This window comes from Malurus melanocephalus, unplaced genomic scaffold, assembly GCF_030028575.1.
Source record: "Malurus melanocephalus ecotype Western Australia unplaced genomic scaffold, MMel_1.1 scaffold_61, whole genome shotgun sequence".
In the NCBI taxonomy this organism is placed as follows: domain Eukaryota; kingdom Metazoa; phylum Chordata; class Aves; order Passeriformes; family Maluridae; genus Malurus; species Malurus melanocephalus.
In genome coordinates this window covers 2,425,158-2,540,500 of record NW_026623293.1, presented here as the reverse complement: position 1 = coordinate 2,540,500, position 115,343 = coordinate 2,425,158, and the positions used below count along the sequence as shown (strand labels likewise).

At 36.6% G+C, this 115,343-nt stretch overlaps 2 protein-coding genes across 3 annotated transcripts in view; one reads left to right on the top strand and one right to left on the bottom strand.

The window, feature by feature from the left end:
- Positions 1 to 1,303: 1,303 nt before the first annotated feature.
- UGGT2 (UDP-glucose glycoprotein glucosyltransferase 2) lies at positions 1,304 to 78,230 on the bottom strand. Of its 2 annotated transcripts, XM_057366214.1 has the most exons (39): positions 78,023 to 78,229; positions 75,537 to 75,619; positions 67,794 to 67,924; positions 66,565 to 66,677; positions 62,251 to 62,425; positions 60,198 to 60,294; positions 59,066 to 59,153; positions 56,890 to 56,990; positions 53,914 to 54,013; positions 50,102 to 50,162; positions 46,090 to 46,181; positions 44,990 to 45,140; positions 43,935 to 44,054; positions 41,675 to 41,760; positions 39,993 to 40,128; positions 38,340 to 38,471; positions 36,795 to 36,959; positions 36,223 to 36,346; positions 36,036 to 36,134; positions 34,135 to 34,229; positions 33,178 to 33,384; positions 31,734 to 31,865; positions 29,643 to 29,770; positions 28,375 to 28,470; positions 27,190 to 27,292; positions 22,350 to 22,429; positions 20,839 to 21,028; positions 20,092 to 20,250; positions 18,924 to 19,009; positions 14,751 to 14,835; positions 13,266 to 13,351; positions 10,009 to 10,107; positions 8,749 to 8,833; positions 8,156 to 8,338; positions 6,789 to 6,949; positions 6,367 to 6,481; positions 3,455 to 3,571; positions 2,344 to 2,485; positions 1,304 to 1,566 (listed from the first exon to the last, which is right to left on the bottom strand). In XM_057366214.1, the coding sequence occupies exons 1-39, from the start codon at positions 78,178 to 78,180 to the stop codon at positions 1,544 to 1,546; spliced, it is 4,584 nt and encodes a 1,527-aa protein (XP_057222197.1). In that variant the 5' UTR covers positions 78,181 to 78,229; the 3' UTR covers positions 1,304 to 1,543. The 2 variants fall into 2 exon arrangements, with proteins under 2 accessions (XP_057222197.1, XP_057222198.1); XM_057366215.1 differs by lacking the exons at positions 1,304 to 1,566; positions 2,344 to 2,485; positions 3,455 to 3,571; positions 6,367 to 6,481; positions 6,789 to 6,949 and having other exon boundaries at positions 8,276 to 8,338; positions 8,749 to 8,849; positions 78,023 to 78,230.
- Positions 78,231 to 94,044: 15,814 nt separating this feature from the next.
- HS6ST3 (heparan sulfate 6-O-sulfotransferase 3) overlaps positions 94,045 to 115,343 on the top strand; it is a 281,833-nt gene continuing 260,534 nt past the window's right edge. Inside the window, exon 1 of the mRNA XM_057366210.1 lies at positions 94,045 to 94,577. Coding sequence (XP_057222193.1) covers positions 94,045 to 94,577 — 533 coding nt within the window. The remainder of the gene's footprint in view (positions 94,578 to 115,343) is intronic.

The following is a 115,343-nucleotide window of genomic DNA, read 5'->3' as shown; positions in this document are numbered from 1 at the left end:
TTGCATATGCATCTGCTAAGTCTGTTATGTTCAAATATGTTTGAATTGCTGCATGATATCCTGAAGTAATTAAGAGAACAAGCATAACAAAACAGKTCCTGCACTGAAATGGGACAGACATAAAGAGAACTGACATTAGGGTTTATTGACTTTTGCYATTGGGTTACACAGGAAATACTCCATTGGATACTTCACACAAAGGAAGTTCCCCAACAGACATTTTAAAATCTGTATGTGACATGTTAAAACTGTTCAAAACACATAAAGCTAAATCAACAAAAAATATAAAAAGTTGTAAAAATATCTCCATGTCTCATATTGCATAGTAATAGGACTTGAAAAATATGAGCAATGTGTGATTTTAAATACTTGCTCTTACCAACACCTGAGGACAACGACAGTGGATACAGAATAGGCTTAATTTCTCTTACTGTTTATTCAGTAATTTGCTGCTATGGAAATAATGTGCAACACATTTTTTATTCACCCACTTACTGCAAATTACCTGTTTTTTTATAATTTCAAGCATTTAAACTGGAAGGACTGGATTAAGTTGTTCTTGTAAGAATGTGTGGTCTTATCCAATCCCATTTTGAAACCAGCACAGCCTGAACAGTAGGGTATGTATCTAAGGCACTAGATTTCAGTTTGAGACATAAATTCCCCCTTTCAAATATGTGTATTTCAAGAACTTTTCAATCTTTGTGGGATCAAAATGTCCATATCCCATTAAGGCAACGGTTTTCTGAGTACTGGTTTAGAAAATTACAGGAGACACCACCACCACTGATAGTCAAAAAATACTTATTTTATTCTTTTATTTTTAGTTATAAACAGGATGATGATTATCAAAACTGAGTCGAAGCAGCTTTCAGGTATTGACCTTCTGATGCAATGTAYGGTGTTTGGAAAATCACCTCAACCAAAACCATAATGGAATTTTATCACACATTATTTGAGTGGCCAAAAGGAGTAGTTTTTAGAATTTGTAAGAGTGCAGCAATTCTGCATAAWAAAGGAGAAGTGTCATTCCTTGCTTTGGCTTCCACGTGGACTTTTCTTTGTGTGGTCTAAATTGCACACGTTATTTTTTAATAAATTCTTTCTTGTGACCACGGCACTTCTCTAGGGACAAAACTGTGAACATATAAACAAAATTCTTGATATTTAAATACATTAGCCTAATACATGTAATATGCACAAAACAATTTTCATGTACATATTTAATGTGTGTGTTCAGCCCCAGACTGACAGCGTATCTTTCTCCATATTCTAAAATCCTCTGGGCAAACTTTTTTTGAAGAAGGAAAAGAAAAGCAAAGCAATCAGGAAAGCTGCTCCACACTGGTCAAAAAACCCCAAATACCTGTGGATTTCTCATTTTTRTATTGCATTTAAAATGTTTTAAATAACACTTTTAAGTTATAAAMTGTTTGATGTCACATTAAAGAATGTTGCAAATAGTGCCAAGTAACAGTTGTAAATTCTGTTCATCCTTCCCAGAAGATCCTTGAGTTGTCACCTTTGCTGGTCATGGGCTGTGCTAAAGTTCATCGTGCTTAAGACCTATAACCAAGGAGGAACAAAATACACAGAAGAGTTACAAAAGGACAATGCCTGGGTTTGTAAAATGTGGAGAAAGACCTTTACTTTCCACTAGCTGCTGATCATCTGCTAAGCTTTTGCCTCAGCCTTGAGAGGTGAGATCATATTTTCATTTTGTTTCACATTACTCCAAGAAGTCAAGTCCTACTGGGTGTCCTGTAAGCATGTTTGGCTTTTTCTTTTTGGGTTTTGTTTGTCTGGGTTTTTCATGCTATTTAATTAAGTAATTTTAAAACAATTTTAGTTAAAACAAAAACTCCATCCAAACGAACAAAAAACCCCTGAAACTAGAAAAAGTAACTAAAACAGAATTCAGGCTGGTGAAAAAAAGCCTGGGTAGGTAAGCCTGGAGTGAGAGATGCACAGGCAAATTAACACTCAGTTAGCTACTGCTTAATAGACATGAGCTTTAGATTATCTAAGTGAAGTCTAAGCTAATGTGCTCTAATTAAATATTTGTGGCAAAAATGATGTGTGACTTGGTTGTGTTTCAGGACCAAGAATGGGACACCACTGAACTTTGCTCCTGGATTCTGACATGGAACAAGAGCTTTTGTCCTCTCAGTGTAACTCCTGTGTAAAGAAGCATCACACAACTGTCAAACCCCACACCATTTCTCTGAGAACACGGGAAATTACACAAATACAAGATTTGTGCCTGCTGACCCCAATCTTAATTTTCAACTATACTAATATTTAATTTTTAAAAGCTAGCAGCTGAATATGCATGTAAATTACCTTTTTGAAATAATGATATGTTTTTCTTCTCTCTTTCAATTTGCTGTATTAACTTTCGGATCTCAGAGTCATAATCAACCCATTCAGGAACTATCCGGGCAGCAGCCTTTAGTTTTGGTTCTTTGGTTTGGGGGTTGTTGCACTGAAAGGTTAAAACATATTAGATATAAACAAAGCAAAYTGGAAAATAATACCTTTTCAGAGAATTTAGCTCAAATGAATTGTAAATATTTTTTCCTGACTATATGCATAGCACAGCTATGACCAGCACAAGACTACTAAGATTTAGACAATCACCCAGGGCAATTACATTAGCACCTTGAAATTGAACCTGATGTGAGTTTTGAGCAGAGAGCACCCATCTCTAGTGTACAAATAAAGCTCATTTTAACAATTGTAAAGACACAAACAAAACAAAACCACTTACATACTGAAAAATGACACCAAGTTCCAAATATCTGATTATTTTCCAAATTATATCTAAAGCATGACAAACAACATACGTGTGTTGTCGAAAAATCAAAATGGGAGAAAAATGGGATGGGGTTAGTAATGACAAGAAGATTTTTCTCTGTTTCTATTTCTAAAGAAATAACTTTCTTCTTCCTCAACATGGATAGTCTCCTGAGCATTACACTTTCTAAGCTTTGTTTTATCTCCTGTTTATGGTAATCAAACAGACCTAGAAAACCATGATAATGTTAAGTCAGTGGGTTCTGGAGGAACCTTCTGTGTGGGTAGAAATAGAGCTCAAAATGCAGCTGTGACTGGTAACAGCACTTCCTCACAGCTCTAGTAACTCGGCTGACTATGGAAAAATTATAAGGAAAATATGTGTATGGGCTTGAAAAGCCTCAATCCTGTCCAGTTAAGAGAGAACAACACTTAATTTTTTTGTACARTTTTCAGCTTTAATGTAAATTTGGTAGATTAGAGCAAGTGAGAGAGGTCTCAGAGGACAAAGTATTTCAGGGGAATGGATGGAGTGTTCCAATGTCTCCCAGTGCAGCAAGGCTGCCTTCATGACATGACATGCASTTACCTCAGAAGCCACAGAAATCACAGCAAAGTTATCAATTTATACAACTCATTTAAATCAGGATCAACTCACCAGATCTATTGTTTTAGCCTTTTTCTTGGATTCATCGTCACACCAGGTTTCACACCAAAGCCACTCCTGAGGGAGAGACTTAATGGCTACTTGATGAATCATATTATTGGGAAGATCCTGTACAAATTTTGAAAATCATAAATTAGGATTGAAAGCAATGTAACTGATGATCAAGCTGCTATTTAAAAAGCAGAGTATTTTTCCTATTACCATTTCTGAAAATTGTTCTTYTCCATTCCAAGTGCTCAACTAGTTCTTTTCCAAGTAGATTCAAAATTTAGTCATGCTCATTTTGATGGCCAATTCCACCTCTCATTTGTCAAGCAATTTTTTCTTGTCCTCACATCTGTCCTCCTTTAGCTTGGCATAAGCAATCCTTCTGTCTGATACTTGTGGTTCAGATAGTGTCTGTCATACTACAAATACTACTAAAAAGCAAAACTCAAACCAGCTTTCCATTCCTTAAATTTGAAAAAAAAACCAACTCAAAAAACATAATACAGGATTACGCCACTAATCTAAATTTAGATGACTTCTAGGAAAATGGATTCCAGGAACATGAGCTTGAGAAGGAGAAGCCTTTAAGCTGCTGTTCTGGCTATGTTCCTTACTTCACTGCTGTTTCTGTTTGACCTTTATCACATATTCAGGTACTCTCATCATGAAAATTCTGAACTGAGGTCTGGCTGAATGCAGGGAACAGCATTTATAAATGAGAAAAACCTCAGGCAGTCGCTCACTGCACAYATTCTGGCCACAGTTATAAATAACAGGGGTAGTAACTGGTACATCCATTTGTAAGCWCCCTCACATGTACAACCCTCGCATTACATTTTAAAATAAATGTCAGTACTCARATATAAGTCACATCTTATTTTGCCAATTCACATTGCTAAATGTGACAGAATAAAATAGCACATATTGCTGCGTTATGAAAGATGTATAGCTTAATTCAAATAYAGACATCAGTACAGAAAAATGATATCAAATATAAGTGTACTGAGAACCAAGATGTTCAAAATTAATTGAAATGCTTTATTTTTTGAAGAACTTATAATTTTTGGAAGATTAAAAAATGCTTTATCACCCGTCCCAATTCCAAAGAAGAGTGATTGGTTTTMTGTTGTGCCTCTCTGACTTTCTAAATGGAATCACAGTTCCTGAGTTACTACAGTAATTTTAGAAATTACAAATCGTTACATGCAGTAGAAATAAGAAWGTAAGCTATTAGTTCCAAGATTTAAAGTAAACAAAAGAAAAAAGAATTAATACAAAAAACCCTCTGAACAAAATGACTGTACTAGAAGTCTAGATTTTATGATGTGTAATTTTTCTCCCTAGGAGTTCTATACTTACTCTCCTTGGCATTTAAAATCACCATTTTCCTTTCTATCTGCTTCTCTTTTGTGGTTTAAGAACCTTAACTACCACCCATGAAGATGGCACTGCTGGCAGATTAACAGAGAGCTGAGATTGCTGCTTCTTTGAGAAGGGCAACAAGCACTCCAGACTGGTATTTAAAATAAAAATAGTAATTAAAGAGTCATAATGCATCCTTATCAGTAGATGAAAGCTCTCCAGGTCTCAAATACATTGCACTGTGGTTTGTATTTTCAGGAATATTCCTGTATTTTGTGTAAGAAGTAACACTGAAGACAGAAAGTAGTTCCTATAAATACAGTCACAAACCAGGTTACTATGAAAATATTACTTTGAAATATTTCACTTTCTAAAGTAATTCCAATTCCATTCTGCCAGGATTTAGCTACCTTAACATCTGGTCCTTAAGTGGCTTTTGATTTGATCCAACAGACTTACAAGASATATATGCTATCATCTATTAATGCTGTAATTGAAAATACAAGAAGCTTAAAATGAAAAGTTGTAATCTTTTGAGAAGATTAGATAAAACCAATCACTMTTTCTGAAAAACAGCATTTTGGTGGAAGCCCTGTAACCTCTGAATCTTAGAAGGTCTTTCTGAAAGACACCTTGTACTTGTAGGTAAGACTATGTTTGGAGGACATCAGGACTCCACATGGGTGATACAGGGGCAGTAATTCATCCTGTTGTCCAAAAAGAGATGAACTCTGCTGCTGTCATATTAGCCTTTTGCTCTTAACATACAGSTAAAGGCTGCTTCAGGTGTCCAGTCTAGTTTGAGTTTTTAGTGTGGCTGTATTTCCACTTTTCTTTGCCCAGTATCACAAGAATTTATATTTTAAACCTTCATTTTTATTTCTGGAATAAAAAAATGCAAGTGGGAATAATGTCCTTGTGTCAGAGAGAAACTTGCCTGCAGAGCAGGGGTATGGAAAAGCACTGAGAGATTGTGGGCTTTGCCACCCTGGGATCCTGTTGCTGCTGKAGGCAGGTAAAAATCATCTGTGCTTTAGTAATTCCATAAGGAAAACACCAAAAGGAGGGACAATTTCACTTGTGACTGACGTTGACTCAAAGTGAGAAACTACAGCCACCCCAGGCTGACCATGTACAGCAACCACCAGAGTGCATTTGCATGCACAAATGAAAATCTTTCTTACAAAAGAAAATCAATGTTAATGTGAAAAAAAGAAAAAAAAGGAAAAAAAAGCCTCTTGCTAAACAAGAATATACCTTTATCAGAATACAGGGTTATCATTAGAAAAACACAAATGCACACACAGCAACTACAATGAAAGGTAGAATGGTACTATATGTTATGGCTTTTTCCTCATTTTTAAATTTAAAATAATCATCAGTGCTCAGTTTTCTGAACCGTGTTCATATGCTCACCTGAAAATGGGCTAAAACAGCAGTAAATAATAAATAGTTTTGGAATTATATAACATTTATGTTGAGATACAAAATATTCAAYGCATATTGAAAAAGATAAAGAAAATAAACCTGAAAATGCTTAAAGCCATATATACCTGATCTAGATTTGACAGACTGTTTGGATCCTGACTAAGAGCCTGGTACTGGCCCCGAAGCCTGTCTCCAGCTGCAATCTTCCTGAACTTCTTCAGATCCACGACATATAAGGCACTAAAAGGATGAAAAAAAAAAAAAGAACTAAGATTTGTGGGGTTTCACCTTCTTTTTGATAACAGTAATAAAAGAAACAAGAAAGTAAAACATGTTCCCATCCTGAAAGGATATTTTTCTTTATTAAGTGGCTGAAGCTACCATAAAACAGTGAAATCAATATGTCTTCAGAATTCGTGCCTTATTCATCTCTTTCTGAGAACAACTACAGAGCAATTGCTTTTGAGTGCCTCAGTGATCAATACCAACACTGAGATTTTAATCAAATTCACAAACTGCACAGAAGGTGAGTAAGGGGATGTCCTACCTAATGTGGTATTTCCTTTTCCCAAGATGTGATGCCCAGTATCCCGATTTCCAGAAWCGGTATCCATCCATTTCTTTGCGGCTGTCACAGAAAGGAGTGTACCCATAGGGAGCTCCATTTAGRTCTAGATCTCTGAGTTCTTTCAGGTCACTTCTCACAATCTAAATAAAAAATATTTGTTTTTTTAATTTAGTATTGTTTCTAAGGTATGCATATGAGGGTAGGTATGCAGCAGGTTTCACAACGTTTAATTTTAATTAAAAAAAAAMCCCTAAGACACTACAACACTGGAGTATAGATACAGTATTCCACTGGGATGTATTTACCAAATTATTGTTGAAGAAAAARGTAATGTATTTATTATATTGTTAACAGTGGCCACCTGTGTAATACGTTTATCGAGTAAATTAAATAAATCTGGCAACATTCTTTTAATTCACAGGCCAGTGTTTCTGGTTGCCCAATATCAAATTACTTAATAAAGAAACATAACTTTTGAAATCTACCAATCACGTAAAGAATCCTTTCTATTTGTTACCTAACGTGGGCGCTCCAGAATTATTGCATCATTTAAAAAAATCCTTGTATCTAATGGTAAAGTACTTTTAAAGAGGTTATAATGACATTTTACAAATGCCCTTTATTTGCCAATCAATCCCTCTTCCATCAAACCCCACTTACCTAATTTATCAGTGGTAAAAAGAAGTTTTAGCTATTGGGGAGCACAGAGAAACCCTTACACTAGTTAAGACAGACAACCAGCATTCCCAGATGGTGTATCCAGATGAAATTTCAGAAAATTGCAGTCTGGATGGCTATTACTAAATTTAATTTATTCTCAAGCTTTGGAAAAGAATCAGAATACATTAGTATTTGTTCCTGAGGTTTTTAATAACCTTGTCATAAACTCTTCAGTATATTATACCATGTTCACTCCTGAATGAAGGACTGCATACAAATTTAAAGACAGGATTAATCTTGAAAAATTTCAGCCATCTAGAACTTGTCCAAATCACCTCAGACTCTGCCATAGTGGAGAATTCCTCTCACAATCAGCCAGAGACAGAATCACTCCAATATGCGTTCAGTGAAATGCACTTTTAAGATCACACACATCTCTTCAGGTGCTCTTCTCTTTCCACAGACAATTTAGGACAACTCAGTGCAGCGAAACTCTTAATGTCCACATGACTGAAGACAAGTGAAATGATTGCATTTACATTCTGCAGCATCACTGCTTCTGTTTGTACAACTCCAACAGTCTTACAAGACCAACATGTGAACAAAATGGCCACAGAGAATTMAAGTGGATCAATTTAAGCCCAAATTTAATCCTCATACACTCATATGCCATTGTTTTTTCTTACCTGGTCAGCATCAACAAATATTATTTTATCCACAGCCAAAGGAAAAAGAACATCCAAGAAAAGAATTTTGTAGCCCCAGATGATTCTTTGTTTTTCTGTCTGTTGATAGAGCCAGCGGGGCCACTTGTACTGTACTAACTCATACTTGAAACCATACTTTTTAGCCATGTGAGGAATTACATCCTAGAAGAAGAAGAAAAAAACATCAGGTGCAAACAAGGACTCAAAAGGAAAAGGAGTGAATGCTACAATGCAGCTGCAGCTGTGTTGGCCTTACTGACTACACAATTTGTTGTTTTAAAATGTTCCTTTAGTTTCAGCAGTATCCACAGCTACACCAATAGAAAAAAACATTTCATGCAAGCTATTGGAGACTATCAGAAGAGAATAAATTATTATAATTTATYACTGGGCTTTGTGTTCCAGAAGAAAAGAACGTTATACCTAACACTTCAAAAACTATTGATATTTAATCTGTTCAGGGATAATTTTCCACTGTGAAAATTAAATTTGAATTATATAATTAGTCAATTGTAATAAAAAAAAACTACTTAGTATTTTAAAGACAAAAAAGAGGAAGACTCTTCTCCTACCTTAAATGTTGGAGAGAGATAGTTTTTCAGAAACCAAAATTTAACTGGTGTTTTTGTATGACGTAGGACAGAAAGCATCATAATTCTGTGGAAATATAAGTCTACAATAAACAAACAAATACACACAGGTCATTAAACTTCAACTGCACTTAGAAAGTACTAAAACTCTCCAAATATATATTTTTTAACCAAATTTAAGTAGACATTTTAATCTATTTTTACTTAAAAGCTTTAAAGAGCACATGTTCAAGGGCACTTTGAGATGGACTTATTTGATCCAGATTGACTAAGCAATAGAAGAAACAACTTCAAAAGTGGATCTATGAACATGTTTCATTCTAAGAGAGGTGCCTGGCAAAATCAGAATAATGATTAGMACCGTACATTAACTTGGCTACTGAAATAATTGAAATATTTTAGAATATAATGTTTGAATTTAATAGGTTGCTGAAGAGAAAAAAAGCAGAGCTAGAGTCAGTTCCTCTTCATAAAACCCTTAATAACTGTAAGAATCACTATTTTGGGTTCAATTATTTGTCACTATCATGGCCTTTGGTGTAAAAAGACAGACAAGCAATGCCTTAAACCCTCACAAATGGTCAAGTCTGCCTTAAAAATCAAGACATAATAAACTCAAAAATAAGGCAAAGTAGCAGGTAGGATGTTTTAAGATTACTTTTTCTCCTTTAGAGTAAATGTGTCTTTCCCTTTRTGAAGGTGGTTGCAGGTTGAAGGAAAGAAACACAATGGTCAAACTTCAGATGACTCAGCAATCAAATCACTAAATCTGACCCTAGTACAGTGCTCAAATCAGAAAAGTAACAGAAATGGTTTTGAACTGTCAACAATGTAAGAACTCCTTAAAAGCAATCACTGCTTATTGAAAGAATCCTGAGATAAGTAAGGCCATACGTACATGGAGTAAATTCAGAGTTTGGACTGAACACAGATACCACTCTAACAAAGTCCCTTCTGTTACATCTTTATACACAGAGGTTGAACTTCATCTTTTATGTTTGTATTTCACACATGAAAGACATTTTCTGTCTTCAAAGAATAATGGTATTGTTGAACATCTATATATTGAATCATTTAGATCCTGAAGATTGATTTAGTCCTCACTGTATACAACTTCCCTAYGTTTTGAAAAATTATTACTTAGAGGTTATTTAAAAAGTCAGTTTCTTTAGGTTGTTTAGTTTTACTAAGAAAATTTAGAGTATTCTTGAAATTCTTGTTTGCCCTTTTACCTTTACTTACCTTAAAAAACGTTCATATAAATGGCCTGAAGCAACAGAAAAAATATTAAGAATATCACTTTTCTTTTCCTTCTCATCTGCTGGAATTTCTTCTGAAAATCTAAGAATTATTATAAATAATTGTATAAAGTAAAYATTCAGCAGAAAAAAATCCTATTAAATTATCATTAAGCTCCTAGAGAATCAAAAGTAAGAAAATACAAATCCTACAGAAAACAAATACATTCTACTTCCACTACACATGCCTATGGTAACAAAATCTTTTGGGAGCAACAGGTCATACCCAGTCACTTAGAACAGCACTACTGCAGTCTCCAATATTTTTATTCAAACATAACCCAAACCTGACAAGAATTCCATGCTTATCAATATTTAAAAAAAACGAACAAAACAAATCAATAATACACACAGCCAAAATATCTTGAGAATTGGCAATTTTTAAAAATAGAAACAGTTATTTTCCAAGCTTCATCCACATCCATTCTACATCTACATTGCATTCCCCAGCAGAACAACCAATGCCTGCTCTGGAGGTGAGGGAAGTCCGCATAGCCCCATAGTGGTTAAACTGAATATATCCTCTAAAATACAGACTGAGCATAACAAAATGATGGTCACACGAGGCCAAATCACACMTCTAGCCCAGCACTGTCCCAACAGCAAATGACAAGTCTAAGGAGTTGTAGCCTGTCCCAGATCACTCTCATAACATTCAGCAGTGTGTGGTGTTTTTTGTAACATTTGCTATATTCTTCCTCTGATTAATTCAATTCCTCCCCTTATAAGCTAACCTGTGTATCTGAGGTAYGTTGTTTTTGTGTTTCTGCTGCACAGCATTCTGTGCTTGTTTTGAATAGCAAAGTCTACCAGGACTGGTTGTTAATCATGTGCCTTCCAGCACACACAGCCAGGGGATGGTGCTGCAGACCCTCTCAGGCATTGCTTCAAAGATCTCAGAACTGCAGAGCCAGACTGGTTACAACATGGCTGGATACTGTTGGAAAGTCGCTTCAATAGTCTTTCTCTCAAAGTAAGTCATTCCTCACACACTTAGATTACACSAGTCACTCCTATTACCTTCCGATTACATCTCTTTTAAAAGTTTCCTTTAGAAAGTGTGAAAATAAGTATCCTCAGAATCTTTAAAAGCAAATGAGACACGTCTCAGATCTCCAATGTATTCAAAAGAATTCAGATCACTCCACTTATACAAAGCTGAAACCTCAAAAATAGCTGAGAGGATGCGATGTGTTTAAGTGGTGTGAATAATCTTTTGAGAAATCCACATTCTTTTCACTCAGGCATGGTAAAAGAGAGAGACATCAGTGGAGTGGCATTGTCTGCACAGTGTGGCATCTTCAAAGAAGACAGACAACCTCTCAATCAGTAGTGACCTCTCASAGGCTAAACACACTGCAGTTCACAAGGTCTGCAGTCTGTCTCCTTTCTTGCTGACCCTTAGTCCCATGTCTTATACTTAGTGATAGCAGGACTGAAAGAATGTCAAGGTCTTTATAATGCAGCCATCACATGTGAAAAAAGAAAATCAGGGTTTGATGCAAGGATCTTGAAAATATTGATTCTGCAAAGCTTTACGGAAAGCAAAACCCTTCCAAGTTGAACAAGCTGCTGGGTTGACCTGTAAGGTCACATGGGAAAAGCAGTCAATTGGAGAAGGACAGCTCACTTATGAAAGAGCCTGGGCAATGTGGTGTGCACATCTCCTGTGTCAGAGCACACCTGGGTTCCTGTAGTGAACAGCATGCTGGTGGATATCCTTTTCATTCTGGGATAACAAAAAGAAAGGGTATTTGACAAGTTCCTAGATGGRAAGAGGCTGACAGACAGTCAGCCTCAAATCATGCCCTTGAGCTACAACCTTGAATCACTGGAAGAGCAAATGAACTTCACTGGGTGAGTGGCTTCCTTGGCCCAGCCAAGCTCAGAGCCTGACAAATGGCACTGTGATAAAAGACAAGATTTGGAATTTGGAGAGAGAGCTTGCTGTCCTCATAACCTTCTTAGAGGGAGTTAAGATCTTGGTCACCGCACATACACCCTTTGATGCAGACAACTGGAAGTGGGAAGCTTGCAGCCAATGAAAAATTCCTTCAGCTAACATCATTCTGCAAAGGAGGCACTTACGTGCAGCAAAGTGGGTCCACAGAAAAAGATTTTCGAGAGCTGCAGCATACTAGTTTCTGAATCCAGTCAATATGGGCACAAATCAAAAGGGGAAATTTAAGTTAGATATCAGGAAGAAATTCTTTACTGTGAGGGTAGTTAGACACTGGAACAGGCTGCCCTGGGAGACTGTGGCTGCCCCATCCCTGGCAGTGTTCAAGGCCAGGCTGGATGAGGCTCTGAGCAAACTGCTCTAGTGGGAGGTGTTCCTGCTCATGGTAGGGGGTTTGAGACTGGATGATCTTTAAGGACTCTCCCCATTCTTAACATTCTATGATTCTATCATATTGTAACAGTAACATCACCTGTGGATAAATGGTGATAAACACAAAATCAGCAACAGAGACTCAGTATATTCTTAGGTCCATAGGTACTTGTAGTACAAGAGGCCTTATCATGAGAGATTTTAAAGCTGGAACAGAACCCAGACCTGGATCTACCAAAAGATGTGTGTGTACAGCACTAACTGGAACCAACTGATTACTAGATAAAGTAGAACTACTATGCCTTTCCTTTATTTGAACAGTCTGTGACTGACAACCATTGCCCAAGCTACTGAAAACGGAAGAAAACCTTTTTGGAATCTTGTTCAAAACAGCAAATTAGAAATACTACAAAGCCCCAAATGTAATGTTTGAGATGCTTATTACAATTACTTACAAAACCCAARCTTTAAAATAAAAGGTAAAAATACTTCTTGAGATTTCATAAATTATGTCTAGTAACGGACAAGCAACATTTGCCTGCTTTTTGATGTTCATTTTGATTTATCTGAGTACCACATAATGGGCTGAACTTTTCACATTAAGACTGAATCCCTGCCACAGCAAAATAAAAGAAAGCCAAAGGAGAAAAAGCAGAGGACCTGGAAATGCAACAGAGGGATTAAGAAGGGAATTAAAAAGGAGATGTACAAGACTTTATAYCTTGTCTTTCACCCTTTTTATTTATGTGAAAAATCCCTTGGAGAGCCTTTTTACAGATTTGTATCATTATGAAGTAAGAAAATTTACTTTCTATGAGTAATAATAAACATGTCCTGGAACAGTTAAGTACAAGMAAATTACGCATTACCTTGTTACTGACTCCACATTTCCCTTTTTTCCTGTTGCTCCATCTGTAAGAAGCTCTTCATKCATTTTATCAGGCTTTTTCTGTACCTAGTCAGTGRAACAAATATATTTGTGCAGCTTGGGAAGGTAGTTCATAGTAATTACTACTTCCATTATGGTRTCTAACCACGGTGTACAAATTGGCTAGAGCCACTAAATATGGTGATTAATAAATCAGCCAGCATGTTCAAGCCCTCTGTATGTCTTTATGCAAACAGTAACTACAAATATGAGGAATTTTATCTGATTTTCTTCCCTCRTGAGTTTGTGATCCAACCATTAGCTGGCAGAAGTGTAGCACCACTCAGTGGAACTTACCTGAGAGGAAACTCATTCTCATAAGCTCTTCACAAGGAGAAAGTAACAAATTTGTCACTGAAACAAGCTCTTCCACCCCAATTCAGCAATTTCTCCTATCGCATCCAGATGCTTATAAAGTCTCAAGATTAATTTCATATATGACCCTAATTTCCTTGATTMAGAGAAACTTAATTGCTTTTGAAAACCAAATAGCTTGTTACACCCTGAATGTCTGAACATACTCAATTCTAATCATATTAATTYCACATGTTTATATTGTCAAGCTAACACAGATTTCTGTTGACACTAAATCATGAGTCTTTTTAGCCAATGCTCCTGGAGCCCCATCCTACAGATTACGGGAGCAACTCTAGAGTTCAGCTGAAAGGCAGAATTTACATATTCTCTTTATAAGCTCAATATATGCCACCTTTCACACAGAATAATATTCATATTTTGACTTAAAATAGGAAAATTAGGCACCCTTTCATCCATTCTTGTAGTTTAAAGACAGACTCATCATGCTCCAGGATGGGTTCTAGAAACTTCCAGTTACAGGACTGGGGAAGACACTCGGTGTTCTAAAATATTTCCAAATAATGGAAAATATATAATATTATGAGGATCTCAATATAAGTGGTGCTTCATGAGCTCTTTTTTATAGATCTGATGAAAATAATGTAATTTCATTTGAACAAATTTGGTAGCTTAGGATAAAAGTCAACACACTTAATTTTGACTCTGGGATCTGGTCTTTGTGTAAAAACTCTCCACAGTCACTGGAGAGAAATGGGTGTCTCAAGAGGAGGTAATTTTCTTGGTTTAAAGGCATATATAAACTGGGATGAGCAGTCCTTTGGACTCTCTTCTGGTAAACAGAGAGAGAATTTAAGTCACCAAGACTACGCTTTTGGGCACCTCAAACTAGATTAGATAAATGTTATCTACGTTTAACAGCTATTTAACTAATCTACCACACAATTAGTATAACCTGATTGGATCAAATTAACTACATTAGTTGGCAGATTGTTCTCTATAATTATACAAACTCTAAATTATATATTTCAGTATACATATTTCAATTAAATATAGCCTGAGACATGTAACCGTAAGTCGTATTTCATATAAAGAAACACTGCATACATACTTGAACTTTGATAATTTTGCTTCTGAAGTTGTTTAATACCACAGTAATATCTGCCAGGTCAGCTACAGACTCTGTTCCTTCATGGCTGTAAGGAGAAAAAAAACCCTTGCAAATGTACTGTCTCATTAAAACATGCATTGTTACTTGGGTTTAATCAGAGAATAAGGTTTAGAATTGTTGATATTTATAGAAAAAAATTACTTTACTTGCACCTGAATATATTTTAACTTCAAAAACTTTCTGAGTTTTATTAATCGCTGGACATTGTCCACAGTGGTAGCCCTCACCGTTTAATTTGGATTCTCACAGGAAATTTACCAAACAATGGAAAAGAGCACCAACTTACAGCTAAACACATTATTATGTATTATAGAGGTACATCTTACATTAAAATATTAAACAACAATTTATTTTTCAAATATGGAAAACATCTTAGAAATTGTGTGATGGCATTAAATACTCTTTTAAAACAGATCTGCTTTAAAAACTGTAGGGAAAGCTTCATCACAGTGCTGAGATAATAAAGAATGGCTTTCAGCAGGCTGCCTTTGGAATCTGTGCCCCTGAAGACATGGCTGTGCAAGCACCACATGAACCTCTGCCCTACTGAACACCAGTTTAAAGCCATGCAGGTGTCTCCAAACTGTACTGCACTTCACAGAGCAGCTAATATGAAAAATGTTACTGTCCCTGTTACTMTGATACTGTGTAATAACATAATTTTCAAATTTTCTAGCTTCTATACCCCAATAATACATATATTTCCCCTTCAATCCCTTCTGTCTTTTATCAGCATCATGTGGGCTCCTCTTGCTAAAGCTAAGAATACAAAAAATGGGTTATGAAAGTAATCTGCTATCCCTTAGGCTTCATATTTTCCCTTAGAAAACAGAAATATTTAAATCTTGTTTCAATGTATCATAACACCTAAAATTTACAGGATTTTACACACTCAACTGAATTTTCTATTTAATACATTTTTGTAAGATGTGCCTATAATTACTTAGACTCATAGAGATGGCCTGTCCTTACACAAAGCAATGTTCAGAATTATGTGAACTTTTGTACTCCCTATTTTAGTTTTACTTTCACACTTTGAAAATATCATATATATGCACACCCAGCCAACAACAGTCTTTTTATTTCATGGATGTATATGCTCAACAGATACAGACTGATTTCTATTTTAAATAAAATGTGGCTTTAAAATGTTCTAAAATAGTTAAATTTGATCCAAACACAAACTGCTGATAGCAGCAGCCGGCCCAGTGTTACCATTTTTGCCCTCAGTTTTTACACAACCAAAATTTTCTCTGTTATTCACTCAGTTACTTCAAAATCACCATGCTATGAATTTTTTAGGTAGATAAAGAGRATTCTGCTGATAAAGAGGATTTTCCAAAGTCTTTACAATACTCTCAATGTGTTTGATTTGGATGTAAATTCAACAAYATTGCTTTGTCTCCCTAAATCTCTTTCATGATCTCTCCCTGTGGGTTCCATCTTTACTGAGTGCCAACTGTTTAACTCAGTTTGATGAATTTCTGTCCTACTATGAAAAACCTTCTAAAACCCAAGCAAAGCATCTTGCATACTGACRACACTATTACATATGTATTAATAGCTACCTTATTATGTAAAAAGTGGTAAAAAGCTAAACATGTCTAGCAAAGTATTTATGTCACAACTTTAACATGTTTCGGGATACTTAGATGCTTTTAWTACAAATTATAATTTTCCATATGGAGAATAAAAGCATTTGGGTTCAACAAATGGAGATCCTTTAAAATCTCAAGCCCAAGAAACAAACATAAAACTCTTTGCCCAAATTATAAAAGATATAACTTTCAGCTAAGAGCCTGCATGACATCAAAATATAATAAATTATATCTACTGACTTTTTAAAAACCAAAATATTCAGCAGGATTTTATATCTATCTTTAGCTACAAACTATTTTGTGGAGTCTTGAAATGTCTTCATTTCCTACCAACATCACAAAGTTCCAATAATAAGCACTGCTCAGACTATTGCTAAGTATAACAATTTTCATTTTCCTAATATTCATAGTAATTTATTAATAACATTGATTTACAAGTGTGACAGCATCAAAACAATGGTCCTTGTTAGAAGCAGTGTTCAAGAGGAAAGAACTTATTTCAAATGTTGTGTAATTACATAAAAATAAATTTCTTGGAGCTATGAGAGGAGCCAATAAGGTCAGTAYTGAGATGTAGAACATGCTGTAACTTCAACATCCTGTATTTCTCCTAAAACTCTTTTTGTAAGTAGAGGTCTGTGCCTCAAAGAAAACAGGTTCATCTCACAGTTCAACASGTGAGGGTATGACTAATATATGAGGGTTGAGAATGTATGTAACACCTCTTGGCAAAATTCCATCCAATCAGTTGCCTGAGTTCTAACAGCAACTTTGTACTATTAATACTGAAAAAGAAATACCAAAGATCTGTTGCAGCCACCCAAACATACTTTTCCTGTTGTACTTTGAGTCTACAGCTTCTAAAAATGAAATTAAATAAATGGTATTGTTTAGATTTCTCATGAAATATTATTTTCTCTAACTCAGCTGAGTTCAATTAAGCCCATTTGTGTTACCTAGGGAAAATGGGCAAAACCCCAGCAGATCATTTAAATTTCCTTTTATCCAGCCTAGAATGTAGCGTGGTTTTGTTTCATTTTGTTTCATTATTTAACTCAACTAAACCACATTACTTATTTTTTTTAAAAGCCATGCTATCTTACACAAATCACTTTCTTTTTCTTAAGAATTGAATGCTAAATTAAACAAATGGTATAGCTACAGTTGGTAAAGATTAAGTGAACCTCTGAGGATATAGTTCACTTAATGTTTTTTTATGCTTTTTCAACAGATTATAAGTGATTTCTGGAAAAAAAAGTAAATTGAAAATTGCAAACAAATAGAATGAATCTAACATCCTTTAAAATGTTTTTCCCTGTAACACTGGTATTAATGTATTAACTAAATATTCAAAACCCCAAAGAGGTTCATCAGGTTTTTAATTTTTTCAACAGTAGCTGATGAACAACAACATATGGAACTATGTATTCCTGGGCTTCAAGCAATATAAATACTTTATAAGAAAGAACCTGTTTCAGGCCACACAATTACTTTGAAGGAGAAGAGAGATAACAGGAAAAGAGAACAAAAAATGAACTGAAGCAGAAATAAAAAATCATACTGCTCCTCTAGAAGGGATTAGATCTAAAGCTTCCAGAGAAAGCTCTCATATGCTACAGATCTATCCTGTTACATAAAACATGAAGAAAAGGTGATTCCTATAAAGAATAGTTGGAATGAAGGCAAGCATATGCTCCTTTATATGAAAATCAACCATTGAAATTACAGATGTAAAAGACATAGAGATGTCAATTAAATGCCAGTTACAGGAGAACAACTTTCTTTCCATTTACAGAAGATTCTCCCAAGAGAGARAAATGTGGGGCAGTCAACATGCAGCCAGGGTCTCAAATTGAAGGGTGCTTTTATATCCAAAGGTGAAAGTGTAACCACAGCAATTCTTAGATGACTTACTTAGACAACTAAGAAACAGTCAGAATTAATTGAAGAAAATAGTCTAAGAACTGTAAATATACTGCATTCAGGGGCACCCTCATGGCTGAAAAGAATGATGAGAGAAAAATTCATGGTACTTCCTCCAGCTGATCAAGAAGCTTCTGGAGAACAATGTTCCACTGGACATACTCTTAAAATTACATGTTAGGTATGTTGGGAATGCCAAAATATKAATCAACCAAACCATGAGTGACATTTCTACAGAATCTGGTGTGAGCTCTTGTATGGTAAATGCTAACCATTCATGGAACTGACAGGGTAAATGTCTGGTAGCTGTGTAACTGTATAGAAAGAGATTTAGCTAGCATCTAGTCTAGCTGAGCAACTTAGGTTTATTATGCATYAACATACTGAAATGCCCTCAAAAACACATGAAGCCATCAAACAACAATTAACAATATAGGTAAATAAGGTACCTCTTACATTAAATCATCATTTGAATCTTATACTTCTTTTAATGCTATTTTTGCTCATTTTTGTTCAGCACTGTCAGAATTTTTTCAGAATATGTKGCATTTTCAGATTCATTTTTGTTTCCAAATGATGGATTCATACTTACGAAAAAACCTGATAAATCTCTTCAGATCTTCCTTTCCGCAATCTCAGTGTCCAAGCACCTGGATTTGCTTTCAGCTGAAAATACCCCTAAGCAAAAAAGACAGGCACTTGTTCTGGTTGCATTTCAGACTCAACCATCTACATATACAAAAATCAACTATGCAACATTTATACCAGCCCCAAAAGATGCATGTCAATGATGCAATCAACTATCACCTTTCCTGTATGTCCATTTTGATGTCTTTCAGTGCTCCATTTGTTCCTAGCTGAATTTGAGTTGTACACAGAACCTCTGCCAGGGACAGCAAGTAAATTATTCAACTGGCCCTAAACTGAAAAGCTTCTTTGAAACTCAAAATTTTTGTCTGGAATGACTTTCCAAGTTAATGCAGTTCCTTCCCATTTTAGGAACACTGCAAACATTTATCACTACATTAAAGTCAGACAGAGCAAGCTTTGAAATGTGAAGAATTGTTACAAGTTTTATCATGCCAAACTTTATCTGTTGAACCGGATTCAGTACTGGTGCAAAAATCACAGACTCACAATTTATTAAGCATTTCATTCCTTATGATAGAGTATTTACAGAGAAGAGAAAACAGTACATAGGTAAGGGATCTTATTCATCAAAATCCTTCCCTTTCAAAGTCCCCTAGCCAATAGAAAATAAATCTTTCATTTCAAAAATCACATGGTTTTCTGCTCTACAGATTGCCAAAACAAAAAGTAATTACTTTGCATGATGATAGGAATTCTCAGGTGTGGGTGTGTCCCACAGAGGCTCTAAGCATTTACCTTAAGTCTCTAAAATAGGAACCTTCTTTAGCCTGCATCATTGTGTAACAAAAAGGGTCATTTTCATCAGAATGTGAGTCATACCTTACATWTGTCAGGGAATCTCAACCTGAATGTAACTATCTCCTACCATCTGTTAGAGGCAATTAGGCTATGAGCCTAAAATTAGGCTCAAACCTATACTGGATAACAGAAGAGGAGCAGGGAGTAAAATTCAGCAAAATGGAGATGAGCTCAGCTCCAGGATGTGCCTGTTCCTTTTAGCATTACGAAGCTTGCAACACAGAGAAATTGATTTKAAGAACAAGATGCTCATGAAGAATTCTCACAAGAAGTGTGCAATTGTAATGACTATTCCTGTACGAAATACTTACAAGGTTGGCCATCACAATAGTATCAACCATGACAGGGTTCTTCTTTGTGCCCAGAGTGAACTGTAACCCCCGAGGAGGTTGTGCAGTTGTCACATCAAAGCAATGGCCTTCAAGCAAAATATATTCCAGTTCGTATTCTGCTACAACTGCCCCATTTATCTATGGAAGGAACACATCATCAATAAATTATGCCACTTAACTAAATGGGAAAAGCAAATTACAGTCACAAACGTGTTGTGTGTGATTTACCTCAAAGTAACTCCCAAAGTAAAAAATAAAAAACCAAAGAAAGGTCCATTCAGAAGGAACTCGACTCAATTATAAAATATATCCAAGACAAAGAGGATTAATGAACAGTCATATATTCAGGTTTATATGAAGATTTACCTAGGTTACAAGAACTAGGAAATACAAAAAAAATCCTTTAATTGATTTATTTTTATCTTAAATGTAGTAATTTTCTAAACATAAAGCTCAACATAGCAGGTAAATTGCTTTAACTTGTACTTTGCATTCTGGTTTTTTTTCTATTTCACTGCTTTCCTTCAATACGTTTTTCTTTAATGAGAGAAAWTGAAAAAGAAATGATACTAGAAATGCTAAATTATTGACCAAATAATCAATTACCAAAGAAAATATTTCCAGAGAACAGACATAAGACAAACCTCACAATATTTCCATTTCCCTCTTGAAGCAGAAGGTCCAATGCAAGTTTTACAGTGTCTACAAACTATTACTTAGACTTACTTCCTGCAAATGAATGTTATCGAGATCACAGGAACTGTTTACTGCTTCAACCAACCARCTTTCAGGAGTGATCATGTTTAGGGTCAAAAGAGGTGATTCTGGCAATTCTAGGAATTTTGCTACAGGTTCAGAAGGAAGGTGCTTGTTGATCCCATAAGTTAATTCTGGTTCCAGAACAAAACGATAGAAGCTGTTGAAAAAGAAGTGTGACAAAATCCCAACTTTTACTGAAGTACAAAGTCCCAAACATGAAGCTTTTCTAAAATATTTTAAAATATGGTGAATATTTACCACGCATGATGATTTTAGGAGGCAAAGTAGCTTCCTATTCTCTTGGAATAGTGTCAGATAATACCTACAGCATCTTAAATGGGCTGGTAGATGAACACAGATCTATTCACTTTTGGTAATTTTGCTGAAAGCGACTATTTTCCGTTAACACTCTAAAGGCTGTGCAAGTGAATATTCAAAAGGTGCACCAAGACATCCTGACTGTGAGCAGCCTTGAATTTTCAGAATCTGTATCACGGAACTAAGCAGGACTAATCTCTATTGGGTAAAAAGTCTTTTCAGCTCCTGTCACTAGCAGTAGCAGAGCAGAGGAAAACAGGGTCTCTCTCTTCCTCTCCAGCTCTTAYCCCATTTATTCCACATGTAAAAGTTCTCCCAAGCACTGGGAAAGAACCAGGCACCAACACCTATAAAATGCCCAGCTTTAGAAGTGATCAAACAATGTTCAYACAAGACACTCAGAAGATTGATGATTGTGACATAAAAGATGTGGGTAATTCCTCTCAAAATGAATAAAAACTAAGGACATCTGTTTCGTGGGCAAGTGGTTAATTCTCCAACACACTGGTTAAAGGACAGGCTCTACCACCAGCTTCTATCATAGGTAATTAGTAATACAGGTGTTAGAATTACAGGTAAAATAGGTGCCAAGGAGATGGCTGTGCTTAAATATTTCTCTTAGAGGGAAGAGTCCTCTCTGGGGAATTCACTTCAGTGTAAATKTCTGTCACTGAATCAGTGAACTCTGTTTTTTTACAGACAGATAAAAGAAACTTCAATTCATGGCAAGTACATTCAGGTTATCATACTMTTAACGAAATGCAGACTGAACATTTACTCAGATTAATTTAATTTTTAAGAGCACTGAATCTGTAAAACTCATTATACAGACAGTGGACTGTAAAGAAGGGAACAGTTTAGGAAGACAATCTCCCTCTGCAAGTTTTCACAGGCATAGAAGAGTCTCCATTGATTTCTTTAAGGCCTGTTAATGAGAGGTGCATTTGATGGACYAGATCGCTTCCSTGTGATACCACATTTGATATCTTARAACAAGAACTTCTCTAAACAAGCRCAAACTGCTTATGTAGCATTCAATGAAAAATGAGTCAACAAAAAGAATCCAGAAACACAAAGCAATGTTTAATTTTTAAGAGAATATACAATGTTAAGGCTGTTTTTCCAAGCTGAGCATGAAAATTGAAGTATAAACTACTTACCTCTTCAGTGGTGCTTCAGACAGCTTAGATTTGCAGTTCAAAAATAACCTGAGTTTCATATTGATAATGTCCTTGAGTACCTACAGAAAAAAAATTTCTGTAAAAAATGGTTCTTGCTAATCACCAAACTTTGAAAATAAGCCAAAGCTAACCTTGTGACATCCTGCCATKTCTCAAGTTTCAGCAGAAATCTCAAACTTTAAAAAAATGTAAATGTATCTATATTAAAGCATATTGTCAGATCTTCTAAATAAAGATATAACCTTTCCTAAAACTTCATGATTTAGCACATGATATTCTGGGTAGTAAAAACATTAATGTATTCTCCTACTGATGCAGTTTTTTWAAGAGCAGTTATCCCCATTTTTCAATGCTTGAGTAATGATATTATCACCCTTGTTACATTGCGATTTTAAAACACTTGAAGGTCTCTAAGTACAACATGTGCCTATTATTCAACAAACAACCACTCTTAAAACAATTACTTTCACTCATTAAAAATAGTTGTATATGGAAAATTGTTGAATATAGTGAAGTTCAAAGAATTATTTTAATACTCAATTACTTACTTATTTTAAATGTTAACAATAGATTAACAATGTATGAAACCATTCAATTAACTTCAAAACATTTTGTAAGTTAATGTATTTCTAGTTTTTTTTCTGTCAGTTTCTTCATTGTTTAATTTCTAAAATACTGATGTTCTGGATGCTGTTATATGCGAGCCACAACRTTAGGACATTATTTTCTTCTCATTTTTGTGAGTAATCTGTTTTGCTTGAAGCTAACAAAGATATTAATTGCTTTAAAGCACTCATAAAAACCTTCATCAAATTACCTTCACTTCTGTGGTTTCTGATACAAAGTGCTTATCTGAAAGCATAAAGCAGCTGTGCCTGAATTTATGGATATTAGAAAGCCCAGTAAGATATAAAAGCTAAGTTACAATACCAATACTAGTAAGGCTAATATCTAAAATTACTATAATGGCAAATAAATTGGGAACAAAGCAAGACAACAGTCATCATTAATTTTTTTTTTTTATTGTAATTTTTCTTCCCTCAGTTCAACTCATGGCTTACACACGTTCTTTACTACAGTGCTGTAACTTTACTCAGCCCTAGAGACCTGTTCTATTTCTAATTTCTTATTCTCATCCTTTGTGTCACCTGAATACCATCACTGAAAAACTACTGAATAAAAAAATAAAGACTAGGGAATAGCATATTTGTGTGAACAAGTGAAGAAGCAGAAAATGAGAACCCAACAGCACTGGAAGCATAAGAAAGGAAAGTATTAAATGACATAAGTTTAAGACCACTAAAATCAAAACAGTTAAAGTGACTCAAATATCTGTCTACCATTCAGAATCAAAAGGATGRTAAAAACCTGTACTGGACTTTACCTTCAAACAAAACAAAACCCTCATCCCACTAGCAAGGACAATTCTTCAGCAATCTGCACAGATAAGAGTTTTGTGTGTAAAATGAAATCATCTTGCAGAATGCTGACGCATCATGCCACTTCATCAGCTGACCATGAAATTTAGTATAGTTGCCAGAAAACAATTCTTAATTAACATTTCAAAGGGATTTAAATAGSAAATGACAAGTGAGACAATGATCCATTATTTCTGTATTTTTCAAGAATACAACTTCTGAAATAATGAACTTGGTTCTATTATTCAGGGCTTCTGAGGACACCAAAAACCAGGGCATTCAAGTCAACACATGAAAATGGTGACAAAATTAGGAAGACACTTTTATAGGATACTTGAAGAGTTTAGTGTGTTTACTTTAAGAAAATTCAAAGAGCATGGAAATTAAGCTTAGGGAACATTGTWAAACAATGGTGTAATTATTTCAGGAGGCCTGAAAATTATTCAAGAACTGGTTTTATTGTGCATGTGGAGTCATTTGCAAAACACTTACTTGAGTTACCACAACTAATCTGAAGAACATTAACTCAGTAAACCATGATTATTCAACCGGTCACTTGGAATTGTTTGTGAACTTCAGCATAATACAAARCATCTACACTGAAAACAAACTTGGAATCATCAACAGGACTGGCAAAATGATGAGAACATCAAAGCTTASAGCATGAATCAAAATAAAAATCCATAATTCCAAGTCTGAGTTTAACAGTCAGGTTAATTAGCCACTGCAAAAGCTCAGTAGGAGCTCTAATCTGTACTCAATTGCTTGGTAATATTTAAATTAGGGATTGATTAAAAAATTATTTCTACTTCAAATACTAATTGTTAAAAAGAAATCCTGTGACCTGTGTTATACAGGAAATCAGACTAGATTATCAAAAGGGGCTCCTTCAGGGATTCCTTTTACTTTTGGGGTGGAATAAGAATTTCTCTATGAAGACAGAATGAACAAAGGAAAAAAGGCAAAAGACAACTGAWAGAAAAAAATCAAAGTTTTGATTCTTCTTTCCACATTTTTGAATTACTAGACACTTACTGGAACAAGAAAAAAAAGGTAGCTGACCGTTAAAGTATGTAGAATAATTTTTCTTCATGTTTTTGGTGAACAAGGTGAAACTGCAATTTTTTCCTTCATTTTAGCAGAAGGAATTTCTACTTTTTTCACATCACCTTAGAGATCACCATTATAACTTCAGGACTAGTTAGCCATTTCTTATAATCTGCTGATAACTTATGTGGTCCAAATATGATCAAGTAATGGCTGGTATTTCACTATTTACAGCAGACAGYGACTCTGCTTTGTCTGGTAATACTGATGCTGAAGTTTGTAATGAAACTTTTTGATAAAAGGGAAAACACAGGTTAGAAGGAAAGTGCTACCTGCCTCACTCTGGAGAGGATGAGAGCAGTTCTTATGATACAATCCAGTACATATTTTAAAAAAGACAGCAGCTTTGACTGAGCGCTCATTCATGCTCTGATTCCTACCTTCCCTCTATCCTTAAACTGACAGTCTCTTAGACCAAGCAGTAAAGTTTAGATTACAGCCTACCTACAGCTATTTATAMCTCTCTCAATTTCAACTCCACTTAATATAAGTAACTTTTTGTTTGTATTTTAAACAAAAAATAACTAAAGATTTCTTTGAAGTGACTATTAAATGACACAAAGTAACAGAGTAGTTTCACCAGGGTGAAAAAACCCAATACTAATATGGACATACTCAATGCAGAATGGGGCAAGAATCCYGTGTTCTGCCATGGTGGTTATTCCCCTAATTTTGCACCATGAATAGTTACCCATATATTCAGCTGTATTCCAATTATGTAACTGAAAAAAAGAGGCTTTAAATATAAATATATTCCAGTGATTAAAGTTCATAGTATTTAAGTCACCTAGAGATACAGTAAGCTAATCAGAAAGGCATAAATTTAATAACTTTGAGACTGGGGCTTGCTGTATATGTATGTCTGTTTGGTTTCTACAGCAGATGGTGGCTTTACCGGTAGTAATAATAATAATAATAATAACAACAATAATAATAACAACAACAACAACAACAACAACAACAACAACAACAACAACAACAACAACAACAACAATAATAATAATAATAATAATAATAATAATACATATATATAATATACACAAATATATATAATCACATTATATATATATATACACACATTATATATAATGTGATTATATATATATGTGTATTTTTTTTTCAGGTTATTTTTCAACTAGAGTTCTTATGAATCAAGCAGGATCTGCAATAGCTGAGTACCTTGGGACACAATGGGAGTCATTTACCCAGGCATGCATGAAGGAGCCTGTTGAGCTCAGAGGAATGAAGGTTTCTGCTCTGAGCTAGAAGGTCCTTGATGTGATTTACACTCATAATATGAACTTCTGGCTAAATTGAGTTTCTAGTCCATTTCACTATGAAAATATTTTCATCTGGTAATATGCTTTCATTTTAGCCAAAAATAGTGAAATGAAAGATCTGGCTCCAGAGAAAAGCTATTGCTTTGGCATCTTAAAAGAGCAAAATTTTTCATTAATTTTAAGAAATGTTCTACATCGCTTCACTATATGAAGAGTGAGTGGATGATTCAACATTTGATACAAAAGTGCATGAAAATGGGARGGGAAAAAGTAATTTAAGAATTTTTGAAACTTGCATAATTACTGCAGAAAAAAAAAGATAAAATATGATGCAACAAATTCAAGTTAGAGGCTTCAGAACTGTAACAGACCATAAAAGTGAAGACAWAATTTACATTTTTATGGGAAACTATACAGGAACCTGAGACAAAGTAATATTCTGCAGTAGGTGAAAGAAGAAAATAATTTAAGCAGCTGTGTTTTTAGGACAGTTTCTCTTTAGAGGATCAAYAGCTACACACAATGGAAGCCTATCTAGACATACTTGGTAGCATTAATCAACTGAGAAATACCCCTCCAAGAGCTGAAAGGTTTATAGTCCAATCTTCTTATGAAGATATTACAGGTCAGATTTAGACCACCTCATTGAGGTACCTTAGAAAACTCATGTGATCTGGTTTTAATGGAAAGAAGCATACGCCTCTTRAGATTTTGAGATGCAAAAAATTATGTAGACAATCTCCTCTTTTGCTTTTTTTGCCTGTAGAGAGCACTTACAGACTCACTTTTAAGAGGACTGGTGCCTGAATTTTACTTGCAAATAAAGTACTCACAATGATGAATTAGGTCATCTTCAACTTTTTTTACTAATTAAATAACTAAACATATTTTAAAGGAAGAAAAAACCAACCAAATTTTGTTTACCCTTTACTACACTGTACATGGAAGTTAGAATGAGTTTAGTAACARCTGAAGGATGAATACACAAACTGAAARGAATGACCACCATCTTACAATCAATAAATGAGTCATCTTCTGTGCTTCTCTTGTCAATGGATCCACAATGGCAAYGACATCATAGAATGGGTCATTCTCTTGGGGCTCGACTTTTACTACGCTGTTAAAAAAGTATTAAAAACAAGTGACATGAAAACTCTAAACTGAATTTGTTGAAATGACARACATTTTTAGACATGAATTTGTAATATCAGAGGCACTTAAGATTTTACTGCTCAAGAAAATTTCAAGCAATAATTGTGATTGCTCCCTGTGATATTATTAGAAAGCTAAATGTGAACAGGAATAAAAAATATGGCATTAATCTACATACTTCTAYACTGGTTATGGACTAGATACATTCTCCACAACAAAATTAATAAAATAAAACACAGTGAGAATTGAAAAGTGGCATTTTTGTCACTTGTCAACAATTTTCTAGAAAGAATAGAAAAGAAGAAAGATCTTCATTGGATCAGACAAGTAATGGTGGTGCCACAATTAAAAAAAAATAAAAAGGAAAAATGGCATATGACAAGTGTGAAACTTGATAGGCTGGACCAGCTTTATGAATTCCAGAATATAATTCTGTTTGATAAACTTCATTATGCTAAGTCAAGCATACCGTAGTTAAAATACTCTGGATCTACAGGAAGAAAATGTCAGTAAAGTTCATTTAAGAAAATAAAAAGTCATAGTCCTTTTTCTGTATTTACAGAATATGTGAACTTGTTTTCCACAAAACATATGGTAGCAGCMCAGTATTGACAGCCACTAGTGGAACTAGTCTCTTAACTGATTTCACTCCTGTTTTCAACATCAAGGAAAGCCCATCAGTACAGCATATTGGAATACCTTTACCAACAAAAAAAAAAGTAGAGTTTCAGAAACAGCACAACAACAATTTTTATAAAAATTAGTAATTTGATATTACAATCAAGTTCTTGTAGTAATATCATATGTCCTTTTAAAACATGCATCCTTCTGCACCTTTTTCAGCAAAGGGTAAAATTGGAAAATCAATAGTTATTATTAATAAGAAAAAGGCAAAGACGCATTATGCTATAGCAGATGACCAGGCTGTTCATACAAAAGTTTTATAGTTAAAATGCTTACTCAAGTTTTCAAAGACCCTATGAAATCATCAGTACATTCAAATGTTAATAAAAAATACTGTAAGTGCATTATCATTTCAAAACTGACCTGTGCTGTTCTTTGAGTAATTCAACATCTTGTCTCCTGTCTGTTTTAGGCARAGAAGACAGCAGGGCATCTATTTTCATAATCAAATCACTGCCACTGTAGTAAATAAGRCACATAGTTTGGTTTTCATTAGAAAAGGAGTAAAATATTAACATTTTCATATCTGTCTCTTTGCATAACGGGTATTTAGGAAGCCCACATCCCAGACCTGGACTCTAAGGTGATGAACTCCTAGGGACTTCTAGCTTTTGGTTAAACCTTTAGCATGACAATGCCCAAGAACCACTACAGCCTTACAGAAGCCTTGTGAAATGTACAATTTTTAATTTTAAGAGATGTAGAATTCACAGAGTTATCATTCAGCCTCAGAGTAATTATTTTTCTCAATCATTGAGTCTTCAAATTAGTGTTATATGATGAAAATGTAGGGCTTGGGTCACAAGACAAATTAAACCTGAATTAATGACAAGCTGTTATTAGTCACAGACTTGCCAAACCAATCTGATTTGGAATCAAGAGAATCAAGTATATGGTGTTACAATCTGCTCACATTTACAGCTCTTTATTACTTTTTATTTTTTTTAAATTTTCCCATTTATGGCAACATCTGGAAACAGACATAAATGACCATGTTTCAAGTTGGCCACATATTTTTTTTTTCTATTGGTATTACCTACTGAAATTTCCTTAAAACGTAAGTTCTATTTCAATGTTGTTAAGTCATAATATTTGTCTATATATGGTTTGTCTCTCACTACTTATCTCCTTRAATTCTACCTCTTGCTGGTTTTGTTTCTCTGGTAATGATTCTTTCAGTTTTGCCAGTCCTTCTAGATAACAGAAATGATACTCAAAAAATCTATAGATGCTGAAAGAACAATATAATTTTGCACTCTTCTTTGTATACAAGCTGTATCTTTAGACTAGAAGATGGCTAGAACTCATCTCATCTTTACACTTTTTCGGTTAATCGATGTGTGAATGCTTTCTAGCACCGTGTCAGGGCACAACATCTGCCCATGCCTCCCACAGGGTCCCTTACTAACAATTCCCAAAGACAATGACTTCTTATCACTCAGATTGGGCTTAAGATGCACTGCATTTTATCAAGCTTTTTATTATTCTTTACTCTTACTCTTATGTAAACAAAACCTAGTAGGAATTGTTTACTCTTAGCTCTGCTCTTGGTTGTAAGTACAGTGAAAGTAGGGAAAGAATTTGGAGTAATTTAACAGCCACACAMATTTTACAAGGCAAGAGAATTTTACCTTTTACTACTGTTTCCCATCTCCTTGACGATAGCTTTAATCTTCTCTGCTGAGGTACTGTATGTTATCTTTTCCAACAAATTAAAGTCTTCTGCATAGAATCCACTTTCATCTAAAGGACCTAGTATCTTAGAGAAAAAAATACTAAGTGTAGAATGTCCTGATAATCCTCTGCAAGCAAAAATAAACTAATATTTTAAATGAGTGCACAATATTCAATACAAAATCCCAGACCCCCATATACATTAGYATTATTAACTATAAAACTAATTAAACTTTATAGTAAGTACTCAGCATTAGATTTTTACACTTATGTGATTACAGTTAATTATCAATCACAAAAAATAACTGCAATGGAAATATCCATGCTATTTTTCATTCCTTCTGAAGTTACATCCTTCTGTCAAGGAATACACTATTTAAAAATAACAACTCTTAGTTTAAGTAAAAGCTCTCTTAGGTAAATTATTTGTCTACCACACTCTTGAGTTATTTAACTCTGTGGACAAATTCTTAACGTCTCAAGAGTTGCCAAATGAAGCAGAATGGACAGAAAGGAAGAACAGGAAAGGATACAAAATGCAGAGTAAGAGAAGATAGAGAATTACTACATTTTTTGGTGTCTGAAGGAAGAGAAAGTGCCTTGGAGTCCCAGAAAATAGCTTTGAGGATATTGTTTTGATGTGCTACTCAGTCTATCAGGCTAAACTGAGCCAAATCAACTTCAATAGCCTACAGAGCTCCAAGAATGCAGAATGTGATGATGTAAGTTTGGTACAGAATGCCTCTCTCCCAAAATTMAACTGCTTCCCATAAATGAGAGCTTATATAACAAAATTCCACTTTTGATTTTTTATTAATGATGCATGAGAGAGATGAAACCATAGTGTGATTATGAAATACTATGGTAATTTAGTAGAAGTCATAATTAGAAAAAAATTAATTTGTTCATAAAAGCRAAACTTCTGGGTGAAATAGCAAGGACAGAATGAAGGATATCCCATGTCTGTTTAATAGGAAATCTTTAAAGTGCAAAAACACTTTCAGAGATATGAATRCACATTATTAAATTTATCCAAGAATTTTAAGAAAATGTATTTCCCCAAAACCTAAAATAYGACATGATTTGACCTTTATTAGTCATGGAGAACACTAATAATAATTTATAAAATAAATTCACATATTTAGTTATGAGGGAGCTGACACAAAAAACGCCAACAATTCTTTAAGGCTTTATCAGCAAAAATGCTTTGTGTATTTCTTAGTGGTATTACAGTTGGATCTCAGAAACATTTAGTGTAAGAGTAACTAAACTCCCAATTTAAAGAGTTTCCAGTAACAAGATGCCAGCATAGTTTTCTTTTTATTTCTTTCTAGTGGTGGAGGAGTAAACTGAAAATAGAAGAGTTAAAGAGTAGCTAGTGTTTGTAATGTCAGGCATTGACTGTCAATTAACAAGAACTATATATTGAATGTAACTTTATATTTTTTGAACACAGTTCATCTGTAATTAAGCTCATCTGTAATATGACAAACTGTAATCCAGGCTATTGGTTTCTGCATATACATACAAGAAATTGAAACAACAAAATTACTATACTTCTATTTGCATATTGAGAATCAAGGCTATAAGGCAACTCAATATTTATAAAAATGGTGGTTTATATATTTATAAATAAATATTATTTATAAAAATGGTGGTTTAAAGGTTGAAATATTAACCTACTCAATGTAATTTATATACATTTATTTACATGGTAGGTATAATGACCATAATGTAGGTAACTTCAGGAACAAAATTTATTCTCAAACATTATAAATAGTAAATCAGATATTAAGCTATTTAGTGAATTTTGTCAAATTAAAATAGCTGTGGGAATGACATACATACACAGTAGCTTCAATGGAACAGACCTAATGAATCAGGAGTAAAACAAAATAAAAAAAACAAGGCAAACATACATACCGCTCCCTAACAACTGGATGAATAASTGGGAAATCAACATAATGCATTTTCTTTAGTCTGAAACTAAAGTTCCAGAAGTAAAAAAAATACTATAAAAAGATTGAGAGACTTAATTTCTGTCTTACCCTGCCATTGCTAATAACAGCTATTTGCCCAGGAAGCAGCTTCAGAACCTCCTGGCAGAACATCTGGTGAGTTTTAATTAAATCCAGTCCTAAAGTGTTGTACTTCTTCTCAAATGAATCAGCATCCATTCCCTAAAACAAAGGTAAAGCACAAGATGCTGGAATGATTCAGCAAAAATAAATTTTATAACAGATGAGGTAATTTTCTTCAAATTATGTGGTAACCAGAAATCAAAGTAAAACAGCCACCTCAGCTTCAGTGTAAGCTCATGACTGGTGGTGTGGAGCCATGGTCTCACAACTATCTAGAATGCAATTTGTGCCCTGGGGCAGCAGTGAATAACCATGAGAGCAGAGCTGAGCTTGAGGTTAAGCAATTTTTCCATCATCCAGCATAACACCAGCATGAAAGGTAACACTTTTCAACTGCATTCTCACTTCCAGGAAAAAGATATTAAAAAATCCATAATACTCTAAAAACTTAGCAGTCATTCYAATATGGTCATTGGATACAACTTGAACATGTTTCAGGGAAGGAAACATCATCCAGTAAGACACATAAAAAATCCATGTTCAAAGTGGGTGAAAACATGCCAGAACTTACTGGCACTGTGGTTCACCTGTCAAAATTATTCTGATATGYATTTCTTCATTAGTAATACACAGACCAAGCAAACAGATTCATTCAGATGCAATTAATATAACAAAATTAATTAGAAACACACTTAGCATATACAGCTTTGTCAGACCCTTATGTCTTCCAAAATGTATTAAACATTGAAATAAGCGCATGACTCAAAAATATTTATTTTCTAATATGGTTCCAGAGAGTTCTCTTAGTCTTCCAACTCTTCCKATTTAAAAAGGCTAAAATTTACAACTCCTGAGAGAAAAACAGTAGTTAGCAATTGTTATTTCATAACTGAGCTCCACTCTACATGAAAAATTCAAAATCAAACAAATTTGCATTTTAAACAAAAGAATTTTTAAAGATACACATAAGAAAATGTTGGCCAGAATAATATAATGTTTACTGACCGCTTCAGTTTGTGCTATTAATGYTCATAAAAATAGAAAGTTACTTCTTTCTGTGTAGTAAAAAGTTACTTTTGAAGTCTTAATTCTTGAAAAACATTAATACCACAATTATAATTAAATGAGAGAGTTATTAAAAAAAACAATTAAAAATTCAACTATTTTGTCTCAATTATCTGGTACCCATATTCTGTATTTTTCAATACTCTCATATTTTCTCCCTTTAAAGAAATTCTCTGTTCTTCCATCACATAAAAGTTATCAAAAATTGAAATCTGCTTGAGCAGAAACTGTATAATGGGTAATAAACTTCAGGGCATTTGGCTAAACACTGTTATTCTCAACATCTCCTTACAATAAAATATATGTAAAATGAAAAAGAAAGTAATCTAATTTAGTTTGCACTCACTGGGATTAGGAGTTTAATAATTTTAGTTCCAGCAGCAAGGGATTTTGCTGTCTCTTCCTTACTGAGTTTACTTAGRAAACTTTTTAAGTTGCTGTTATTTTGGGTTAGAAAAGCAGCCAAAATTCCTCTWGCAATGGCTGTGTTATCTTCCTTTATTTTTGATGAAGGATTGTTCAAAATCCCAACTCGTGTATGACTGCTTGTTTTCTGCAAAGAAAAACACAGAACAATAAGTAATTTTACAGTTCCATCTGCTGTTACCTAATGTATTCATACCAATTACAACTCTGTGAAATGCCCTTAAGTATTTAATTTTTTCCAGCTATTTGTCTTTAGAAAAGATACATCAATGACTAATTCAGAACTCCAACTGTGAGTAAAAATGTAATTAGTAAGGATTTACCTATTCTGTAATAAATATTTTAAATAGAAGTGTTAMGTTTTCTTAATAGAACAATTACTTTGAGCATTTTGCAGAAGYATGTTTTAAACAAAGGACATACACAAGTGTTCATTTACAGACTTCAGAACTAGTTTTATAGATGTCTGTCTGCTTTTCAGAAATTATTGAATGAAGCATAAAATAAATGCAAGACAATTTATCCATTTATCACTTTAATCTTCATCAGCAGAAAAATCTTTCCTATGTATCCTAACATCCCTTCCAGGTAATACTCTGGGCTATCTGATGGRAGAAAGTCTAACTAGGAAGAAATTCACCCTTTTAACACACAGCGTCACAGTTTGTCTTCTGCCTCACGAGTCTGTGAATAAAATTATCATTTCCATGCAAGAATTGATATAAAACAAAAGCACAGTTTCTTAAGTATGCAGCTGACACACACACAAAAAAAAAGTTGTTACACTTTTATTTAAGAGTATGATTTTTGAATGCGCAGAGAGTTATTAACAACATATTCATAATAACTATTTTAATAAAACCTTTTAGAAACTCACCAGGCTTTTCAAGGCATGAGAAAGCAGTCGTCTACCAGCAGGCTTATCAAAATCAGCAATTAACCAGATAGTAACAGCAAATAATGCATCCTCATCTGAAAATTAAAGATAATCCTGTTTTACATTCTGGAGAACCTTTTCATGACTACTGAAAAATGAATTAATTCTGTTTGTCATTTCAAAATTTGTGTATGTTTAACGGCCGACTTCAACTGTAAAAGTCTTTGCCACATCAGAATCTTTTGCCCTCTGAATTGAAATAGGATTCTTAGAAGGGAATTTATAATGCCAATAGGAAAGAGTCACTAAAAGAGCCAATTCATTGTTGCAGCACTTAACCAAGAGAGCCCTAAATAATTAGTTCCAATTAACAAAACTTGCATTATCAGAGGTTACATTTGAACATTTGATGGAGGGTGATCATATAGCCAGAAATGAAAAGAATTAAGTAGTTACAAGAATGCATAAACTAGGCCAGTCACTTTCTCTGGCAGCAAAGGGAGAGTCCTTCAAATAAAGGCAGGAAAAAACATTTCCGGACACAAATTGGAATATACTAAACACAGTCCAAAGGAAGTGAACTACCATGTAAGTGTACACACAGAAATTTTCTCTTTTTCTTGCTCTGTGGTGTCCTGTTCTTCACTTGTCATAGAAGAGCCATGGTAGGTGAAAAATTTTGCAAAATTATCTGTAGAAGAATGTCAGTCTACTCAGGCCTATCATATATCCCCTAAAACAAAATGCATATAGACAGAAACTTTCCAAGGTTCTGATGAGATGCTAGGAAAAGGTYATTATTAACTGTTATTGTGGTCTACAGAAACACACCGGGGAGAGGGATTTGAAATATAGATTCCAGCTTAAAGGTTATAGCTTTTACATGAGATCTCAGTCTTAGAAATAAGCCTACAGATTGAAAGTCACTCATTTGACAGCTCATTGGGATGTCCCTGTGGTTGCAGACACAGAATCAAATGAAAGTCAAATAACTTTATTTTAAAGATATTTAAGTGTTTGGCGTTTCTTTCTGATAATGAATTAAGATAGAGTCTGTAAATAGCACATAAAATTAATGAAATAACAGCACTTTGTTAACAAGGCTATTTTGTCCCTTGATTGATTCATGTAAATAAGCCTGTTAACTGTTTACTTCTAGAATTTAATAAGGAACAGACTACTGTAAAATTCCATGTGGAATTATGCACCCRCTGTTGTAATTTCTTCTAACTCAAGGGAAAGTACTTGCATATGCAATAAGAATATTTTCTATCAAAAGTATTTGAAATATACAAACAAACTGAGTTTTAATAAAGACAAAGTGTATAAATGAGTTATAATCCATCAGAATATAAAGTCTCTTTCTTTTCTACAGAAAAACAAAGGACCATATAGCAAAATTAAATCATCTAACTAGAGGAAAAATAAGGAGATACTTAATGTTAATAAATCAGAAATACAATAAATTATTCCTTAAATTTAGAAATACCTAATTTTGGTATAAACATACAAAGGCTATACATTCTGCACTTGATAAYGCTGTAAGTAAGAGTCACTTGAAAACCAAACATACTCCAATATCCTCAAGTAAAAACRTATTAGTATGGAAGTTGAGTCTGTCTTCTAAGCTGCAAAAGTCATGTAAAGCTTTTTAACTTCATGTCTATAAAACAGAAACAACTAGCCACCACATSTATCCCATTTTAAAGCCACCAAAACTAAAATAACAACCCTGTTAATTATAATTTAGGTTTATAATATTCAGATATGCACTGCTTCCTGAAAGAAGATACTGGGATCCTTGGCATATTGACTTACTTGGGATATTTTACTGGCAAACTTCAACAATTTGTATTAGATGTATACAGGCAGATAGATAACCTATACAGAAAATTAATTACCTTTTTTTGTAAAATACTTCATGTTGTCTGAAATTACAGCACTTTTATCTTGTGAATCCAAAAAGGAGAATGTAGAGAAGTCTTCCACAGCAAATGGAACTGCATAATGTAAGACACAAAGTATTAGACTTAACAAAACAAAAAAAAAATCCCAAAAATCATAACAATATTGAAGAAAAAGAGTTACCAGAGGTAGATCTGAAATGTATGTATCTTCTTTCTGCTCCAAGAATAATGGGATTTATACGGGAAACTACRTTGTTCTGATCCATAAGAAAATCCACTGCATTTACATGATCATCTAACAAACCCTGGAGTRTGAGAAAAATGTAAAATCTGTACTTTTATGTCAGTTTTTCAAGACAAACAAAAACAAAGTATTTGTACAATCTTTCAACTGAGCTTAAAGTTTCTGCATACACCAAGTTATGGACAGTGTCAAGTCAAAAATATAAATGTCACACAAATAGTATTTCAAAATACCAGATATACATTTTMAGTGAACAACTCAGTAAATTCTCAGTTCCTGGTTGAAAAATTCCATGTAATGACTATATACTTAGCTGATCCTTCAGCCTTGAATAATTTAAATATACTGTTTCAAAACCATGACSACAAACGAATTTAACAATGTAATTGCAGATGTGATATTGCTAATTTCAAACTACCTCATTACAAAAAACTTAATATATAAACATGACTGAAACAATTTGCTGTCTAATATTCCATCTTCCACTCATTCAGAAATGTTAAACATACCATGAACACTGCCCGCTGGAAGAAACCGGTGGCATCAAAAATCCTCTGAAGAATAAGTGTCTCCAACTCTGCCGCATCCATCTCCTCTCTGTTAAAGGGCACGCCATTAAACAGCGCTTGAGGCAACGGGCCCAGGCCACTCTTTTTATAAAAGGTTGCTCCTGCCTGATCAAATCAGAAATATCACAGGATTAAACAGACTGYAGCTGACTGTAGTAAAAAATGAAAYTAATATCAAGAGAGGATGAACTCTAATCTCCAAGCACTCTTCACTGTCACACCTTGTCATGAGTAGCAGGGACAAAACAGGAAGCATTTGGAAAACAAACAGGACAGATGGGACTCATCTGTCAAACAGAATGACAAAAGAAATCATAGATCCATATACYGTGTTATAAACTTTTGCTTTATCATCCTGCTGATTTTGCTTAAGATTCTTAGGAAGAAAAGAAAAAATTGAGCAAATAACACTGGACAAAACACTGAGACAGTCAAAGTTGCTTCTCCCAAAGAAAGCATCCTAAAAAAAAAATCTCAAAAAGGCTTTATGTTCGCAAGTCAAGTTTTATTTGATAAAAAGTAGAACAAGCAAATTTTTGCTCAAAATGAAAAGCTCAAGACAAACAGAATGATATAYAGTAGGTAATTCCCCTTTCTTATTCTGCATCCCTTTATGTTTCYTTTCAGTGTCACTTTCTGAATGGCTACAAACTCTATGGCAGTATCTATGCTTCCATCTTTCTGTCATCCTGCTGTCTTCCTCCCTGGTCTTTATCACAGTCCTACTGTCCCTGTTTGTACAGGGGATTTCCTCTTGGTGGCAGATCAATTTTCTTCCTTTAACATTCTCAATGGGAGACTTTCTTCTCCTGTGTGCAGCTGATTCAAACTGCCCTTCCATATGAATCCTCCAGGCTTCATTCCAGTGAGGAACAAAGAGCATAAGGCATACAGCACCTTTTTTAGTGGCTGCCTCAAGGCATCTTTTTAAAAAACATAATACACAWTATCTAACACATTTTAAAAGAAAATAAATAAAATGGGCTCAAACATCTATGTATAGACAGCAYAGCTGAAGACACATGTAGGAAAAAGGTATTTTATGTATGTTTTAGCAGAAAACCATCTACTCAATCAGAAATAAAAATGTCATCTCTACAGCCTTTAAATTAAAACGCATAGCTGTCTTTCCCAAAAGAAATTATACCCAGAAAGCACAGTTAAAGAAAATAATGATCCATTTAGAAGATAGGCTTCAGCTCCTTATCCAGAGACACAGATAAACAATTTCTACAGCATGAGAGAGACCCCTTGACAAGCCTACTAGAAAAATACTTGTGCTCCTGAATGCAGCAAAGAGTAAATTTTCAAAGTGAGAGTAATAATGCAGAAACCCTTACAACATTTCCATTAATGGCAGCTGAAGAAAAATTTGTCTCARAGATGCTGTATTTACTTGCTTCAACATTTAGCAATCCTTCAGCTTTGTAAATGCACTGAGATATGCACTGCAGTATTTYTTACTCAACACAGCTCTCAACATACCTTCCTCCCTTCATCGTATTCAGAATGAACATCCAGGATACTCTGAACATCAGCATGGGGGTACTCACTTCTAAGAACAGCTTTCACATCATCTACTGTCAGAACATTTCCACCTTTCACTTCATGGTACATCTGTAAAAATTATAACAGAAATAAAATGTAGTACATTGTCAAACATAACTTGATAAAATCAATAGAAGTAAATAAACAAACAAGTACAATCTTTTTATAGTGCYCTGGTGAATTTTATATCAGCATAATTTTATACTGCTTTTATTGCTATATAGCAGTTTTTATGCTGCTTTAGTGATTATCACCATTGCGCATATGCACAGCTTTTTATCAGAGTACTGCTCTGATTGATCTATTATTATACTTTYAGTCTAAATCTGAAGTGGCAAAGGAAATACACCTATGTGAGCTGAATGTGAACTGCTATTTTTCTCCACTAATTAGAGAAGCAATCTAAATCCTCTCTATAAACTACCTAAAAAGAGTAGTTACCTGAATCCATATGAATCCAAGCCTGAAATAAGGAGTTGATACTTTTTTCTACAGTGATAATTTTTCCTTACCATCATTATTTTATTTCATGGAAYAATATTTTCATGATACATACAATAAAAATTTGAAGTGAAAATTATTCAATCATTTCTCTTCAAACAAGAAACAATATTTTCCTCTATAGCTCTGAATATCTCAAACCTTTATTTTATTGCTTCTATTTTTGTTATCTTTCAATTATATTTCTCATCCCCTCCTTTATATATTATGAAATGAAGAGAGGAACACAATRTTTTAAAATGCACGCTGTAAATTATAGTTTTTGATCTATTCATGGATAATAGTCAGCCATGCATGTCAACTCCCTAACATTTGTGGATTTCTCTTCCAAGGTATTCCTAGTTACTTCAATTCCTTTCATCTTAAGCTCTCCGTGACACCATTTTCTAGGCACTAAACACAAAAACAAATGAAAGAAAAATTGTTATGTATAAATACCACATTCTCTGATGTAACTTTTACCCACAGAGTCTTTACATAGATGGCTCACTTTATTTCTCCTCCATTCATCTCTCATCTTTTAAATTCCTGTCTTGTGAGAACCTGCATTCTCAAGGCAACTTTTCTCATTAGCTGCAAGCCTGGAATATTTCTATGTCTTCTACACCCACAGACAGGTCAAGCATGACCAAAAAAAAAAGAAGTTAGCTTACTGTTTCRCTTCCTACACTGGACAAAAAGAAAGGGTTTTTCAAAGCTTAAAGGACTGCCAAASTGACCTTAAAATCCCTCTACTCCAAGAGATACAGAACATAAAGACAGGCCCATTATATTAACACAAAYAATACAGAGTAATTTTTCACAAGAAAATACTAAAAGCTGCAAGGCATGCATCTMCTTTTTTATATTATTGAAGAAAGCCTGTCAAAAGGCAAAATTACAAGAGTAAATTGGTTTCTGGAAGAGGAAAGTATTTCTGCAAATAATTCTACAGTATATTAATGCTATACATGTTTTTAATGCTTCATTTCTGCATAAAGTAAATGCATATGTCTCATGTTATTACAAGGTAGCCAGATCCCAACTATATAAAGAATTAATAAATTATAAAACAGAAGTAAATAGCTGATTGCTTGTGAAAGAACTAACATTAATTATTGACATAAAGGCCTGAGAGGTGTCAGATTCTTCTGCAATGTAATTAAAAGTTCTCCAAAGAGCTACTCCAGCATCTTCATTTCCATCAATTTCTTCTTTTGTACTTAAAATGAAAACAATTCCAATCCTATAAASAAACAAAAAGAGATCATACATTTTAACACAATATCTGCTTCACACACGTTCTAAAACAAACATAGAATAGTAAAATGTTTGCATTCACGTGATCTGCCCAGCATGTAAAGATGAAAACCCTGTAGCTGGGTGGTGTTTCAACARTTGTGTGTGGTGATACTGAGAATACTATCCATGCATCCTTCTTCAGCTCCTCTATAGAATGCTCAGGTTACCAACYATGTACTAACTTTGAAAATGCCTTTTAAAGCTCACAATAAATAAGATTTCTGTGAGTTGATAGGGTTTACTCACAGTACTTTCCTTACCTGCATGAAGGTTTTGATTCTCTAAATTCCTACCATCATCTCCTAATGGCTCGAGTCTTTGCTTTAGTGTGTGCATTGTCTGTCTTATTTTTCCTGAAAAGGATATCTTGAGTAGATGCATGAAGACATGCTTGGGTCCTGATGTCCCATCATCAGTGCCATTTCTCTTAGCCCTTCTCCTTCCTTTTTAATCTACTGTGGCTTCCTCATCCTCACATTGCCATTCATTTTCCATTTACACCAGTTTTAAAGACATCTACGGCTAATCCCTAAATTTCCACTACTGAAAGAAAACCCAAAGAAATGTGAGGCTTGRGAGGTAAAAAGGCCTATTGGAGGTGGTGTTTCGGTACTGATATAATGAAAAAAGCCTGGACTAAAAAGGCCATACTATCTTTCTGATCCCTTCCAACCCAAACCTTTCTGTGAAAACACACAGATAACTGCAATCTGTCCTACGTTATGTTTTTGTAATGAAATTATTAAAAAAATTGAGAAAAAGAAACAAAAAAAAATCAGAACTAGTAAAATTATAAAGGAAAATGAAGCACCTGCAATTTATTTAGGACACAAGAAGTCATTTCATAGGAAGATTTAAAATACTTAACATGGAATTCATCTTGAACTTTGGATATCYTTATTTTATAAACTGTGGAAATAAGCAGGCATTTCTGAGACTAAYTAATTTTTTCTTAAAAGCTGTTATSTTAGATCAACCAGATTGGTCCTCAGAATTGTCCCTCTCTCCAATGATGACTAGTTCAGACTCAAGCAACTCACTCATAGAAATTCATAACTCGATGAGGATTACCTCACTTTGATCTTTAAGTATCTATATCARAACAAAATTAGATAAAGCAACCACAATTGAAAGAAGTGAATTMAAAAAAAATCCCTCAAAGCATGTTTTACTTACAGAATATTTTGACTAGAATGCAACTTCACAAGGGCACCCAGTGGGACTATTTGGCAAGATAAATTCTTATCAGACTTTTGCAGTTCATTGTACACACACTCAGATATGTTATCCTTTGCAATCTATTTGCTTAAGAACACTTAATACCTGAGTAAGCTTGACACAAGTGGGTAACCAGTGTGCCTTATAAGAGTGTTTTTGCATTGGACTTAATATGAATTCACATCTTCATCTTGTAGAATAGAARACTCAGAAGAAAAAAGGAAAGAAACCTTATTTAAAGATTTTTCATCAAGACTTTCAGTTTTCCTTACCTAAGTGGTACATCATGATGATAGAATAATTCTGCCAGCTTCATATAATCACCAGTATCTTCTTGGACGGGATCAAGAAAAAGTACCTAGAGAAGAGAAAATATCAGGCATCCAATATTTATTCTTGATGTCTGTTTTTATTTTTTCTTCAGACATAAAATCTAAGACAAGAACATTAATTTCARAAGGAGCTGTATGCCCCAGCTGTTTTCAATTTTTTAGAGCATTCATCGTAAGAAAACATTAGGAGTRCAAATGAAAAATAACATCAGAATTAATGAATTTGGACCAAATGGCAAAAGCAGGATTTAACCATTTACTGAACTTCAAACCAAGTGATCCTGCTTTTCACCTCTGAAAGACTTTGTTTTTGTGAATAAACTCTGTATTGATTAAAAAAATACATAATGCTGATTTTTCTGTTACTTCTTTTAACAATATCTCTTCTGTTGTGAAAACAAAAAAAAAAAAATAAACAGAATATTTTGGCTAAACTTAAAGTAAAAAAAATGGAGCTCTGGGAAAGAATTCTTCCTTCCTSTCTCACATATCTTTGTAGTCACACTTAGACTTAGTGTAGATTGGAGTATCACATCAGATCTTTCAGGTGCATAGAATCTAAAACTGGGATGTGTCTGTACACTCTAATGTCCTTATGTATATTTGATTGTGACATCTGTACCTCATTTACGCAACTTTGCAAGGCAAAATGCTTACAATTTATATTTGCTAGAGTAGCTGGAATGAAGCAGAATAACTTAAAAAAATTTAAACACCCCCCTTCAGGTTAGAGTTAAATGGTGTGTTGTAGATTCCTATAATACAGCTCTCATATTTAACTTTGAATACATTATGCAATCTACTCCATATTACACACATCTTATGCTTCATTATAAATATACAGTTTTTAATCACCGATTACTTTTATTTTCATTGTCTTTTTATAAACAAACTTTGCATCACTTCAAGCAACTACATCAAAGACAAAGGCATCAAGTGCACCCCCAGCAGCTTTGCAGAGGACACCAAGCTGAGTGGTGCAGTTGACASAGCTGAAGGACAGGAAGCCATCCAGAGGGACSTGGGGACAGGCTCCCCCTGGGTCCATGGGAACCTCATGAGGTTCAACAAGGCCAAGTGCAAAGTGCTGCATCTGGGCTGGGGCAACTCCCAGTTTATCAATACAGGCTGAGGGATGAAGATACTGAGAGCAGCCGTGCTGAGAAGGACTTGGGGTTGCYGGTGGATGAGAAGCTGGACTTGAGCTGGCATTGTGCACACACACACCCAGAAAGCCAAATACGTCCTGGGCTGCATCCAAAGCAGTGTGGCCAGCAGGGTGAGGGAGGGGATTCTGTTCCTGTGCTATGCTGAGACCCCACCTGGAGCGCTGCATCCAGTTCTGGGGTCCTCAGCACAGGAAAGACAGGGACCYCGAGTGGGTCCAAAGGAGGACCACAAAAACAGAGGGCTGGAGCACCTCCCATGAGTGAGACTCTCCCATGATTGGGAGACTTACAAGAAGGAGAGAGTGTTTTTACCAGTAGTAGTGGCAACTGTAGTGACAGGACAAGAGGCAACACTTTTAAACTAAAAGAGGGCAGATTTAGAYTGAATATGAAGAAATAAGGGTGGTGAGACATTAAAGGTGTCAAAGGGGAACAGGCTGCTCAGAGAAGCTGTGGATGGACCACCATCTAAATTGTTAAAGGACAGGTTGGACGAAGTTTTGGTCCCTAGTCATTGCAGGAGAGCTGGACTAGACAACTTTTAATGGTCCTCTACAACCCAAACCATGCTATGATTCTATGGTTCATACAATTACCTTTTTAAATTTTAATTTAAATCAGCAATAGCTGCTTCCTTAGCTTACTAAGTTTCTAAGCTTACAGAATGATATGCACAGAGGAAAAATTRGGCTAGAAGACATTCATAATTAGTGCTTTATAACTTAAATATTTTGTACCTCAGTTCACCATTTCTAAACCATAGACAACTATCACTACCTTCCCTCATTCTTTCATAGTAGTGAATTACTTAACATAGCATGGAAAGGAACATAAAAACTCTTGAAAAAACTCATCTGCAAATCAAACTAATAACCACATATGACTCACTAGATAAAGCAATATTCATYACTGTTAGCAGATCCACACAGAAAACCTATCTTAACAATAAATTCAGTATGGATTTTTTTTAATCAACTGTCTGTATATTTATATATATATACTATGCAAAAAACAAAATTCTTCAAACTTACCAAATTATATAAATTCCGTCTAATCTCCTGTAAAAATCCAGGAAAGGTGGGTTTTAGCAGTTCTTGATAGCTTGTAGGCCATGTGCTATAGCTGTGATCTTGTTCTATATTATTAATCCACTAAAACAAAAAAGGCAGCAATTTAGAAAACACATATTGAACGCTGATAAAAATATGTGGGCATAATAGTATCATAAAATGTCTCCCTTATTTGTGTTAAATAATAACAGAAAATACAGTCTAAATTTTATCTGTTTTTATCTTCAGTACACAATAAAACTAATACTGAATGAAAAGGAAAAAGGACCATTTGTACTGTGTATAAGGATATGAATAAAACCATCTTTTGTCAAGTGTGGAAATCACTTTCACAATGCAAGCATTATAACAATGTATCACACAGATGTGTGAAACACAGCATAACCATTCAACAGTTATTTATCTGCAATCTGCAGCAACAGCACTATAGATAGATCAAAACAGCTAATTATCATGTGGCTGATTTGTTCTTCTGGTACTTTCTGTGCAAGCCTTGGCAAACAGAAGAGTTTGGCTTTTTGAGGTGAAAAAAAAAAAATTAGCGACTTTTCTCCTGGCATATAAACTCTGTAATGGAACCAGCATAAATTTTGAAGAAGGGTAAAAAGCACAATCACTGGAAAATTAGAAATAAAATATTTTAGTGGTCCACAATTCACTTACCATACTTGTAAAGTRCTCTTAGAATTTTGCATAATGTGAAGATATTATGCAGTATTATGTAGCTACATTAATTGCTGTAAATGACAAATTCTATATTTGGAGTGTGCAAGCACTCTTAGATATATTTTCTTTTCTTTTAAACACCCTATATCTYAAAACTTTAATAAGGTATAAACTAGAGAAAATTACTCCTAAAATACATTGAAGGGATATTACCCTCAAAAATATTTTAAATTGCTAATTGATATATGGCCTTATGCCTAGTATTTCAATTGCAGAACAAAAAAAAGATAAACTGTCTCATAGAGAGAATTATCAAAGATAAAATTTTTAACAAATGTTTAGTAACTTACTATTATTGAAGAGTGACGAATATCTAACGCATAATGATTATCTGTAGGATGTACATGCAACCTTGTAAATTTACTCAGGAACTCTCCTTTGATGCCAAGTTCATGAAGGCCATGCATCACTTTTCCTTCCAGTTTAAGAGTCTCTAAGATACTGTTTCAGGAAGATAAAATACACAATGTCTACACAGAACTCTTGTCATGACATAAAMATTATTTTTAAAACTAGAAACAATCTTCATGTTAACAGCCTCAGAAGTGTTTTTCTCTTTACATTCTCCCACAGCCTAATGTTTAAAACAACATCAGTTAACACTGCAAGTATACATCTCCAATTTATTTCAAAACAGAATTACAACAGATTATCCAATTCTTCTGTTCATTCAGATCTATTTTATATGAAGCAATTCTATCCATCTTTAGTAAGAAGTGGCAGGACAGCAGAGTGAAAGRTTTCTTGCTGCACTGTCCTGGCTGAGGCAGAAATCCAAGCTGGTATAACCCAAGAAGCAGCTTTGCAAGAGTGTAGAGAAGTGAGCAGCAAGTGATGGAGACACAGACAAGCTCTGAGTCTGAATCATGGCAGCACTAAGAAAATGGCACGGAGGAAACACACAGCCACACCCCAAAACTTCCCAGAAGACTCTGGAACACCTGCTGCAATCTGAAAGCTCAAATTTGAGAATGAAAAAACCCTGAAGTACTCTACAGTAGAACACAGCTGGCAAGATTTTGACTGCCTTCACTTCTGTATTTTCCTAACCTTTAAGTAACAAGGATATGAAAGTATTAACTTACTTTTTTATAAAGTGCTTTTCACACCTTTTTACAAACTCACATTAGATTCCTTCCATTTCYAAATTAATTTTACATGGTGAATCATAAAATTATAACCAAATTAGAAAACACATTTCAAGAAAAAAGGCTGTTCTCAACTACTTACACAATGTCCATACTCAATGCAAAACCACTGTAAATYAGTATTCCTCCTACTGGAACACTTCCTTGCCCTCAAAATGTATCAGATGAGATTAGGACCATTAACACAACTCTCCAGTATTATTAGTAATTCTGTAACCTTCAAACAAAATGTACCATCTTACCTAAAAGGATCATGAAAATCCAGGTCAATAGGAAGGCCATTTAGAAATAAACGTGCTTCTCCAGGTTGAATTCCAAGTGTCTCATGAAAATGCTAAAAAGTAAAAAATATTGCTTCCTTATTTAGGTATATGTCTACACTAACACATATAAACAAAAGACACATAAAATCTCTTCCACACAATTTCTTCTTTTATCTGAGTGTTGAAATGACACTGACCACATACAAGCGCTATTTAATTCAGATGCACACATACAAATGAGAATGGTTGGTAATTCCACCCATGACATCCTACAGTGTCCCTACCTCTACAAGGCAGAGAAAAGGACATAGTGTCTGCCAGTACAGCTTGTTTTTGAAACAAATATTTCTATATATCCATTCAGCAAAKGGAGATCTTATATACATCCCTCAGACCTCCACTTGAAAGCAGCTTTCTCAATATCTTAACATCTCTCAATTCTGAAAAACAGAATTGTTTCAAGGAATTAGGAAAAGAAGTCAGCAAACCTACAATCTCACCTAACAAAGGGACYATGGAAAAAACACAGATGAGAAAGGCATAGCATATTTTGCTTGGCAAAGAAGAAAAAAGATCCAAAATAAACAAATACAAGATGAAAGAAGTATTTAGTATTTAAAATATATTTTCTCATTTTCCTTCAGGGTTGTCTGTGGTGCAACACCATTCAGACTGTGGTAACTGTAGCAAGAAAAGTGACAGAAACAAGAGCAGTGGTGGATTCAACCTTGTGCCAGGAGGAGCAGTCAGATTTATGGATCTGCTTTACTTCCTGACAGAAAAATGGAAAGCACAAAAATATGCAAAAAAAAAAAAAGCAAACTGAGAAAGATGTATTTTTTTTTTTCCAATTTAGCTCCCACTTGCTAAACAAAGTAAGTATGAACAAAAACCACAGTTTAACAAAGTATGGTCACAGCAAGCAACTCAGGCTGAGTAYATCACTCCTCTTATAAACCTGTCACTGGATAAATGAGAACAAAAAAGAGAAAACATTGAAAAGGCTATTATTTTTTAAAGCAGTGTGGTTACTTTACACAGTTAAATGTAAGTAGGAAATGTGAATAGCAAAAGAACTGAGCTGGATTGCAGAATGGTTAAGGTTGGAAGGGATCACGGTGRGTCGTCCGGTCCAATCCCCCTCCCCAGACAAGGTCATCCCAAAGCACATTGCAGAAGATTGAGTCCAGAATTGTACTCTTGAATATCTCCAGCGAGGGAGACTCCAAAACCTCTCTGGGCAGTCTGTTCCACTGCTCAGTCACTTGCACAGTAAAGAAGCCCTTCCTCATGTTCAGGTGGAACATCTCCATCCATCAGTTTCTCCCCATTGTTTCTTGTCCTACTCCTCAGCATGATGGAGAAGAGCCCAGCTCCATCTTCTTGACACCCTTCCTTCAGATACTTATAGACATTGATAGATCAGAGGTGAGATTCKTAATACAATCTTCAAGCTAGACATTTGATTTTTTAGAAGTGCATTCACATTGCCATAAAAACACTGATGGAAGGAGTATTTGGGCATCCAACACTAGAATTTAAGGCTGATAATATTAATGTAGTATTTTCTTGCTAAACTGTCATCAAATTATTGCACTGCAAGTTGTGAGTTCTGTTTAATGAGATTTTATTTTTTCTTTCATCTATAGCAGTACTTTRTCTATTTCTTGGTTAGGTATCAACTCATTACACCTAAATCATCACATGTCTTTCAACTTTTAATAACTTTATTTCCTCCTATTGCATTTCCTATTCAACTTTCATTATCTTGAGAGGGAATCATCCAGTTACACACAGCATGGGATCATATCTCTCCTGCTGCTAGATGGATGTACTGCAGTTCAAGAATGCACATGACAATTTATTGTACTCAAGCAGCAGTGTTCAGGAAGTTTCCTTACTTTTATTCAACAGATTTTATCTTCTAGCTGTCTAAAGGCCTTCAGACTACAGGAAGGATGTGACCTTACATGAAATTAAAACAGGTGGATAAGTGCACAAAATCCTCTTAAAGTTAAGTTAGCTAATACATTAATGGAATCACAGGAGTGATTCAGCTGACCAACCACACAGATATCCATCGTAATTTGCTGCAGAGAAGGTATCCTGGACTGGAATATACAGGTGAGGCAGAAAGGGATGGATGTCCCAATGGACGCATCTGACAGACCTGCACACCTATTTCAGATGGCTTCTAGCATCTCAAATGCCATCAGAAATTCCAGTTTAGGCAACTCAAGTGTGCCCCATTAAAAAAAAACAAAAAACAAAACAACTAAACAACAAAACACTGAGTAAGCTAAATTGTTAATATACATTAACCACACTTTCATTGCCATAACCATTTACAGATAAACTCATGTGCCTAAGTGTATACTGCTTCACTGCAATACAAATTTTAAGCCACTTCTCCCATTCCTTATATTTAGCAACTTAGTCAGTTTAATTCCTGATAGACCTTGACCTTTTTCTTTGCATTTTGTGGTGGAGGAGTAGTTTTTGATTAAGCAGTTAGTTTCGATTTTTGTGTTAACAAAGCTGCAATTAAGGAAAGTCATTGTAAAGACTTCATCAAGAAACAGGAGAAGTCCTGATAACAACAGTCATACTCTGGAGGAACTACGATCATCTGGGGTTTGTTTTGCTTTATCCTGACTATAATCCTAGCAGCAAAGAGTTACAGGAAAAAAGCGCATCTTGGCCGTTTACAGAAAGCAATGAAGTRCAGACACTGATTTCCTCCCTTTCAGAACAAACTACAGGATTTCTCACTATTGCAAGAAACAAAGAGGACCTCATAATGTTGAGCCCACTCAAAGATTTCTGTGAAAACCCGAGGATTTAACTTGTACCCTGCACACAAGAAAGCAGAACAGCTCAAGAAAGTGAACTGGTGAAATACYTGAAATGTCCTCTCAATAAATCAGCCCTGCACTCAATCACCTATGGACAAAGGAGGGCTACACAATTGTCTGCATAACCATTCACAAAAAATTAACACTCGAGCCTCCCACTACATGGGCAGGATTAAAAAATATTTATGTGGTATTTTTGCTACAACAAAGACTACAAGCTCTTTATGAGAAGGCWGCACCAGTGCAAGAGAGACATTGCTCACTTTCACTGTTTTGTAAAGTGAAAGGAACTGGAAAAGGTATTGCCCAGAGATAACAGTCTTGGCAAGACRAGAGGAAAACACCTAAATGGATACAATGCAAAATGACACATGGAAATGTTGCAAAAGTACAGGAGTGATCTAAGTAAGGTATAAATCCCTTTCACTACAGTGGTTGGTCAGTCTTAACACCATATGAAAATACATGTTCTGAAGATCAAGACTAAGGACAGTGCTATGGATGTCATTGTACATGATCAGTCCTACAAGCACAGTGTGTAACATTTAACTGCAACACTCAACTAGAAAGCAAAAATGCAAACTGATCACAGACAGACACCATGAATTCAAAAAATATGTGGCATCTCAGGATAAATCTCAGATCACTCAAAATCACAGGAACAAGGATTCCTCATGTGGTACAAGGAACAAAAAATGCAGTGTATCAAGATGAAAACAAAAACACCATCTAAACCAGATGATGCTCAAAACACCTTGCAGAATATTTGCATGTGTGATTCTGACAGTGTGGAAAGCTCAAAGTTGACATGACCATAATAGAAGCAACAGGCCTAGACTCAACACCAAAGCTATAGAAAAGGCAACTGATACCTATTTTGCTTTCCCAGCACACAATTTGTGACTCAACCCAACACTCCATGAAAATTGCTTGGCCTTGCCTAATTCTGTAAAACCAAAAGAGAGAATAGAAGTCGTTTCACAAATAGCAGACAAGTGAAATACTTGAATTGAATATTTGAATGCTACCTGTCTCAAATTTTTAGAACAACTAGCTCTTTTTCTCTGACAAAAAACACAGAAGTTGCTACACTAAAGATGTAATTCAAATGTCCACTYGAAGAAACAAAAACAAACCTTCTGATTTTCTTCTATTTCATGTTGCATTTTCTTGTCTATGGGCACTCTTGTCAGTGATCTGTTAAAATAAAATATTTGTATCATTCAACCACGGTATGTTTTTAAAAAGCATAATTTAATGTGAAATTAATGTTTAAATTAAACATCCAATGCACTTTTACTGAAGAATGCTGTAATTAAGTCTTAAAGAATAACGCAGTATCATAAATACTGCATTTTCAAAATAAGTATTGTTCTGTTTTACTCTATTAAACCCAGGTTTCAAATTTAGGCTAGGTTTTGGTGAAGTAATATCAACACACTTTTTACCACTCTCAGTCTTTCCTCATGGTTTGTTTGGCTTTTTCTGAATGTACATTGTAAACAAGTAAGTTGTTTGATCATCAAAATAATTACCTGAATACATGCTGTATTTGTATACTTCAAGTTAATATTACTATCCCTGTAATACTCAACATTACACCATGGAGAGCCAAGGATTTTTCTAGACAAAGGCAAGGAAAACACACAAAGAATGCCCACTTTAAAATTAGCTGAAACTTGAAAAACAGATTTGCAGATTGAGACTCTTGAAAATGTTAAGCATTCACAGATAAACAAAATTTTAGTTTCCTTAGTCATTCCACCTTTTGAAGATAATACATTGATTTGTCCTTTTTACCTTTCATGAATATTCTGGAATCTATTTTATCTTCCACTGCCACAGTGTATTGTACATGAAGTTCATAATTATCAGACTTATCAAACAGTACTTCCAGAGGCAAATTAATCTCTCCATGACTTAAAAAAAACCTAAACCATATTAACCTAAATGTGACTGTTCTGATAAATGTGAAATTAAATATCCTAGTTGCATATATGAGTAKTTTTTCAAAACAGGACTGTACATGTTTTAGCAAATTTGTATGGGGCTTCAAGAAAAATTGGAGTCATCTTAAACCTGAGAGTTAACTACGCAAACTGAGAATGATCCTGCTAAGCCAGTTTAAAAACCTTTGGATAAAAGTGCATTTAATAATTTATATCCTCACCTTCCCCCCCAAATTAACTGATTTAGAATAGATCTTGCTGCTATTCTCCACATTTCTCACAATATGCCAGAAATAAGACATAGAATCATTTTACTTTAAATTATTCAAGCTTTCCAGGTGACCAAAAAGACTGTTAGAAGCAAACAGTATGATTTCCAAACTTGGTTTTAGAGTCCTGAAGCAAAAAATAATTTCAAAAATACTAAAAAACCACTGAAATTTATCATGCTGAACTCAATACATTTAGTAGGACCTGTAACTCTCAGAAGCAGTGATTCATTCTGCACACAGTTGATTAAAAAATGCACAGATAAAAAGGACAACCTATGTATTTCCAAATGGCTCCTACTGTGAGACATTAGACAGAAAAATAAAACATAAAAGTGAAAATAATAGAAAGACAGAAAGGAAAGTCCAAACTCRTCCAATATTAGCAAGGAAGTAAAATACCCATCAACAAAGGTAAGCTTTACTGATACTTGTTCTAGTAATAGAAAAGCAATTCAAGGAATCATTAAATAGCTCCTTGTTCATGCATGGCAGTTGATAATGCAGGATTCTAGCACWGTTTTATGGAGAAAGTGTGATGGTTGATGCTTACTAAGGATCCCTGGGGTATCAAGTCTAAGAATACCGGTGAAAGATATCTGTTCATTGGGTTCTGTCACTTGTTCAATTTGTTCAGGTCTTCACAAAGTTTTTATAAATGTTTTTGTAATCACCAAGTCTCTACAGACTCAAACTAAAAGAAACACTTTACTGACTGAAAGTAAATGGATACTCTAAATCTTTTTACATGATGTAGGAATGATCTTGAACAACCTTAAGGTTGAAATATTCTCTATAATACAATTTTATGCATTTTTATTCTTACCTGGAAGAACATGTAGCCATGTAGTAYTACATGTTGAGGGGAAAAGAGGAAGCCTTTCACACGGTCATGTTAACACTTGTGAATGATTAATAAATAGCAAGTAATAGAGCACTAGAATACTTAATTATCTGTTCTTTAAGAATGCAATAATATGACAATTATACAACAAAGATGAAAAATACCCAATAAAATGAATTATCAAAATGTCACTATGACATATATCAGTTGGTACACTGTCTACATCCCATGACATTTTGTAAAATCTACCTCAGACTAACCTTTTCAGCTGGAAATACTGAGACACAAAATGCAGCTGGTAAATTAGAAAGTAAAAAAAGCTTTCAGAGGAATGGTATATTAAGTTTTTTGTGGTCTAAGGAACCCCATTTTTAAGGAACATAAAGTATTTTACTTTATTTTCATAACTATAGTTCTAAATTTCTACACAGGCTTTACACAGTTTAAAATTACTATTATTATAATGTTTGACTGTTTATCTAATGTGACTAAGCAATAGCTCTTCATTTCCTGTTTATGCTAGCTTTTTTTTTCCAAATTAGCATTTTTGACTCATCAGGTTAAGCATGACTAGACTATTAACGAAATATATTCTGCGTACTATTTTTACACAACRCCTCTTTAATTTAAGTTGTCAATGCAGACCTACTAAATTTAAATTATTTAAATATTTGTAATCTGTTATGATAAAAATAACATGCTAGATCAGCAAGTTAGAATAAATCATGTTTCAGGACAGAAACAGTGATTCCCCTTTTAATAATTTCAAAGTCTTCTTTTAGATGTAAAATATTTGAAGAGGAGGTAAATTGTGCTCTCTAATGCCACTAATACATGATAGGAGTTGAAGTGGAATGTAACAATTTAATGACTTTTAAAATCAGTAATTTAAATGTCACCTGGCACACTTCAAAATGACTTTTTCCTGTCCTTTAAAGAACAGAACTGGACTTGAAGTTCAACATTATATATGCTTCCACTATCTCCTACTGGAAAGCTGAATTTTCTGAYTGCTAATCTAACTGTAAACTTACACCATACTATCTCATAATAATTATGCTTGAAGCATTTTAAAAGCATTTTGCTTCCTTGACACAAGATGATACAACAGTAGTTTTTTCATTATGGTGCAGATTTTCTCTAATAGACAATCAGGGGTGACAATGAAACACTGTGATAATTAAACAAGAGTGGCAAACTGTGAAAACACGCTGAGYTAAGAACCCTATTTAGCATCACATTTAATTCAGTAGTTCAAGCAAATATCGCTGATAGAATTCCATGAAAAACTTACTAAGTATGAAGAAAAGCATTTCTCAATGACAATACTATTGGCTTACAGGAAGAACATYTTAAAATTAAGAGATCTAAAATCAGGACTTGTCCATTTATTTAGTATTTATCTTGATCTTTCATTAAGTAATTCATTATGGAAGACAGATCTTCCCCAATAAGAACACTAACACACAACAGCCAGGGCCCAATCTCGACAGCAATGTTGTGCTTAGAACCAATGTGTGCGGATCCCCGCGAAATTTATTAATAGTGTTTTGCCTCTTCCCACTGCAACTAGTTCTGCTACTAATTCAACAGAAGTTTTCATCTGGGAAAATAYCAGTCCAGTAAAATCCACTAGGACTAAGTGTCTGAAGGATTAGCATGTTTTCATGGCATCTCCTGCATCAGACAGGAAACATTTAAGAGACTGATCATGAGCTCTCCCCGGAGTTATCTTCTACTCAATGAAATTGCCTGCAATCCACCTAGCAAGCTGTCAAACATGAGTACCTGACTACAGGACTTGGATAGGAATTTGTATTACTGCCATTACAGTCAAATGCAAACATAAAAATAGCATTTGRTAAAAAAAAGCTTAAGTATCATACCTGGCTCTTATTGGGAAGTTCTGAGCGATGTCTTTCATTACCTTTAAGGCATCATAAACAGGGGTAGACATAATTCGAGTAGCTGCTTGAAAACTAAGATCTAGAGTGGGGGAGAAAAATAAAAAAAAAAAAATCACTGGAAATATCACCCTCAGTCATTACTGCCTACAATCAGAAAACTGTTCCACATGCACATTCTCACTATTAACACATTCTGTGTTTCAACCATTGATTCAACAATTATGAAGTAATACTATTAAGGTTGAAAAACTGGTCACRTGAAAGTGGAAATACTGAATTCAGGTTTTTTTACAGAATTCTGCTTGACTTTCTTGAATATACACATTGTATATGTAATTTCTAAATTTACATAAACACACTGAATGAAAAAACCCAGACCATTCATCATGAGGTATTACACCATCATCAGAAGGGTAGTACCACACTCAAACGTAGATACACACGCAAGATCTTCCCAGATTCAGGACTCCACAAGGTCCCTTTCAGGTAACAGATAGATTTAATGTATCTGAAGGCTGCACTGAGCATGGAAATTGCACAATTTTCAAAAGTAGCAGCAATTTCACAGAAAGAGAAAATGGAGACTCACAAATGAAAGGTCAAACTACTGTCAAATTTCAGTTCTCCTAAACACCTAGCACAATTTTTTAAGGGATCTCATTTTCAGAACAAAGTAAATTTTCAGATAATGGGACAGTTTAAAATGAGTTTTGCCATCCACTAAAAAAACAATGATGAAATTCAGTTAGCTGTCCCTGGAGTCTAATTTGAGCATGACAAATTTTGACATGTAAGACTAGGAAAAATCCAATTTTGGTACCAATGGGGTAAGGCAGTAATATACTAGATAATWTCATGTACCTTGTATACAACTTAGGCAATTGCTTAACTAACTCAGGTAATCATGGTTTTTCCTCATAATTTTCTAGTTAAGACATTTTTAAGTGGAAACTGAAAGCCTCAGGTTATTCAGTTTGAGAAAACCTGATGCCACATACAGTAAAAAGTCCTGGGCAAAAAATTGTAGACAATGCTGCCTAGTAAAACTACACCATCTTCTTGAAGCAATTAGGACGTGAAAAAAAAAAGAAAAAAAAAGAAAAAAAAAATAAAAAAAAAAATAGAAGGCTGAATCAAGAAGGCTGAATCACAGAAGTAATACATTCTCAGTTTGGCCTGATAAGGTACTCCTCAGCTGAAAAAATAGGTGAGTGAGTAGTGGAATGTTAACTTCGTATTTCTTAATACTATTAACAAGAAGTATAAGAAGAGATCACTCTTTAAAGTAGGTCTCAGAACCCTTTCAACAGGCACCTAAATTGTGATCAGTTGAGGAAACACCTAATTGCTGCTGTTACTAGAGACAGTGAGGAAGCTGTGAATTTAGGTCACACACTTAAAACCCTTCATAAATTTTTAATAATTTCCATTTCAGGCTGAACAGACAGGATACAAATATTCAAATACCACTGAGGCCAGCTGCCATACTTTTACCTCCTTGTTTATCTCAGGTCAGGGTTGTCACTTACAGACCTCCCATTGCAGCACCCTAATGCAGCTGAGAGAGCAGTGTAAGGCACCTTGAGGAAAAAGTACTTACTAATTACTTACCTAAAATATAAAAGCTCTTGAAAGACAGCTCTTGAATGGTGTTTAGGTTCATTTATAAATAGAAGTATGCCCTATAGYTGAAGTAGTTTTGCTTAAATTTAGTTAGATTTTTACTTTGAAGCTAATTAAAGGAAATCAGAGAGAAGCTGAGCCATTAATTCAGCCACTATAATTAGTCATTAAGAATAAACTAGAGAAAGTACCCCATCTTGTCAGCAGTAGAGGTATCAAAACAATTGCACCAAAAACCATGGAGGCTGAAAACTGAAGATCCTGAACCATTAGCCACTACGATCCTTCCTGACACAAATTTACAGCATCCCCACACTTAACTACTTTTAGCACTAAGAACAGGTTTCTCGGGGGCACTAGTTTCCTTTTTCGTATATAGCCATACCACTACAGAAAAGACCACCACTAGAGATCTTGTACTTCTGCTTTAACATCAACCAAGTGGTATTGAATCACACAGAAAAATAGTCAAAAACTCTATTTTCTTTTTATCTGCAAAGCAGATTTCTCAGCAGAACTTTAAAGCAATGTTTTGCAATTGTTTTTTGTTTTGGACAAGATAAATCCTGTGGTTGAACTTCACTGATAAAAGACTGAAGTTAAGTGTAATTTTCTCAAATAGCTAATATCATACTGGACACTGCTAGCAAGCTCTGTAACATGAGGATCCCAAAAGGAACTGAAGCTCAGAAGATTGCTCAGTCTCCTTCACTGCACTAATATACAGGCAAACTATTTTTTATTAGATTGTCCTCTAAAACTGAAGAATGTAAGGGGGGGAAATTTAGTTGCATAAACTTAAATGTYGTGACATTTTATGAGTGATTTATATTTTAGAGCAATTTACAATTTCATTCAAACTACAGAATGTTCTGCAGGGCATCAGCACATAAGCTTTAGCAATTAATATATTTGTTTTCCTTTTCAACAGGAAAGCTCTTCCACTTCATATTTTATTTTAGAAATGTATCAATATGAACTTGATAATTGATAAAACTTAAAATTTATAAATTAAACAAACTGTCCTAACATGTAGTTCATCCCAACCCAACAGTCATGTCAAAATTATATCTGTAATACCTGAGATGACACATCAGGCAGAAAAACAGGCAACATAATTCTMTATCTTACAAAACTGCTTCAATGTTCCTTTAATTTCTAGCATAGAATATAAGGTATCAGCACATGCCTTTTAAATACTTCAGATAACACAGCCTTTTATGAAACTATGTCTCTTTTCAGAAGAGGTTTTTATCATAACACTGATACATTAAAATAACAAAGGAATAATAAACAGAGCATGGTGTTATTTCAGAAAAAATCAATACATACCCTGTAGCTCCCAAACCTTCAGTGGTTCCATGTTGTTAGTAGTTTCAATTAGATGTTTTTTAAACTCTATCAGATTATGTTTCAGATGAGGATGCATCCGTCTACAAGAAAATATTTTATTTCAAAAAAGGCACAATCAATTACAGCCATCAATGTCTGCTTTTATCCACTGTACTGCTCACAGCCAATATTGTATTCTCAGGACAACAACCAAGAATGAAAATTTTAATTCATTCTGGAAACAAAAATATGGTTTTGGGGTGCGAAAAGGTGATTCCTGAGGGCTAAACCCCTATTACATAGAATAATAGAATCATTTAGGTTGGAAAGGACCTTGRAGGTCCTTAGGTCCAACCATTAGCCCAACACTGTCAAGTCCACCMCTAAACCATGTCCCTATGGGTCACATCTACCCAGAGATGGCAACTCAACCACTTTCCCAGGCAGCCTGTCCCAACGCCCAACAACCCTCTTCATGAGGAAATTCTTACTAAATACCAGGAGTTAAATTATTTTGTAGTGATCTGTCTCAAAACCTGCCATATAAATTTAGATGGAATAAATGAACTCAAAGATTAGACAGTGTTAACATGCCATACAGGTAACTGTTTAGCAAGCTTACYGTAAGATAATGTATACCTAACTGTATATCAACTGTACTATATATTGACTCTAACTGAATCCACTCTTCATAGCACTACCTACAAAAGGTACAGGCAGGAAAATGCTGAGAACATGTTTGATAAATTAACACCACTGACAAAATCAATCTACTGAGCACGCAAATCACCAGTCAGAACATGAACATGGTACACAAAAGTTTAGCTATGTGTTTTGAGAACTTATTAGGTAGGTAAAGCAGCTTTGAGGGCAAACACTTCAGCCTGCTACAAGATATCCTTGCAAAAAAAGAAATCTGTGCTAGATTTCCAAACATTTGATGTCTTCTGCTTACATCCATAGCTATTTCACAGCTGAGAAAAGTAAAACTTTTGACATGTTCTAACAGAAGGAGACAGTTTTTACAGACTACTGAAATAKCTATTTCACCTCCCGTATGAAAAGAAAAAAAAATGACTCTAGAAACAATGTCAAAAAGTCTGAATAATTATCTGACAGCTTCACAAATCAGTCACAGTASAGTGTCAAGAGTAAGTGGTACAGCTAAACCTAGCAGAATACAAGAAGGAAAAAAGCTCAGATAAAGATATGACATAAGCATTTTGTATTATCTGCTGTGCAAAGTCTCAAACACATAGGTGAAACAATAGGGAAGCCTCAAGATCTGAGTCCACTTCTACTTCCATGTGCTTGAGAAGAAAAAGGCAAGAAGGGRATAAGCTCTCAAGAATTTAGACAGAATAGCAGCGCTGAAGACTGAGATTTAACAGCTTATTGACAATATCTAYAAATAAGTTTGCTTTTTATTTTAGGTAAGAGAGAGAATGACATCTAGAGAAAACCCACAGTTTCAAGGGTCTTTTGCTGAAGAAAARAAATAATGATTCACTGCATGGATCTGGTACAGAAAAAGGGAAATCACTTCGGATGACTGCAACTACAAAATGAATCCACCAACTGAGGACTGGAAGGAGCCCTCAATAGGGTAACGTTCAATTTCATCTAACAGATTCCAGCTTGGAGAAAAGAGTTTGTGCTGGAAGAGAGCACAAATTCACATACTCCAAAACAAGATGGTATCCATAACAAGACCATCTTCTAGAAATATCACTTCTTAACTCTATAAAATCCATTACTCCATAAAATCCGTTACATAACAACCTATGGAGATACAGCACATGAGTTTGGATTTCTTGTGCTAYTACTTGAATTTTGAAAACCAACATTTTGATTCTAATTAACTAACAAATGTTAGTTTGTTAAAATCACCATGCTCTAAGTTTTTGTGAGTGTTACCCAGACAGTTTTGATTTAACTTTGAGAAGTTTACTGTATACATTCTAAGATAATTAGAAAACTAACAACAATAAATTGAAATTAACAGAATAAACAACCACTGTATCTTTACATTAACAAGACATTTAAAAAAAAATCATAATTTTCACCAAATCAAGTAATTTACAACATAAATCTCAATTCTTCTATTTAAAAAACCCAACTGGTTCAGGTTCCAGAAACAAATGCAGATGTTTAATTATAGCTTATATCAACTCACTTTAATTTGCCAAAGAGAAATCCTTGGACATCACTTTCCTCCTCCTCCTCCTCCTCCTCATCTTCCTCTTCTTTTGTCTCATTTGCTCCTGAACACATAATGCATGTAGACAATATAAGCCAAGAAAACTATTGTTGTATGATGTCCTTATGAATTATAAAACAGTTAACAGAAACATACAATCACAAAGTTGTCATTCTTGGATGCAGTTTTATTAGATTTTTCCTTAAAGTATTAATCAGAATTAATTACACAACAGAGCTTTTCAACAACAAAATTAATTTTTTAATATCATTCATTCTGTGGCAACAACTGTTATATCCATTAAATAGATGTGGTTAAACAATTCACAAAATAGCTATTTCTCAGTTTGCCTAAATTATAAGGTATAACTCTAATCAGTCAACTACTACCAAATTTACACTTAAAAAGTCTGCTGACCTTAAAGCACTTGAATCTCAAGCTGCCATTTGATGTAAGTCAGAGATCAGTTTCTTCCCCTTTAAAAAGCTGGTTTTTGACATGACTCAAAGGTCATTAAACTGTAGTCTTACCTAAGAGAGTTAACTTTCCTTGTATATGGTAAATGTCCCTGCAAAAGTAATTTCTCTGTGTCACCATGCTATAGTTACCACCTTCTGTGGTAAACGTCTCATTGCAGTATGCTGTAGCTTGCACAGGGCCACGTTCTATGGTACATCACATCTTTCCTACAGAACACTGTGAGAGTATTTCCATGCAAATTCTGAAAAAAACCCCTCAGCCCTGAAACACTAATGTGTAGCGACTACAGTCATTAGCATACGAGAGATGCCATCATAAAGTATTTGAAATACAAAGATTAAAAAACTTTCAAATTAYTGAAAGGAAGAAGACTGTGTTATGTTTAGAAGAGTCACAAAAACAACAGTCAGAGATTAGATAACGAACTGTACCCTAAGCACAGATCTTTACAAATGTTCTTATGTATTTTGATTTCTTAGTTCCTAATACCAGAGATTTCCTTCTGTAGAGAAGAAATTAAGCATAACCTTCAAAACATTAATAACTGAAGACTGTACAAACTGAAGATTTCAACACATTTCAATAATTTCTCCAATGAGATATAAAATCAATTAAAAAACCCACATACCTTTAACCTGTGTGTCATCTACTGCTTTATACTCTGTACTCTTTATTGCAAGTTCCACACCATACCCAGATAAATACATTTTCCTGGAATTTGGTTTCTGTTTGATGATATTATTTTAACAGAAGAAAAAACATAACTTAAAAATGTATATGGGAGCTTCACAATATGTAATACCTTAACTTCAAATATTATGACAGTCATAACTTAAATTCATCTTTCAATTCAAAGAGCAAGGCCTATTGACAGCCCACTGAGAAGGCACATAACAGAATGTGATGATATCCTTTATCTCCTGCAAATCACAGAAAGGCTGGTCAAAATTGCAGCCCTTTCACATAGTACTAGAAGAGGGACTAGAACACGCATATTSATATGTCAATATAATTATTGACACCTCACAGTTCACATTTTAAACTGTTATTCATTTCTTCGTAATGTTGCCAGACTTCCAGGATGTTAAGAGGAAATTATCTATTTTTTCTTCAGACTTCAAAAAAAGTTTTGAYAGAACAATTAATCACTTTCTCCAAAGAGTATTAAGAAAATTTATTAAAGTATCACTGCCAAGAACAGGTTGCCACTTACTAAAAACAAACTACTTCTAACTTTGGAGTGGAAGTTTGACATTCAATAGTGTAATTACACAAACCATGCTTATTTCTGAATACATGCCCTAAATTGCCCCAAATGTATGAAAATCCCCTTCCAAAATGTAATTTGCACATGCACAGCAGCAGTTTCTCGAAAGTCTTTGAGCTTTAGCTTGTAATTTCTATGAATCATTCTATATTGAAAGAAGAGAAAGCAGGGCTGGGGGGCTTCTCTATCCATCCTCTAAACAAATCTCAAGGCAGAGGGAGCAGAGAGCACTCTGTAAGTAGTCTCAGTGATATTGATTAAAAAAAAAAAAAGAGACAGCAGAAAGACCATACCCCTTCTATTATCAATGCTCCTTCTTCTGGTATTTAATGTTAAAAAGGAGGGAGATTCCATCTCAGTGGGAACCAAAGAACAAAAATGGAGGTTGTGAGGAAAGAAGAAAAGGGAAGCAAGGTCTGAAGGGAGAAAAAGTGCACGCAAGAAGACAACACGCATTTGGGGGGACCATGATGCATAAGCCAAGCAGGYAAATGAGACATTGAATATGCAAGTAGGCATTTAATTGAAGTGAAAGAGCATAGAAGAATATAAAGTTCAATAAAGTTCAATACAGTTCAATAAAGTTCAATAAAAACTATACCACATACAACTTAGAATTCAAGACTGATTTCCTCAAATTCTCTATTTCATTACTGAGAGCAAACAACTCAAAGTCATCTGCAAACTACGTATCTCATCTCCCTGAAATGCCTGGTCTACATAAATCACGGCAACCCCTCACTACATCAGATTATTCTCACATTAGTCACACTATTTAAGAGCTGTACTTTGAATATAAATCACAAAAGCCTTCCAAGAATCAAAACTGGGGACAATACAGTTCCATGTACTGGTATTTTTCTTGTTTTGTTTCAAGGAGAAAAGTAAGTTAAGAAAAGAATTCAGAAATATTGTTTCAAATATTGACACTGAAAAACTGGTCAGTGAGGTAGGCCGTGATAGCCCACACTGCTTTACCTCAATGAACACATGAGATTATATTGAGAATGTGTAAAAATATAATTTGTTATTTCTCAATTTGATTCTCTATTCTACTTTCCATTTTTCTAATTCTTGTCACTAATGTTTAGGGTGCTGTACCAGATTACCCAAGATCTCTGTACAATGTACAAGATACAGACATACAACAAAAAAAAAAAAGAATTGCAAGATCAGTGATGCAATCAGTGCTTGCATGCAGGATTAGGTTAGTGAAATTATCATGCTTTCCCAGCTTCAAATTCTGTAYTAGGTGAATTACTTCACCTAGAAAGTTTTAAAATTAGAACATACATTGCACATGATTTAGGCAAATGCAAAAATAAATGCAGAAAATGTGTTTTGTCAAAAAGCAAGCAAAGCAAAGACAGAATACTAACAGTTTACCAAAACAATATTGATTTGTATTGCATACCTGAACATAATGCCGGAGAACATAAACAATTTCCTCCTTTTGTGCCTTCTCAGATAAAATCTTGTGGAATTTGACGAAGTCTTTTGTACCCATTTCTGCATATAGAATAACCACTGGGCCATCCTCTTTGAGAGTTGGGAATTTATGGTCTCCCTTAAACAGATATGGTCTCGGTCTGGTTTTAAAACAAATAATTGTGATATTCAAAAGTCAGATAATAAAACAGTGGTGGATTTTTTATTACATGATTGAAAAATGATTATATGTTAAAAGTACACAAGACATGTTAAGATCATCCCAAAATAATCATGACTGTTCACAAACCCAGAGCTCCAAATTCTCAAATTAAAGTACTGAAAAATCAGCATAAACTATCAGGAATTGCAAAATGTTTTATCAAATCACAACACAAAGTATATGAAAAGCATAGCACTTGGAGATTTTGTGCAYCAGGAACAGCCTGCAGCTTTTAATTTGAATGATACATTACATCTATTAGAGATCTACAGAGCAATCAGTGAGTAATAGAGTAGGAGAGGGAGATTTCGTGAAGTTTGAGAAAGCTGCTAACACACCTGGAAACTGAGGTTATACTACTTTAACACCATCAAGCTCATCAAGCTCTGCTCATTTAGCTAATTTGGCAAATTTTGACTGCCTACCTACGCTTCTAATKGAAAACCATGACTAGAAAAGTTATRATGCAWTGATTTCTTAAAYGACTAAAGCCATCTTGTGAATCAAAATTGGGTAAGATGGAGAAGTAACAGTATGTGAGTAATACACTCAAGGTACTAATTATTGATGATCACATTTTTTCAAAATTGCCTTTGCACAGACAGTCAAAAGACCAATAAACTCCCTCGAGGAGAAGCATCCCCAAGACAAGCTAGGAAACTCTAATCTGACACACAGTACAGAACAGTGTGTGGTACATATTCACTGAAGAGCCATACTGGAAARGTGCAAGCAGATCTCCACAGGCCCCAGCAGCTGTGATGCAAAGCTTATGAACATCTTCAATGTAAAAAATCATAGCATAATTTACACTGCAAAGGTAACCTTCGGCGGTAATGCGCTGCAAATCCTCACTTCAAGCAGGAGCAATTTRTATGAGATTACCCAGGGTTTTAACATCAATGTCCTATGTAAGCTTGGGAGGTATGCTCCTTTGTAAGGCAGAAATAAAAGGAGAGGTCCTGTTTGAGAATTAATTTGGGTGCATGTAGCCAGGTGTCAAAGAAGTATCAGGCAAGCTGTCCCAATGTTATCACAGGACATGGTAGACCAAGTAGGTGAGATGTGGAAGTGTGGAACAACTTTTGAATAAGTAAGCTCTGYGGAAAAACTGATCTAGATTTTTCTCAATGAAAGCACAGGTGTGGGATGTTACCCCTGCAACTTCCTTCTCATAGCCAGAGACAAGAGCTGYCATAGCCATGTAGAGTAGAAAACCTAAATCAAGGAAGCTTCTCTTTTACTAACTAACTTTAACCACTCTACCTTAGCCAACCAACTAAACTGGTTACTGAGTRCTGCCATGACTCAAACAGTGACAGTGTCAAAGGAAGAATTTTATATCATGATGAACATGCTTCATGAAAAAATTAGGTGCTGCAGTGAAATAACACTGCATAGCGCKCCTCTAATGACCTTGGGTTGAGAATTAAAGTGTTCAGCCCTTGTAAATCCAAGAGAAGCCTGTTTCTCTTCAACACTGAATAGTAGTGACAAGGAATTGATTCTCCTGCTCTTAGAGCTGAAAGCTAATTAATTTCCTGCCATAAGAGATGCTCATAAGAAGGCTGCCTGAAAGACAAGGAAGAACAGCTGGGCAGACAAAACAAAAAAGATAAAAAAATTACACAGATGTGGAGTGCAGTACTTCCTAATCAGTTACTAGGGCAGCACAGGCAACTATATGCTTGTCTAGACAGTTGTCAGGATAGGATGCAGAAACGATGGGAGAGAAGACAGCAAACATGTACTGACAAATGTGAGCCACTGATTGCTTTGAGCAAAACATGACTCGTTAATGCTTCTGCTCTTCACAGCAACAGCCTCAGAAATCTTAGTGCTGTGTTTTGGACACCTGGAAAGATAAGCAATTCCAACCATTTAACCATGTGTCCTTTGACACATCCAGAGTCTCCACAAAATACTTCCAGTTAGAGCCACACAGTCCACTGCAACATGGCAGAATGCGAAAAAGGCAAAATCACAGTCATTGCTGCATAAAGGACTGGATAAAGCAAAATCTTAGCCTTGATATGCAGAATATTTGGGCTCTGCTTAGTCCAAAGAGCCTGAGACTTCCTGAATCTCACATTGAGATGATGAATCCACACAAAAGAACTCTGCAACCTCTTCTTTCTCTTCCAGTGAGATTTGAAGCTATCAGTGCCTAAAATTAGAATATTTCTAGTATCCGCATCAAAATACGGTGAATAACTGAAAGCATAGTTTAAATTGTCCTGGCTTAATTGGAAGAGTCATGGCAGACAGAAGACAGAGAATGGAACACAATGGAAAGAAAGTACTTTGAAACCAAAAAATAATTAAAAAAAATCAATCAACAAGATCTCTTCTATGAAAAGAGAGAAAAAGAATGACTGGTTTAGAGCAACCAGCTGCAAGATGGCACACTATCACATATATAATTTTTTCACCTTGTAGGACAAAAAGAACAGGAGCACAGCCTTATCTTTATCACTTAGCCTAAATATCACCAGCATAGGTGAAAAGTATCTACATGATACATTACATGAGCAAAAATAGAACCAACAATGGAAACAATTACCTGAATATGTGAAGTGAGCATGTTTTTCTCCAAATCTAGTTGCAGGTACTCTAAATATCTGAATGACACAACTACTTTTGGGGTGGGGAGAAGGAGGGAAAATTTATCAAGATTTCATCCCTGAAACTCTGAAGATTATAATGTGACTGRTGCATGCAAAGCTATTGAAAACAGGAGAAAAATCAAATAAAAGAAACTTCAGTTTTGCTGCAGGTTCTTAATTATTTCTAGAAGTCTACTCTCTCAAATATAAATAATTCAGGATTCTATTGTTTAGTATTGTGATTTTCCAGAATCCTGTAGATTTGGGAATAGTATCTCCAGAAAGGAGAATGTGCTGAATAAACTGCTTTAAAAGACTACTATATTCACACATTGCAATAAAAGGTTAAGGTATCATGATGCCTTAGTATATGGTCACAGGAATTCAACAACATTTTAAACTATTTGTTTAAATTTGTACTATATTTTGGCCTTTATCCAAGAAAATAAGGGACATTTGTTAGAAGAATGTAATAGTTAAAATTGGGACATTGTAAACCAGACATTAAGTTGYTTTTACAAAAACCTTGGCTATTGAATAAGTAAAAAACAATGATTTAGTAGCTTGCAGTTGTATCAATGGTCTTAGCATACACCACAAATCATACATGTAGAACAAAAAATTATTTTCAGGAGCAACCAACCCCAAAGATACAAATTTATAGGTTTTCAGGGTTTTTCCCCACAATTTATATTTGACAGAAAGCAAAGTCCAAGAAATATACCCTACTAAATCACCTTTCAGCTCTGCATATCTCCATGAAATGGTTGAGGGTACGGACAGTAACGTGTCCATAGACCACAGGAGACCATTGCAGTGGGGAAAAAAAAAAGACCCAAAGAAAAAACTGCTATATGCAGGTCTTGGAAAAACACATTTTAATACTCTTTTTAAAAATAGATACTAAACATCTTGCTTTCACTATTTTGTTACTGTTATTTTGATAGGTTCTACACATTTTACTTCAGAGCTCCAATTCTGGACTGATGCTAGTTAGCACAGGACAAAGCCTGCAGAAAGGATTGATAGGTGCATAGTCCAGCACAAGGTGAGGAAAGGTTATGCCAGCTGAGGTAGACTCCTCTTCCAATCCTGTGCCAAGCCCTTGCAACCCAGAAAACCTCAAGTGCAGAGCTGCTGACTAACGAGAAAGGTTGGTCAGCAAAGTACTATGTCAGACATAGAAAACTGTAAGTTTGTATAGGAAGTACACTGTAACTTAAATTTAACTATCCCAAGAAAAAAACAAAATCCAAACCACATAGCCCCCCCAAAAAAAACAAAACACTAAAAACCCAAAACAAAACCAACCAAAAAAAAAGGAAAAAATACAAAATTCTCCATGTGATTAGAGGACCAAAGCTCTATGATTTTATTTTAAAACCTACTTTGATTCATAATTGATGAACTCTCATAACATAAAGCTCTTTAGTAATCTATTTTTCCTCTCAAACCAGATCGTTAGATTTACCTCTTAGTAGCCTTCTTCAGTAGCTTTTTTATTTCATTAGTCTTACAGGTGTGCTTCTCATGGATAACCACAAATGCATTGCAGCCTTCTGGTGGAGGTTCATCAGCTGCAATCTAATATTTCAACAATTATACTCAACCAGAATGCTTTGATTGCACTTCAACTTAAACTCACATCCCTTTGATTAAAATAACTCAACAGCTGCCATTAAGTTGTGTTTCTAATTAAGCCCATTGAAAACTGGGTACATGTGGGGGAAAAAAAAAGAAAAATATWAAAATATTAAGACYMTATAATCTTTGTGAGATGTAGTCTATTAAATGCAATCATACTCCAGCAAATGAAAGTACATTTATGTTCTGTAAAGACAGGACWGAGAAATCTCCTCCACAAGCTGAAATCAGAGCCTGTACTCTGAGGTATTTTTTATTTTGCTGTCAGCAAACCATTTTGACATACAAAGATTAGACTTCTAAACCAATAAATCCCAAACAAATAACRTCAATTTTTGATTCTCTCTCTATCCCATCTCCTGACTTTTTTTTAAACTCTACTCAAGCTATTCCCAGATGAATCATGTGACTGAATGTCACTGACTCTGGATCCACCAGCTGAAAAGTAAAAATGGAAAGACACCAGTCTGAGATYACGATATTCCTCCAGAGAACACCTGCAAAACTCCCTAACTTTGTTACAGCTTATTACCTTTCAGAAACATGGATTTCTCACTTTATCTTAAAGGTGGCATTGCCGAAAGGAAGAGTAGCAATTCTAGGCTTAGAGACACAGTGAATTTATGTCCTCTCACTTTTTYATTAATAAAGCAGGTTATTCTGTTTTTTGACTTTTCAATTACTAAAATAATGAGARAGATGAGAAATCCACTAAACAACAAATACAAATTACTGGAAGCTACAGGAAATGTCCTACTCTGGGAATGTCTGAATTCCCATAGAATTATTTAAAGCAATGCAAAAACCCCTCACAACCTGAGTCTTAAAAAATGAATAACTGCAAAAAAAATTCTACCCTGAAAGGAAAATTACCCATATATACAATTGAACATGAATATTTGTTCCTGTCAATATAACCAGTTATAAAATATAACCTTTATCATGTTTGATTCCAAATAATACTGACATATATTTTACTGAACTGTAACAATGAACATTCTTTAGCCAAAATACCACGTTCAGTCATGTACCAAATATATCAGGYAATACTGTCACCTGCTGAAACATCTGAACAGTTGGAGAATAAGCCCGTATGGAAAGTGCAAACTTCAATAGATTGATTTGCAGATTGGATACAAATTGTCCTGCTTTCTTCAAGATTAAATTGTAATAGGAGTACTCTGAATCTGTTGAAGAGAGAAAAAACAAAAAAAAGACAAACTTTTAGTTTTTAGCCCTAAATGATGTGGCATTTCCATAYAGTCAAGTATTAATGCCAATGCTGCTTGTCTGTTCAAAAGTCTTCAGTGCTGTTCATCAATAATTGTTTCCTCTCCTTCCAATCCAGAGGCCTAATATTAACACAACAAAAGAGAGCTCAGTAGCACTAGTCAATATCGAAACTATTTTCAGAAATATAAAACCCACTCAACAACAATATCTCTCAAAAGACCCACATGGAAAGTCTTGAACAGAGCATCATTTTACAAATAATTTCCTCCTATTTACCCTTGAAACACTCCAACCATAAATAAAAAAATCCTCTAAGGTGCCATTCTTTGGACTACTCTCACATATTCTACTTCTTCCTTAAAAATACACAATAAACACAAGTACAAGAATGGATGCAACATGTGAAGTAACAGATCTTCCTACAAATCTTGTAATTTCAAAACCAAAATTAGGACTCCAAGTACGGGTAGGGTCTGGGAATGACAGAAGTGATAACACAGAACACAGGTTGGAAATAATTAACCTTCAATTCTTATTCTAGAGGCAGATTCAATTTTTGTAACTAAGCAGATCCTACTCTCTCTTTACAATCCTGTTGTAGTTGTAAAAAAAAAAAAACTTCTTTTGCTCTTAAGGCCTCWAGTGTCTCCTTTCTACCTTCTCCTCCTTAAAATTCATTATTTAAAAAGGCTGAGTTTGCTGTAATTCACTAGGGGAAAAAAAATCTAGCATTAGGAAAGTGTACAATCCGCATTTCAGGAAAAATTCTTCTTGCAAGTTCTATATGATGTCCTGGTTTCAGCAGGGATGGTGTTAATTTTCTTCCTAGTAGCTGGTGCAGTGCTGTRTTTTGGGTTCAGCATGAGAATTTGATAACACACTGAAGTTTTAGTTGTGGCTAAATGGCACTTACCCTGAGTCAAGGACTTTTCAGTTTCCCATGCTCTGACAGCAAGGAGGTGCACACGGAGCCAAGAGAAAGTGTGGCCAGGAGTAGCTGATCTGAACTGGCCAAAGGGCCATTCCCTACCATGGAATGTCATGCTCAGTATATAAACTGGGGGAATTGGCTGGAAGTTGTTGACCTCTGCTTGGGGACAAGCTGGGCATCAGTCAGTGGATGACAAACAATTGTATTGTGCCTCACTTGAGAGAAGTTTATTTCTCACTCCCTTTTTTCCTGTTATTATTATTATATTTCAATTATTAAACTGTTTTTACCTCAACCCACAGGTTTTACCTTTTCCTAATGCTCTTCCTTATCCCACTGGGGAGGACAGAGAGTGGATATGCACTACTTAATTGTCAGCTGGGGTTAATCCAAGACATATGATTGTTACTGTCTTACATTAGACTCAACAGATGAACAACCGCTCCATGTTTTCTACATCAACACAGTCCTGGCAGAACTCAAATGGCAATGAAGCTGGTGAAGGCTCTCTCACATGTCCTGTGAGAAGCAGCTGAGGGAGCTGGGGTGTTTAGCCTAGAGAAGAGGAGGCTCATGGACGACCTTATCACTTTGCAATCGCCTGAAAGGAGGGTGCAGCCAGGTGGGGGTTGGGCTCTTCTCCCTGGCAACTATTGACAGAYCAGAGGAAACAGCCTCAAGCTGCACCAGTGGTGGGTCAGGTGGGACATCAGGAAGAATTTTCRCTGAAAGGGTGGCCAAACATTAGAATGGGCTGCACAGAGAGGTGGCACAGTCACCATCTCCGGAGGCGTTCAAGAAGCAATTGGACATGGCACTTAGTGCTGTGGTTTAACTGGCAAAGAAGTGGTCGGTCAAAGGTTGGACTCAGCCTTGGAGATCTTTCCCAACCTAATCATTCTATGGTTCTAAATGAGATAAATTTGGCTTCACATGTTCAAAACAGTGAATATAAAAATTCGGAAGTGACAAAACCTTCCAGATGAAAACTTTTTTCAGTAACTGTATTTTCAAATYTTCTTCAAATGATCTTCACAAAAATAAAATCAAATCTGAATTTTTTGCCTCTACACTCAGCCCCAAGTAACATCCTATTGAAGACAATGAAGAGCAATTAAATACATAATTCTAAAGATACTGCCTCAATAAAATATTTTTACAAGTCTTTAAATTCTTAGTTTACAGATTTCATCTGTGCTTTCAGTGCTGTATTTAAAACAGCTCACACTTTTTTTCTGGAAGGCAATTATGATGATGATGATGATGATTTTAGTTAGAAAAAAAAAGGATAGTTTTTCATCTACCTTCAAAAATGATTGTACAGCACTGACAAGGATGTATTTATCAAATCATGCATCCACTCCTATTACTTCAACTTCTATTTAACACCACTGGCTTCACATACAATACAACTGCACTTTAAACTTCACCAAAATACATGAATCCATGTCAAATGCTACATGACCCACCTAATGCAAAACCAATTTTTAGGGTTTATTACATACACAGATTCAGAGAATATTCTGAGATAGGAGGAACACATGAGGATCATCAAGTTCAATGCTAGAGTGGACTTAAGTGGATTCTCTCAGCCTGTACATGGATTGAATCTGTGACCTTGGCATTATTGSCACCATGCTCTAACCAACTGAGCTACTTTCAGTTAATCAGAACCGTGGTTTCAGCTTTGCAAATTTTTTTCACTTAGTACTGAATCCTTGAAATTTGGTAACTACTTGCCCTCTAAGCCCATTTTAATATTGCCAAAAGAGCAGAAGTCATAACAAGTTTCTTAGGATGTTATAGAAAATCATGAAGAACCAAATTTTTCAAATTATAAAATCCTGCATGACAGCATATTACCGCTAAACCATTAACAAAATTGATTTAAAAGTAAACAAGAGGTCACAGGAGACAGCTCCAGACTCCAGACATCTGAATGCACATGTATGAGCTTCATATCTGTGAACATTCATTCTAGCCATGAGAAATACAGCCTAGCAGCCAACAAAACCTAAAAAGCTATTTAGCTCACACTAAAGATGCCTTAATTCATCAGMTGAACAGCTCTCTCAACTCCTGCAGCCAAATTGATTAGATTGACTGCAGCAAGAACGGAAAAGCTAGCTAAGCAGACTCACATTTAAATGTTGACATTTACCATCCACAATCTACAGCAGCATCTTTTATCATAGGTAAGTTAAAAATAATTAAGAGACAACCAGGGCAGTCACAAAAGATAAGGAAATATTTRTATCACAGCTCCTCAGAACCTCATGCACACTGTACAAAATTAATCTGAATATAAACTGGTAACCCATAAGAGAATTCAAAGCACTGAGGCACAGGAGGTAGGGAGAGTACACACAAGGGCCATAATTAATCAGAACACAGTGCACTGGAATGATTATTTTGTGGGTTGGAAGTATGARGATTGTTCCAACTGCATAGATGTGTATGTATGGATCCACAGATCAGGTAGGGAATTAGAGATCCCAGATAATGGCAGTTCAGGCAATCACTGGCCAACCAAAGCTCTATGCCATTCAAGCAAGATGCCAGTAAAGAGGGAATACTTTATTGCATTATTAGTATAGAAATGCCATGCTTGTGAAACTCATTCCTCTTTTGACTCTTTTAAGGTTTATATACACATAAAGAATACTTACCTAATTTAGCTGTGAAAAATGTGTAGTCTTCTAGATTGCAACAAATAATTTCCATGATCATTATTTATTTGAAATATAGTTACCTTTTTTTTGAGAAAATTGTTTCCGTAGAGAAAATATGTTTGTGTGTCAGTTTTATTTTGGTTTTTAATATATATTTACGAGGCTGTTGAAAATTCRATATATAAACTGGAGCACTTGGGAAGACAGCAAACACTACTGTGATAATTAGTCGGTAGGGAACTGGCTTCTTACCTTTCCTCAGTGATCATAAATTAACCTTTAGGGATATACAAGCAGCARTAATGCCATTTTCAGTGTTTTGTAAGTGCTGGTTTTAGTATGAAATTTTTGCAGTTTTCATTTCTGTRTAACATACCTGCAGCTCAAAACAGCGTATCTGCCTTTCCCAGTATTTCACAAGCATGCCAGAAAATRTGTTGCACATTAAGCAGATATAAACAATGTTGTCCATGTTACCTGAAAACCTCATGCTAATTTAATACAGAGTATCCCATCACTAACTTTTTCATGTTTTCCATGTAGTATAATCAAGATGTTGCCCAAGTTGATTTGCATTCATATTTTAAAAAAAGTTAAAACCACCAAACACACCACCAGCCTAAATGTTTTATCAAATTCCATGTACCTAATTCCTAGCAAATCCATTAAATTGCTACAAATATCACAGCTAAACAGACCATTAATACACCTAATTTGATAATRCTAAATATTTTAAATGAACAAATTAACAAGAAATGTGATTATTCTAAATTTAAAAAAMAAGTTTTGAGAACTGATTAAAAAAAACCCAGACTGAAAATCATCCAAGAGATAATTTAAAAGAACAAAGTTTGATACCATATTTGTTTTTTTAAGTTGCCTTCTAGCTTTAATACTTAACTCTGAACCATTCAACAGTATAGTGGAATATAAAACTATCATCCAGGTTTTCAGCTTCTGTAAACCCAGACTTTCAGCTTCAAATCTAGTAACTATTTACCATTTATGAAAATGTTTCTATTTWWWWAAAAAAATCAAACAAACAATGCTTTTATTTCCTGCTTATTCATCCTATCTACTCTTAGTATCACCAGAGAAGAACTGAAAAGCTAATCACCCCAACCAATCCTTTTTAAGCCAGATCCTTTAATTTACTCAAGTAGTTGTTGCTACRTCAGTTTTAATGAATCATGAACATCCCTCTATGTCAATGCACCTTGACATGCAACAGCTAAGGCAGAACCCATTCCACCCTATAAGAACCAACTTCTCAATATGCWTAATTAAAGCAGTATTTTGCTACARTCAAGTTTCCCCWTTGCCAATGTCCAGCMGTYCATTKGCATGATAGGCCATGGAGATCATCCTACTGTAATTTATTTATTCTCAATCACAGAACCCATCCAGGTTAAGTAGGAATTTAACAGCTAATTTCAACAGACATCTGTGTCACTAATAATACATGTCATTGAGGCTTCAAATTGCTTGGAAAGTGTGTCCAAGCAAGCAGAAAATAGATGAGTGACAAAAAAAAACCCTGACACATCATCTAACAGAGCAGTCTTATCTGAAGGCAATACCAACTGCATCTAAACCACTCATAGAAAAAAAASAGTAAAAGTGACTTCTGGAGGTCACCTCATCCAAACTGTCACTTAGAGATCTAATTTCAAGGCTTGAATAAGCTGCTCAAGGCCTCATGCAGTAGAATTTTGAATTATCTCTGTGAACAGAGATTCCAGAGCCTCCTGGAGCAGTCAGTTTCATTGTTTACTCAATCCCATGGCAGAAACATTTTCTCCAGTATCTATCCACAATTTCCATGTTTCCTTTACTTTTTTCATACTGCTGTGTACTCCCAGGAAGGTTCYAATTTTTTTGCACATTTCTCTACTAGGAAGTTGAAGATACCACGTCTCTTCTTACTCCTTTCTTTCTCAAGCTCACAGTTCTCTCAGCCTTTCCTCAGAAGTCTGCTTCAGCTMTCTAACCACCTTGGAGATCCTCTTCTAGACTTGCTCCAATGCTGGACTCATGTCTTTCTTTTCATGGAGAACCCCAGCCTAGCCCCAGTACTCCAGATCCAGTCTTACAAAAGTGGAATAAATCACCACACAGTCTTACAAAAGTGGAATAAACACTTTCTTTAACCTGCTGGCTACAGACTTGTTGCTGCAGCCTGGCATGTAATTTGCCTTCTCACTGTTTGTAAGGATCCCCATTCCATCTCTGAAAAACAACCTTCTAGTCAATCAGCACCAAGATTACACCAAGGCTGAGATTACTGCAGGGAGTCTGTAAAGTGCCTTTGCTGAATTTCCCAGTGTTTCTGTTGGCCTGTCTCTCCAGCCTGCCAAGGTCCCCCCTCATTCCTACCTTCAAGCTTCTCACCTTCTCCCCCCAGTTTTGTGTTATTCACAACCTTGTGGAGGGTGTAATGTCTTACATGGTTACAAAGACCTTAAACAGCAACAGACAACAGTACTTGCCCTTGACRAATGCTACCAGCAATTGATCATAGGTCAAATTCTGCACCTACTCCCATTTTCTGTGTCATCGTGCCTTAGAGAGAATGGCTTTCAGCAGCATTTACCATCTGGGCATTCAATTCTCAGTCATTCTCTCTAGTTTTGTATACACTTCTGACCTCAAGATCATAATTTCACAGAAAATTTTGGGTGTTTTTTTAATTTTCCCAGTTGATACTCTACAACTAAAATCCCAGTTCTTTTTATATTTTCTGCYTGTACTTTTGCCATGATAAAGAAATTAAGAGGAAAACACAGGGAGACAGTAAAGTCAAACATCRTGCTTCACAYRATATAAATGCACATAATGGAATTAYAAGTAGCAAAAYTATGTTTATCATGTGTACACCTCTTCCCTTCCTAGTAATCTTTTAAGTCTATTGGTTGCTTTGGGCACTGCRGAGCCTTCAAATAACATTATTGCAAGCACACAACAAACTTTTTTAAGTTGTATTCAGTCAGTCACAATTGCTGAAACATGGTGTTTCTCAAGTTCTCTCATCCATATTCAGCATTTTTCATGTACCTGCACTTTTCACTGCCATTTTCTGCATGATCTACCATTTGTGAGCTTTTCACTATTAATTTAACATTCAATTTCCCTCAAGTCTCTTCCAGGGGTASTGTTATGTCTTCACATTCATGCCTAAGGAAATGTACTATTCTGAAGTAAAGAGCAAAATGAAGCAGCTTTACCTTGTTTTGAAGCATTTTCCACCTTGTTCATCTGTTGACYTACCAAGTAGGTCTAATACAGACCAACCTGGTGTAAAGTCCCATGTGTTTCCCAATTTTTCATTAAAATGGACATTTCCAGTAAACTGCTCTCCAAGGTTTCTTCCAGGGTGGCTTTTTATGCTTCTTTCGCTGAATTTTATGCTTCGGTCTTCCCTCCAAATTTCTAACAACTWCATGTTCTTCTGTCTTATCACACTAGGCTTTTTTAGTCCTATTTGGTCAGTGATAAACCTTTATTCTAAAACACCRGTACTGATGTTAGAAAACAAGTCTCTGTGCTATGCATAAGTATTAAACCTTTTCTGGTAATTCTTTAAATTCCTACTTTAGCTAGCATTCTCATTTTAGTTATTTGCATGATTCTAACCCCTGGAAGCATCCATCTTCCAGAAAACATGAAGTCTCAGTATCCTATAAGCTCTTGGCGAGTCATGTAAGCAGGTAGATATCTTTAATCTTTACACTTCTATTCCATTTTGTAAGAGCAGCTCAGTCCATCTTGTCTTAATTTTCACTTTTATCTCCTCTGTAAGTATTGCTCTCAGGGGAAAATATGTTACAACTTTCTGAATGAAACCCATCTAGTAAGCAATGATGGAAGAGTTAGGCTTGACCTGCCAGGAATTAATTAATGTGTTATGTCTCAAAGTTAATTACAACACAAGATAATATATTAAAAACCAGCTGTTTAACTTACCTCCTTGCTTATAAACTGTTAGCTCCCGCACAGTTTCCAAGAATTGCCAAAACTTCTCATTACCATCTTCTGCAATAAATTCACTGTTTAAAAATAAAAATTAATTGTCCATAGGTTTTGTCCGAAGATGTACTATAGTAAAACCTTTGCATTATTTAAAATAATAGACACCCATCASCAACCAAATGTTAGATATTCAATGACTAACAACCATCTCCATAGTGTAAACACTCAGGTGTATTTTGGTCAAAGGACATTTTAAACCAAGTAAAATACCATCCAAACTAAACAGTCAGAGCTGCAAGGCCTGCAGACTATTCTCTTGACAGAGAAAACCCCCAAAATGTTCATTTTATTTTTTCACAGATATTCCAATATACACTTAAAAATGAAATCAGTTCAGTACACAAATTTTATTTATTAGCAGCTAAATACACAAATAAGAACACACACTCTCTCAGGTTATAGTTTTTCATGAAATTAGAGGCTCTAATGAATGACATCTACTTTGGTATGCAGGTAAGAGATCATCAGTCTCTGAAATATTTTCAAACATGGGTTAATTCTTACAAAGCATAAAAGATAAAAGTTTGCTTTATTCCAAACATCATCCTTACTTTTTTTTTTTTTTTTTTTCAAACTGAACGAAGCAAAATATAGGTTAGCTATACAGAAGAAAATCTTTACTGTAAGGGAGATGAGGCCCTGGAACTGGTTTCCCAGAGAAGTTGTGGATGGTCTATCCTTAGGCCAGGCTGGATAGGGTGCTGAGCAACCTGGTCTAGTGGAAGGTGTCCTGTCCAAAGCAGGGCGTTCGGAACTTGATATTTAAGGTCCCTTCCAACCCAAAACCATAACCGTTCTGTGATTCTATGATTTACAGGTAACACTTATAAGGTTTTTGGTTTTCCTTAGGGGAACATCAGTTGCTTTCCTTCCACCCCCTGCTCCCCCTCTCCCCCCGCTTATGTCTACCAAAACCTTCTATTTGCTAGAATGACTATATTGTTTTCTAATCTTTACTTTGGAAGTCTGCCYTTCCTTTGATTACAGAAGCTTGCAGTTCTCCCTTCCATAGGCATTCTCCAAACAGCAGCAATGTTTAAAAGATCAGATCTAAGCCAAATGGGCAAGGGAGCCACAAGCACCTGAAACTAGAAAACGTTTTCCCTTTCCATTGTGTATCACAGATTGGTTTSAGTTGGAAAGGACCTTAAAGATGATCCGGTTCCAATCCCCCACTAAGGGCAGGGACACCTCCTACTAGACCAGTCTGCTCAGAGCCCCACCCAACCTGGCCTTGCACGCTGCCAGGTGTGATAAGTTGGTTCATGGAATCGCCACATGCTTTATTAAAACAGTTTGTAACACCTTCATGTATCTAAGGGGGGAGGGGAAGGGAACTGCGAACGTGCAGAGAAAACTCCTGCCTCCCCGTAACCACGCCTACCAATGGTCGTCATGGCAACCGCAAAAGACCCCCCCAATGACAGCACAATGCAGATATGACGCAGACCAATCAGGATCTCTGGAAACTTCTGGAAACACCACGTCACAGAGGGTATAAAAAGGGGGGCTCAGGCTACGTGCCGCGCGGTGCCTAGGTGTTGGTGGGTGCGACCCACCTAGCTGGTGTCCTAGGTGCGGCAGGCCACCCGCCTAGCCCGCCCAGCGCTGTTTTTGACTAGTATCTGGTTAGTATCTGTTCTTTTGTTAATGTTTTAATTAATAAATTGTTAATTGGCTTCTAACCTCTGATTGGCTCTTGAGGATCAATTTATGACACCAGGGATGGAGCATTCACAGCTCCTCCAGAAAACCTGTTCCAATGCTTCACCACTCTCACAAYGAAGAATTTCTCCCGTACATCTAATCTAACCTATCCTCAGTTTGAAGCCATTCCTCCTTGTCCTCTMACTGCATGCCCTTGTAAGAAATGGTCCCTCCCCATCTTTCTTGCAGGCTCCCTTCAGGTACTGGGAGGCTGAAATTAGGTCACCCCAAAGCCTTCTCTTCTCCAGGCTGAAGCTGTGATTACAAGTTAACAATACCTTTTAAAATACAACGGTGTTTCACTCTTACAGGTTCACATCTTCACTAGTACTTTTGTAATCACTCAATTAACGTGTAAAGGACTTGGGGACRGACGAAAATGTTACTCAGTGGAAGGATTGTGTAGTTGGCCATTACATCTCAACCCAGCGACCTGAGCCGCTTGCAGAGCTCCCTCAGAGCGTGGGAGAGCCTTACGAGCACTGTCCACAACGCATTCCGAGCTGAGCCTCACATCCAAGGAGTACTTTAACACACCCTCCGACAAAGAGAAACGCAGCCATCACCCTCTGACAGCCCTCCTTCCCGCTCAGCGGAAGAAAAGGGAGTTCCTCCGCCCTCCTGTCCCCCAGGAGACAAGCGGGACAGGGCGGCCGCTGGCAGGAGGAGGAGAAGGAGAAGGAAGAGGAGCAGGAGGAGGAGGCTGCACGCACCTCGCCTCCAGCAGCAGCGGGGTCGCCGGCCACTTCGCCGCCAAGCGGGCGGTCACGGGCTGTGAGGAGGAGGCCTGAGCGGTGCCGCAGGGGCACGGSCGGGCGCACAGCAGGGCGAGCAAGAGCGCCGGTGGCAGGAGCGGCACCCGGCCCGCCATGAGGAGCAGCAGAGCCCGGGGGTGCTCGGGGCCGCCCAGTCCCGCACGGCCCCCGCCGCCCGGCGCGCGCCYCGCCCACACGGCCGTGCCTCACTCCTATTGGCTGCGCGGCGCCCTCGCCGTTGCGCTATTGGCCGGCCAGGAGGCCAATCAGCGGCCGACGGCGCATAAATAGCGGGGCGGCSGCGGCCAATGCCGTGACACGCGGCGCCCGAGGTGCGCAGGCGCTGACGTGAGGGTACTGTCCCCTCCTCCCGCCTTCCCTGCTGGCGTCGGGGCATTCCCGTTATTATTATCTTTTTTCGGTTTCGAGGTGGTTTATTCAAATGTGCGATTTACGTACAGTACCCTTAGGTTTGGGTGACGGTGGCTGCGGGAGGCTGTGTCCCAGGACAGTAGCCGCCTGCCCTGGCGCTCCCGTAACCTCCCGGGTGGCAGTGTCCCGGCGGGCTGCTCTCCCTCGGCCTTCACCAAATTGCAATATGTTAGCAATGTATATTGGCAAATAGCAGTAATGGCTTTTCTCTAGGTGAGCAGCTTCATACATAATACGTATATTTACGAGCTTCATAYAAAATATATATATTCACATACATTTGTTCCTCTGAGGGGAGTAAGTTCATGTCCCCTTCCTCAAAGTTTTGCAATCCGGCTTCTATTTTGAGATGTATTTGTATCTACATTTTTTTTTTCTTCAGTCAACGTGAGCTTCACAGAAACCCCGCCTCTACTTTATACCTAACTTACGTTGGAATTGTGTTCTCCAATTCCTAATTTTTTTGTATGTTCAAAATATCTGCAGTTAATTCTATTTCCTCAAGAAAGCTGCTACCCTCGCTCAGTTTTTTTAAGAGAGAGCTGTGTTGTGCGATGCTAATAMAGAGCAGCTCTGCATAGTTGTTCATTGGAGGAAGAATCCCCCCAGCTCTATTAAAAATAGGGGSTTTTGCCTTTTCCAAAATGTGACTCATGGAACTCAAAGCTGAAACCTGGAATGTCTTACTGCTGCTTACACTTTAATTTCTTTTGCACAGTCRTCTCCTGACTGCTCAAAGTTGCTTTGTGGATGGTGAGAGCCAGTGAGGGCATAACTCCACGGAACATGCATAGTTTGGATGGTTAATGCTCACCTAAAACTACGGTACAGAAACTTGCCCTCATGAAATGCCTCTACTTAGCGAGCTTCTTGATCTTTATAATGCAAAAGTATGAAAAACACATGTCGAGGGTTGTTCATATGTAAATTCAGCCTGGGGCCTTTGTCATCGATCTTTTTTGRACTTACTCTCACAAATTTGTGCTGTTATAAGACCTCATAATTTCCAGCTATCACTGTGACACATCAGTGATGCTAACTTTAATGTAAATAGGTTAAGTAAACCTTACACAAAACTGGCAGTGCAGCATTAAGACACTTCTGGAGAAATAATGAAAACCACAGTAGTATTTGTCTTGGTCTATGTGTAAGGCCATTAGAAATAATAAAATTCAGCATCTTTTTCATTGAGAAGGGCTGTGATACACTKTCTAAGCAGCTTTATTTCTTTCATACTGACAGTTCAGAAGTTGCCACTGCTGCTAGAGATGGCATGCCCAGAGTATTGGATAGATGAGTATTTAGGTCCCCTTTTCTTTCTATGTTAATAACCCAGGTATGGGGCCATAGAAAGTAAATACACATCCATAGAAAGTAAATACACATGCAATGAACTGATAAAACACACTTCCACCACTCCCTAGCGCAGTTCAAAATGCTTTTGATGAGCTTAGTAGAATTCACACTACACTTATTCTGCACAGAATAGGYCATAGTTGGTTTGTATTGACCATCTACCAAAGAACATCCTAGCCCAGAGAATCCCATGGTTAAAGGAGTTACAAGCTGCGTTTTTGACGTTTCTTCAAGCAAAACTGATATGTRCATAGCACATTCCCCATGTATATACATTTACCATGCATTTTTCATACCTCCATGTGATACATGCACAAAGATGGATGCAGCTACCTTACCTAATCTATCAATTACTTTCTATATTCAGTTTCTCTGATACATTGTGTTTTATATTGATACTGAAGAGGYTGGTATTGTTGCTTAAATGTAAACTACTAATAGCTTGTACTTGTTTCATCTTGAGCTATGACAATTTATGATTTCCCATACAAGAAGATATTAAAAATCTGTTGGCATTGGCTATGGAAATACAACTAGCTTTGAATTCAGTGGCAAGATAAAGTGGTAGCTCTGAATCGAAGATCAGATCATTAGTCTGTGGTGAACTACAGAAAATAGTCTAGCCTAGTCATTTTCTGGAGAAAAGATCCTTTCTGCTTAGATTCAGAGATCTCTGTTGGACTGAAAGAGTGTCTCTGCTGAGTTCTCTCTCTTTCCTGTTTAGGATGTTTTTTAATACTGTTTTATTAGGGGCCTAAAATTTATGATCATAAACTGGCAAAATGAAGTTGGAAGGGACTTAAGGAGGTCTGTAGTCTGTCAGGAGGCCAGCTCAGAACAATGTTAGGTCTGAGGTCAAGTCAAGTCTTGAAAAAAATTCTCAGGCTGGCACCTGCACAGCTTTTCTGGGCAACTTAATGCCTTGCTTAAGATGCAGTTTGGATTGCTCTTTGGGAGGAAATRCASTATTGTAAGAGAACATTGCATTCCTTGTAAAAGCTTTTGCATATTTATCTGTTTTTCCTTTGCTTCGATACCTTAACTATATTCTAGCCACAAAGAACCAGTACACACTTTTAAAAAATCTGTTTCWATGTATTTGACAAAGGCAAATTTTAATCTGTTAAGCAGAGTGCAAATCTAAAAGATGGAGAGCAGTCTTAATCTTCATTTCTAAAGCATGATTTTATGTAGTTAAGTATGTCAAAAAACACTGGCCCATTCTTGTACATGCATTCCGTATAAATGTGTGTGTGAAAAAAMCCCTTAGGTCTCTGAAATAATTTTTCAGCAGAACAGAAAAACAATTAGAGCAAAAATTTAAAATTATTCATATTGCAACTGTGCAAATAGGAATTGATTATCCTAGTGGTTTCGGTGTGAATACAGGGAGTGATGCATGAATGCTTCTCAGTAAGATGCAAATGTTTTGTAAGTCACAGTAAGCTATGTCTGTTTTAGAGAAACAGTAGCAGTAAGTGAAAGTAAGTTGAACTTCATCCGCATATTCAGAAAATAAAACTTCATTTTCTTAACAGATTGAAAACAGTTATCATGGTAAAAGGCTCCTTTTCTCCCTAACTTGGAGGTAAGGTAAATGCCAAACATTAATCAAAAGATATACCTGTTACCCAGTTATCAATTGGTAGCCTCCTGAGCAATAAGTGCTGGCATCCTTTTATCTTGTGTGATATTGGAGGCCAATCTCTTCAGAACCTGTCAATGTCACCACTCTGACAGGCATTTGAGGTGTTTCCCTGAAAAGATGTACTGTACTGCATTGCTTTTTSTCCATTCCATTATAGACCAGCCATGGTTATTTTAATAGCATGTCTCAATATTGTGGTATCCTAGAGTAGACCATGCAAAATATATTTCATAGTCTGTTAACTTTTTGTTTTGTTTTATAGGCATGAGTCAGTGAAAGAAAAATTGATGCAGAAGTAACATAAGCCTGGTTTCTACAACACATGGAATCTGCTTGGTGGCAACTTTCTAGCAATGAGAATTTATGCTGCTTTGCTATGCCCACGCATACAGCTGCAGTGAGAGTAAATGGCCTGCTGCCAGGATCCTTCTCTTCCAACTTTTACTGAAAAGAAAACAGAAAAAGAAGAAAAAGAAAAAGAAGAAGAAAAAGAGAAAAAAGGAAACTGAAGCAACATTTGCCATTGTGAAATAAACACAGGAGTTTACACCTTCTAATTTAAAATGACCTACTCCAGAGACCTGGAGAATATAATTCCTAGACCAAGTCAACAAACTTCCTTCAAAACTCTGCACGTCTGTATTGTGTAGTGGAGAACAGTAAAATGTGGTCATAATGGGGAATGCAGTTCCATTTGGATACACAAGCTCAAGTTCGTAAATAATGCCACTGCTCTGCTGTGCCAGCGAGACAGTGTGGTTGTATTGATTTCTGTATTGCCCTGGCTCCTGTAATGCCAAATCTAAGCAATTCTCTGCACCAGTGGGTAAAAGCAGGGCTTATCTTTACCATTGCAGGTTTTTTCTGAGTTTGCTATATCTTAACTTATTATTCCTGGGTCAAACTCATCGTGTAGCATGAGTTGGCACTTCTTTTGCCAAATAACAATTCTGGCCTGTTCTCATAATTATTCTCTTATTTGCAGGACCCTGTGAGGTTTTTGGGTGTTGAAAAAAAACCCATTTTCCCTCCTTTAGTTTTAARTTGTCAGTCTGAGTACTTAGTGAAAGGATCACAGGCAATACACTGATGATACATAATTTAGCCTAAAATGTATAAGAAGGTTATTAAATCACCATTATTGATGATTCAAATAATAGCTACATACTTGTATTTTAGACATGATCTGTCATATGCAACTGTTTGGGAGGCTATAACTACAGGAGATGATAGAATATTTATAAATAAAATGCACAAAGTTGGTATTTTTGCACAAATTGGTAAGCTAATATGTGCACTGAAGTGCCTCAGGATAATTCTGCTCATATAGTGCTACATAAGCATCAAAAGAGACTTTAGTGTGAAGGTACAGGTGAATTCGGTGGGCAAATATGCTATTTTCCAGAACAGGGTAGTAGGATTTGAATTGTAGGCCTATTATGTYGGGATCAAAAGGTGCTATTACTGCATTAAAGGTGGAAAATATAGAATACCTGTATCATGAAGTGTATCAGTGATTTTTCCTTTTTAGTTAGATCAGTGAGCAGAGTTCTGAATTCTTTCCAAAATGCCTAAAAAAAGTTAAGTTGGGAAATTAGCCAGTGAGTTCTGAATGTGCACTCAACCAAGTCACCTTTGACAGGACTGCAGAACCATAACGTATTGTCTACTTGAAGTACTTGAAGCCAAGTGCAGTTTTCCTTTGAACAAGCCCTCCTATCCCTTTTTAACTGGCTCAGATTTGCAACTGTATTTCCAGCTGCGCAGGGTGCAGACTGCACCATCCAGAGTTCTCCAGTGATAGTATATGCTGGGAGGCAGGGCTGTTKGACAGCAGATTCTGGCTCAGGCTGCATTACAGACTCAGCAGAACTGAGAAACCACTGCCTGGCAAGGAGGCACAGACTCCTGGAGAGGTAACTCCTGCAGCAGCTCCCTGTTCCTGGTTCTTTGTGGAGCAGCATTTAGGTCACAGCAGAGCTGGGTGCCWGGTCCAACTGTCTCGTAGGCTTTATGTGACTGAGCAGCTGACAGGAGAAATCTCGTGTTTATTCCTCACTCCTTCCTGAATGTCTTCCTAGYGCACCTCTAATGCAGAAAYRGAAACTATAATGCASTTMTTTAAAGAATCAYAGAATAGTTTGGTTGRGAGGCACCACCAAAGATCATCTACTCCAATCCCCCCTGCCACAGGCAGGAGCAGCCTTCCACTAGATCAGGTTATTTCGATCCCCATCCAAACACACCTTGGATGTTTCCAGGGATGAAGCAACCATTATTATTGGCCAACCTGTTCCAATGTTTCACCAAACAAAAATGACTTTCCAAACCCTTGTGCATTGTGTTGTTCTACTTTCAGAGAGTGGTGACATAGGATTACACCCTGTCTCTTGAAATGCTGGGACTCTTCACTGGACAAGGCTCTGAGCAACCTGAGGTGACTTTGAAGCTGGTCCTGCTTTATGCACAAATAGAACAAGGCTGGCCTCCAGTGCACTCATCCAACCYAAACTATGGGGTGCAATTTGGTGTGCTACTTATTTAGAACTTGCTTTGCACAACTTGCTTTGCATTAGGAGCTAGATTTGCTGAAGTCATAGGCTGCAAGCTGTGAACTTTCACCCAGATWTTTTGAACATATGGTCAAGTAAAAGAAGGCCCCAGAGGCAGTTCAAGCCAGAACATAAGGAAATTGCAATCATCATCAGAAGCTGCAGCCTTAGAAAGAAGAAATGGCTTGTCTAGAGACAGTGAAGGGACCCAATGAAGAACAGGAAGATCCCAGCYAGAATCACAGAATCATGGAGTGGTTGGAGTTGGAAGAGACCTCTTGAGATCATCTAGCCCCACCCCCTGCTAAAGCAGATTTGGCTAGAGCAGGTGCACAGGATCATGTCCAGGTGGGTTTTGGGCATCTCCACAACCTCTTTGGGCAGCCAGTTTCAGTGCTTTGTCAACCCCATGGTAAAGAAGTTTTCCTCATATTTAGACGGATCTCCCCATGCTTCATGTTGTGCCCATCATGACCTTCATATTACTGCTGGTCCAGGCAGGTGCATGAAGGGTGGTACACTTGTAAGGGTATAATTGCCCAGCAATGTCTTTGTGGTCCTTTTTTGGGGGCACTCAGCTGTAGCTGTAGCACTATTCATAAAAAGGACGTCATAGAAGAGTCACTTTTGGCTTATTGATTCAGCGAAAACCTTGTCAAACACTGTTACGGTGGCTGGCATGTGWAATACCCGTAACAACTGTTCTGTGACTCTTAAGTGTAATTTATTATAATTAAAGATTTGTGTAGCTAAAGCGAAACAGAACAAGCTGTACTGTTTTATTGTGTGAAATATGACGGATTTGTTTCCAGTGGACCAAATTTCAGTGCTGCTTTTCAGATTTTGTGTAACCCTTCTATCACTCTGTCCTTTAATTAATGTTAGAAGCAGACTAGTAGATAGGTTTATTGTCTGTCAGGGGTCATTTCAGCTCATTTCCCAAAGTGAAAAAGAATACTTATGGACAAGTAATCTAAAGCTATTCCTTCTAGTAATTTATGCTGAATATCTTTAGAGGGAACATAGAAGTATTACTTTTGAATTATGCAAATTAATATTTTATGTCCTTTTCAGTTAATCTGAGTATATAAATTTTTCAATTTTTATGATTTACACACCAAGATAATTGCAATCCATTTTGTGATGACAGCTTTAAAAATCAATGTAAAAAATAACTTACACGTAAATGAAAGAGAAGCAAAAAGAGCAGCCACAAGCTATTAGAAATACAATGAAAATTAATTCATTGCTCAAGATTTTTATGACCTTCTGTTTTTAAACCGTTAAGAAGGTTTAATCCAAACTGGAGAAGACACATTCCCATGCACATATACATGATATTCCAGGCAAATATATACTGAAGGAGCTCAGTGAGAATTAAAGCTCCCAGAAGGAAAATAAAATTATGATTCCCATATCTCTGAAGTCAGCATGTTGTATCCRTCAATAAATTATAAAATGTGTGCTTTAAAATGTTCATAAACCATGGAAAAATCAGGAATTACAGGGTTTTAGCACTGGAACATACATATAATTATAAATTAACTTCCAGATTTGYAGTAGCCTAATATATTTCTTTCTCTGGCATTAGCCAGTCAAAAATCCAAAGAAGTGGAGTCCCAGAGAAATAAGGGGTCACTGAACACTTAAGTAAGTGAAAATTTGTGGTTTATATTTATATATATGAGGTGATTAAAATATGCATATTTCTGGAGCTTTGCACCTGTGTATTGAAGTGATTGCACATAATTAGCAATGTGATTATCAAATATGTTTTCGCATGCCGCATATAATTAGACTTACAGAAACACACTACATTTAGAATATTTTAATGTAGATAAACTTTGAGGGCAAAAATGAAGTGTTATTAAAGAAAAGCAAATCGTTTAACCCCTGATGTGGTAGTGACTGCCACCTCTATCTCCTGTATCCTTCTGCTGCTAAGAGCGGTGGGCTGAGCTTTACTCCCACTCCCTAGTGTTGCTGAAGGAGCAATGTGCATCTCCAACTTATGGGACACTGAAGACATCAAAAGGAAGAAAACAGAAGGCAACAGGATTAGTGCTGGATACTTGTTATCTTGATGCATCCTCTTTTGAATAACTTTGTTACTAAAATAAAATTATTAATAAGATTATAATGGTCATTATTAAGAATAGATACATAATATTATATATTACAGTATTTTACATAATATATTATTTATATATAATTGTATATTATAATATATAGAATATTATATGTAATATATAATTATAATGGTCATCATTAAKAAAATAAAATGGCCAGCATTCTATGTGATTACCATACATGTATGCATATGGTAATCACACAGAATTAACCCCTCAAACTGAGGGAAAGTTATGTTTGTCTATTAAATTGTAATAAAGATAGGTTTCTGTCTGGAAACCATRGCTTTATTTTGTTTTCCTGTTATTCTTKGWTCCTGATTTCCTAGATWAAATGAAGTTAAATCAGAARTACACTGCTTGTACTGGTTATTCACATTTGTTATACTGCTGTTCATACTATAATTTTGATAACTGGCAGTTGTCAAAAAGAATTTACTATAGGCTATTAGGCTGATAAACTTGGGCYTTCTGAAAGGATTAGGGTTAAAGGATAGGTCTATGCTGTGATACTAAAGAATGAAAAGTGAGATCCTGCCTGCTGGAGGCCCCAGCAATTTTTTCAAAAAATATTTTGAAGAGTCTGCCTTCCAAAACGAAGTGTAAGCTCCTGTTTTCCCCACAGTTCTGCTATAAATTTGGGGTTCTCAACCACTTTATTAAAGGAATGCAATTATAAAATGTCTGAACAACTTGCATCCTACTATTTCTTAGCAGTTGGAAGAGACAACGATAATGGTGCTAAAACCATATGGTTTAAAATAAAWTATGTTTATTGCATGTGAATTTTTATGTTATAAGCATCAATTAAAATATTTTAATACTTGTTTGTTCTCAGTTATGCTTGCACAGAACCGTGGATGAGGGTACAGGGCTGCTAATTATTTTACAGAACAGATTCTGGTATTTCACTCRCCATCAGTAGCTGCAAGGCACAGTGTGATGCACTGCTGTGGACCCTCTCTGTCTTCTCTTAGCAGTGCAATTCTTATTCTATTCCTGTTTTTCTTTTGCCACAAAATGACATACAGTGTTGRTAGTTTGCAGGTACACTCTTCTCACTAAACCACTTCAGTGTGAGATGCCCTTAGACCCCTTGGTCAAACARGCTGCTTTGACCAATCTGTGCTTTGATCTCCTTTTTCTGACAGCTGAAGAATTATTCCTTTATTTTTTGCCAATTTGTAATCTGAACACTGCGGCAATCTTCACCTSAACTCTACCTCTGAATTTACAGTTTATTCATCTGAAACCTGTCACTGTGTTGAACAATTTTTCTTCCCTCTCATATTTCTCATGTAGTCACTGGTCTGTTACAAACGGACTGCAAGGCCAACAGATCCTTCCCTCTGCTGAGGTTTAGGAGAACTATTTTTGTCTTGACATTTGCTGCCACAGATTGCCATTATRGGTTAAAATTCCCGTTTTTCATGGTAATTACAGTTCATAATATACTTTAATCCAACATCATAAGCTATATCAGTGCCAGAGATGGATGGATGTCTCATACCGAGATTTCAAACTTAGTATGAGTTTCTAACCTGTCACCTACAGTGCTAGTGACTTTTCTGTGCTGTGACTGTTGTAGGTTGGCCAGATTTGAGATAATAGGAGTAATTCTGCTGCAGCCTCAGCTGTGAAATAGCTTAGATCCCTTCATCATTTAACCTGAATTCCTCTCAGTCTTTTCTGGAAGTCCAACAGAACTTTTCAATGATGATGGGACCAGTATTTCACTAATCTTGAGACAATAACTTAATAAATATTACCATTCCTATAAATCATGAACACACAAAGAGAAAACATTAAATAACAAAAAATCTTTGTATGGCCATAAAATAAAATMGAATTATTATTAAGAGTATAATGGCCATTATTAAGAATAGATACATAATATTATATATTAAATATAATAATATATAATACTATAAACCACTGATTATATGCCCTTTAGGTGCTTACAGAATGACAAATAAGAAAGAGTTAAGAAAAAATCCTAAGGAAAAGAACTGAATTGTTCTAAAAATTCTCATAGCAGCATGTTAGAAAAGTGCAGTTCTTGACTTTAACTTCAAAGTGTCCAGGTTGGCTTTCTGAAATGAATCCAAGAAATTGTCTAAGTCTTGTACTAAATAATGGCGACCCAGAAAGCAATAGCAGTTCTCAGCTTGCTGTGATTTTCACTGCTGGATGTCAGCTATAAAAGAAAGGTTAAGACTTGCAGACAGCTGTGAAAGCCAGATAGGGGTGCTAGAAGTTGAGCCTGATCTACCACTTGCCATGTTTTTTCTTGTAYCCCACAGAGATCAGATGAAGGACTCAGAGATCATGTACTACAGAAATATTTTTTTTCTGTTTTGAAGAAGGAAACTTCTTGGATAATTTTTTTCTTGTTGCTATTGGGGCTTTTTGGTTTTGCTTTTGTTTGTGTTTATTTATTGTTTCATTTTTGCATCACACCCCAAATACTGAAGAAATTTAAAAAAAACAAAAACAAACAAGGAGAGAGTGAGGGCCTGGTGGATTATTTCTAATACTAATTCAGAATTTTTTCTTCAAAGACACTAAAGTTTCTAGACTTCATGTGAAGTTGTGATGGAGATTTGGATCAAGACAGGCTGTGTCTGTCCATGGCATACCTAAATGTCTGTCTGGAAGGAAAAGACAAGATATGAACTGCATAACTTTGAAAACCTTAGTAATTTGACTTCCAGACACAAGAAGAGATGCTCAGGATAAACTGATTGTTGGATAAGCGATGTTTGATGGTAAATTGCGTATTAGGAGCCCCTGAAAGGAAGCAAAAGGCTTTTGTGTGATGCTAGAAATGAGAAAATGCTTGTGGAACGCTTATCACCAGGTGGCAGTATTACACAGTCTTGCAATTCCCATACGGTGCTGCATGAGCCGTTTTGGGGTCTTGGTGGGAATGTTGGCAGGAATATTTGTTAGATTTTGTTAGGCAGGAGGAAGCATGCAACAATTTCATAAGAGCCATATCTCTCTGTGCTCTGATCTCCCGGGTCAGAGTCAATTCTTGAGARGAAGCTGCAATATGGAAACTTGGGYGTTGACTTCTTGGACATCTKATTTTTYAAACAAGGGAGTTTATCACATGCTGTTAGACTGTTCTTTACTAGGAAAACCAAAACACCATATGAAAATGCAGAAGTGATATCTTCCACGTGATTTTCAGAGTGACTGAGTTTGAAGCATCTTTCTTTGGACCCAAATGTGGAAAAATAAATGTTGATGTGGTAAAGGTGACACACCTTTGATCTGTGATAAGCACACAAGAGCTTCTCTACACTCCAGGCTTTAACAAACATGGTTAGAACATTTTGTCATTCTTTATTCTAGATTTCCATGTTGCAAAGCCCAGGAGCGAAAGAACAAAAGATTACCAAGTTTACGTGGTAGAAAAGTGATCTGCCTTTAAATATTGCTTTGGCAGGGTCTGAAAGATGTAGCTCAAAGTTTTCAGATGTGTTTCTTTATTGGGAAACTAACTTTCCAAAAACTGTAACTTAAATAAAGGTCTTGAAAGATATTRTATTAGTTCTATGAGGATTATATGGTTGTAAACAAAAACAAATAAACAAACAAAAAATACAAGAATGTTGGAAACAATTTGTGATGTTCTAATTGTCCAAGGTCAGTGTCTTACACAGGTAGAATTATGATTACTCAAAGCATAGTATAGCTAATCCTTTCTCTCAAAATGGATAACATGCATCAGTGTGGTGTAAGGAATGACTTGCGAAAGCTCCTGCATATGGACTGGCAGATATGAGACATTGATTGAAAACATTGTTTCTGTAGAGGCTGCATTCTGAGTAAAGGAAATTAAAGTTGGTCATGGGTTAAAAAAAATTATTACATCCAGAAAAAGAATGGCAAGATATAGCAGTAACAAGCCTTATGCTGAGCTGCAACTTTACACGAAGAAGGACTGGTGGCAGTATGATGCTTAAATTGTTTTAAAAGGAAGAATGTGGCACTCATTGTGCCGCTGAAATGAAAGTTCATACTAGAACTTCCTCTGACAAAAAATAAAGGAGGTCTATACTTTAAACATTTTAATCCCAGACAAATGACTGAATTAGCGTGCATTTATTAATTTAACAATTTCTATCCTTGTGACAAGGGAAACAACTGGGACTTGCTCCATGATGAAAAAATGATTTATTGGAAATCTCAATTGGCTACAATTATTGAAACAGCTTAGGTCAAGCGGTGATAAATAATTKAAAGAAACCAGTGTGAGGAAGGTGTCACTTAAATTTTACATTTACAGATCTRTTAGATGCTAAYCTTGTCAGACAGGTAATTGCTAAAKGAAATCATGTTTTTATACCTTTGCTTCATAATATAATTTGCTTACTCAGGCATTTTGTACAAACCTTGATATTGGCACTGACACTTTCACATGCCCATTTCTTCAGACTGGCAAATACTTCATTATCCTTTTAAATAATTCCTAAGTATGCTAATTTTTATTTTTAACAACTTGGAAAATGTGTTGAGTGTTACCTGGGAATTGTCAAGGAGAAGGGACATGCTGTGTTGGAATTCTAAACTATTTTTCTGTGAACACTTACACATGTCAGCATGTTTCTGGTAAAAGTGATAGTAGATTTAGCATGTAAATTTTAACAGGTGAAGGGATTCTGCCTGAAAAAGCAATGAGGAATAGGTCATTTCAGGGTTATTTTACTTGARTACTTGGTGAACTYTGAGATATCTGCTGACAGGATGGGCTCTTGGAGAATTACYAAGWGAAAAAKAAGAGAATCCTAAGTCTTWCATATAACTCCTTTATTGTGMAATCCCTAGAAACTACATTGATTTTGTAAGAGTATCTCAAAACTTGTAACTGACTTTGGATTTTCCTTAAAGTCTCATTGGAGATTTATAGATGAGTTATGTTTRAAAGGGAAAATGTTGTGATTGAGCAATGTTTGTAATTTTTAGGGCTTCATTTTGAACCCARTCATGATCCCATTAAATCAATGRGAACACAACTGTTTTCAAAATKATCCTTTTCATTGCTTCATTGATGCTAAGGAGTTACAGCCACAGACTTCAACAGAAGCTAAATGATTTTATTAGAACTTAATCCCACAGGAACTTACAGAGTAATGCAGGCCTCTATAAAGATAACATAAAATACTACCAAATGAAAATTCTGTGTTGGTGGTTGTGCTGTGGGTTGTGACTCTACATAAAGCATGGTCCACAGACCATCATTAAAAGCATTAAAATTTGTAAGTGAAAGTCTGCCTTTGAAAGCTGCATRAACACATTGATTCACATGGCACTGCAAGTAATTTCTTCTAGGTTCAGAAAAAGGATWACCTTTTAAAAGTCAGGTTTTACAGCTAAACCTCATTATAAATATTTTTACTTCTCTTGTACATCCATTCCATTCAGTTATTTTTTACCAGTCTTCATGAATCAGTAACTGTGTCGAGTAAGTTTAAATAAATAACAGTTTAAACTGAAATTAAGGGTTTCTGTGTTTAGTAACTTTAGTTTTGGGGTCCTTTTCATGGAAATGAAGATACAGTGTTAWCAATCTGGTATTTAATGAGAATATCTTAAATTATGATAACATTTCCGTATCATGCTAAAAGCATCGTAAGATACTTGAGTCTAAATCCTTTAGCAAGCATTTTCATTTCAAATTAATTTAGCCATATTGCTTGTTAAGTAGTGAATAGGCTGAGATGAGACTAAAATGCTTCTGTATTTTACACATATAAATATTTAAATTTCTCTGGGACAGGCTTTGTGTCACCTAGTGTAAGAGAGAGGTTAAAAGGCAGCCTCACTAAGTCTACACTTTGGAGACACTGGGAGTCTGGAAGCAGGTGAGCCAAAAGTGGTGGCCAAAGCAGAGAAGAGAGTCTGGTCTCCCTAGAGACAASATGGGTGCTCTGCTGCTCATGTTGGCAAAGAACGTGATGATTTTTCGAGGCAAAAAATGTGGTTTTCTACTTCAGTAAGAGTCAGTGAGTGCACACCTCTTGTCATTAGAGGAAGRAGACAAAATAGGTTTGTTTGACACCAAACTCTGAATTCTTCTTCCAAAGGGTGAACGGRCTTCCAGTACTGTGGTGCATGGCTGTACAAGGGTGAATTTCACCAGGTAACCCATGGCGTTTTCCTTAAAAAATTTCATTGAAAATAGAAGTGCACCAACTCTTCTCATGTTTTGGCAAGACCCAAGAATTTGCCACYCTCAGWCTTTTGCAGGTGKAATACARTAAAACTACTGTGGGACCCTGAGAGTGTGCGTGCTTTTTGGTAGATGTTTGAAGGTGGGTGTTGTTCGTGTGCACACCTCACAACATTTACAGTTTTAGCTCCTTTTGTTTACACCATTTTCTGGCAATTTCTATGAGTTCTGGCAAGCTTTAATGCATGTTGATACTCTGCCCCAAAAGTCCAAGTACTCCTGGTTTCTGTATAAAAATCTTCAGTTTAAATACATGTCTGTTTTTATAAGTTCCAAAATTAAGTGGTCCCATGGGAAGGCACTGCTCTTCTGTTATCAGCCTTGCAAAGGTAAAGCTGTCTTTAGAGTTGAGCAAGAAAGTTGCCTTAGCACTGTCAGATATTTAATTAATCCCTCAGTAAATAAAGGCATTCTGTAATTACATAAGCGAGATGTGCAATCGTCTCATCATTTCTTACACAAAATGCTTTGCATGTTAATATATTGTAATCCAGGAGCCATATGAGGCTTGGTTTTGGMTATGAAGTGTTTGTAACAGACTTTTAACATTGTGGGGAACACATTGCAGGCGAAACAGTGCGTTTTTTGGGCAAAAATCGGCTAAGTGTGATCTGCGAGCTAAAGATTTTAATGTCTATTTAAAAAAATACAATTTTCAATAGGGAAAACAACACAGTTTCAGCATGTAGATTGTTGTAAATACGTGAGAGGGATTTAAAAGTGACCTTTTGAAATTTAAATGGAGCACCTGCTGGGGAACCKATGTTATTGCCTGGGGGAGGTAAAAGCGTTCTGCAAAGTGGGTTCATCGTTTGGGACTTTGTGCTTCGAAGACCGCAAGAACGAGCAGCGCCGTAAAATTTTTTTGTAATTTAAATTACAGTTAGTTAGTTAACCGGCGAGGTGGTCGGTGTYATCCGATCTCCTTGTACGAAACACTTGGGGTTATACCCACGGCCGTAACGGCGCGAACGGTACCGCACACGCGCTCCCTGCGGGATAATAACGGGATCTGAGGAGTTTAACGGACCCCGCTCACCTGCCTGCTCCCCCGGCTCTCCCATTGGCTGCTCCAAGCCCCGCCCCCGCCTCTCATTGGCTGCTCCCTCCCCCCGCACGCGGCGGGTCCCGGTCCGGCACCTGGAGGGGAGCGAGGGGCGGCTCCCCCCGCCCCCGCGGGCCGCCGCGCGTTCCCATTGGCGGCAGCGCCGGCGTGCTGGGCCCGCCCATTGGCTGCTGGGGCGGCCGGCCTGCTGGCGATTGGCCGGCGGGCGGGGGCGGGGCGCGCCCCGCCGGGAGCCGGGCGCTGTGTTTGGGCTGGAGTTGCGGCGGAGCGGGATCGGGAGCGGAGCTGTGCGGCCGCCGCCGGGCACAGCGTTCCGGGCACGGCGCTCGGCGCCTCAGCCGCCCCAGCCGCRGGGAGCGGGCGGGATGGCCGCCTCGGGCGGGGTGCGGCGCGGAGCGCTGGGCTGAGCGGAGCGAGCCKCGGCCGCCCGCCCGCCAGGACCATGCTGTCGGGGAAGGAGCCGGGCGCCCCTCGGCTGCGGGATCCGAGCGGGGCGGCCGCCCCGGCAGCGGCCGGCAGCGCCTGAGCCCGCTCCGCGCTGCCCCCGCGCACCGCCATGGACGAGCGCTTCAACAGGTGGCTGCTGCCGCCGCTGCTGGTGCTGCTCTTCCTGCTCATCGTCTACCAGTACGTGTCGCCCGCCTGCCCCGGCGCCGCCTGTCCCCGCCGCCCGCCGGCCTCCGCCGCCCGCCGCGGGGGGGGCCCGGAGRAGCGGGAGGAGGAGGAGGAGGCGGCGGCGATGCCGCGGCTGGCGGCCAAGTTCCCGTTCGCCCGGGGGGAGCTATGCCGGCGGGTACGGTTCGACATGCGGGGCCGCGACGTGATCGTCTTCCTGCACATCCAGAAGACGGGCGGCACCACCTTCGGACGGCACCTGGTGCGCAACATCCACCTGGAGCAGCCCTGCTACTGCCGGGCCGGGCAGAAGAAGTGCGCCTGCCACCGCCCGGGCGGCGACAAGGACACCTGGCTCTTCTCCCGCTTCTCCACGGGCTGGAGCTGCGGGCTGCACGCCGACTGGACCGAGCTCACCAGCTGCGTGCCCGCCGCCATGGAGCGCCGCGGCTGCGCCGGTAACCGCACCCTCAGGTCAGTGCTTGCTTTCCAGATGCTCCAAATCAGATCCCGCCTTGCCCAGCGCCSTGGCAAGATGCCCTGGCAGCGGGTCCTGCTCCCCGGCACCTGGGTGAAAATTGTCCGCTGCCGTCCTCATTAACAAACGGCGGGGCAAAGCTTGTGTTCCAGGGTGGGTTCTAGTGTGGGCTCTTGCCTCCCGGTGTGTTACCTGCGATGCTTTCGCTTTGCCTCAAATGTGTGCTGATTCCAGGTAGCGCRCATGCAGCTGCCTTTTGTACAGCTGGGCGCGAGTGAAACTCCGCTCGCGTTCCCKCAAGTTTCTCCTATCTGTTTGTCCTTCCTAAACTTGCTATTAACAAATCACTACACTCTTCTGCAGTAGGAATAGTGCCTCTGCAGAATCTGATGGATCGTTGCAGCTGCTGAATGTTGTGACTGGTGGAGTTCGAAGTATCCAGAAACCCCTAAACTCGATTTCACCCGTGTTTCTTGGTGGCAGATAGGCAGTTCTGCGCTTCCCGTGCTCTACTGACCGCTCGCTCTATGTGCAAGCTGAAAATCGGGAGACCGTGTGTGCCACGCTCTGTGCAGGAACACAGCACTGGCAAAAATCGCACTGTAAATGTCCCTTCGATGATCTGATGACAGTGGAAAAGGGAATTTTGTGTGCATGCTGCCTCTACGCATGTTATATTGGGGTTTTGCTTGGGCTTGTGAAAGGTCTTGTCAGTTCTAAACACGGAAAAACTGTCAGATGAGTGATCTCTCTTGATAAGAGATMCCTCTAGGTGATTCAGTAAGTTGTGGGCTTTGTTCTGATTTATCAGATTATTCAGGCCAGGTTAGATCCTATCTTTATTTGTTCGATAGATTTTGAACATGTGTATTAAGGAGTTCTGAGCTGAATTCGCTCTTAAACCTCAGCACTTTAAATAAAGTGTAACTTAAATATCTGTAAAATATTAAGGAAAATATAGGAAGAATACCTTTTTTAAAGTTTATATAGTTTATATAGTTTGGCAGATACTTTACATTCTTTCATTTTAGTATCCATCTTGATTTTATGACTCCACAAACTTKAAATTTTCAGTAGAATCACTCAGACATTGTGGTTTGTATCTTGTCACTTAAAAACATGTATAGTCCATGACGTTCGTGGGCATGTTTTCACAGGGTTTATTCATCAAGACAATAGAGTTGATTATTATTATTGTTGAACAATTTGAAGCTTATTTGATTGAACATCAAAGGCCCTCCCATACAGAAAAGCTGGTTGCAGTTGGAAAGACTTCAGTCAGGATAATTTGAATTTAAATTGTGGATGGTTGTAGACTTGGACTGTGCTTGCTTGCAGAATACTGTTAAGGTAATGCATACAATTTYATGAAAAAGAATTCAGCTAAAGATGAAGTGTATGTATTTGCTGATGGAAGAGAAATGCTGTGAAYGTCTTCAAGGACAGAATAACTTGGTGGTAGCTGCAGAGCTTTAAGTAATATTCAGGAAACTTGTAGTGTAAAAGGGAGAGGAGGAAGAATAATACTTGAAAAAATGAAAATTGGTAATCTGYCAATGAAGTCCACTTTTTCTCTCTCATGACACATATTAGTAGGTAAACAACTGAAAGCTAAATTCAATTGCAAAGATTATAAATGGGCAATAAAATTGGAGTAGTGACTTCAGTASTATTGCATAAAACCATTATTGTATTAGGTAAATTTAAAACTTCAAGYTGAACTACACAGCCGGTCATGTTGKTTATTCAGTGGATAGTTAGTAATGACTTTGAATGAAGAAAGACATGTAGTGATACTTTGACATTGCAGGTAAATACTGTTTTCTGAATTTACTTGTTTTCTGCTTTTTGTTTAATTAGTGAATGATTTGGCTAGTGTAACACTGATTTCCTTGATTTGTCTTTACATAAATGAGGAAATTTCTGTGRATGATTATTTATTTCATCATTTTAATACTTGTTTGTCCTTGTATTATATCTGGCACTAGGAGACACCTTAACTTTTTTGTTTTGTTTTGTCATTAGAATCATGTATCTTGACTTCGGCTTCTCAAGGAGCTGTAAAAGGAATCAAATAACCCTGAAGTATGGATTATCTCTGCTATGAATGTCTTTTCTCCTGGTGAAATTGGAATCAAGCCCAAGCCACTTTCCTGTACTATTAGAGGCATGCATCTCAGTATTATTTTAATGTCTGAATGGACAATTGCCTAAAATAGGCAGGAAACTAACATAAAGCCTACTGAATATTTTTAAGGCTTCCATTAAAGCTTCTGAATGTATCTGAAGCACTAGACTTTCTTGAATAGCTCCGCTTCTTTCTTCTGCCTTCCAGCTATGGTGTCAGAAAATTAGGCTAAATTGGTTAAATATCTGACAAAGGCTTTTCTTTATGGCCAGCAGGACAAGCTGTCATGGATTTGGTACCAAGGTGTTTGATCTCCTGTGCCATATACTTGACACAATGAAGATGTGAAGTGTATTTTGGATTTTTTTGTTAGTTTCTCCACATAGCAGGTGTTAGTACTATCTCTTCTTTCAGATCCCTGGTATCTGGTTTATCTTTAGTACATGGTGAGAATAAACGACTTACAGTGCGTATCCTCACATTATGAAAATTAGTTTCTTAGAGGGTCTGTAACAGTATAAGTTAGATTAAGTCCTGCCTTTTACCACAGGTGTTCAGAAGATTCCATGAAGAAACTGTAATTAGGGGGGAAGGGGCTAGCTGGTAGGGGGAGGAGGGAGTGGATGATGGTGCTAAAGGTCCTAGAAGATCAGTGAAGCACAAACTCTCCTTGGTCTTGGTCTTTCAAGGATAGTGTGTTTAAATCACATTAGGGTTTAGAAGAGAATTTTTTTCTCTTTTTAATGTTGAAGTTTTGAAGTGTCACGAYCCAAGAAAGAACATGGGGCAGAAATTGATGCTGTGCTCCAGAAATCTGATCTTCTTTGAGCCCAAGTGGCCAGCATGGCCTTTTGACTCTGTATGACTGAATAGTGTGGTGTGCCTTGTCCCAGCTTRGGTACTTCAATATGTAAAGTTGTTGTAATTAACATATTGGGTGTATTGTGAAGTTGTAGAACTGTCTCCTGTTGAAAAGCAAAATGATTCTTTTGAGTGACATTACTTTAAAAAACAACCAAACAAGACAAAACCTGTAGACTTTATTTCTTCAAACATTTGCATATGTTTTCATTTTCAGGACATGAGATTTTCTGCTAAAATACCTGTTCAAGTGTTTACAGAGCCAGGCTATTAGTTTTTCACTTTTACAGAAATTGCTATTAAATTAAAAAATTGCTATTAATTAAAAAAAAAAAAAAAAAAAAAAAAAAAAAACCATCTTCTATGTGTCTGTATTGCCCTCTCGGGAAGCTCCTGAAGTTGGTGATGCTTGTGCTCAGCTCCACCTCCAGAATTTGGCTTTCCTTCTGAGATGCCRAGAARCTGAGACTGTGGAMTCTTAGCCAGCACTGCTTGAGGAAAGAATGGGAAGAGAAATGTTTTGAGATGTCTAACCTCGGATGTGAGGGAAGAGTTGGTGTCAAGTCTGAGTGACATTAGGCTGCCTCTGTAGATAGGGGAGAAAGAGAATAACACAGACAGCCCTTTGGAGGGTCTAAGACATGTCTGAGASCTGCTGAACTGTCTCCTGGATGGCCAGTTTTTCCATTCACTGATAACAAGGGAAGACTAGAATTGTGGATTGGGACTAGATGAGAAGAGTTCCACATCTAATATTGCTGAGACACTGTCCAAACTGTTTGTCTGCCTCTGTTAGGTTACCAGATAATCCTTGGTGTGTGAGGTAGGGCTTACTTGGCCACTCCGCTCTGTGTAGGAGTTGAGGGAACCTGGGGAGTCCTGATCAGGGCRCATTTTATCCCTTGCTGATGTGCCTGCAATGTAATTAGTAATTATTCATTATTATTTATTTGAAGTTTGATTAAACTATGAAGGCAATCTTTTAAACTACACACTTGGAAGAACACTGACTATTGAAAGTGTTGTATAATTTCCTAATATGAAACAGTGAAATCACTCGAGTTGTGTAATCCCCATAAGCTTTATTGTCAATGCAGTTTAGTCTTCAAAACTATCGATTTTCATTAATTTGCTTCCATTATACTCTCTATTTCCTTGTCCTATTTAACTTATTGTGTGCTATATTTTTCTATGGAAGTGTGAATCCGTAGTAAACCCTTGAGTCATGGAGTGGAAGGAATTGAATAGAAAATACTAGTAAAACTTATTTTTTTTTCTTATGCAGTCCTTTATTTGACTATTGCATGTTTTTTAAGCTCTAGCAGTAACAGAAGAAGAGTCTGGTCTTTGCAGCCCTGATAACTGATCATCACAAAAATGTAAGAGTGTTAATTGAAAAATAAGACTATGCTGAAGATAGTGGGAAGAAGAGAATGAAAGGTCAGAAATGTTTAAACTGAAAAAAAGCACAAATTCTCTACTGTACCTTAGTATCTTCTACTGAAATAAGTGTTGGAGTCAGTAAAATCTATATAGTTTTTTAATAAATGTAAGGAACAACAAGGACTAAACAATTTCCTGTGGTGCTGCTACTTACTGTAGGTTTTTTACTTCTTTAACTGTCTCCAGTGTAGTCTGCTCAAGGGTTTCATTGTCCTTAAAATTGAAAAGTGGTGCTGTCTTCCCCGAGTGCTTAGTGTGAATCTCGTTAACTTCAATTTTAAGCCCATTGCACCTTCTGTCCTTTGAGRACCTGAGAACAAATCGATCCCGTTTTCTCTGCAGTGGCCTACTGGGTACTTTGGTTTTTAGAAAGCCCTCTTTCAACCTCCCCTGCTTAAACAGTAACCAAATCCAATTCACTCTGTCTTTATTGTGGGAAACAAAGAATGGCCAACTCTTCGGGTTTGTGTCAGTTGTTTTCTTGAAAAGTGATGTTTCAGTGCAAATACAGTATTTTGTTTTTAAGTGTAGTRCGAAATAGACCAGAAAAGATTATTTGGCTTATTCTGAAAGTTGTGCTTGTGGTTGTACATTTTGCTGATATTTACCATTTTGCAGTTGTCTGACACTGACTGTCAGCTTGGGCTTTAGATATTATTCATTTTCTTAAAGACTACTACTTATATTTTCCATTGTCTTTTTTATAGGAGTTTTGTGCTTATCCCCACTGGATTTCATTCCTCTTCTGTCATTTTCTTTCATTTGCAAAATTTATTTTTTTTGTCCTTCTTAGCTTTTCATCATTGGCACATTTGTAAATGGGTTTTGTATTCAGCATCCACGTTGTTGACGCAAACATTGAATAGAGTGAAATCCCTTTGTGATAAATCTTTTGTTTGATATCTCTCAGAGTTGCTTCCCAGGGAGTCCTGCCCTGCCACATAATTTTTTTTCCTAGACTGTTTTTTCTGGCTTATGGGACTAATTTGAGATGCTGTCTAAAATCATACTCTTTTCATTTCTAATGTTCCTTTTTGAAGTCAATTGCTGTATTTTAGAGGGAAATAGACTGATTTGATCAAAGTTGATTGACATAGTAATGCTGTCYGCTAATTTTTTCTTCTATGTGTTTAAAGACAACTTGTCTAGAATTTGTGGCAACAGCTAGCAACTATCCTTAACTACTTTTCACACTGTATGTGTCACCTGTGAGGTTTCCCCTCTTAGAATAGCAGACAAATGATTGATGTGCCAGAACTTTTCAGCACCAAGGTTGTCACAACCCTGAAAAACTTGCATCCAAAGATAAGTCTTGTCTTTAGACTTTTGAAGCTGTTGCTATAAATCTCAGCAGGTTGCCCACAAAAGAAATGACTAGAACTCATGTTTACTGTTAATTGCCAGAGAAGGGTGGTCAGCACTATTTCAAATGGGAACAGATAGTTCTTATTCATCCATCACTGTAATTTATGATAACTGTGAAACTGAGTAAGTTTTGAGCTCGGAAGGTGCATGTTATAAAAACAGTAGTTCTGGTTTTCTAGAAGAGAATTTAGTGATTTACCCAAGTAAGTTCAGCTTTTTCCGGTATTTTTTTTCTGGAAAATCGGCTGTCTAATAAGATTTTCTGTAAAATGCAGGACCTATTCTCTTTTTTTTGTGTGGGAGCCCAGCAGACGAGTCCTATGGGAAAAGAGTGGAAGCATCAGGAGCATCCCCTAGGGTTGTACACTGTCCTCTAGTGTTAAAGGACATAGCAGCTGTTTTAACTTTCTCATGTTATGATGCTTTTTAATTTCTGTTAACCAGCTRCCTAATTTAGGATAATTTCCAATCCTCTTCAGTAGGATATTGCTTTAGTTCTTACATAGTGTTAGGACTTGTATCGATTTGGGGCAGAATGGGAAAAGTTACTTTGTGAGCGGGAAAAGTTGCTGTGTTGTGCCATTACACTGGTAGAGATTAGATSTGTAGACCCRACCAATGGCAAAAGTATGGAYAAAATTGTAAGCTTGCTTGTGGAGTAGTTTTGGGTTTTTKKTTTTTTTTGAGAACTCCTTGTGGAGAAGAAAAAGATCTTTGCCAGCTCACCTTTAGTGATCACAGAGAAGCTGCATGGAAAGTGTAAAGATCTGGTTGAACTGAATGATTTCTCCCTTCAGGTGTGTGGACAGTTTTCAATGTCTTAACTTCTAAGTCATCAAGAGTAGTTCATCTCCTTCCAGAGTTAGGTGAAGCCATAGCAGTGAATTGAGCTTATATATAATGTAAAGACTCTGCTGCTGTTTGTGCAGAATGAGACTCAGTGAGAGCAATGGAAAGCCTGTATTCTTTAATATTTTTAGTATCGCATTCAACTTAATGCCTGCTCTCTGGAAGTATTTATAACCCAAATTTCTTATGCTACATTGGATGTCTTAATGTTCCCAGTTGCCTCAAAAGGTAACTTAAAGTTCCTTAAAAGTTCTGTTATTGCTGAGCAAGGTTTTAAAGACTGTGTGGGAGGCTAATTACATGAATTAAGAGTCTAATTTGAACAGCCTCTAGGTTGCAATTATTCGGCCTGAAACAACCACTATTTTAAGAGGAAAAACTCAACAGAAGTATTTTTGGATTTTGTTTGAGATGGCATGGGTCTTCTTTCAGAGAAAATGCTAGAACAGCAAAAGGAATAACTCTTGAAGTACTTAYGGTCTGTTACCTGACCGGTGCATGAGATCTCAATATGTATTGACTGAAAAAGTTTGAAATGGGTTCTGGTGAGGATAGAGGCTATTATCATCAGGGTCTGAGAACTTGGCTTCTGCTGTGAAGTTTACATTGAGGTGGTCTTACGTATACTTCTACAAAAATCTGGAGTGTGACCCACAGCTCAAAGTCATCTTAGAAAAAAAGAGTGTTTAAACTTAATGTCTTAACCCTCTTTTTTTTTTTCTTTAATAACTGGTGATTTGTTAGAAAATGGTTGATATAAACGTGGTTTTTAGACACATTAGAGGTGTTACATTAATACAATTATATGTCAGTTGTGAAAGTGATAGGGTCATGCAGGGTGGACTGTGGTTCTGAGTGTTTACAAACTGATAGAGATGCCAAGCATACTGGCATGGTTGTGGATATTTGACTGCCATATGAGGAATAATGTTGTGGGGAAAGCAACAAGCAGATGCAACTTCTTTTTCCAAAGGATGGAACAAACCATTATATTTTTAATGGACTTGAGAGTATATGTCCCATTCTGTGAAATAACTTGATGTTGGTGAGAAGTCTTGCCACATGGTGCTCTTTGATACAGGAAGGAAATGGTCCCTTCAGGATACCTATAGAGGAGCTGACATCTCTGAGACCAGTTACTTTCTTCAAATAAATTAGCGTGAAAGTGAGATGAGTGAAATAAAGCACTTCACAAAGCAGTAATAAGAAATGCCGTTTTAAAATAATTCTCATCTAAACTCTAATAATATCAATGTAAAGAACTTGCTGACTCACAGATTTCCATTTGTTTTGTGAGCTAGCTTTTGTTTAAGTAGCATTGACATTCGTATAAYAGTGTTTGTGTATTTTCACACTTGAAAGTGTCCACTTGCAATTTTTTGCTTGAATTCCATTTATCTTTACACACAGGCTCTGTCTGAGATCTTGGGATTAGGTGGAATAGCAAGTCCTGTTATTTTCTTGAGGAACTGCTCCAAGGAGGAGGAGAAAGAGGAGTAGCCATGTAGGAATAAGCTGTGAACTTCAAGTGAGAGTGAAGTTTAGAAGAGAGCAGAAGAAAGCAGGGAACAGAAATAACCCTGCAGTCTTGTGAGGTCAAGGAAGGATTAAATGATGCCRTTTGAAAGTCAATTTTTTTCCAAATACAAATGGTTTAAGGTTTAAAGCTCTCCATATGTTCCTTTTATACTTGCTGAAAGAGAAAGATACAGAGGTAATGAAAAACTTCAAGCACTAGCTAGCTTGAACTCCTGTTCTACATAGGCATTTTATTTTTCTGGTATAGGTTTTCTKAAGTTAGCTAAGTGTTGTAATAAGACAGCTAAATAGTAAATTAAGAATTTTCAGCTCCAACAGCATAAATYCCTAATGGCAGACTTGTCAGGTGTTGTTTTCATCCTTTAACTAGACTTTAATTTTTAGTGATAATAGTAGGGCCATTATTTTCCAAGAAGTTTCCAATGTGAATGATGAACAACTAAAACTGCAAAACCTTTGTTTTTATGCCAGAAATGCCTCTGTCAGGCTAAAGCTCTATCATTTCTATTGCTGACTTAACAAGGTTCAGATGAGAAGAACAACTTAATGAAATATTTTATGTTATTTTCTACTACAAGTCATTTGGATTTATTACTGAGTCACATAGGAAGAGACCTCTGGCAGTCATTTAGCTCAAACCCATGCTTAAAAGTCAGTCTAATTKGAGCAGATTGCTCCAGGCTATGCCTAGAAAGTTTGAGTGACTCCAGCGATGGTGGTACCATAGGGTTCCTGAGCTACTTCTTCCAGTGTTTGGCCACCCTCGTGGGAAAACAGCTTTTCTTCTCAGCTAGCAGAAATGTTCCATTTTTCAAATTGTGTTCCTTTCTTCCTGTCTTCTTGTTGCATGCATCTAAAGAAAGTCAAGTTATGACTTTTCTATTTACTCCCACACAAAAATTGAATAGAGTGATGAGGTCTGCCTGATTGCTGCCTTGTTCCCTGACTGAACAAGCCTCACTCGGCCCCTCCTTATGTGTCATACCGTGTTGGTGGCCCTCTGCTGGCAGTTCTCATTGTACCAAGGTCTGCCTTTTATTATTTTATTGTAGCATTTAATGCTACAATGCCTTGGTACCATTGTACCAAGGTTTGCCTCTAGCTCAAAATGGGACACATCAATCCATTTGCTGTCTTACCAGTGCTGAATGGTGGAGCGAGGGGAAGTCTCTTCCCCCAGCCCTCTTAGTGGCTCCTGCCAACACAGCTCAACACTTGGTGAGTCTGTTTTACTTCCAAAGGRTGCATTGCTGGCTGTTAATCAGCAATGCCCACCAGGAGCCCCAGATCTGTTTCTGCAGAGCTGTGTTCTAGTGACTCCATGCCCAGCCTGTCTTGTGTGTTCTTACCTCACCTCAGGRGCAAGCTTTTTCTTTTGCTCAGAATCATGGAATCATGGTTTGGRTTGGAAGGGATATTAAAGATCATCTTGGTCCAATCTGCCTGCTGTGGACAAGATCACCTTCCACTAGAACAGGTTGTTCAAAGCCCCATCCAACCTGGCCATGAGCACTTTCAGAGATGGGGTGTCCACAGCTTCTCTGCCCCACCACCCCCACAGTGAAACACTTACCGTGGTTGATCTTCATGAGTTTCCCATCAACACATTCCTCTTGCCTCTTGAAATTGCTTGAAACAGAAGTGCTGCTCTCTGGAGAGTTGATCTCTTTCTCCAGTGTGGGATTACCCCTGAACCTGCTGAGACCAGACTCTGTCCCACCATCTACGTCATAAACAGAGAGCTTTAAACAGCATTGGCATCACTGCAGTTCTTGAGTGACATAAGGATACACTTTTTCTTATTAAATTGAGCTTAGTAGGTAAAATAGAACTTGAATAGCAGTTCAGTGAATAAGAAAGAGTCACATATTTGTCTTTTTATAATTTTTAAAATTTATTTCAGGGTATATTGAGTCAACCATTTCTATTTGAATTATTTTTATCCAGAAAGCTAACATTTTTATAGTTTCCATATTCATGTTGCAGATGGTGTTCTTCAGARCTCTAATTCCATCTACAGTGCTAGTGTTATTAAACGATTCACAGTTAAATCATAGTGTAAACTTCGTCATGTATTAACATGAGAACTTCCTAGAGTTTGCAAAGAAAGAGTGTAACTGTTTTGCCTTTTTTTCCAATTCCAAAGTTGAGTTATTGGATTGAACTTYCAATATATGTAAGATTTTATGGTGCAAGTTTCAAAGCTTCTGTAAGCAAATACAGAATCCAGAAAAAAGCAGCAAATATACAGGCAAGGAACTTACTTCATATTTCTTTTAAGTGGATTATAAAATCTCTAGAGTGCTAAGCAAAAAAAAATGCAGAAGATGTGATCTTAAATAGTTACTTTGTGCATGKTTTTTTTTACTGCTTAACATTTTGTCTCTATTGAAGTGAAGGTTTAAAGTCCCTGTTTTCAAGACAGACTTGAAAAAACTTCAGCTCAACTGTATTAAAATGGTCATGCCTTTTTGTCAAGCTTTTAAAGCCTGAAAACATCAATTTAAATTATTTCCTCCAAATAGAGAATTTAGCTGCCTAAATGAAAGGAGTAACTGAAATTACTTTTCCTAAACAGCCCAGGCTCTCTCTATCACATCTCCTTCTTCAGCAAAGTCTTTGTTTTGCTCTCCAGGACCATGTAAATGTATGTTGAGTTTTTCAGTGCTGCCTCTGACTTGCRCAGGTTATTTTTTATCAGCCATACCTCTTTCCATTTTGATTACGTTGCCAGATACCTGACAGTGAGATAAAGAATCCCACTGTGATATGGGTCAGTACCAGCCATCTAAATGGCTACTGGGCCTTGCAGTAGAGTAATAGGAAAACTGATGGACTGCATCTGACTAASTGGTTGGCTGGGAAGCTTAAGTGTTGCCACACAGAGCTGTGGCTTTGATTAGGAGAGCAGTGGGGATGCTAGAAGTTTATAATTCTTGTTTCATGCTCTGCTACTTGTATTCCAGACCAATATCAGGTAGTTTCAATGAAAATATTAAACATAAACCCACACAGAATACAAAAAAAAAATAAAATTGGGAAGTCTACATAACAAGAAGGTCATTGGAGTTGCATTGATATTTTAAGCCAAATTACAAGTTGTGTATCCTTTCAGGAGGTAATTTTACTACTATATGCCTYGAGGATTTTCACTTTGAACCTATGTATGGATAACAGAAGAGCTTAAAAAGACATGTAGAAAATGAAAGGTTTGTTTTTCACAATCACTTTTTTATTTTTATATCTTTTTTTCTGTGAAGAGACCTACTATTTCTTGTATTATTCAGGTTACATCCTGCACTTCTGGTTTACCCTCTTGGCAGCCTGATGTGSCTGCTCTCCCACACTGCTGTGCTCTTTTGCCTTTGCTTTATATGTTTTTCTTGTGTGACTCACAGCCCGTTTGCATTGTACCTGCTTGCTTTGCATACAGAATGAGTTGGTTGGGGTAGTGCTCCTCTCTGCTCAGCATGTTTGGCAAGCTGCAGGCTTGAATTGTCTCTTGAGCTCATCTGCCCTGCTGTAGTTCAAAGGGGCTTTTAGCGGTTTGGCTTTGCGAGAGCTACCAGAATTGACTAGTTTAATCTATCCTAAATTCTTTGTTTTATTGTTCTCTGTGCTCCTAGCAGTACACAGAAACAGATAAGGAAAAATAAGTGTTCTTTTCTCACTATCTGAAAAGACAGGGGACAGAAAAGGCGCATTTTTGTGTAACTCTGTGTTTCTATCTTTTCCCTTAAGCTGCTGCTCAGAGGGCTTTTATAATTGTTTCCCTTTGATTTGTGTTCAGTTTGTCCTAGGATAAAGCATTAAACAACTGCAAGTTGTCTCAATGGCACATGCCTCAGTCTTTTACAATGACTTGAAGAAGAAGGTATTTAAGGTTGGTGTTGACAACGTTGGCAGAAAAATATCATGTTTTACTGTGAACTGTCAGATGGCAGTGAAACCCAGCTCTGCAGTGTGAGCCACCAGTTTCATCCTGAGGCAGGGGGCAGGGGAGTCCTTCCCAGCAGGTRAAGGAAGGCAGATAAGCCCTGGCTTTGTCCCCCTGCCACAGAGGCAAAGGAGGAAGGCATTAATGCTTCTGTAACCTGTGGAGAACAGGTGATGGTTTGATGGGACTAGAAAAGTGTGAAGTAAAGAGAAGAGCTTTGGTATGAGTGGAGGGGGAAACATCCCTGGGTTAAACAGGAAAAAGGGATTTCATGAGAGAAGCAATATGCAAGAAAATCCAAATAGAACATCTGTTTGCAGCAAGACACAGGAATGCACACAGCTCTATCAAACCAATTTTCATCAGGTGTATTGGCTCTGCAGTGGCTTGTTCAATCTCAGTAGTCAAATTTTAGTTTCAAGTTTTTCAGAGCTAATTTTAAGCAGTTAGCTTACGCTTTCTCATTATCTTTTAATAGACATTTGTTTGCCTTCTACTTCTTGACTTCACATCTTGTATCTGAATTCTAATTTCTTTTCTCTATAATCATGGGTTAGAAATTAAGAGAAACAGCAGCTCATGAAAAATCATAACCATGTAACTTCCAAGTCCTGGAGCCTCATGAGCAATGTGAGCAAATGCACGCAAGCTGACTTTATTACGTGGTTGTTCTCTTCCCCTTCTTTCTCTTTGCAGCCCTTTCATTTTCTTCTGGCCTTCGAGTTGTATTGCTCCCTGGTCAGCCTGGTGCCTGCATAGCAGTGGCTGCAGCAGTGATTGATGTGGAGACCAAATTGCTGGACACAGTTAGTGAGTGTTTCRTGGAGCAGTTAGTCTGCAAACCAGAAGAGGGAGAAGCAGTTTTGTCTGAGCTTCTGATCGTTGTGTGCAGGGTCTGGTTCAAAGTTTACTATCTCTCTGTAAAATGTATTTACATCTTTTGSAGGATCATCTACCTCTGTCTCTGAAAATCCCCTGCTCTGTGGGTTTTGTTGTTTAGAAAAAAAAGAACTCAAATTTAAAAGCATATTAAAGACAATTTATAAAATTAAAATCCTTGTATGTAGAATGAAAACTACTTGAAGATGCCACCTGGGAGTGTTGGAGGGAATGCATTCACCCAAGGATAGTAAGTCCAAAAAGAAACTGGCATGACATAGATAAACAGCAGGGTAAGAGGGAGTTACACAAAGCATTTTTCACCATTTTTTAAAAGTTAAGTTTTGTCTGCAAGAGCAAAATACAAAGGTTCATAAATTCTGGCAGTGTAAGGTAAGAATGCATACATTCAGCTGAGAAAGATGTTTGAAGAACAATTTGTAGGAGATATAAAATTAATCTTTTTGAAACACACTGTGAACAAGAAGCCTGCTGGAAAATGCACAGGACTAATAGATGATCTCTCCTTCTATCCTCTGGAAATAAAGCTCTATCAAAAAAGAAGCTGTTGTCTTACCTATTATATCCAAGTTAATTTTTGAGCTTTGAAGAAGTTCTGAACTGGAACCTTTCATTATGGAGGATGTATCAAAGGATCTGTCTTCAAATTGAAGTGTTGGTGGAAGCAATTACAGAAAAAAATGGGAGGGATGAAAAAAAAGAAAAAGACATAAATCAGATGGTGTTTAAAGGTGCCAGTTTCCAGAACTAGATGGTATTGAAAGGAGCTCAGGGATTAAGCAACCAAACTAGTAAATGAAGATGTGACCTCCTGCTTAAAACTTGGTATTTGAACAATTTGAAAGTCATTTTGAAGACTCCTATTACTTAAAAATAAGCTTAGCATCTGCAATAAGAAAACTAGGAGAAACCATTACAGGAGGTAGAATTAGCAGTTGCCTAATACAGCACAGTAGGAGGTCCATGTGTCTTTTGCAATAGAAAATCATGCCTGAATAATATTATAGGATCTGGAAAGGAGTCAAAAAGCACATCTGCAAGAGAAGCTGAGTGGTTGTAGTAAACTTCAGGTAAAACTGGTAACCATATTTATATTTGTGTATTTTTTTTTCTGCTCTTAAACCTTTTTCTGGTTACAATCTTAGGAAAAGATTCCAAATGAAGAACTGAAATATTTTTCTTAGCTCTTGTGATATGCTCTTATTCCAACACTTAAGTCTTCTAGATCTACAATGATGCTGTGAGAAGAATAATCTTTTAAATGAGGAGTTGAGCAACAGTATCTTGTTATTGAAAAACTATTGGAGCAGGCTTAGCCTTTTTTTTCCTATATTATTCAAAACAGATTAATGGCCTCCAACAATAAAATGCTCTCAATCGCTGTTGATGCTTTAAGACACTGTGTTGCAAAGATGTAACTGAGAGTTGTGCAGAAATTCATGCTGTAAACTAAATAGTTTTATCTCTGCTTGTGCAGCAATGGTAGTAAGCCACAGGTCTCATCGGGGCTTTTCAGTGTGGAGCTTAGGCTGCTTATGAAACAAAAGTTTAATGTCTGAGCTGAGTGTTGTTTGTCCTCCTGCTGTAACTTTAACTGTTTTGTTGATTGGGTTTTGTTTTTTTCTTTTTTTTTTTTTCTAGTATGGCTGGCAATGAGGCCTTATGTGTTTGTTTTGTACACTGAAACCAGGATATACAACTTGATAGTCCAAAATCAGTCTTAGCAAATTGAACCCTTGGGTGACAAATGGTTGATTTGTTTATTGGCCTATTTGTTTATGATTTGGAAGAGTGGGTTTGATGAAGAAGAAGGTGGCAAATTCAGTTGAATAAGTTGATCATCAGACGTACCTAGGGTGGCAGTAGCTGGGAGAAAAAGCAGTTGAGGATAATGGCATGAATAAAAATACTGGAAGCATCAAGACAGTAATTCTGAATTTGACATGGGAATTAAAGGATTTGGAAGGCACAGAGGTGGTAGAGTGCTCAGTATATCTGAAGTTAATTTAATAAACACACCTGAGATGTAGTTTACGGAATAGCTGAGAAGGATGTGTAATTAGTTAAATGGGTGTATTAATAATAGATTAATGTATGCTAGATTTTTTTTCTTTCCTGTTTGGGGGAAAGTAAAAGGTTTTCTAAGCACCATGAGTGAGGAAGCTTGTTTCTTGGCTGCAGCAATTCTGCCACATCAGTAGTAAATACCTTTCTCTGTGGGCAGTTGTACCTGTTGTGAAGGAAGGGATACAAATGTAGAATTTAACTGTATAACATAATTTCATTTTCTCATGGAAACTGAGTCCGATGTTGATGGTCTGAACTGTGTGCTTCTTCCCTGGAAGGTATTTCAAGTGCCTCTCAAATACAGGATGAGAGGATGTCACTAGCCATGTATAGAGTGATTTCTTACTAGCTCAAGTGTATTCTAGATGTTTTGTGTGGCCAGAGCAGAAAGTAGAAAGAGTAAGTTCTTTATGTAAGTTCTTTAAGTCTTTTTTTTTTTTTTGCTTAAAACCAGAACGCCTTGGGGATCCTGTTTTTAAGGCTTGTGTGAGGGAGGACTGGTGGGGGAACAAAAAGGACATGGGATGTACAGTGTTGTAACCTGAAGTGGATTGCAGTGGTGGAATCAGAGCAGATGGAGATAAGGCTGTGGGTATTTCTGGGAGAAGTGGGGCCTCTCAGAACTGAAACTGAGTGGAGAGGAGAAACAGATGGATGTGTGTAGCTCAGCCATGAAGTGGAAGGGAGACTTGGAGCTTTTAAGAGGATGGCAGGAGTTTTTTAAGAGGGGTTGCGAAAACTGCCTACAACTTTATATCTATTTTTAACCAATTCAATCCAACTTGAACTGCCATCCATAGAACACAGAGGCAGAGCAGAAATCTATTGGTTTTTCCAGCTTTTAAAACTTGCAATAGGTGAGACTAGTATATTTTTCCTGTTTTTGGAARTAACTCAAATCCTTGAACTCTTAGAAGCTGTCTATCCCAAACTTGTACATTAAGAGACTCCTTGCAGTACTGTGCTCATTTTGAGAATCATTGATAGAGAAACAGTTTATAAATAATAGAAGCGAAATCCTTGTAACTTTCCTGAATAAAATGCAAACTCTTGAGGGAAGGAGACAAGAAGTTTCTGCATGCCACAAWTTTTTCATGCCTTTACAAGCGTTTGGTTTGTCACATCAGTTTCAAATTTCTTGGCCTTAATTGCCCATGCAGCACTCTAACTCAGACTCATGCAGACAYTTGCACTGCAGTAGATGGATTATAAGTCCATTGAATCAAAATAATCATCATGGAGTACAGTAAACTTTGTGTGAAGTTTCTGTGAGCTGCATGTATATGCACCTTTTAATCCTCTCCATAATGAAAAGGCATTTTTGGCTTGATGAGATGTCGGTATGAAAAGTACTTGCACATAAAAAGATGTGCTTAGATACATCTGCTGTGGTAAATCCCTTTCAGCTGAAGTTCTGAATCTGCAAATTCTGACAGCTTTTTATTTAGTGGTACAGCTGTTAGCACAGGTACATATGGTAGCAATGCTTAGAAATACTACCTGTGAATTCTTAAATATGTATAAAGGAAAGAAATCCTTTACCTTCATTTGGCATTTTTAAGATAAAGTACACTGGCTCTTGAAAATGTAATTTTAAATCTTCGACTACAAGGCTTTTAAAAAACGATGGATTTTTTTTTTTTTTTCTTCAGAAATACAATGCAATCTCCTAGGACCCTGAATAGCATAGTGCATTTAGTAGGAATTACTTCCTGTATGCATCCACATCTCCATTTTTATATGAAGAACAGAGACTGAACTTTTCAATCTCTGAATCTAAAGACTTCATTAAAACAAATACAACAAATCTGACCAGAAAAACCCAGGAAAACCTCAGGGTGAAGGAGAGTCAGTTGCAAGACTAGAAAACAAATTACTGCTTGCTTCACATGTCATTCAAGTGTGTTGGCTTTTCCTTAGTCCTTCTTTCAAACCCCATTCATTCTTCCCTCTCAGTGGTTGCCCACCTTGAGACAATCYTCATTCTCCATATTGAGATTTTTCCTCAGAGTCCCTGAGTAAATATCCTTACTCAGTCACCTTTTGATTCTTGACTGTGGTTCTGCTTTCTGAAGCTGTCAAGAACACTGTCAGTCTTAGCTGCCCTGTAGCTTCCCTACTTGCCATCTGTCCCTATMTGTCACATGTGTGCTTCTTTACTATATTTTTAATGGCTGAGTGCTCAGTGTTTAGGGACAGCATCTCCTTTCTTCTCTACTATCTCATTCCTGAACACTGCTGGCTTAATCTTTGTCTCATGGCATTTTATGAATTGCACGAGTTTCATGGTGTACTGTAAAATGTAACCTCGTGAATTAGTGAAAATATCAAATTCTGTAAAGGATGAACATGAGTTCTATCTTTTTAGCTTAATATTGAGTGTGGGGTTGCCAGGCTTCTGTTTTTCTGAGTGCTTGCCACAGAGGCTTGTGCTCAACCATTTATATCAATTTAACACAGGAAAATAGTGTTTGTTTGCTCTCACTGTTCCCCCAATGGCAGTGGCTTYGCATTCTCTACAGCAGTTAAATGACTTCTTTTCTTTGTAACTTTGATCAGAGCAGTCAAGGTGGTCTTTTATTCCAATTATGTCAGCTCATATTCCTTTGCACCCATTACATTTTTCTTATATATGTGTATGGATGTATTTAGAGAGAAGAGGTAAGAAGTGTATTGTGCAGAAGAACTTGTTGCAAAAAAAGGTCCTTAATATTTTGGAAGTATTTTGGAAGACTTTTTAAGCTAATGACACTTCATTCAGTTTTGGGGTTTTTTTTTTGTTTTGAAAGTAGGTCAAGACTGATTTTGGCCCTATTAGAGTAGATTATTATTTTCTGATTTAACAGTGACTGGCTACTGAGTGTAAAGGAGGGAGTGGGATGAAAGGGCCAAGGTACTTCTCCCCATMTCTAGACACAGGAATTAATAATCTTGTTTGAGGATTGTTTGGTACTGGGTGCTTCTCAAGCTGAAATGCCTGTGGGGAGAACAGCCAGAGCTGCAGTGATAGTACAGGACTTCCTTGTGTTCCCTCAGAACTCAGGTGGGAAATCCCTTGCTTTATTTCCTTTTCTCTGCTGCAGTGTATGTACTGCCATCGCTAATGACTGCTTTGGATGTAAATAACTATGACATAATGATGTTATAAAACCTTTTTATTTGACATTAATAGAAGCAAACTTTGTACCTGCAGCTGATAATATGAATGTCTGCTGTTTTTTTCAACAGCTGCTTTTCTCTCAAGTTTCTTGAGGAGTTGATAAAATGTGCAATTAACTGATAAGCTTAGTGGTTGTAAACTTAATTGCATCATACCCTACTTATGCAAAAACTACACACRCACTTTATTGTGGGACTTGAGACTTCACTTTGTTTAAATTTGAGCATGATTATATTCTTGTAGATTAGCCTTGCTATGGGTTATTTGATGTTTGGCTTTGAAGACACGCATAGATATATCATCGTGGTCAGAAGAGGACTGCAGTGATCAAGGTATTTCAGTATGACTATCTTAAAACAGTTACTTGTTTTTCAGASAATAGTTTTTCAATGCTGACAAGTTGGGAAAACCAATAATTCTGATTTATATGAATTTAACAGCCTTTTATGTTTATAGACATGGGTAAATGAAACACTGAAGTTCATCTGTTCTAATTTAGGAAATGCTAAATGTGTCTTTTTGTTATTGCCTAGCCTGTAGGCAAACTAYTCCCCCAGTGCACACAGTGTTTTATTTACAATTGCATAAGTGTCCCTGGTGCATGCTTTAGCAATTCAGTCACATATGTTGGGCAGTCCTATCAAATACTATATCCTGCATTTRCATCTTCTGGCTATTGGATGAAAAGGAAGGGGGAAAATGGTTTCCTTATAAGAGAATGGTTTTATTGGTTTGTTTGTTTTTATTTTAGGTACTTCTCGCAGTAGCAGAGAATCCTAACATCCACAGTTGGATAAGATTTAAAGTTATGGTGTCAGCAACATCCTTGTTTCAGGAGATGGAACGAATGCTTATCTATAGCTTCCCATATTCCTGTGCTGCTATTGAGAAATGGTAATAAATAGGGAGGTCAGCTCACTGAGCAGTCTTAAGTAGGTTATTGCTTGTTTCCACTGATCTCAGTGTTTCAGACTGCTTGACTCAAATGCTTCATCTGGAACAAATCACAGTAACTAAACTTATGATTTGTGTTATGAAGATTCAGAGGCCACCCTGAGATCGCCACAAATGAYACCACTGAAAGAAAACTTTTCTCAAATAAAGAAATGTAGAAGTTCCCTTTATACAATGTGAGGTATATTCACTTTCTAGTAGAAATCTTCATACACTGATCCAGAAATAATTTGTCATTTAATCAAAATAACTTGCTTCTTACWTTTAAAACAAGATCTGTTTATTCCTCTCTTCTCAAAAATCTCCTCTGCTTCAGAGAGATCACAGAACCACAGGCTTCAGATTATTTGATAGCTCTTGCAGAACTTTATCCTTTCAAGTAGGATCTAAAATGACCAGCTAACTTGATATTTACAGTTTTTGAGGTGGTGTTGAAATTTACACAAGTCTGTGTTTTAAGATGTTTTGTTGAGTTGCTAAGAGGCAACTGACAGTGTTAAACTTCTTTCAGCACTCCASTAAAATAGGTAGTGGCTCAGATATCTCTGACTTGTTGGTGATAGTAACAGCAAGATAAACTTCATTAAATAAGGATGTGGCATATGAGGGACCTATAGTCTCAATGCCACTGTTTGAAACCAATTTGAATTTTTCCTTATCTGGAATTATGAGTGCTTCACAATCTACCCAGAATGAAGTTTTTTTTTTAATATTGGCACCAAAATCTACTGCCCTCCCCTAATATCGTAATTTTCATAAGTGACAGACATGGTGAACAGGGAGGGACCTTGGTTCATCTTTTATTTGCATTGAAAAGTAAGGATAATGGTGTTTTGTTCGAGTGCTACAGATTTCAGATGGTTTCTTTCAATATTTACTATAATACTCAAGGTTTATTTTTTTTAGTCCAATAGTTGTAAAACATGGAGTAAAATAAACTGCCTAAGAAGCAATACTGTGTGTTTCAACATTTTGAAATCAGTTTCTCTGTTTATACCCTAAGTGCCTTAGCAGTGGAGGCTGCATCTGTCTCTGTGGAGAAACACAGGCGCATCGAGTTTAGTTTTGTACACATCTGTAAGTACATAAATGTTCCTCAGGCAAAATGCTTGTTTTCCTTTAATGCTGGGTCGTTRTGGAAGTGTGATAGTTTGCATATATAAGTTAATTGAAGCCTAATGCATTCAAACAATAACTCTTTATAAAATGTTTATTTTTAGTATCTGCTTTTTGAAACGAAGAATAAAATGTTGATAAAAGTAAAGTGAAATAATACAATGTTGAGTATTTTGGTGTCTTCTGCCTGCTTGATATAATTAATTATATGAGATGATTAAAGATGTTTATAAATTAATTGTTTATCTGTTTTGATGGTAGAAAGACAACAGTGCTAATTACAAACATGATATTAAATTGATATCACATGCTTAAGAAATACAGTAATTTAGGTGTTTTGTTTTTGGTCCCCTTGTTCATGGGCAGCATGATACAACCTCTGGCTGCATAATCATTTGTACAATTCTTTCCTCCTCCTCACCACCTCCCCCGCAGTCCTGCCT